Source organism: Impatiens glandulifera, chromosome 1 (genome assembly GCF_907164915.1).
Source record: "Impatiens glandulifera chromosome 1, dImpGla2.1, whole genome shotgun sequence".
NCBI lineage: Eukaryota > Viridiplantae > Streptophyta > Magnoliopsida > Ericales > Balsaminaceae > Impatiens > Impatiens glandulifera.
The window spans coordinates 47,547,981-47,692,159 of record NC_061862.1 but is presented as its reverse complement, the minus strand read 5'-3'; the positions used below and the strand labels follow the sequence as shown (position 1 = coordinate 47,692,159).

The 144,179-nt window shown below is 30.0% G+C and overlaps 11 protein-coding genes across 15 annotated transcripts; 5 read left to right on the top strand and 6 right to left on the bottom strand.

Moving 5' to 3' along the window:
• Positions 1-599: 599 nt before the first annotated feature.
• On the bottom strand, positions 600-4,007 carry LOC124925539 (lactoylglutathione lyase GLX1-like). Its single transcript, XM_047465611.1, has 9 exons — positions 3,927-4,007; positions 3,531-3,672; positions 3,304-3,428; positions 2,343-2,407; positions 2,047-2,256; positions 1,922-1,969; positions 1,732-1,839; positions 953-1,105; positions 600-822 (listed from the first exon to the last, which is right to left on the bottom strand). Exons 2-9 carry the CDS (start codon positions 3,644-3,646, stop codon positions 778-780), a joined length of 870 nt encoding a protein of 289 aa, XP_047321567.1. The 5' UTR covers positions 3,647-3,672; positions 3,927-4,007; the 3' UTR covers positions 600-777.
• Positions 4,008-10,247: 6,240 nt separating this feature from the next.
• Positions 10,248-10,922, top strand: LOC124925633 (protein TRACHEARY ELEMENT DIFFERENTIATION-RELATED 6-like). The gene has a single exon (XM_047465731.1). It carries the CDS (start codon positions 10,306-10,308, stop codon positions 10,636-10,638), a length of 333 nt encoding a protein of 110 aa, XP_047321687.1. The 5' UTR covers positions 10,248-10,305; the 3' UTR covers positions 10,639-10,922.
• A 48-nt stretch (positions 10,923-10,970) lies between these two features.
• On the bottom strand, positions 10,971-12,234 carry LOC124927011 (alcohol dehydrogenase 1-like). The gene is made up of 6 exons (XM_047467348.1): positions 12,134-12,234; positions 11,739-11,892; positions 11,608-11,622; positions 11,454-11,516; positions 11,218-11,313; positions 10,971-11,123 (listed from the first exon to the last, which is right to left on the bottom strand). Exons 1-6 carry the CDS (start codon positions 12,232-12,234, stop codon positions 10,971-10,973), a joined length of 582 nt encoding a protein of 193 aa, XP_047323304.1.
• A 12,062-nt stretch (positions 12,235-24,296) lies between these two features.
• LOC124925159 (5'-adenylylsulfate reductase 2, chloroplastic-like) lies at positions 24,297-26,486 on the top strand. Of its 4 annotated transcripts, none has more exons than XM_047465164.1 (5): positions 24,297-24,453; positions 24,538-24,702; positions 24,794-24,926; positions 25,003-25,804; positions 25,884-26,486. In XM_047465164.1, the coding sequence occupies exons 1-5, from the start codon at positions 24,366-24,368 to the stop codon at positions 26,118-26,120; spliced, it is 1,425 nt and encodes a 474-aa protein (XP_047321120.1). In that variant the 5' UTR covers positions 24,297-24,365; the 3' UTR covers positions 26,121-26,486. The 4 variants fall into 4 exon arrangements, with proteins under 4 accessions (XP_047321120.1, XP_047321261.1, XP_047321191.1 ...); XM_047465305.1 differs by having other exon boundaries at positions 24,315-24,453; positions 24,544-24,702; XM_047465235.1 differs by having other exon boundaries at positions 24,315-24,453; positions 24,541-24,702.
• Positions 26,487-40,502: 14,016 nt separating this feature from the next.
• On the top strand, positions 40,503-41,387 carry LOC124926999 (uncharacterized mitochondrial protein AtMg00810-like). The gene is made up of 2 exons (XM_047467337.1): positions 40,503-41,008; positions 41,111-41,387. The coding sequence occupies exons 1-2, from the start codon at positions 40,503-40,505 to the stop codon at positions 41,385-41,387; spliced, it is 783 nt and encodes a 260-aa protein (XP_047323293.1).
• Positions 41,388-43,991: 2,604 nt separating this feature from the next.
• On the top strand, positions 43,992-46,401 carry LOC124924901 (aminomethyltransferase, mitochondrial). The gene is made up of 4 exons (XM_047464914.1): positions 43,992-44,155; positions 44,489-45,065; positions 45,144-45,262; positions 45,671-46,401. The coding sequence occupies exons 2-4, from the start codon at positions 44,505-44,507 to the stop codon at positions 46,215-46,217; spliced, it is 1,227 nt and encodes a 408-aa protein (XP_047320870.1). The 5' UTR covers positions 43,992-44,155; positions 44,489-44,504; the 3' UTR covers positions 46,218-46,401.
• Positions 46,402-47,949: 1,548 nt separating this feature from the next.
• Positions 47,950-50,191, top strand: LOC124920872 (peroxisomal membrane protein PMP22). Its single transcript, XM_047461444.1, has 7 exons — positions 47,950-48,106; positions 48,181-48,279; positions 48,473-48,574; positions 48,804-48,879; positions 49,577-49,647; positions 49,739-49,824; positions 49,906-50,191. Exons 1-7 carry the CDS (start codon positions 48,035-48,037, stop codon positions 49,958-49,960), a joined length of 561 nt encoding a protein of 186 aa, XP_047317400.1. The 5' UTR covers positions 47,950-48,034; the 3' UTR covers positions 49,961-50,191.
• Positions 50,192-54,587: 4,396 nt separating this feature from the next.
• Positions 54,588-56,524, bottom strand: LOC124921496 (WRKY transcription factor 6-like). Its single transcript, XM_047462169.1, has 4 exons — positions 56,230-56,524; positions 56,088-56,147; positions 55,538-55,981; positions 54,588-55,472 (listed from the first exon to the last, which is right to left on the bottom strand). The coding sequence occupies exons 1-4, from the start codon at positions 56,365-56,367 to the stop codon at positions 54,801-54,803; spliced, it is 1,314 nt and encodes a 437-aa protein (XP_047318125.1). The 5' UTR covers positions 56,368-56,524; the 3' UTR covers positions 54,588-54,800.
• A 188-nt stretch (positions 56,525-56,712) lies between these two features.
• Positions 56,713-79,679, bottom strand: LOC124926988 (calponin homology domain-containing protein DDB_G0272472-like). Its single transcript, XM_047467325.1, has 3 exons — positions 79,557-79,679; positions 79,146-79,499; positions 56,713-56,832 (listed from the first exon to the last, which is right to left on the bottom strand). The coding sequence occupies exons 1-3, from the start codon at positions 79,677-79,679 to the stop codon at positions 56,713-56,715; spliced, it is 597 nt and encodes a 198-aa protein (XP_047323281.1).
• Positions 79,680-118,437: 38,758 nt separating this feature from the next.
• LOC124926978 (stigma-specific STIG1-like protein 1) lies at positions 118,438-118,914 on the bottom strand. The gene has a single exon (XM_047467315.1). It carries the CDS (start codon positions 118,912-118,914, stop codon positions 118,438-118,440), a length of 477 nt encoding a protein of 158 aa, XP_047323271.1.
• Positions 118,915-125,502: 6,588 nt separating this feature from the next.
• Positions 125,503-133,501, bottom strand: LOC124924675 (leucine--tRNA ligase, chloroplastic/mitochondrial). 2 transcript variants are annotated; one of them, XM_047464695.1, is made up of 21 exons: positions 133,008-133,501; positions 132,672-132,816; positions 132,522-132,578; positions 131,544-131,663; positions 131,360-131,464; positions 131,052-131,275; positions 130,900-130,966; positions 130,650-130,804; positions 130,293-130,548; positions 129,980-130,174; positions 129,784-129,863; positions 129,259-129,321; positions 129,097-129,178; positions 127,618-127,695; positions 127,448-127,549; positions 127,182-127,354; positions 126,651-126,828; positions 126,488-126,565; positions 126,244-126,375; positions 125,783-126,104; positions 125,503-125,709 (listed from the first exon to the last, which is right to left on the bottom strand). In XM_047464695.1, exons 1-20 carry the CDS (start codon positions 133,352-133,354, stop codon positions 125,862-125,864), a joined length of 2,880 nt encoding a protein of 959 aa, XP_047320651.1. In that variant the 5' UTR covers positions 133,355-133,501; the 3' UTR covers positions 125,503-125,709; positions 125,783-125,861. The 2 variants fall into 2 exon arrangements, with proteins under 2 accessions (XP_047320651.1, XP_047320698.1); XM_047464742.1 differs by having other exon boundaries at positions 125,503-125,690.
• Between the last annotated feature and the right edge of the window lie 10,678 nt (positions 133,502-144,179).

Below are 144,179 nucleotides of genomic sequence, written 5' to 3'. Positions count from 1 at the left end.
AAATATAAATAATCAAATTTATAAAAATAATAATTTAAAATATATATCAAAATATAAATAATTTAATTTATATAAATATTAATTTAAATATCTATATATATAATAAATTTGAAATGTAAAAAAAAAAACTAAGTTTAAGAAGGAATAAACAAACTAAATTAGTTTTACTTCAACAGGCTGTCCATGGTCATCCATAGCCTCTATCACTGTTATACTAATTATTAATTATCTTTTTTGTTAATTAAAATAAATAACAATAATAGTAACCCTTTCTTTTATGACCAGTCTCACACTTCAATGAGAAACAAACTTGAGAAATAAAGCGTACAGATCTAATCAAGAGTAGGGTTAGTTAACCCTCAAAACCCTAATATTGGTTTGAAAGGTTCAATGGCTGAGCCATAGGGGGGGTGTAGGACATTACCACCATTCACACACAATTATCAGGTTCCTTCTTCAACCTCTCCTCTATGGATATACAACAATTTCTTAAAATAACTTCTGCTAATCAAAAGTTCATACTTCATATTAAGAAGAAAGAAAAAAAATTGCAAGGACACCAATAATTGCATATTATGACTAAATCTAACAGACCCATGAACACAAAGATCATATTATATATATATTAGATAAAAAGGAGTAGGGGTTCACCAGTCATAGATCATCATCACCTACAACATTGCTACAAAGTTTGCATAGATGAATATCAAGCCAAAGAACACACATCCTGACTTCATATTTTATTTATTTATTTATACTTCTTTGCCATGCATAAACTCACTTCCCCAGTTCCTTAAGAAAGTCTTCATTGTCCACCAGAACCTACATTAATATCATAATAGCCTTCACATAAGCAGCAGCAGCAGCTATGTACTCATAATTGTAGCGAAAATCTTGCATTTTAATTGCTAACAAACACAAAAACTTGTGGGAGAGGAGATAAAAGTATTACCGTCTTCCAACCATCTGGATCTAAGAAGGAAGTGATCTTGGTGTTCAGTCCAGGAATAGGTCCCGGTTCTCTTGTTATCTTACCCCCAAGCTCTTCCGTAATTTTGCTCACAACCTCAGCGCTTTTGTACACATCATCCGTTCCAATGGCAACCTACAACATTAACTATAATATTAGACAATAACTGAAACACATATAAAGTCTACCAATTTAAGAAAGACAATTGAAGGGTTCAAAAAATGCTGCAGTCCACAAATAATTGAGGAACATTATCATGCCTAAATTTCTTGATTCATGGGTATGCTTATTTTCATATCTAAAACAAACAAACAAAAAGTCTATTAAACAAATTAAATGTTAATGAATATTAGCTTAAAACATAAATGAACAAATGTTTCATGCTTCAATAGTTTCAAGTTGATTTAAATCTGAATAATTGTATTCATCCATCCCAACATTAATATATTTTGAACGCAACAAATTTTGAGTACAAACCAAGGGTGATAGCATATCGGATTGGTTCAGTTTATACTCTATCAACACCTTATATCCAGTGAATCTAATGTTTATCGTTTCAGATAGGGCAGTTGGGCTGCTCACCCCTACTACTATCAAGTGGGTTTAAGTAATTTGGGCCAATAAATGAGGTTAACAATGCGCACATGTCCTAGTATTTTAAAATGACACCTTATATACCCTTTTTGAGTTTTCATTGAGGGACAAATTAGATAATTTGAATTGTGGCTTTGATTTGATCCATGTGAAATATTTTGACCAACCTGTGCATATGCATTGCCTTTGGTGTATTCAGTAACACCATAGTTGTATGTTAACTCCAGAACAGTTGTCTCATGTTCCTCAGCATACCCCAGCATGGCTATGCTGTACTGCAATATAGAAGAAGGAAGGAAGTTGTCAATATAAATTCATAATCTTTATGAAAAAACTTGTAAGAGGATAAATTTATACCTTCTGTTCTGGCCTGTCCACCTTCTTCACTACCCTCATTCCCAAAGCCTGAATTTTAAGACATAATCAATATTACCTTCTCTTATTATTCCTTAAAAATAGTGATTTTGACATCAGTTTCTTACCTTCTCATAAAATTTAATAGAACGTTCAAGATCCCCCACACGAAGCATCACTTGACAGAGTGGTTCAGGAGAACTCCTTTGAATTAACTCAAAGATGTAACCATCAGGATCTTTCACAAAAGCAATGATAGACGTCCCACCTTTAACTGGACCAGGTTCCCTTGTGATAGTTCCACCCTTAGCTTTGATGTCTTCCACCAGCTTGTAAACCTGAACAAACCACATTTGAAATCTGAATTTTCTGTTGCAAGACCAAATAAGAAGGTTAAATACCCATGTAAAGTGAAGCTTCTTACATCAGGAGATGAAATAGCAAAATGTCCAAAGCCAGTTCCAATATCATACTTGTCAACTCCATAGTCTGCCATCAGTGAGATAAAAATCAATATATGCTAAGAATAATTCAGATAATGATCTTATTAGCTAAAGGATGGGTCACAAACATGGTATATACAAAGTTACTGTTAAATGATAAAAGAGATACCAAAAGCAAAACTGCAATAGAAACACCTACAAGATAAGATGAAAAGACTTGAATAAATTCAACATAGATTGAATCTAAAGACACTTTTGAACCCTGTTCTTCCTCTTACAGCAAGAGTACCATCCTAAACCTAACATTGCAAGACTGTTAAATGAAAACAACTCAAGTTTTGAAGGGCCAAATGAAAAATCTGTAGCAATAAACGAAAGGAAGCCATCATCATTGCTGGCTACAACAATTGAAGAAGACACATATAAACAAACAAAACAATGGTAAAACCAATGAGAATTGAACAAGTAAAAAGCTTTCCATTGAACCAATATAACAAAATAGCAAATAACAACAATTGTGTGTGAGATGAAGATTAGAATAAAAACTGAATATAGCAAAAATAACCGGAAATGAAGCATAGGTAGAACCGTAGAAGAGATGCATATAGATAAAGCTACAAATCTGCCCATGAAAGCAAAAAATGAAACATTAGGCTGAGAAGACCTTAGCATTTCATGTATATATTCCTTCTACTTAATCTTCGTTTCCGATTTCTCAAATCTATTCAGTTCTTATCTAATTGACTAATATTTTATTTATCTTACTTCATGTCACTATCTGGTTCCTTATTTCTCCATCTGATTTTCTTTAATTAGAATTTGGTTAATGTATATCCAAATATTCTTTTTCTTATAAAGGTTTGTACCCAATGGTTCCAACTAACGATTTTTTTGTTCACAAGTAAATTGCTAGCATTATCATAAAATATGATCACAACATACTGTAAGTAAGCTCCACCACAAAATGAGATTCTTCTGAACCAAATCCAAGAAATGCGTTGGAGTATTTCTCTTCTGGAATATCTCTTTGCCGCAATAATGTCATCCCCAAGCATTCTGTGTAGAATCTATTTAACACAATAAGGAGAAAACAGATTAGCCAGTCAGTGAATCTGCTAAATTCTAAACAAATTAACGTTTTCCTTTCACTTGTACTAAAAATAACATACTTAATGGTACGCTGAAGATCACCAACACGATAAACAGCATGTAATAAGCGACGTTTGTCCTTCTTAGGCCATTCGAGCAACTCATCGCTAGGAACGGCAGTTACAGATTCAGTCATTTTTGGTAAATATATCGCAGGATAATCTGATAAAATTGTTTAAACATTAGAAAGTCCATTCACAGAATCTCTCAAGTGTTGTTCCAAACACAAACAGATAAAGATCTAAGAAATCATAGATTGATCACACTATTATGAACAAAAGGAAAAATGATCAACTAATCTTCTAGAATTTAGAACCAAAAGATTAACAATTTTCTATCTAACTAAACAGAAGATTAATAGTTAAGATCTTGTAGATATGAATACATTCTTAGAGAGAGAGAGATCGGGAACTTACCAGAAGCTGAGGAAGAGAGAGTGACCGAACTAATGAAAAATATCCCTAGAAATAAGCTTTATATATATTGCCATTTTCCGGCTATAATGACAGGAGCGGCACAAGTTCTTGTGTGAATGCGTTATAATATCAGCGTTTGTGAGTCTGTCACGCACGCACTGTAATCTAACGTCTTGTAGATGATCAACGTCAGTATATTCAGGACCGTTGATTCTTATTTTAATTTTTTATGCTAAAAGATTTTTTTTTTTTTTTCTACAGGACACAAATGAAAATGAGTAATTATTATAATAATTCAAACAAAATTAAACATCATTTTGTATATTTTTTTTCATCCAATTATTATTATTTTCTCACTCTTCTAAGTTATTTAAATAGTACCCAAATAGTGTTTTTTAAATAAGTTTTCTTTACGAGTTATCTAAATTCAGTGAAATGAAATTACACTGAAGTAAGTGAAGTGTTCGTCATGGTGAACCAAAAATATTAATGATTCAATTACAAATACCGGTACTGTTTGAGAAATGGACTTATGACAAACTAAACCAAAATGATTTAACGCAAAAACAATGAATAAAATATATGCAATGTGCGATAGTGTTTCAATTAAACTTTTACATCGGTAACAACAACTGTTTAATTGAATTTGTGATGCGAAATGATTCTCTAAATAAAGAAAGTTTCCATAAAACTTTCCAATTGAAGTTTGAGATTTGATTTCCAATTTTGGGAGTTTATGCATTCTTATTATTTTATATATTTCATTCGCCTTATTAATGTTATATTACTTTTTATACAATATATTGTTTGTAGATACTGTCCCTAATCTCTCACAAGTTGGCTTCGTGACAAATTTACGATTTTGTTCTTTATCATTTCACTTGAATTATTATTATTACAAGTAAGCACAATAACAAAGCCCATGATGAATAACAAATGAATAAGCCCAAATAAATTAAATGTCATATTTAAAATTTCCCCTCTTCAATTTTTATTCTTAAATTATTATAAACTAGTCGATTCCAGTATGCCAGTTTTGTTGAAGGATCTTTTGATGAGATTAAGATTGTTGCCTGTGCCGGTTGAGATCTTTAGCAGAATGTACCTGAATTGGTTTTGATTTGATTCCAACAAAGATAATATATAGTTAATGTTATATATATATATATATATATATATATGTTTTTTTAATGTTAATTGTAATTATATTTTTTTTTCTTTCATCTAAATTAATCGTCACACTTTGGAGATCCGTTACCAGTTGATGATTGATATGATATCATTGAGATTAATTTATTGTGACAAGTCTAATACCACTTATTTTATTTTCTAAAATCTTGTAATGTTTAAATAATAGTCACTTCAAATGAAAAAAACCCAGACTATAAAATTTTTAATGCAACACTTTGCAAACAAGTTACAACCACAAAAACAACAGGAACATTTATTCATCTGACCAAAAAAAAAAAAAAAGCAGGTCAAACCAAACATATAAAATATAAGCATAAACAAAAGGACACTATTTTTGAATAAATTTAAATTTGTACTTACTACATCAATTTTTGGATATCCGGGATATCCATAATGAGATTTTGGTTAATCCTTTCAAATAATTAACTTTAATGACTATATACAATTAACTAAATATGTTAGAATTTGGGGCCCGAAATTTTGTTGGGCCTTTGCCCGCACGGTATCTTTGCCCGCGCGGTATGGACCTCTATGATTTAATGAGTTTGACCCCTTTTATCTTATATACCCTATACATATACATTGTATTTTAGGGTTTGACAACACATATTGAATACAACCGTATTTTCTCTTATCAGTTTTATGTTGGCCACCAAAATTGTACAAACTTTGATATAGTAAAACATTCTCTTATGTCCGTAGTTTTCACTCGTAAAGGGTTTTTCACGTAATCCTTGGTGTTCGTTTCTTTTCGCTTTTATTATCATTTATTGTGGTTCGATTATAACAAATTGGTATCAGAGCCAAGTTTTGTTTGTTTTATTTTTGGTCATGACCACTGTGAAGTACGATACTCCGTTGTTGAATCGTAACACCAGATTTTCGTCATGGTAAGTGAAGATGCAGACTATTTTGGCACAGATGGATCTGGAAGATGCGCTATTTGGCGCTGACAAGATGTCGTATTCGTGGACGGATGAAGAAAACAATGATTGGATCGTAAGGCTCTATCGCAGATTCATCTGCATCTATCGAATCAGATTCTTTAAAATTGTTTGAAGGAAAATCAGTTGCTGTGCTCTGGCTGAGATTGGAGCAATTGTGTATGACGAAAACTCTGACTAACAAACTACATTTGAAGCCGCGCTTGTATTCTCAACATATGTTTAGCAGGTCTATAAAAAATCACTTGACTGTTTTTAAAGAAGTAGTCTCTAATTTGAAATCTGTGGAGGTTAAATACGATGAAAAAGATTTAAGTATGATATTGTTGTATTTACTACCTCCTTCGTATGCTAATTTTAGATATACTATTCTCTATAGTCATGATACTTTGACTTTATATGAGGTTTATGATGCACTGTTCTCGAAGGAGAAGATACATAAACTCGTTGTTGGTTCAGATAAATGGATGAAGACCTTGCTGCACGAGGTAGGCAGCATGAGAGATATTATGACAACAATAATTGTGGCAGGTCAAAATCCAAAAACAATGATAAGACGTGTAGGTACTACAAGAAGAAGGGTCATATTGTTGTTGAGTGTTATAAGTTAAAAAATAAGAATAAGAATCTAGTCTCAATTATGACACATATGAAACGTGCAGCCAGGATCAAGAATCCATTCCAAAAATAAGGATAAGACATGTAGGTACTACAAGAAGAAGGATCATATTGTTGTTGAGTGTTATAAGTTAAAAAATAAGAATAAGAATCTAGTCTCAATTATGACACATATGAAACGTGCAGCCAAAATCAAGAATCCATTTGTCGCTCTGTTTCGAATCAATATCAGACGCAACAAGAAGTTCTCCATCATTGTACTCTTCAGCAACATCAGCTTTGCCAGATTCTCTGGATGATTTCTCTTATGATTCTTATCAGTCTTCTTATTCTTATTCTGTAACTGTAGAAATATCTTCAAATATGGAAAGTCAATAGCAAATCAATCGATTAGACTAATTGATTTGCTAATTGACCGAGAATGGAATGTTATCAGTAGCAAATCAATTAGGCTAATTGATTTGCAAATTGATTGAAGATTTGATATGAAATCAATTATATGATATTATTTTTTAAATCATTTCCTTTTTTGCATGTGTAATGTTCATTATTTAAGCACTGGAGTACTTATGTAAGAAACACAACCAAAAACTAGCAATAAAAATCCATCTCTTTTCTTTATTTTTCTACAGCAAATCAATTAGGCTAATTGATTTGCAAATTGATTGAAGATTTGATATGAAATCAATTATATGATATTATTTTTTAAATCATTTCCTTTTTTGCATGTGTAATGTTCATTATTTAAGCACTGGAGTACTTATGTAAGAAACACAACCAAAAACTAGCAATAAAAAATTATCTATTTTCTTTATTTTTCTACAGTAACTTATAACACTCAACAACAATATGACCATTTTTCTTGCAGTATCTACACATCTTATACTTGTTCTTGGATTTCGACATGCCATGATTATTGCTACAAGAATACCTCTCTTGTTGCCTACCTCGAGCAACAAGGCCTTCGACCATGTTATCTGAACCAACAACGAGTTTATGCATCTTCTCCTTCGAGAAGAGTGAATCATAAACCTCATCCAGAGTCAAAGTATCACGACTATAGAGAATAATATCTCTAAAAATACCATACGAAGGAGGTAGTGAATACGCCAATATCAGACCTAAATTTTCTTCATCGTACTTAACCTCCATAGATTCCAAATCAAAGACTACTTATTTAAAAATAGTCAAGTGCTTTTCTAAAGACGTATCGTCAGACATACATTGGGAATACAGACGTTGCTTCAAGTGTAGCTTGTTAATTAGAGTTTTCGTCATACACAATTGCTCCAATCTCAACTAGAGATGTGCAGAGGCTGATTTAGTTGTGTATGCATTAAATATGGCTGAAGAGATTGATTTAGAAGAAGAACTTGTGACGTATTTAGAGGCGGTTATCTGTGAAAACTCTGGTATGTGGATGATCACTATGCAGGAAGAGATGGAATCACTTTACAAGAATGCTATATGGGATCTAGTGAAGCTACCAAAGAGCAAGAAAGTTATTCGCTACAAGTGGGTGTATAAGAGAAAAGAAGGTACGTTGGGAGTTGAAGAAATCAAGTATAAAGATAGACTTATTGCAAAAGGATATAGTCAAACTCCACATGTTAATTTTACTGATGTATTTTCTCTAGTTGTGAAACATAGTTTTATTCGGGCTTTACTAGGTATTGTGTCACTCCACGATCTTAAGCTTGAGCAGTTAGATGTAAAAACTGCATTCTTACACGAAGAACTTGAGAAAGACATCTAAATGCAATAATTAGAGGGATTTGTAGCCTTAGGAAAGAAGTACTACGTATGTCAAATGAAAAGGTCTCTTTATGGTTTGAAACCGTCACTAAGGTAGTGGTATAAGAGATTTGATACATTTATGACCACTCGTGATTTTTTGAGGAGCAGTTACGATAGTTGTGTCTACTTTAGAGTATGTGATGATGCGTTGTTCGTTTATCTGTTGTTGTATGTTGACGATATGTTAATTGCCGCCAAGGATCAGAGAGAGGTCAGAAAGATAAAAGCACAATTGAGTAGAGAGTTTGAGATAAAAGATTTAGGTGCAGCAAAGAAGATGATTGGAATGGAGATTATTAGAGATCCATCCACTGGTAAATTGTACATAAGTCAAAAGAGGTACATCGAGAAAGTTTTTAGTAGGTTTAACATGCAAAGTGTCAAGTCGGTAAGTACTCCACTAGCTGCTCATTTTAGACTTTCGTCTTCTTTGTCACCATAGTCAGATAGTGATGATGATTACATGTCGAGAGTGTACTATGGTTTGTTCATTACCTGACTTAGCATATACGGTTAGTGTTGTTAGTAGATATATGGCAAACCCTAGTAAGAAACATTGGAAATTAGTTTAGTGGATTCTCATATACTTATGTGGTTCTACTGATGTTTGCTTATAGTTTGGGAAGAGTAGAGATGGATTTGTCGTTTATGTTGATTCAGATTACGCTGAAGATCTTGATAAGAGAAGATCATTGTCTAGTTACATTTTTGTGTCGGTGGTTGCGCTATTAGCTGAAAGGCTATGTTGTAGGCTACAGTTGCTTTGTCTACTACAGAGGTAGAGTACATGGCGATTACAGAAATTTGCAATGAAGCAATTTAGATGAAAGACTTGTTTGCAAACTTAGTGAAGATTTGCATATTTCTACAATATTTTGTGATAGCCAGAGTTCTATTTTCTGACGAAGGATTAGATGATTCACGAGAGGACTAAGCACATTGATGTGCGGTATCATTTTGCGCGTGATGTGATTGCCCGTGGTGATGTTGTTGTGAGCAAGGTGAGTACACACAATAATCCTGCAGATATGATGACCAAGTCATTTCCTAATACCAAGTTTGAGCATTGCTTGAACTTGGTTGGTCTTCATTCCTGAGTTAGGCCCTTAGGGACTTTGGTGGAAGATGTTTAATTTTGTGATTTTGCTATCAAAGATTGTTAGAGTTTGTGGTCCGAATTTTTGTTGGGCCGTCGAACTTTGCCCACATGGTATGGACATGTAGACTTAATTAGTTTGACCCCCTCTAACTTATATACCCTATATATACATTGTATTTTAGGGTTTGACAACACGGATACAACCGTCTTTTCTCTTATCAGTTTTATGTTGGCCACCAAAATTGTACAAACTTCGATATAGTGAAACTTTTTCTTTTGCCCGTGAATTTTCACCCGTAAAGGGTTTTCCACGTAATTCTTGGTGTTCGTTTTTTTTTTCGTTTTTATTATCGTTTAATGTATTTTGATTATAACAAAATAAATAATCTATCATCCTATTATTACATTTAAGTTTGTTATATTTTTTAAATCTCAACCATAAACACCTATAGACTTGGGTGTTAAATATATATATATGCAAAAAGTTTAATCTTTCCACATCGAACATCACTGTCTTTCTCCCTCAAATAAGATGAAAAGGAAGAACATAAGTTTTCTCCATTGATTCCTTAGCATGCATGTCAAGTCTTTGAAAACTTTCAAGCATTGCTCTCATTCTCCCTATTATATATAACTCCAAATGCCCCCACCCCAACCCATTCCTCACAACACTAATCATTATATATATTCTTCTCATACTCAATACTCCTCTTAAAGAACAAAATAAGTAATGGCTTCCCCTGTCATAGTCATTGTCTTTTTCTCTTTTATCGGATTTTTCTCATGTGCAATTATAGCTGCTGCCACGTTTTTCTTCATCATTAGGAGAAAGCAAAAGAGAACCGAGGAAAAGAAGACTGGTATTGTTCGTGCAGACGAACACTTGAAAATAAAAGAGTCCATTATAAAGGGACCCCGTGGTTTGGAAGCCATGACGATTTCAGTTGACGACGACGTTCATTTTGAAGAGATGGCGAAGAAAAGCGAGAAGAAGACTGTACAAGTTTCGGGAAGGAAGCCACAGGACTTGGAGGAAGGAGTACCCAGTGTCTCAAAACACTAAAAATAATTTTATATGATGGCTTCTTACCTATATCTTAATTTGTGTAATAAAATAAACTTCACCTATGGCAATGTTTAATTTGTGCAATAAAATAAACTTACCTATCCCATGCATGAATAACCAACCTTATATAGGTTCATACAAAACAACGCACCTAGCAGGCCCTCGCCACACAACATGTATTCAAACTCCTTGTTGATTTCCGAAAATGGGACATCGTGTGTAATAAACTTGTCTGCCTCTATTTCCTTTAATACAATTCAGGGAAATGTTAATATGATTTATATAATCAAGAAATTAGGACCAAGGAATTTAAAAATTACCCCATTCATTTATTCTTCGATGAGTTTAGGAAGATCAGACCGCGGTTTGTAGTTGCCATAGAAGGTACCCTTTAGTGTCCTCTCATTCAGAAAGTTGACGGGACTGGTTTTGATCATATCTTCCTTATTAGGAACACCTACTAGAACAGCAACACCCCACCCCTGTTACAAATGTACATAAAATCCATTTTTATCATACATTATTATTGATCATGAATATAGTTATAGAATTAAAGCAAGATATATGATTTCATACATCATGGACGCATTCAAATGCAGATATCATTGTAATAACATTTCCAGTACATTCGACGCTGCGATCCACTCCCCCATCCGTCATCTCAGCAATAACCTGATGATATTTGTAACATCTCAATTTCAAAAGGGAGAACATATAACTATATTTTTGATCAATAATTAGATTATCATGATCATGAAAGGAAAAGATCACACAAAATACTTAGATTTCAAATAGGCTAATTATTAACCAACCTCTTGAATAGGCTTGCTATGGTCTTTTGGATTCAAAAATTCGGTACAACCAAATTGTTTTAGCTGTTAGAATCAAAGAGCAGAGTTATCAACAATCACTTAGCAAAACAGGACACACATTCAACCAACTGTCATAAAATTTCTAGTTACTCACCTGCATGCCTCGAACCTAGCCGCATAATTCAGATCAATTCCAATAATCCTGAAAGCCCCTCTCACCGCAAACGGTTTCCATGCATGGATGAAGATGAATAACAATTATAACAGAAAGAAAGGATAACGTACCTTGGCTTCCCAGAAGTAGATGTCAGTGTGACAAAGAGAGGTGACAACAATATTCTTAAGACGAACTTCATCCTTCTGCGGTGGAGCCACTTCCACTAAGGCCTCTATCTGCAATGGCTTTCCTGCTTCCCATGCTACAGCAGTTGCACTGATCCTTATGATTATTATCATTATCGTAGAAATTTCACTAAACAGAAGAAGTTGGTACTACTTGCATTCAATTACCTGACCAGTTGTATCAGCCATAGATGCTGTTATCTGTCTTCCTTAGTTACTTACTGTGTGAAGGTGTATGTATAATCCTGCTGGAGACAGATGAATTCGTCTCTTTGGAAAAGGCTGGTTATTATAACGAGATGTAACCGTCTCTATTCATTCATATCCCTCGATGTTACCATCCAGGTCCAGGTCCAGGTCCAGGTCCAGGTCCAGGTCCAGGTCCAGGTCCAGGTCCAGGTCCAGGTCCAGGTCCAGGTCCAGGTCCAGGTCCAGGCATAATGCAAATTTAAATTTTAGACTTCTAAAATAGTAAAAAAAAAATTAAAATTTTAATAATATAAAATAAGATATAATGATTAATATATTATAATACTAAATTAAGAGATAAAAAATAGATAAAATAACTTTATATTATATATATATATATATATATATATATATTTATTGTATAATATATATTTAAAATTAAAGAAGAAAAGAAAAGAAAAAATAAGATTAATAATAAATAGTATTAAATATTAAAAAAAATATGGGCCCTATAAAGTTGGTTCCTATGCAACTACATAGGTTGACTTACGACCAGACACAGCATGTATCCACTAAGTCAGTGTCACATGTACAAAGAGAAAAATATCAACAAATGAGGAGAATGATATTTCACTTCTGTGTATATGTGTCATTTTATGAGTGGGGATATAGACACGGCGTGTATAGTTAATGTCATTTTATGAGTGAGATACAGGAACGGCTTATAAGTATAGGTAGCATCGACATAATAGAAATAATAGAACGTAAGTAACAATACAATGATTGTATTATAGTTCGACACGTGTGAAAAAAATATGCCAAGTATCCATAAAATATAACTGCTTCTTTTTCGGCGTTACTTACCATCCAACGGGCAATTACAAATTTCACTATTGCTCGGCACTTTTGATATAAATTATACTGACATCGCATGATTGATTTGTTCATCTTGCTATATTTCTTATCTAGTGTTATGTAACTCTCTTCCCATTTTTTTCAAGATTGTTGAATCTTTTTTATTATAATTTTTTATTTTTATAATTTTCTACGTATTTAATATTTAGATTCTCATTTAGTTGTTTTGATTTTTTAAATGTTATTTTTTATTACTAGGAAGTTTCTTGTGCAATACACATAGATAAAAATATAAACAAAATAAATTACTAAAACAAATTATAATAATATATTTTTAATGTTTAAAATTCTTAATAAATCACGAATAATATATTAAAATAATAAATAGAACACTCTCATTTACTCACCACCAATTTCATCGCAAATTTTAACCAATATCATTCGCATACAATCCGACCTTCTTTATCCTCATTCCGGCTAATCATCCATCTCATTCCATATTTATCCACCACAATAATCGATCTCTTATATGTGACCTTACACTTTCACTTCGGTCAAATCAACCATCTTCAACATCACAAATCTCTTTTACTCTTCATTTTGGTCACCAATCTCCAACTGACATCTTATCTTGTGATTCATCTCCTCACATATTTACAGATTACAACATGATTTTTAAGAAGAAATGTTAAGAAAAATGAAGGGATATCAGTTGTTAAAAAGAGTCAAGTTTAATGTTCAAGTTGTTGTAAGGGGTTCAATCAGAAAGAGGAGTTGAATATAACAAGATATTCTCATTAGTGGTCAAACATACTTCCATCAGGGTATTGCAAACAATAATGACACATCAAGATTTAGAGTTTAAACAACTTTATGTGAAAACAACTTTTCTACATGGAGAGTTAGAGGAGGATAAATACATTACTCACTTAGATTGTTTCCAGGTTCTATGAAAGGAAAAAATATGTTTGAAAGCTGAAAAGATTTTATAAGGACTTAAGCAGTCTCAAGACAGTGGTCAGGGTCGGCCCTAGGGTAAGGCAACCAATGCAGCCGCTTATGACCCCCTTAATCTTAGGGCCCAAAAAATTACAAAAAAATACCTTACCAAGGTTTGATCTTAAGTCAATTAACCAACTAAACTAAACTATTTATGTTAAATATACTACATAATTATTAATCTTTACAATATAACATAAAAATAAGAACATTTTTTTTGCATAGGCCCCATACTTTCGGACTGTTCGAGGCCGACTCTGCAGTGGTTTGAACAATTTTATGATACCCCTTAGCTACAAAATGAATGCATATGATTGTTGTGTGTATTACAATAAGTTGAAGGATGACTAATTAATCTACCTAGTCTTGTATGTAGATGACATTTTGGTAGCAACAAAGAATAGTTTTATGATGAATCCTAGCTACAACATGAGTGCATATGCTTGTTGCGTGTACTACAAAAATTAAAGAATGACTAAGGGGGCGCTTGGTTCAAATAAGAGAATCGGAATAGGAATGGGATTGATAGATGGGTGGAATGGGAATGGGTATGATTGATAGAAGTGTAGTGTTTGGTTATGAGTATTAATCATTCTCAATACCATTGATAGTGTTTGGATATTTTCATTCCGATATTTCTATTTCATTGATAATGTTTAGATTTATTAGAGAGAAATTATTAATATTATTTTGTAATTGAATTAAATTAATATTTTTATTTATTTTATTATATTTTATTTAATTAAAATTACAAAATATTATTATTTTTATATTATAATTGTATAAAATATATAAAATATTGAAGTGTGTTCTAATTTAATAAAATATAAACATCTAATATTTTATTATATTAATTATATATATATATATATATTTTAAATACATATAAGAAAAATAATTGAATTATTCAATTTTTTTTATTTATAAATAAAAATTATCTATTAATAAAGATAAAATTTTTAAAATATTATATATTAATAATTAATCAAATAAAATATAATATTTTATTTAATAATACATACTATAACATTGCATAATATTTTTAATAAAAAATTTTATAAAAATATTTTATATCTAACTTTTCTAATATTTTTTCAATATTTATTTTATATAAAATTGTTATTTTATTTTTAAGTTTTTATATTTTAATTAATTTATTATAATTTTATTATTAATATATAATATATAAATTGATTATATAAAAATATTTTTTTTATTATTAGTTATTATAATTATTTTATTTTATTAATTTTATATTATTTAAAATAATTTCTCAATATTATATAAATAATTGAAATAATTTATGTCAATAAATAAATTAAAATAAATTATTATTTTAATTATAAAAGAACGTCTAATATAATTATAAAAGAAAAAATATATATAATATTATAATTATAATTATGAGAGAGAACGTGGGAGAGTGGACATCATGGGAGAGAAAATACATTACAAGGGAATGAGATTCATTCCTCCCAATTTAGAGAGGAATGGATGATTCCTGAGTATCGGGAATCAAATCAATGCTCTAGAATGAAACCCATCAACCAAACACTTCATTTTATACCCTTTCCCAATCCTGAGTACAAAAATCACTTACCAAGCATCCCCTAATTCATTTACGTAGTCTTTGTATGTAGATGACATATTGGTAGTAGTAAGGAGCAAGACAAATGTTTAGAGGGAGTATATGAATGAGTCTTTATGCTAGCGGAATAGGGAGTTTGATGTATGTTATATGTCTTTATGCTAGCGTCCCAATCCTGAGTACAAAAACCACTTACCAAGCATCCCCTAATTCATTTACGTAGTCTTTGTATGTAGATGACATATTGGTAGTAGTAAGGAGCAAGACAAATGTTTAGAGGGAGTATATGAATGAGTCTTTATGCTAGCGGAATAGGGAGTTTGATGTATGTTATATGTCTTTATGCTAGCGTAATAGGGAGTTTGATGTATGTTATGGTCTGCACAAGACCAGATCTGACACATATAATGAGTATTGTAAGCAAATTTATAGTAAAGTCAAGGAAGGAGCACTGACAAGATGTGAAGATGATATTTAAGTATCTTCGAGAAACATTTGATGTTGGTGTCATACATGGAGGTGATACATAGTGTCTGACTATTAGATATTCAGATTATGATTATATTGAAGATGTTGATAGTGTTGAAAAGTTAAATCATTAAATAAAATCATCATTTGATCCAACGGTTGGCATTGTTTGCCTCTTCATTACCTTAACGTTGTAATTGTTTTCCAATACAATTAAGGCATTTACAATTCAATACTAACGTTACATGGTTTTCTAATTTGTTAATAATAATATTAATTATCATAACAAATAATAATAATAACAAACTCATGTAAGTTACACTACAAATTAACAAAATTTTGTTAAATGGTTATTAAGGCATTTTAGATCAATTAATTTAAATTAATTGAATCTATCCATCATAAGTTTCTTAGAAGATTTTCATACGTAGATTGCACTTCTAAGTGTAAACATATTCACTTTTAGACATAAAGTCTTTCATTTAATAATATCAATATATCATTTGACAACAACATGATATTTCGTTTAGTGCAATTCATATTCTTAATAAATTTAATCATTTTTATCATAATTCTCAACGATAAAAATATCGTACAAAAGACACGTCATGAAATAATTTTCATTGTCTTCATGATATATATAATTGTCACATCCACTTTTTAATAAAAGTATGAAATTTTCATATCATTATTATAAGATTTGTTATAAGTCATATCAAGACTTTATAAATTTTCGTTTTCATTTATTTCATAAAATCCTTTTGAAGACATTAATTCTTCAAAAATTTTATGAAAGTAATGTCAAAATATGACACGTTTTTTTATTTCAAAATCCTCAAATTTTAAATATCGGTTTGAGCACCAACTCAGCAAATATAAATAAGACATTTTCTTATTATTTTCTTTTGTTTTTGTAAAGTTGCGCAACTTTATCTTTTATAGAGAACATATTTCTCTAACAATAAATTATATTTTTATTTATCATAATATAAAAATATTTGCCCCTACATTCGTGTTGGTATCCTTTTTAAATCACACACATTTTTATGATTTAAATCAATGATTTTCTAATAAAGAAATTGTCACACAATTCTTTTACAGATTTCTTTTGTTATACTTATCAGTTAGGAATCTTACTAAATCATACAAAAGAATTGTGTGACAATTTCTTTATTAAAAAATCATTGATTTAAATCATACAAATGTGTGTGATTTAAAAAGGATACCAACACGAATGTAGGGGCAAATATTTTTATATTATGATAAATAAAAATATAATTTATTGTTAGAGAAATATGTTCTCTATAAAAGATAAAGTTGCACAACTTTACAAAAAGAAAGAAAATAAAAAGAAAATGTCTTGTTTATATTTGTTGAGTTGGTGCTCAAATCGATATTTAAAATTTGAGGATTTTGAAATCAAGAAACGTGTCATATTTTGACATTACTTTCATAAAAATTTTGAAGAATCAATGTCTTCAAAATGATTTTATGAAATAAATGAAAACGAAAGTTTATAAAGTCTTGATATGACTTATAACAAATTTTATAATAATGATATGAAAATTTGATCATACTTTTATTAAAAAGTGGATGTGACAATTATATATATCATGAAGACAATGGAAATTATTTCATTACGTGTCTTTTGTACGATATTTTTATCGTTGAAAATTACGATAAAAATGATTAAATTCATTAAGGATATGAATTTACTAAACGAAATATCATGTTGTTGTCAAATAATATATTGATATTAATAAATGAAAGACTTTACGTCTAAAAGTGAATATGTTTACACTTAGAAGTGCAATCTACGTATGGAAATCTTCTAAGAAACTTATGATGGATAGATTAAACGTTATAATCTATATTTTTGACTTATGTCGAAAAATAAAATATTTTTATGTAAAATATATAATCGTTTACACGAAGACATAATAGTTCAAAGACATTTTGTCTACTAGTTAGTCAAGTAAACAATATTTTCATAAAAAAAATAAATGATAAGTATGTACGAATGACTATGCTTCTTATTAGAAGATGTTCCAAGGTTAACTAAGAATGTACCAACATAAATTTCTAATTATTGTGATAGTAATTTGAAATTGAACAAGCTTAGAGTCAATGACAAGTCTAGACATACACGTTTTAGACATAATGTCATTAGACTATACTCTCTAATGGATTTATCAAATTTGACTATGTAAGTCAAAGATAACATTGTGGATCCACTAATTAAATTATTGAATAGAGAGATAGTTTGAAGTCTTTTGAGACATTAGCCTACTATAAGTTGGTATGAAGGAAAACACAACCTATGCAGACTGGAGATCCCAAGAACTAGGTTCAATGGAACAACCTAATTGTACTGACTTGGAAAGTTATTGTTGAGGATTAATCCTATAAGAAACAATATATATATTGACGAGGATAAATATATCGCTTTTAATGATTTTTTATGAGCAAAGAGATCACCTATGTAAGGGAGAAGTGGGGCCGCTTCAAAAGAATTACACGACTCAATTCTAGACCCTCTCACAGAACCAGGCGCGTGTTTCATGACCCAAACAGACACAACCATGAGAGCTTGACATGTATCAGGGAGAATTCTATATGAAAGTGTGTAATCGTTTACACAAATGGCATAATAGTTCAAGGACATCGAGTCTACTAATCAGTTAATAAAGTTATATACTTTCATAAGGGAAGGTTCAAAGGATTACCCATACCTATCCTATGTAGAATTCAACTGCTGAACTTTTAACCGGGTTAATCTTTCAATTTCCATTAATGTGGGGGATTGTTGGAATTTTTAAACTAATTCTATAAATTCCATTAATGATGGAAATTAGAATGTGGGTAATAAAATCAAATCAAATTCACGTGAGATTCAAACGTGAATTAAAGGGTGAAATTTGATCCAAATGTATAATTTAAATCAATTAATTTAAATTAGTTGATCTAAAATGCCTTAATAACCAATTAACAAAATGTTGTTAATTTGTAGTGTAACTTACATGAGTTTGTTATTATTATTTGTTATGATAATTAATATTATTATTAACAAATTGGAAAACCATGTAACGTTAGTATTGAATTGTAAATGCCTTAATTGTTTTGGCAAACAATTACTCTATAATGAAGAAAAAAACGTTAAGATAATGAAGATGCAAAACAATGTCAACTGTTGGATCAAATGATGATTTTATTTAATGGTTTAACTTTTCAACAATATAAAATCTCTCATCTTTAATCTAAAACTCACTTCATCCTTAATTTTTTTCACTCTAGAATTCCAAAAGCCCTCTTCTTATTTTGTGAGTGTTTTTCGAGTTCTTTGCTTAATATTTTCCGTTGAAACCCGGTGATAGTTCAGGTACGCTGATCAAGTTCGACGAGTAGTGATTTTAGTGTAGAATCACTACTGGATTCGTTGTACCCTGGGAGACAGCCATCTACGATAAGCTCTAACACAAACGGGAGACGATGGAACTATTTTAAGAGAAATGTGTCTAACACATGCCTCGAATGAAAATCTCAATCGGTGATTTCGTTCTTCATATATTTTATTTGTTTCATTTATTTGTACATCATTTTATATATATTTCTGTAATTTATTTCAAGACAAGATTTCTAACCGTTAGTTAGAGATCTATAATTGATCATGTATCCACTTTTTTGAGGTATGGTTGTTAGTTGGAAGCGACACTACAACCTACATGGCATTGACACAAATTTCTAGAGAGGGAATGTGGTTTAAAGAACTAGTTATTAATTTGAGTTTACATTAGATCAAACAATTATCTTTTGTGACAGATTGAGTGTTACATGCTTATTAGTCAAGGAGTGCTACATGCTTAGTCAAGGATAAGTCCATCATAATGAACGGACAAAGCAATATATTGACATGTATCATTTCATAAGGAGTGAAAAAAAAGATAAATGTGAAGAAATTAAAAATTACTAGCAATGTTGATATGTACATCATTATTAGCCAATGATCAAGTCCATCATGATGAACGGACAAAGCATATTGAAATGATGTATCGTTTCCTAATAAGTGAAAAGAAAATAGATGTGAAGAAAGTAAAAACTACTTACAATCATGTTGATATGTTCACCAAGCTAGTTTCTAATAGTAAGTTATGATACGTTCACCAAGCTAGTTTCTAATAGTAAGTTTCAATATTGTTTTGAGAGAATATCGAATATTGGGTTATATGGACATTGATTAATTCATCTGAGTTCATCTAACATTGACTAATACATCTGAGTTATTTCGATATTTCGACATTAATTAGCAATGTATCTGGCCAAATAGGTTATTTGGGTCATCTGAGTCATTTAGGCATTAACTAATTCATTTGAGTCAACTATATATATTAGGATAATTGAAGTATTTTATTTGATAATATTGTTTTCAGTCAGAGTTCTATATTTGTTAGGGAACCCTAAACTGTCATATTATAATTTATATTTTAATGTTCTTAACAATATTCCCTCCTATGGATAAAGTAATCAATTTTTATTTTATTTTATTTTATGAATCACTTTAAATTCAAATCTTTTTTTATTATTACGTCATTTCTCACCTTCCAATCTAATATTATTTAATATCTAAATTTTTATTTAGTTATTTTAATTTTTTAATTATTATTTTGTATTATTTATAAATTAATGTTATTTTTTTTTAACTCTTTGTTAGGATTAATAAAAAATAACTCTTTATAAATAAAAAAAAAACATTGAGTTTATAATTTAAGTTTAGACATAAGTTTCAAATAGGAATATTAATTATATATAACTCAACTAACTAAAGTGCAACATGAAAACATACAAATTATTAACTTTAGTAGATGCATATTCCATTTGCACTATAAAAAAGTAAGAAGCTGCTTTTGACTAACTTTTTTTAAAGAATAAATGAAATTTATTAATTTATGAACCACTTCTATAGATGATTTTTTTTTTTTATGTATTTTATTTATTTAATAATGTAACTTAAAGTAAAAACGCCAACTCTAAAACAACTAAAAACCTCTTAAATTGAGATGATACCTGTAGTTTCTTAAGATAATAAGCTATTATTTAAGAACAATATCTTATATTTCTTGAATATATTTTTGACAATTTATTTGATTTATTTTCACATTTATTAATATCATATACAATAAATTCATTCTTAATGAAATTATACTTCTTTAAAATAATTTGAGACAATAATATCAACATTTAAAATAAACTAATTAATTTTACCATAGTACTATTATCCAACAATTAGAGTAGACTATAATATATATATATATATATAATTAGTTTTAATTAAAAAAGATCATTTAAAATAGTTTATTTATAAAAGTTGTGACTCTTGGAATTTTCAAAAAGGTAAAGTCCCCTATAAATGATTTATTCTTTCTAAATGCAACTTGAATTATTGGCTGGACCACAACAATAGCATTTCCAAGAATATACAATATTTAGATACTCTTGTGTCTTACTTGCAACTTGACATATTTTATTGAAAAAATAATAATATTATGAAAGGAAAGAATATAAGTGTATAAATAAAATGAAAAGAATATATATCATCTAATATTTTCATATTTCACCACATAAATATCATATAAATTGCTATTTAAAATATATTCTTGTGTAATAATATCATAAATGTGGATGATATCTATGCAAAGACATATAAAAATAGAAGTCATTTTCAATGAAATTTCAATAGACCAGTTTGATTCAATTTATAATCAGAAATAGACTTGATTAGGATTGTTAATAGTATAAGTATCAATTGAATAAACTGCAACTAATAAAAAGTGTTACATTAGTTTGAACAAAAGAAAAATTATTGTGGATAAATAATGAATAAGTTTGATGAATTAGGCCTATCAAATACATTAACAATAACAATTCCAATAAACTACATATATTATCTCATTTCCTAAATCAAACCAGCACTAATAAAATTTATGTTGGTGGGCCATGTGCACTATTTTGATAATTTGGCTTTAATGCATCAAAATTAAGAGAACCACCTATTGAAAAAGCAAAATATATTTTATAAATTTGCTATTTAGCATGTTTGGTTGAGGAAACAAGTTCAAATTTGACCTTAAACTTTCAAGATTGGCTGGTCTATTTTGGACTAAATGTTGTCTGCATCTATTAGTTTGCCAATCACATAAAAAAAAGTTGTGTTGCTTACAAATTAATTGAAATTTATTATTTTTTCTTTTGAAACTAAAATTTATTATTTGAAATAAATTAGCAAAACTCTTATAGTTCTGACATTTAACTTTAACTAATGAGAATCATACTTAATACTTTTAATCTTTTAAATAAGAGTTTTTTTCACTTAAATATGACAACTTTTTAATTGAATAATTTAAATAAAAAGATAATTTTAATGATATAGTTTATAATATTGTTTAACAATTGAGTGTACAGAAAGATTGCTCAAAAGCATTTGTCTATTTTTATAATAATATTGATATGGTATTAAGGAATAAAATTGAACATAATTTTGCATTGAAACAAAGTTTATGGTCAAAGTGTGCTAGCATATCACAGTTCAAGGGTAAATTTGAATTTCTTTACCTGTATAGAAATAGAACATGCTAGTTGTTGAGATTCCAAATTAAAATAAGTAATACACAAATATAAATGCTTGATAAATAACTCTAAAATTATTAAACTTTTTAACTATTAATTACTGTTTACTTTTTTATGGGATTAATTTTATTATCAACAATAATTTTAAATTGTCAAAAAAAATTTATATTAATATAATCATAAAGAAAAAATTATGAAATGAAAAAAATAAGCATAAAGTTAGTTAATAGAACAAAGGTCACATTCATGTTTAGGCCTTTTCCAACCCAATACCAAAGGCAAATCAAAAATACCTTTTCTTTTCCCATTCACCACAAAATGAAAAAATTCTCTCTCTTTAATATTCAAATTTGTGTTTACATGTTTCTTCATACTTAAATTTTTTTATTTGTATAAATCAGTCCTTATATTTAAATTATGTATATTTTGTATATTAAACTTCTTTATATAATTTATTATTTTTATTTATTTATTTATATAATCCATTTATATTTAAATTTGTTTATATAATTTATTTATATTTTAATTTTTTTTATCATATATTTTATATTAATATTTTTTACGTATCATAAATTTATAATAATTAACAACATTTATAAAAAAAACTAAAAAATAATAAAAACAATTTTAAAAAATAAAACACATAAATTAAAAAAAAACAAAAACCAATATTCATTACAAAATAAGAAATTGAAACAATACATTACATTACTCGATAATACTCAAAAAAAAATATAAATTACATTTTTCACAATAATTTAAAAGTTAATAAGTTATGGGGTTTAATTTGCAATGTTATATAAATATATAGGTATTATTGAAAATATTAAAAAATTGGTGTAAAAAAGAATATTATGAGAATATTCTTTTGAGTTTGAGAATGAGTTTTTAAGTTGGAAATGAATTACTTATTAATGTGACATTTTTTTAATTCTAAGTTTGAAAATAAGTTTTTAGGTTGGAGATGACATTAGAATAATGTCGACTTCGAATTTTGGCATTAAGAAGAAAAAAAAATGTTGTTATTTTTTAGTTTGTTATGCTAAAAAAATATTAATAATTTTATATTAAATTTCAAATACCTAATATAATTTAGGTGATTATATCACTTAAATATTATAATAGTTTTCAATTAAGTCATAAATCAGATAATTTAAAAAATAATATATGTATTGCTAGAAGAGGAAAGAAATCCTTAGAATTTCTTAGGTGAAATCATGATTTGATTGTAATTATGGATATAATCTTAAATCAATGATATATTAACCATTTAACATCTTATATATTTAGTATGAGTTAAAACAATTATAAATAATTTATATAATAAAATCAATTTTATAATAAATAAAATAAAAATATTACTCAACAACCTATTTCATTATTCAAAATATAATCTACTATAATATAAAAAAAAAAATTAAATTCCAATTTTAATGGTTTACAAATATAAAGGTAATTATAATAAAAATTATGCTTAAAAATTGATTAAAATTGAATGGAATGGGGCCAAATATAATAAAAGAAAATAAAGTGCATGAAATTTGTTGAAGGGAATAAGTGTTAGGTTCTAGGAAAGAAGACTCGTCAACTCGTGCTGGCCACACGTGACGAAAGCGCTTAGCAACACAGAGAGAGATGAGCATTGTCCAACAGAATATCGACACGTGGATATAAGCATAATAACACAAGTCTGTAGTAAAATAAGAACGTCCAGGTTCAATGAACCTGAAAAGCCGCCTCTCTTCTCTCCATGCCCATTTTTCATATTTATTCATCTTCAATATTTTCATTCTGCTCAAGCCCTTTCTCTGTAATAATCTTCATCAAATCTCTAGATTAATCATCCTGCAATGGCGTTAGCTGCTCTTAGTTCTTCATCTTCCTTCACCGGTTCCGTTTCTTCTCATTTGAATGCCAACTCATCCGATCATTTCAAAGGTACGTCTTGTTGTTACGTGATTTGATTAAGCGTCTTGTTTTGCTTCAGATTGGTTTATAATCTGTGTTGATTTTGGTTTGCAGCAGCAGCAGCTTCACAGCTTGGTTCTCTGAAGATTCTGGATCGTGGGTTTTATTCTCAATCGACTGGCATAATCTCTTCACGGAGAAGGTCTGTAAATCCGGTGAATTCCCAAGCTAAACGGAACGATTCGATCGTCCCTCTCGCGGCAACCGTGGTTGCTCCTGGTATGGATTTTTATTAATTTTTTAAATTTGGGGAGAATGGATGGATGGATAAATTGACGATTATAACCCTGGTTCTGTTTTGAATTTACAGAGGTGGTTGAGAAAGGGGAAGGCTTTGTTGAGGATTTCGGTAAACTAGCGAAGGATCTGGAGAATGCTTCTCCACTTGAAATCATGGATAAAGCCCTGGAGAAATTTGGAAATGACATTGCTATTGCCTTCAGGTATGTATTAATTGATTGATTAGTTGTTTTGAAGCATCTCTATATGTAAATCTGAAATACTATTCACGATTTACAGTGGTGCTGAAGATGTGGCTTTGATTGAGTATGCACACTTGACTGGACGACCATTTAGGGTTTTTAGTTTAGATACGGGTAGATTGAACCCTGAAACATACAAATACTTTGATGATGTTGAGAAGAAATATGGAATTAGAATCGAGTACATGTTCCCTGATGCAATTGAAGTTCAGGGGTTAGTAAGAACCAAAGGGCTGTTCTCTTTCTATGAAGATGGGCATCAAGAGTGCTGCCGTGTTAGAAAAGTGAGGCCATTGAGGCGTGCTCTGAAGGGGCTCCGTGCTTGGATCACAGGTCAAAGGAAAGACCAGTCGCCGGGAACTAGATCCGAGATCCCAATTGTTCAAGTGGATCCATCGTTTGAGGGATTGGATGGTGGAAATGGTAGCCTGGTGAAGTGGAATCCTTTGGCTAATGTAGATGGCCGTGATGTGTGGAACTTCCTTCGAGCTATGAATGTTCCTGTTAATGGACTTCATAGTCAGGGTTATGTCTCGATTGGTTGCGAACCTTGTACCAGACCGGTGTTACCTGGGCAACACGAGAGAGAAGGAAGGTGGTGGTGGGAGGATGCTGCTGCGAAGGAGTGCGGGCTGCATAAGGGAAACATAAAGGATGGAAATGAAAATGGGGTTGCTCAAGCTGAGGGAGGAGGAGGAACTGTTACGGATGCTGACCTTTTTGACACCAAGAATGTGGTGACATTGAGTCGAAGTGGGATTGAGAATTTGTCGAAACTTCAGGAGAGGAAAGAGCCATGGATCGTTGTCCTTTACGCACCCTGGTGCCGTTTTTGCCAGGTAAAAATTGGGTTTTTAATCAATCTAATATATTTGAGGGTGATGATCTTGATTAATGTTTGTTGAATTGGTAAAACAGGGTATGGAAGGATCATACTTGGAACTGGCTGAGAAGCTGGCGGTGAGCGGTGGTGGTGTGAAGGTAGGGAAATTCAGGGCAGACGGTGAAGAAAAGGAGTACGCTCAGCAAGAATTGCAGTTGGGGAGCTTTCCAACAATACTCTTCTTCCCGAAACACTCATCTAAAGCCATCAAATACCCATCTGAGAAAAGGGACGTTGAATCTTTGTTGGCTTTCGTGAACGCGCTCAGATGAAGGGGAAGAACAATAATGGGTAAGTTTTCCAGACATGGCAGAGCTCAACTGGATAGTTGATATCATGATGCTTTGATGAAACGAATAAAAAGTCAACCACCACCACCCACCCCTTGTTGTAAGTAAGATATGGGGTTTGTTAGTTAGTTAGTCTTTGTTGTTATTGTTGTTCTGTCTCTGGCTTTAGTTGCCAGATTTTTGGTTTGGTTTGCTTGAGATAGCTAGCTAGCAACTCAGAAAAAGAAGAAGAGTCTGTTTTAGTTTCATGTTATGTTTGATGTGTGCATCCTTGGGCAATTGTGACATTTACTGTTGGGATTTTGTTTGATTTTGGTCCTCCTATAAAATATCATATTATTTATGTTCTGTCTTTTCTTCTTCTTCTTCATAGTGAATGTTAATGGAACCATCATGATGCTTATGGACTATCCGGATGTAAAACATCTTATTGAGAGGGGGGTGTAGTGTAGTTTTCTTTTTCATAAGCTAACATTTCCATTGTCTATTTCTTTTTTGATATTTTGTGTTTTTAATTTGGACTTGTATTTGTTACAAATTTCTGTTATCTCTGCTAAAAGTGTATGATAGATAAAAGAAAAACATGAACATTGTTTGTTTGTTAATAAGGAGTTTTCGATTATCATCATAGGAAAATAGGTACATAGTAACAAAGCTATGGATTATATAGATCTAGATTCAATATATCTTAAATGTGCATTATGCCAAGCAGGATCAAACAAAAGAAGCATTAATATTAGACTACCACAAGCACAATTATTCATGAGCATAATAACTATTCTAGTTGTAAGCCAGCCAAGCTGCTTAACCGTTTCAGGCAAGTTCGAACCTTTACAAGTATGTACTTTGGGTTCACGGGCTTCTTGAGAGAGATTGTTAAGAGAACTTGTTTACAACCTTAGCTAAAAAGTTGTTAGCATTATCCATTTTTTTAAGACAATAATATAATCAGATTAATTAAACCATTATTTATCTTATTTAAATAGATTTAATTAAATCATTATTTTTTAAGTAAAATCTCAATCAATTTATATATATTTAAAAACTCAGGCAAATTATACAAAGTATTTTTTTTTTTCTCTTGTTGAGTTAGATCCCACATACTGTACAAATAAAGATTACAAAATGTATAAAATTGAGGATTTTTATTTTCATAACAACTTGTTATTTTAATATGTTGTCTTCCTTTTCACATTCCTCTTGCAATGAAAGAGGGTGAATTCAAGGGGTTGATGAATACTATTTATTCTCATTTCTTTATATGAACCCGTTCTGATTTTATAGAAAAAATTATTCTTCAGAATTTCTGGCATTTTACTTTTTGTTTTCAACTTGAATTTCTAGATCATTGTCTTCAACTTCAATTTTAGAATCCTCAACAATTTTGAATTCCTCTATATCAACCTTGGAATTCTCTTCTTCCTCTTGATTAACTTGAGTATATTCCTTTCTGTTTTCATCAATAACTACTTTAATGTGATTTGATTGCGATTCCCTAACTATCTCTTCAACAAGATTAGATTGAGGTTCCACCTCCTTCTTTGTACTGTTTTCTTCTTGTACATATTTTTCTTTATCTTCCGTTTCTTGTTCTTTAACCACATTTTTCTTTTTGATTTAAGGCACATATGTTTCATTTTTCTACATTTTTACTTTCTGACCTTTATGAATTTTCTGATATTTTTCTTTAGCCAAATCACATTTTGGGCTTGCATGTTGGAAGGTATTACATAAAAAGCATATGTATGGCCTCCTCTCATAAGTGATTTCCATGACAGTAGATTTTCTTTTTCTGTCTACTAATGTCATACTTTTTGAAAATGTGCTTCTAGAATACACCTCAATGCTAATTATATCAAATGATAGGTGTTTTCCTCATTTAGTAAATGGGTCCATGTATACTGGTCTACACAATAAACCTGCAAATTGAATAAAGACTTCAGAATTATACATATGTGCAGACATATTCTAGAGCTTGAACTATATCTGTGTAGTTTCCTTTGACCTCAATAGGTTCAAGTTTTCAGACCATTTTTTTAACTTCATACAGTTGGATCCTATATATATATATATTTAAAACCATATTTTTGTTATATTGTTTTAGGTAGACTGCTTGTAGTTAGATTTCGTCATATAAAAGATAAACTTATTAGCTTTTTAGACAGATAAAAGTAAGAAATTATTTATGCAGACTATTTGTAGTTGATTTTAATAATGTAAACGCAGACTTATTAGCTTTTTAGGCAGATAAAACTATAAAATGATTCAAGTAGACTAATTGTAGTTGGTTTTCATCATGTAAACGCAGACTTATTAACTTTTTAGGCAGATAAAATTAAGAAATAATTTAGGCAGACTGATTGTAGTTAGTTTTTATCATGTAAAACACAAACTTATTAATTTTTTAAGCAGATAAAACTAAGAAATAATTTAAGGAGACTGATTATAGTTCTTTTCGTCATGTAAAATGCAGACTTATTAGCTTTTAAGTGAATGCTTTGCCGAAGTTTTCTTGTAAACGACTTCTAATACTAGAAAACTCAATTATATAAATCAAACTTTCATATAAAACTGAAAACTGAAATATTACTTGAAAACTGAAAGATTTGAGGATAAATTTCATATAAAACTATTAACGCATTCATAGAAAACTATGTACACTTTCATATAAAATGACTTATATATATACCTTTATATAAAGTTTAGTTTAGACCTATAATAAACTTACTAAAGTGTTTTAATATTAAAATAGGATAATAAAAGTTGTTAAAATCATTTTGAATGTTTGGTTTAATGTCCAAACAAGACTTCTAATGCTAGAAAACTCAATTATATAAAGAAAACTTTCATATAAAACTGAAATATTACTGAAAAACTAAAATATTTTGAAGATAAATTTCATAGAAAAGTATTAACACATTTATATAAAACTATGTACACCTTCATATAAAATGACTTATACCTTTATATAAAGTTTAGTTTAGACCGGTAATGAAACTTACCGAAGTGTTTTAAAATTAAAATAGGTTAATGTAAGCACTAAAATTGTACATGCCCAATTTATAAATTTTAAATAATTATTTTAAATAAATAAAATCAAAATAATTAAAAGTATGGCCAAAACATGATTAAATAATTAATGAGATAATTATTGTGATAATTATTGTGATAATTATTGTGATAATTAAATCATAATTAATTAAGGATAATGGCCAAGGAAAATAAATAAAATAATTTGGGATAAATGCTATATTCATTTTACCTCAAATTAGTTTTAAGAAAATTAAGGGGAATTAAAATAAATAATTTAGGATAAATATAGTATCCATTTTATTCCAAATAAATTATTTATTAAGCTCAAAAAATATAAAAAAATGAAATAAATTGGCACAATAAATGTAACATTTATTTAAAATATTTTGTATATTTTATATGTTGAATATGGAGAAAAAAGAAGATTGAAAAAAAAATCAATTTCAAGCAAGTTCCAAGGCTGGAAAGGGTCGGAATCTACTATAGCCGAAACCAAGAGGAATTAGTGCAAACCTCGTAGTCGTTGGATGAACGTTGGGCGCCCATCCAACGCACGAGAGCCATCTACGTCGCCCGCTGCAAAAGAGGAGATGCGCGTTCGTGAAGTAGCGGATCGACTAGCACACACCTCAGCGCCATTAGCTTAAACGCGACAGAACTCCCGAACGCGAACGATGCGTTCCGCATTCGATTTCTTCATCGCGGCGACGAACTAGATATGAACAGTTCCATCTTTGAATTTTCAAAGATGAAATTTTATTGTTTTTCCACTTTTTGACTTCATTCAAAAGGTGAAATGATCACCCTACTCTGTTGATCATTTCCCATGTACCTAGAGGCGTCATCATAGCCTATACCGGTAACTGGTCGGAGAACAACCAAAACACCATCAATGGCCTTTTGACTTAATCTGACCCACTTGCTCGTCAAACAGACTTTGAGAGGCTTTAAATAGCATCCCCTAAGAAAACCAAAGGCAATAGATCTACTTTCAAGCCCTCAATCACACCAAAAATAAATCCACCATTAAAACTCTTCAAAATTTTATGAAAATTCAAAATTTTTGTGTAAGGCTATCAAGCTCTAATCTAGGCATTCAGGAGCTTCCTTAGAAGTTAAGATTATTTGGTTCCACTTTTTTAATTTTCAAAATTATTTTTATAATTTGGAAAACCAAACCATTTTCTAAAAATCTGAAAAATTAGAAAATTATTTCAAAATATTTTTAGAATATTTTCATAATTTTTTTTTGACAAGGACCTGGTTGGGATTTATTGTTAAATCCTAATATCTTCAAAAACATATATTCTTCAGGTATATTTCTCATTAATCATCGACATCAGTTTCAGGTACCAGCATTTAAATATTATTGTTAAAATTTTAAAAATACATAAAAATATGTGCATGTTTAGGACCAGAAGAATAATTGGTTAAATAAAACGTAATAAAACCAATTTTCAAAGTCAAGGCTTTATAAAGTAGAGACCGTTTTAAACGCGTACAGAGGATATAGCGTGAAAGCTCTTTCCTAAGTATTACCAAACATCGAACCAAAAAGAGACTCTAGTATAAAATACATTTGTAAATGTATAATTTTATTTATTTTCAAAATCAATTGATGACTCTTATCAAATAAATAATCTTTTAAATTAATTTAAATACAAATTTCTTTAATCAAATTATAATTTGATTATTTTAAATCTAAAAAGATTATTTAAAATTTGATCAAAATTAAATATTGCTATAAATAATTCCAAAACATCAAGACATGTTTCTATAAATCTTTTAAAATAATATTTTATTTAAAATGATTCCAGATACACAAACTGATGTTGAAATTTCTCGAATCTCGAACTTTTTTGAGACAAAAATCATCTAGAATGCTTTGTTTAGTGTTCAAACACGACATCCAATGCTTAAAAAAACTGAATTATATAAAACAAACTTTCATATAAAACTGAAATATTGGCTTGAAAACTGAATTATTTAAAAATAAATTTCATATAAAACTATTAACACATTCATATAAAACGACTTATACCTTCATATAAAGCTTAATTTAGATCTGTAATGAAATTTACTGAAATGTTTTAACATATGGTTTTGCTCAAGAAAGACACTAGTTATCACAAATTCACCTTCATTCTGAACAATAACATTAATTTTGGCCTTACATTTTGTCTTAGTAGAAGACCGAGGATGTAAAATATTTGTTGTCTCTCGATGCTTTAAACCCACTTTTAGCACATGTAATGGTGAAGTATTTTTATTCCCATATTCTCTATTTTTTGTTCATAGTTTGCAAATGTTAAACCACGAGCATGGGCATAGGGATGGCAATGGGTATTTTAAATCGGGATCGCGGTCAAGCATGAAAAGGAAAAGAAGGTACATGATCGGGTTCGGGGATGGGGAGTATGCAAAATTCAAACCCGATACCCATTTATATTAATGTTAAAAATAAAATATTTTTTAATTAAGGATTAATGTGACTTTTCACATGTCCAATCATGACAAATATTATAATAAACAATCATTTATTTTGCTCTTATTCACTCTTCACTCAACTTTATTTTTTAATATTTCTAATCAGATTCTTTATCTCAAATAAGTTATTACTCTTATAATCTTCTACTTTTCTTAATAAAAAGTTATTATTTCATAAAAAGTTATTATTTCTCTCTTCTCATCTTCCATCTTTAAAAAAAATATTTATCTCTTCTCATTTTTCATCTTTAAAAAACTCTTTAACTTATCTTCAACATTCATTTTAATGTTCTTCTTTAGTTATATTAACAACAAAGTTGTTATTTCTTCAAGATCTACTAAATATGTAAGTAATCAAGTATGTCATGCTTTTTGTTTTCATCAATATTTTTAATGTTATATTTTTTTTCTTCTTAAATCTCTACAATATAAATATGTAATCGGGTAATGGGGTACCCGTCGGGAATTGGGTACTTGATAAATCAGAGACAGTGATAGAAATAGAGATATCCGTCGGGTTCAAGGTCGGGTAGTAAAATAAAATTTTAGTTCAGATCGAGATGGGTACTTCAATATTCGACGGGTAGGGTACCCATTGCCCCCTATCTGGGCATATACATTATAATATTTACCAAGTTCAGTTTCGGACAAAAACGACATTCCAACTTCTAAGAATTTTGACCTCAACAACATTTAGTAGTTGGACATCAACAATATTTGGAATTGGGACCTCAGATAGGGATGTGAATGGTTGATTTACATTAAACGTCCATTAACAACTTTTGTTATAAATATATAACAAACAAATAAGAGAAACTGTTAAAAAAAAGTTTTATATGAAAGTCTAACTTATGTTTTATATAAAAGTATAAATAGTTTTATCTGACGATATAAATTGTTTTATATGACATTTTGATAAAAATATTATAATTTTCATGTAATAAAATTTATATTTGCTTTATATAATTCAGTTTTCAAAAAATAAAATAAATATTTGAACATTATGTCAATAATTTTATATGACTTGAACAATTTTTTTGTTATAATCTTCTATTTTTAAAATGATTTACTTCTTTATATAAAAACTATTTCTACCCATATTTTAACAAAATTTTTCCAAACTATCCACCTTTTCATTTATTTTTCCAAATTAACCACCTTCTCTCTATATTATTAATTAACTCATTAATAACCATCTCTTACCCTATTAATTAACCCCTCTATCTTTAACTATTAATTAACCTCCTCTCCTTAAATTATTAATTAACTCTCAATAAACTAATTAAATATATTATATAAATATTAAAATAAAATTACACATATATTTATTTTTACTTAAATTTATAAATGTAATATAATTAAAACTAAAAATACTAAATTAAATAATTTAAATAAATATTATAAACTAAAATAAAATACATTACATATGTTAAAATAAAATATTATATACTAAAATAGAATAAATTACCTAAACAAAATAAAATGTATATTTTATCTTTATAATTTAATTTTATATCTATAACATTTGTCTTGTCATTATAAGACTCGTCATGTGATATTTTAGTTAGATAAATTATATTAACTTTTCATGATATAATATAAGGTATGAGGCATCAAAATTAATAAATATAATATTGAATAACTGACTAATTACTACAAAAATTAATATGATTTATTTAACTCCAAACTTAAATTACAAGTCATTACAAAGATAAGACCAATATTATAGAAATAAAATTACATTTTTATTTAACATTTATATAATTTATTTTATTTTATTGTATAATATTTTATTTTAACATTTACTTAATGTATTTTATTTTAGTGTATAATCTTTTATTTTAGTTTATAATATTTATTTAATTTAGTAGGTTTAGTTTTAACTATATATATAATATATTATATTTATAAATTTAAGTAAAAATAAAATATATGTGTTATTTTATTTTAATTATTTAATTAATTTATTGAGAGAAAGAGGTTAATTAATGATTTAATTAATAATTTAGAGAAGAGTTTAATTAATAGTTAAATAGATAATGATTAATTAATGGATTAAGAGAGATGGGTTAATTAATGGAGTTAAGAGAGAGAGAGGTGGTTAATTAATGAGTTAATTAATAATGTAAAAGGAGAAGGTGGGTAATTTGGGAAAATGAATAGAAATGTAGGTAGTGTGGGAAAATTTATTTAAAAGATTGGTAGAACAAGAATAGAATTTTATATAAATGTATAAATATATAAATCGTTTTATATGACATTTTACGGAAAAATATTTTAATTTTCATACAATAAAATTTGTATTTATTTTATATAATTTAATTTTCAAACAATAAAATACGTGTTTAAAGATTAAACCAATCATTTTAAATGATTATGAAAACCTTTTGTTATAATTTTTATTTTCAAAATAATACAATAAATCTGGTTAATGTCAAAATTATGCTTTGTAGGAAAGTATAAATTATTTTATATGAAGTTATAAATAATTTTATATGAATGTATAAATAATTTATATCACATTTTGTTAAAAATATTTTAGTTTTCAAGCAATAAAATTCATATTTTATATGAAAGTGTTTCATAAGAAGATGTTTTTTATTTATTGTTTATATTTTAGTTTCCAACTACAATATTAAAACGAATTACACATTTATTCATTTAATATAAAACGATTTAGACATTTGAAAAACAACTACAATATTAAAAACTTGTGGTTAACCGTGTTATTACACTAAATATATATTTTTTTTTATATATATTACACATTTCTAATCCGATTAAACTATCATCACTCTCAAGAGCTCAATATTTTTACACAAGAATTTAGAGGTATTGATTTCATACAAGTTATCTTCTTCATCATATAATGATTTAAATACTATGAAAGAAATAAACTACGATACTAAGAATAAACTAGGGTTTCAAACTTGGATTTCTTCCTTAAGAACATACATTTTTTCCATACATTTTTTCGACGACAAAAATTAGATTTGTTTGTCTTTGCGATGATAGTTGAATCGGGGCTCGAGCTTTATTTCCGACGACAACGAGTAGCGTTTTGATTCGAAAGAAGAAGAGTCACGTTGAAAGGGAATACATCCAAGAGAGAGGAATACGTCCGAAATAGACAGGACGAGGTTTTGTGAAGATCTTCCGGATGGGAAACTTTTCGGAAAGAGAAAATGATACTTTCCGGAAAGGGAAACTTTTTTTTTATTTCTATCCGACGTGGCATTCAGCCTTCGATGTTGTCCTTGTCCGTCGTTGTCTTAATCATTTTCCATATATATAAATCATGAAAATTTCTTATGTATAATTGAATATTTATCATTCAACCAATAATTATATTATACATTCATATTTAAAAATATACACTTAAAAATTACATGAGAGATCGTGACACAATGACGAACCACAATTGAAGGAATGACTTTAAGTCTTCTGAATTTCTTTTATCCAAAAAAATATTCATTAAATATTAATTTATTAATAAATATTAAATGAGTTTAAAACCGGTATTTAAATGAACATGACTACGATCTAATAAGTCGAATATCTTAATAGCTCTAACTTGACTCGTTTAAATTTTTAAGTTTTTAGACGAGCTCGAACAAAGTTTTTATTGAGCCGAGATTTGAGTAGCTCCTAGGAGCTTTTCATTTACGTCCTTTCCTATGTATGGTTGAACAAAACAACTATGACCCTGTTTGGAAACTCTCATTGTTTGGACAAATATGTTTTTTTTTAATTTACTTAAAATTTAATTTTTTTAATATCTTATTAAAACATTAATTTAAATTATATAATATTCTGATTTTTTTTTATATAAATATATATATATATATTAATAAATTTAATAATATTTATTCGTTTAAATTCAATTCAAGCCAAATAGAAGATCAACTTACTTGTGAATTGAATGAAAATGAAATCCTTGTGGATTGAAAGGATGATGGCCCGTGAAAGATAGACTGGAGTTCACTGACACATTCAAGTTGGTTTTGATTTTCCTAATAAAATGAGTTTTAATTTTGCTTTTCCAAAATTAAAGTCAACTTTAATAATTTCGTTGTTTTTGATAGATTATGGAAATAATCTTTATATTAAGTATATAAAATAATATCATAGATTATGGAAATAATCTTTATATTAGAAATATAAAATAATATCGTTATTATATTATTAGTTTCCTTATGGAAAAAAGTTCACTTAGACATATGTACTTGTACAACTAGCTCACTTAGACGTATGTACTAATAAAAAATCATTTAAACATATATACTATCAAAAATTGGCTCATTTAGCCTCTTTTAATAACCATAGTTAACTTTTATTTTTAAATTTATATATTTATTAATTAAATATTAATATATTTTCTCTCTCCTTCTTTTTCATTAATTAAACTAAGTAATTTATTTTATTATTAATTTTTTTATTATTTTAACATTAATTTCACTTTTATATTTCATCTTCTTTTTTTATTAGTTTTTATTTCTCATATTTCTCAAATTCTCATTTTTTTTAAAAAATTTAACAACTTATTTATGAGTTTTATGTTTTATTGTAATATTTTTTTAAAAGTTTTTTTTATTTAATTTAATATAATAAAAATGAAAAATGGTTTTTTCTTATTTAGTTTAATATAAATAAAAATGAAATTAATAATTTTTTATTTAATTTTTATTCACGACTTATATTAGTAGTAAAAGAATTGTTTTGTCTAATATTTGATTATTACTCTTTTAGTGTTTGATGAATGAGTTTTTATTATTATTCAATTCTTAATTAATTTATTTTTATGTTGAAAGAATTTTTTTGTTGAAGGAATTTTGATTGTTATATTCAATTACTGGGATCAAACAATTTTAAAATAATTAATAATTAATGTGAATATAAAAAAAAAGAAATATAGAGTTAAAATAATTAATGATGAATGCTCGTATATATAAAATAAAATAAAAATAAACAATCATAAACACTCATATAAAAATAATAAAAAATTATAAAAAAGATAAAAATAGAGGGTTCATTTATTAATAATAAATGAAATAATAAATGAAAAAGTAAAGAGAGAGAGAAAATATATTAATATTTAATTAATAAATATATAAATTTAAAAATAAAAATTAACCATGGTTACTAAAAGAGGCTAAATGAGCCAATTTTTGATAGTACGTACGTTTAAATGACTTTTTATTAGTACATACGTTTAAGTGAGCTAGTTGTACAAGTACATACGTCTAAGTGAGCTTTTTTCCTTTCCTTATTAATCTTTTATAATGTATATATATATATATTGGATATTTCCCTGATGTAAAAATCAAGAAGATTAAACAAGATTTTTCTTATTCTTTCATGGTATCAGAGCCCTAGGTTCTCTTTTCTTTCTTTTCTAAACTCAGCTTCCGCTTCTTTTCTCTAAACCTAACTTCCGTTTCTTTTATTTCTCTCTTCTTCATCTATGGCCGAAAACAAGGTTCATCCAGCCACCATTGTTTCCAACATCAAGGCGTGCATCCCTATCACCCTTGATTATGAAGGAAAACAATACAACAGCTGGTCCACCATTTTTCAACTTCATTGTCGTGCTAATATGGTGATCAACCATATTCAACCTCTAACAGTTAATCCTTCGGTCGTGGTTCCCGCTCCGACGGAAGCCGAAAATGCTTTAACACAGAGACTTGATGACATTGTTCGTCAATGGATTTACGGGACCATTTCTAATGATCTCTTAAATTCCATCCTCGATCCTGATGACTCGGCAGTTGATGCTTGGAACAAATTGCAGCAATTTTTTCTTAACAACAAATCTGCAAGAGCTTTGCAATTTGATGCGCAATTTACAAACACCAAGCTTGCTCATTTTGATGGTGTTAAGTCTTATTGCGCTCAGCTAAAAACTCTAGCTGATAATTTGAGGAATGTTGGAGATAAAGTCTCTGACAATCGAATGGCTCTACAACTTTTGAAAGGCCTCTCGGAGGAATATAAGCCCTTTCGAACGTCCGTTCGTCATCTTAACCCGTTGCCCTCTTTTAATACTCTTCGTTCAATGTTTGAATTAGAAGAAAATGAGAATGCTGCTGATCTCTCTATTGAGTCTCATGTAGAGGCTCACATCATGCAATCCCATTTATCGTCCCAAAATAATGCTGATAATTCTCATTATTCTTCTCGGGGTAATAATCAACGTAATGGTGGCAATGGCCGGAAAACCACCAAGGGAAAGGGCAACTCCGGCAAGGGTAAGGGTGCCTCTGGCAATCAACAGCGTAATGGTGGTGCCTCGCAGCAGCAGCAAAACCCGCAGTGTGGTCCTTCCGCCTCGCACCAGCAGAAGACCCAAGCAGGATGGATGTATCCTCCACCTTTGGCATATTGGCAGCAAGGCCCTTGGGCTCTTCCTCCCTGCCCATATCCATCACAGGCACCAGGCCCATCTCCTTGGTCCGCCACGAAGCCCAGTCAGCCTGCACATCAGACCGGTATCCTCGGGCCACAACCACCTCAGGCTTACTATACGCCAGGCCCATCGTCTCAAGGTTACATGCCAACCAATATTGATCAAGCAATGCACACAATGACATTGTCTGATCCAAACTACTATATGGATACGGGTGCTACCTCTCACATGACAAATTCTCAAGGTAATTTATCTTCATATTCTCCCTTGATCAATAGTCATAATAATTCAATTATTGTTGGTGATGGTAGCAAAATTCCAATTTATGGTTATGGTCACAAATCTCTACACCAAAACACACTTCAACTAAAAATGTCCTTCATGTTCCAAAACTAGTCAAAAATCTCATCTCCGTTAGGAAATTCTCTATTGATAATAATGTTTCCATTGAGTTTGATCCTTTTGGGTTTACTGTGAAGGACTTGCAGACGGGGAGCAAACGAGTGAGATGTAATAGTAGTGGCAATCTCTACCCTTTTCTCACAGATCGTCAAGTCTTCTCTTCTTTCACACCGTTAGCCTTTTCAGTTATTTATCCAAATATATGGCATTCCCATCTCGGTCATCCGGGAAATACAATTTTAAATTCATTGCGTAGTAGTAATTTCATTCAATGTCCTAAGGCTAAACATGTTTGTCATTCTTGTCCTTTGGGGATATTAATAAAATCGCCTTTTCCCGATTCTATGTCTCATACTACTATGCCATTTGACATTATACACAGTGATTTGTGGACATCCCCTATTCCTAGTTCTCTCGGCCATAAGTATTATGTTCTCTTTCTTGATAATTACACGAATTTTTTATGGACTTTTCCGCTCTCTTCTAAATCTCAAGTCTATAAGTTATTTATTCGTGTTCGAACATATATTCGTACTCAATTTGAGAGAGAAATTAAGGCATTCCAATGTGACAATGGTACTGAATTTAAAAATGTTCGTTTTGAAAAATTCGGTCACCAACATGGTATGACTTTCCGTCTTTCTTGTCCTTATACCTCTCCTCAAAATGGCAAGGCCGAAAGAAAAATAAAAACAATCAATAATATTGTTCACACTATTCTCTGTCATGCATCCATGCCACCATCGTTTTGGCATCATGCTCTCGAAATGGCTACCTACCTTCACAACATCTTACCTACAAAGCTTCTTGGTTATAATTCTCCAACTCAGATTTTGTATCAAAATCATCCTAACTACTCTCATCTTCGAGTTTTTGGGTGTTTATGTTATCCTCTTTTTCCACCATCCAAAATACACAAGCTTGAACCTCGGTCTTCTCCTTGTGTTTTTCTTGGCTATCCGCCCAATCATAGGGGATATAAATGTTTTGATATGTCATCTCGAAAAATTATAATAGCCAAACATGTATGGTTCGATGAGTCAGCATTTCCTTTTTCTAAAATTTATACTCCGAAATCTCACACATACGATTTTTTGAGTCATGATTCAGGTGCCCTTAACACCCATCTCTTGCATCAAATTCTCACCACACCCGAGCACCAACACCAACCCACAACCACCCCCCACTATTCTCCTTCTCCCATAACATCCCGCACTCACCCTGTGAACGAGTCTTCAAACTCTCACACTCCTCCTTCTCCTGTAGCATCCCACCCTCACCCTATGACCACTCGTAGTCGTCATGGAATTGTCAAACCCAATAAAAAATACCAAGACCACTCTCTTCACACTTCTACCTTTGTATCACCCATTCCAAAAAATCCCGTACATGCTCTACGTGACCATAATTGGAAAATTGCTATGCAGGAAGAATATGATGCGCTTATTGACAATAGTACTTGGGCCTTAGTTCCGCGTCCGTCTAATGTAAATATTATTCGTTCGCTTTGAATTTTTCGGCATAAAACGAAATCTGATGGTTCTTTTGAGAGACATAAGACTCGTCTTGTTGGTGATGGGAAAACTCAAAGAAAAGGGATTGACTGTGATGAAACTTTCAGTCCGGTTGTAAAACCGGCAACTATACGGATGGTTCTTAGCATTGCTTTATCCAAGTCTTGGTCTATTCATCAATTGGATGTGAAGATTGCCTTCTTACATGGCAACTTGAATGAAACAGTATACATGTATCAACCTTTGGGATTTAAAGATCCGGCTCGTCCTAATCATGTATGTCTTTTGAGAAAGTCTCTCTATGGTTTGAAACAGGCACCCCGCGCTTGGTATCAACGTTTTGCTGATTTTGCTGCATTAATTGGCTTTAATCACAACAAATTGGATACTTCTTTATTCATTTATCGCCATGATCATGACACTTCTTACATTCTTCTTTATGTTGATGATATTGTGCTCCCTGCTTCTTCAGAGTCCCTTCGGAAATATGTCATTTCTTAACTTAGCACTGAATTTGCAATGAAAGATTTGGGTCCTTTGAGTTATTTCTTAGGCATTGTTGTTACCCGACACAAGAATTGTTTGTTCTTGTCTCAAACGAAATATGCTCATGACATTATTAAGAAAGCAGGTATGACAGATTGTAATCCAGCTTCCACTCCTGTTGATTCTAAAGGAAAGATGAGCACTCAATCTGGTATTTCTTATAGAGATCCTACCTCTTATCGTTCTTTATGTGGGGCGTTACAGTACTTGACATTCACTCGTCCGGACATTTCTTATGTTGTACAACAAGTTTGCTTGTTTATGCATGCTCCTCAAGTTGCTCACATGAATGCCTTAAAACGAATCATCCGTTATATTCAAGGCACTGCTGATTATGGTTTGCAGTTATACAAATCATCTATTACTTCCCTTATTTCTTATACGGATGCTGATTGGGACGGGTGTCCTGATACTCGTCGATCTACATCAGGTTATTGTGTCTTTCTTGGAGATAATTTGATTTCTTGGTCTTCTAAAAGGTAACCTACTTTGTCAAAGTCTAGTGCTGAAGCAGAGTATAGAGGGGTTGCAAATGTCGTCTCGGAATCATGTTGGGTCTGAAACTTATTATTAGAACTCAGATGTTCGGTTACACAGGCAACCTTAGTTTATTGCGATAATGTTAGTGCTATTTACCTCTCTAGTAATCCGGTACAACATCAGCGCACTAAACATATTGAAATGGACATTCACTTCGTTCGTGAGAAAGTCCAACGGGGTGAAGTTCGTGTCTTGCATGTGTCATCCCGATACCAGATTGCAGATATTTTTACTAAAGGTCTGCCTAAGATTTTATTTGATGATTTTCGGGCCAGTCTCAGCGTTTGCAAAGCTCCCGTTTCGACTGCGGAGGTGTGATAGATTATGGAAATAATCTTTATATTAGGCATATAAAATAATATCATAGATTATGGAAATAATCTTTATAGGTGTGATAGATTATGGAAATAATCTTTATATTAGGCATATAAAATAATATCATAGATTATGGAAATAATCTTTATATTAGGAATATAAAATAATATCGTTATTATATTATTAGTTTTCTTATTAATCTTTTATAATGTATATATATTGGATATTTTCCTGATGTAAAAATCTAGAAGATTAAACAAGATTCTCTCTATTCTTTCAAATATTTCAAAATAGTAGACATACAGCCTAAAAGAAAATGTTCATGTCCTTCTTTATCTTTAAAGAAATTTAAATTTAAATTTTTTTATTACCGAATTTAATTGTACTCGTACTTAAAAGATGATAGATTAAAATGGATTGAAAATAAATATCTATTCAATATATTTTTAAAAAAAATATGATTGTTAAACAAAATAAATGATAGTTGAAAAAATTCATATAAAATAATCAAATCATTTCCTCAGCAATTGCTTGCAAAGGTGATTCATTTCAGTGAACATTTTGACTCATATATAGTTATAGATTTCTTACCATTAATTTCCTTTAGAATCCTCAATTTTCTTGAATTTAATTTAATGAGTACAGTTTTTTTTTTATCATTCACATCACAACTCAATCTCTACACTTCTCTCACAATTAATTAGGGTTAACATTTTCACCTTCTTTTCCCCCCTTAAATTTCAATTTTATTTTTAATAACTCATTCTTAGCACAACAATCTATTCAATCTCAATGAAAGAGTAATTAAAAAACAATCCATCTTTCTTTGTTCAATCATCCATATTTTCTTTGTGGAGGATCTTTAATTTGATTATTTGTCATCACACACTTAATTAGCAGTCATATTTGTATGATTATGAAAAAAAAATATTTAAACGTATTTAGAATCCAAAACAAATATTAATATTTATATTTGATAATACTAATTATTAGTATAAATCATGTTAACAGGTAAGTTTAAACATTCAAACCAATTTATTTATATATTATTCTTATCATATCTTAGTCGAAAATATTTGATATATTAAATGCAAGACTGTATATATGGTTGGTTTTCATATAATAAAATCAGATCAGATATATTAGTATAAAATATACAAATTAATATTTGAAATATATTTTTTCCCCAAAAAAAATATTTGAAATATAATAATAGTATGATTATGACATTTTATATTTAAATATAAATCAACTTGAGCTATTCTAAGTTTATAATTTTGTTCTTAAGTAAGATCAATAATAATTAATATTTACCTTGTACAATATTATTTTTTATTTACAATTGTATCTATTTTAAATATAAAAATAAATATGTAAATGAATCATTGTTAACTTTTAGTACATTTTTTTTTTATCAAATCATTGTTAACTCTTGTTAATCAATCTAATAAAAAACTTTCTTTTTTATATATTTAATTAGTATAATTTTTATTTTATTTTAAACAATTATTATTATTTATATACTTAGTTTGTTGATGTTATTATTTAAGAAAAATATTTGTTTAAAATTGTTATTGTGTTTGAAGTATAATATTTGATAATAATTTTAATTTAATTTATTAAAATGTTTGAATTGAATTATTTATGACATACATTAATCCATATAATATACATTCCAATTTAATATATTAAGTCTTAACAAGTATAACTGAAAAGAGCCGAATTTAAAATTTAAAATTTGAGCATTGATCTAATTTGATCTCCGTCATTATTCATAACTTAGTTGAGTAGAAAAATTTCAAGATAGAGTGAAAGTCATAACTTTAAAAAGTGTATAGGGTGACAATTTGGATAAGTTTGAAGTTGGGGTTGATATGTTAACAGGTTGAATGATACTAACATAAACACCTAACATGTTTATTTATAATTGACCTGAACTTGATTTGTTTGACCAAATTGAACTAAACCTGATTTAATTAATTCACATCTCTCTGTTTCAAATTAAAATTAGATCAACACAAAATAAAAATGAAGCTAAATCATAAATTTACATGTAAAAAAAAATTTATAAAAGAAAATGAGTTAGTGAATAGAAAAAAATAACATAAAACTCAACGAAAGAAATTTATAAACAGGTTATCGTGTCTACTTTGGATCATTTCAGGTGGACCTTATTTTAACTTATTTATTATTCAGGTTAAATAGGTCGACCTGATTTTAATCCGAACGAAAAAATACATGACCTTAACTTGATTTTTTTCTTGTTCGATCCGGATCGTATTTTTGTGTCGGGTCCAAAATTATCGACCATGATGTCTTAAATAAAAATAACCATCATATTAATAAATACTTTTACTTTTAATTGATTTATTTAAAAAATAAAATAATACTATACTAGTAGATTGATAAAAAAAAAAAAATATGATTATTAATTGTTACAAAGGATGAGAGAGAGATGCGATTTCCTTTCCTACCACCACTCAATGGCGATGTGGTTAGCTTGTCTTGATCTGGCTGAGAAACCCTCCTCCACCCAATCAATCCCTTCATCACCCTTTTTTCTTTTTTACATCAAAACCCATAAACAAATATACACCAAACGAGCATACACGACTAAACAGAGATCAGAGATCCCTTTCATATATATATTTATATCCTTCCCTTCAATGGTGCCTCTTTCTCTATCCTTCACTCTGCTTCAGATGCTCCTTTAAGTCTCTCAACATTTTCATCTTTCTTCACCCAACTCACAACTACACCTGTGTTTCTTGGTAATCTCCTTTCTCTTTCTCTCTTTGCGCATTTACAGATCGTTTAAAACATCCCTCCCTCATTTGAACGAGATCCAGTATCTGATAAGCTAGTTTTCTTCTGACCCACTTTGTGATTCAATTGAAGATTTTCATTGCATCAATTGAATCTTGAAATTGTTAGGAATTTTGATTACCCATTTGTTCACTCACATTGGAATGTTGATGATGTTGTTCTTTCATTATCTCTATGATCTTCTTATGGATCGATAACAATTGCCAATCATCATTGATTCAGATATGACGAATGTTGCTGTTTCTGATACTTTTTTGTTTGTCAATAATCTGATTTAGATACATATAAGGAAAGATGAGAGGAGGTGGTTTGTGGCAACTAGGACAGTCAATTACTCGTCGAGTTTCCCAAGCGGAGAAGAGGGTTGTAGCTCATCGTTGTTTTGCCTCAGAATCTGAACTTAAGAAGACGGTTTTGTATGATTTCCATGTTGAAAATGGTGGAAAGATGGTTCCTTTTGCTGGATGGAGCATGCCCATTCAGTACAAGGATTCCATTATGGATTCAACTGTGAATTGTAGGGAAAACGGTAGTCTGTTTGATGTTTCCCATATGTGTGGTCTAAGCCTAAAGGGAAAGGACACCATCTCGTTTCTGGAAAAGCTTGTTGTGGCTGATGTAGCAGGACTTGCTCCCGGGACTGGCACTTTGTCTGTTCTAACTAATGAGAAAGGAGGAGCAATTGATGATACTGTAATCACAAAGGTAAAAGACGACCATATATATCTGGTCGTGAATGCAGGTTGTAGAGATAAGGATCTTTCGCACATTGAGGAGCATATGAAGGCGTTTAAGTCCAAAGGTGGAGATGTTTCTTGGCACATTCATGACGAAAGGTCCCTTCTTGCTCTTCAGGTTGTTCTTCAAAACCCTCTTGTTTTCTTTCTTTCTTTTGTTTTGTTTTGTTTAATCTATGTTTTTTTCTTGGTTCAGGGCCCTCTCGCTGCTCCGGTTCTGCAGCACCTGACTAAAGAAGACTTGAGCAAGCTTTACTTCGGGCACTTTAAGATTGTTGATATCAATGGTGCCCAATGCTTCTTAACTAGAACTGGGTAAGTTGGAACAAAATGAATATGATCTTCAAGAACCGCTTTCTGGCCCTGGATCTGGATTCATATTTTGATGATAGTCCATCAGTTTGTTTGAAATAGAACTTACTTAGACACAAATTCAACAGTTTCTCTTCTAGATTCAGATCCAAAAAGTGTTGCCAAATGGATAGTGCATTCTGTATTTGGAAACAGTTTCTGGATATGGGTCTGGATCCCCATTTACATGAGAAAAGTTCAATAAATTTGATTGGAAACACTTTTTTCCTGTATACTTGATGTGCATGAATTCCATAAGATCGTATGAAAACAGAACTTGTTTGAAGGTTTCTCATCTACATCCATATTCATAATAAACTGTTTTTCATGTTTAGCTTCAATCTCCATAAAAAACGAGACTTTCATCATCAGGTACACGGGAGAGGATGGGTTTGAGATCTCGGTTCCTCATGAGAATGCGCTAGACCTCACCAAAGCCATACTAGAGAAGTCAGAATCAAAGGTGAGATTGACCGGTCTAGGTGCCAGAGACAGTCTGAGGCTCGAGGCTGGACTCTGCCTATACGGGAATGACATGGAACAACACACCACACCAGTGGAGGCAGGACTCACATGGGCAATCGGAAAGAGGAGAAGGGCAGAAGGCGGTTTTCTTGGTGCTGATGTCATCCTGAAGCAAATCGAGGATGGTCCCCTCGTGAGGCGTGTGGGATTCATTTCATCAGGCCCGCCCGCAAGAAGCCACAGCGAGATCCAGAACGCGAAGGGGGAGAATATTGGAGAGATCACAAGTGGAGGATTCAGCCCGTGTTTGAAGAAGAACATAGCAATGGGTTATGTGAAGAGTGGAAACCACAAAGTGGGGACTAATGTGAAGATCTTGATTCGTGGGAAGACGTATGAAGGAACCGTCACTAAAATGCCTTTTGTTCCGGCCAAGTATTACAAGTCATCTTAGATTTTGCTAATTGGATTTGTTTTGTGGCTGTGTCTTTGTTATGATAAAAGCTTCAACACTTCAATGTTATAAGCTTCTTCTTCTTCTTCTTCTACCCAATATTATCATGATACTGTTGTTCTTCTTTTCCCCCTTTAAGGAGTCCAATTTGCTTTTATGCTAATATATACACTATCTTTCATGACAGCTGCAAAGTTGGCCATATTAGTTTGGTGCATTTTTAGCAGATTCTACACTTGATTTTGAAAGAAAATCTAATTTTATCCATTTATTTAGTATAGAATGTCAATTTCAAATCCACCTCAATAGAAATGAGATGTTTTTTTTATTGGGTTTGACCAATAATTGATGGATGAAAGGATGATGATATTTCCATGATACTTCTTAGAGATTTTGTTACCATTTCACAAAGAATATCATTATTTCAATACACCTTCTCAATAGAAATGATATGTTTTTTATTCTATTTGGTTTGACTAGTAATTGATGGATGAGAGGATGCTGGTATTTCCACATTTTCTTAGAAATTTTGTTAACACTTCACAGAGATTTCTTTTTCTTTGAATGAGAATCAAGTAAAATTTTGACCAAAATTTATTTTCTGGAGAGGTCATGAGTGTTTTTAATATGTTTAATAAGAATTGAATGTGAGAATTTTTTTTTTTCGTATATCAAATTTACATTAAAATAATAGGGTACAAAGTTGATGATCACTAGATAATATTCCAACAAGAAAAAAGTATGATACTCATTCTAATAAACAAAGAAATAAAAAATAGGAACCTATAAAGAATCCATACACAGTTGTTTGAACCTTTTTAAATTTTTTGAATTAGTAAAATATGAAGAAAAAAATTAGTTAAGTAAAAATAAATTATCAGCAATTTTTTTTTATAAGGTTCGAGCAGGAAAAAAAACAACCTAGTTTATTCATAAAGTCTTTGCATTTAGTTAAAGCGCTAGGTAAATTCGTAAATTCGATTAGAATGCACTTGGTTCATTAAATCGTCGCTTATAGTCAAACAAATTGTCTAATTCCACCATACCACCTGCAAGGGGTACTCATTGCAAGCACCATACTGCGTTCTTTTGCGATGAAGAACAAGTGCCGAAAAATCTAGTAAAAAAAAAGCCACATTCTTCCGCAAATCATGTCTTTTTTATTTTATAACCCTCCATTATTCTTGATTTCATTTCAAATTGTACTTTTTGTGATGTACTAATTTATTTTATAGTTTATAATCTAAAAAATAAAAATCTCTCAAACAAAAAAAGTCATTTTTTTTATTTAAAAACATTTCATTAACAATCACTTTACATTTTACTTTTAACAATTTTAAAAATATTATTGACACAAAATATCATTAAAATTTTTAAAAGTTTAACACAGAAAATAAAAATAAAAAAGTTAAAAAGTATAACACAGATAATTCATTTATACTTTAATTAATTGATTAGATAAGAAGAATTTATTTAAAATCTCATTTTCACCTACTTGTCCATATATCAAAATTTATACTTATACTAGGCTCTGTTTGTCCACTACTTTAATGATTCAGAAAATTAAATTAAAATCCAAATAAACCTTTAAAATTTTACATTAGTTTGATTTTAAAATGACAAAAACTCAAATTTTAATCTTTCAAATAGGCTAATTCTTACTCTCTTTATTTCCCAATCAAACACAACCTTAGTTCTTGCCTCCGAGAAATTAGGTTAAAATCTTTCTTTCTGATTCAGAATTGAGAAACTGAAAGTTAGAGAGTGTGATCAACAACTTGTGATCTCTCTCTCTCTCTATTATCATCTACTGAAGAATGGGTTCAATCGCTAAGAAAGGTTTACAGCAGTATTTGCTGCAGCTTCAGAGTCATCCCCTTCGAACAAAGGTTTCTTTTTTTAACATAAATGGTTTGTTAATTTTATTCCTGTCAATTCAATTTTACTTTTCTCTGGGTGCCAGGCAATTACAGCAGCGGTGTTGTCGGCGATCAGTGATATAGTTTCTCAGAAGCTTTCCGGCATACAGAAGCTGCAACTCAGACGCCTTCTCCTTAAAGTGGTAAAAAGAGCTTGTTTCTATTGATCTTTATTGTTTATCACAAAACGTTATGAATCTTTCATTGAAAAAAAAACCCAATTCGGTACTCTATGTTGATTAATCCTGCAGTTTGTTTATGGCCGGACCCATTTGTTTGATCTCTGTAAAAATCACTATGATTTATCATCATATAACTCTTTTTAAAATGTTGCAGCTGTTTGGATTTTCTTATCTGGGTCCATTTGGGCATTTTCTTCATCTATTGTTGGATAAGCTCTTCAAGGGCAAGAAGGATACAAAGACTGTTGCTAAGAAGGTAGTAATATTGTTACTCTTTCTTTTGTTATGAGTGATCTCGTTCTTCCATAATTCAACAACTTCCTGTCAACCTCAAATGTTTCTTCTTATGCTAGTTTTGATATGAAATGATCTACCAAGCTTTTGATAGCTACTTTCTTTATCCAATGATGATTGTTGAAATTCATTTCATGAAATTGATGATTTATTTACATGTAAGTTAAGAAGTATCCTATTGAACTTTTCAGGTGGTACTAGAACAACTAACATCATCCCCTTGGAACAACTTGGTCTTCATGATATTCTATGGGATGGTCATTGAGAGTAAGTTCTTCACACTTATGTTTTGCTTAGCAGAATAATTCCCATGTTTGTCTGATAGTTTGTTGAAATTGAATCGATGTCACGTCACGTCTATATATATTTCTCCACCCCGATTCATTCTCCACTTGTTAGAAGATGTCAATTCCATTTATTTGACATGTGTGAGACCTGGGCCATCACAATTCAAGCTCGAACTGTGACTCATTAACACCACAGTCAATGTGGTCTTCTTGTACCATATTGGGTCTTCATTTTTACCTTCAAATTTGATTTGAGATAGGTCACACCCGACCCAGATAACCCATCAGAGTAGATCAAATGAAAAGAGTCTTGCCTAATTGATCAAATATATCATTTCCACCAGGCATGATAGTGAGTGGTTCGTGCTAACCTCCTCTAAGGAATAAACTCTGGTTATTTCTGTATTGAGAGATCGATAATGACATCAATAATTGATCTGTATGGTCATGTATGGTATTGAACCAACATTTCTTTGACTCTCTAGAGAGACACTCAACCGCCATTGGGATATAAACAACACAATGTGACCTTAGTCATGTTGATCAAAGATAGATATAAAAGTTAGAATCACAGTTTAAATTAGAATTACAACTAAACAACTAAGTTTAGGAATCATAAAAGTACCACATATATGGTCTAATAAGCATATTTTGTTGTATCCCTCTCGCTTTTTCAGGGCAACCATGGACCCTTGTTAAGCCTAGAATAAAAAGGGAGTATCCAAAAGTTCAATATGCAGCTTGGACGGTATTTCACTTTCTTTATTACATTAATTTTATTTGTTAACGAGGGATTGATTGGATCATAGATGTAAAAAACATATTGAATGAATTTGCAGTTCTGGCCAGTTGTTGGATGGGTGAATCATCTATACGTTCCGCTGCAATTCCGAGTCATCTTTCACAGTGTTATTGCTTGTGGCTGGTATATGAACTGTTAACTTCATCTCTGTTTTTAAAATTTACCTCTCTTCAAGTATATATATTTACGACTTTTGTTTGTTAGGGGAATATTCTTGAACCTCCGAGCTAAGTCGATATCCCTGCCTAAGAACAAGTAACTGCTCAGGGAGGTCGCATAACTTGGTACAAGGATTTGTAAGAGGGTGAAGATTTGATTAAAACTTCCTTTGGCTTTCATTTTTTTTAATTACTATAATGTGTGTTTGATTTAGAAAGTATAATGTTGTGAAGAAACTCTAATGTTAAAAAGACAATAGAGTAATATTTATAATGGGTATGTTGGTTCAAAACAAATAAAATGAAGAAATTTACTCTGTTTTGATTTTTTCTATGGATAATTTATGTTTCTTTTTATGAAAGTTTTTGGGTTAGAATCGGACAATCATAATAAGGTGTTACATTAGTTTGATTAAACATATATGAGTGTTAAGCTGGATATGATAAGGGAGAGTGATTAAGCATATAAATTATAAGAATTTTATAGTATAAAATACTGACAATTTTTTGAAATATTAACATAAAAAAATAAGTGTAATTCTAGCCTATTTATATTTCTTATGAAAAAAAGAGGAATTAAGCTCTCACTAAATGTATCATATATTGTTTTTAATTTATTGAATTAAAGATAAAATAATGTAATTTTAATATTTTAGTCCATACAATAAGGGATTTGATGGTAGAACAATAAAAATCAATAAAATTTCAAATAACAAAAGGCATTGGTACTCCAAAAATAAAAAATAATGACAAGAAATATGGGCTCATCATTTATTCACGGAAGACAAGGAAGCGTATCTCACTCATGAATTAAGGCATAAATTTTTTTATTTTTTTTTTATATATATATTTTTTTTTAATATGGTCACAAGGGTGAGTACGTTACTCGCAAACACATTTAACCATTTAATCAGACGTAAAACTTGGCGTTTGACGGACTTAAACCCAAAACTTCTAAAAAAAGACGGAGATATCCAACATTTTTGTTTGATGAAGACTAAAAGTTGTACTAATTTGATTTAATTGGTTAAATTGAAAAAATAAAATAAGAATTAGAAACCTTAACCTTGTAACCTTACTAAAATAACAAACACTCTATTTAAGGAGTTATAAACATTTTTTACACATATTTTATATAAATTTTAATAATTCTAATATCAAGAGTGACAGATCCAATAATTTTTAAGATTGATGGAAAAAAATGAAAGATAATAGTGATGGATCCATAAATTAGAGTTGGTTTAAAAAAAATTGGAGTGGACTTGTATTTAGGAGAAATTATGAATCAAATAATGCTATATTTTTTTGAGGAATTAGAAAGCAAGAAGTGAATTAAATTAAAAAATTAAGAAATCAAGAGATCATTTACCTTGTTAAGATAATTTTTTTTTTTTTAAATTATGGACTTAAGCCCTATGGTAAATCCCTTCCTAAGGTGATACTAGATCATAAGGAGTTGGTTTAGTCATGAGAACAAATATTGGACTTGAAAAAAGAGAGTAAAATATCCCATAATAGAGAAAATGAATACCTAATATCGAAACACCGCCACCGAAAATCAAGTCTGAAATATGTGGCGATAATGAAGTGCCTAATTTTGCTCAAAATATGTAGTTCAAAAAAAATTTATAAGATTTTTTTGTCGCAATGTTCAATTTGGGACATTTAAAAAAATGAAGTTGATGATAAAGTTCAGGTATCAAAAGGAGTAGAAAAAGCAGAAGAGGGCGAGGAAAACATGTGGAAAGAGAATCATACAAAATATATATATAGTGAAGTCAACCACGCTCGAAAAGAAGCTCGAGCGAGGTCTTTCAAAGAAGTCGTATCAAGATAAAGTCCCGAGAATCTCCAATGTTCTCATATCTTTGTCCGCACCTTCTTTTGGAAACTGAATGATAAATGATTTTAAACAAATCATGTGTTGTGTTGGTGATTTTTGGATGCATTTTGAAGTTGTTTATGGATTTATTTGATTACTTATGATAAATCATATTATAATTTGTATTTATTTGTTTTTAGTTGGAAACGTTTTTTTCTTATCTTTCAATTTAACTAGAGATAGAACAGTGAGACATAGAGTAATTATCTAATATAAAATTGACAATTTTAATAAAAGAAAACAAAAAGTATATCATACAACTCACACCATGACAAACATAAGAGAAGTAATAGAAGAAGCAAATTTGAGATTGAGAATAGAAACATGTCACTACATCACTGTTTGAAAAAATGATAAAAGGTGAGAAGAGAAAAGAGAAAAAAAAATTGTTATTTTTTCAACGAATGAAATTGCGCTAGTCATTCTCTCTCACAAATAACCTCTCTCAATCATTTCTCCAAACATAAATACCGAGTCTAACCATTTACAAATTAAAGAAGCAACTCAATCGTGAATTATTGCTCTAATCAAAGCTTTACAAGCAACTAGATCTACTTCCACATGGAACCCTTGACTCTCATGACATTATTGATATCATTTTCAACATTAGATATATACTTTGCAAACAAAAGTCTACACTTTTATTATCTACTAATTATAAATGTTCATTTATGTCAGTTTCTAGTTTATATATATATGACTTGTTTTGATTTTGAAATTTATGTTACTCTATTTAATTTGGTGAACTCATGATAAGTCATTTATTACTTAATTTGCAATGATTAACTAAGTTGAGTTTTCTTTTTTTAGAAAAAATTAATTTACAAATCTTGTAATGGTTGTATACCTCTCCATAAATCAATCACTCTTAGTAAGATTTAATTTCAATAAAGTTTTGGAATTGTATTTATTTTGATATATAAATATATATATATTAATTACATAAAAGTTGGATCCAAACAAGCAATTATGTGAAAACTAGTGTTAATGAACATTGTTCTTCAATTTGGTTAGGTTACTCTCAATGTCGTCGACATAATTGCATAGTTCGGTACATGCACCAAGCACCTCTATGATTATATCCACAAAATAAATTACAAGTTATTTATTAATAATTAAACTTGCTGATAATTATAAAATCCATAGCTAGCTATAAGGGTGATCATTCGATCGGTTCGGTTAAGTCTTGTTTTGCCCTTTATTTTACAAACCGGTCGATTAATCGGTATTTATATCGCTTTTGTTTCTACGGTTCTACCAGTTCCCGGTCGGTTAACCGGGTTTATATGGGAACCGATAATTCAATTTTTAAATTAAATATTAAATTTATTAGATGAATTTTATTAATTTATTTTTTTATAATTGTATATAAATTATAATTTAATTTTTAAAAACGATTCTATACAAATTATAATTTAAATAAAAATAACTAATATATATAAATTATTAAATATTATAATATATCTAATGTTTACAAAATAAATAATATAAATAATATAAATTATAAAATATAAATATATATAGATAAATTATTACCAGTAGAAAAATATTCAACCGGAAACCGAAACGTTAAACTGATTAACTGGAACAGTTAAAACTGGTAAAATGGTAAAATGAACCTTGTGAGTTATCGGTTCAATTTGTTTAAAAAATTAATTTTCCAGTTTTTTTTCATAGCCTATCTAGTTAAATATAATTTATTACGTCAATCAACAACACCATATTAAAAGTTAAATTATTGATTTTTATTTTTTATTTTTCAGGATGACTAACACGGTCATACACACACAAAAAACAATTTTTTTATTTTTTATAAACTCTTCTAACACTAAACAGTTTTATTGGAGACTCGTATATATAATAAAACATAAAATCTTATGGGTATACGAGTTTAAAAGTTTAAAATTTTTACACTAATTTTATAACAAAAAGTAGGCAGCTTCAAAATGAAGCCATAAATATAAAACTCAAGTATTAAAAAATAACATTAGATCATATTTATAATTGTAATTCTTCCTAGTAAAAATAAATTGTTTTTATTTGATTTAAAAATTGTGATTAAACATTTTAATGTAAAATATTTAAAATTTATTAAGAAATAATATTTAAATGGAAGCTATTTTATTATTTTTTTTTTGTCTAATGTAATTTTTTTTGTTTTGTTATGCGTGGGAATTTTGTAATCATATAGTTTATTATATATTTTAATTATATATTATTAAGAATATTACATATTATTAATTTTTTTTGTCAAATAAATAATTTATATTATGTTAATATCGATATCATATGATTATTTTATTTATTTTTATTTTTATTCTTTATTTCTTAGAATTTAAAATGTTAATTAACCTGATTCTATTGTAACGAGTTTTAATGAGTTTAATTAAGAATAAAAGTAATTTAGTTTATGAGACTTTTGAAACTCTCTTTCTAGATTATTTAGACAATTTGTTTTATGGAACATCTATAAAATGTATGATTTTTTTAAAAAAAAACATAGGTTGAACCCTAGTTTTCTGTACTATAGATTAACATAAAGTTTGTACTAATATTTCCCAAAATTAAAAGATTAAATAGTATTAAAGATTGATTGAAAGTTGCTTGGAAGTATGTTGAAAATAAGTTTATCACTAATTAATTTTGGTGTGTTAATAATAATAATAATAATTATTATTATTAATTATCCAATTGAACACCATTTGGTGTCAAACGTTGAATGGCCGAAGTTGTTGACTTTCAAGATCGGATCGAACCTCTTAATTAAGTCTTAATATATACCCTAACGTGTTTCATTCTCCTTCTTCTGCCAGTCCTTATTCTTGAATTCTTATGTTGCCTAACTCTCTCTCTAAGTTGAATTTCAATTTAAGAATTATATATTACATATTTAATATATGAATTTTGAAAAAGAAAAAACTGAAATAACAATGATTAAACAAAACATGTATATGGACATCATGACCCATCCCTAATTAGTAACCAAAATATTGAAAAACAAAAGAATTGAAAAAACAAATTTAAAACTTATAACTAATTATATATTACTATGCATTCATTCATTTTCCCGACCCTGCATTATTAGGGTTATTGTTTAAATTGGCTCCGCCTATAATCGAGCTGATGGCTGCTGCCAGGGCGGCGGTGAAGTTCGGGTCAGCGGTTATAGCGGCAGTTGCAGCACTCAGTGTGATTGGTACTGAAGGTTGCTGAGAAACATGCAAGCCCGAGACTTGTGATTGGTTAAACAACCCTTGACCAAAAACATGTTGAAAATTCGGTGCATGACCTGTAAATGTTACAGGAAATTGTGTGGGAGGAGGCCGTTGGATTAATGAACCTGGATTTGTCGAGTTTGTGAGGTCTAATGTCACGGTTGGAAATGGGGCCGATGCGGAAATGGTGGCCATGGTTGATGAACAATTAGGAAGTATAGCTCTGGCTAGGAAATTAGGGTTCATTAAACCGTCAACACTTGACATAGATCCCGAAAGCAACATGTTGGCTGCGGCGGATGTGGTTGATGCCATAGCCATTGCGGTTGGAGGAAGCGGGTGGTTGTGAGTGCCCTCGTATGTTGTTATTAAGATCGACTTGTCTTCTGCACACCTTTGAACTTGTTTGCGAACCGGGCAGCCAACTGCCATGGTGCATCGATAATAAGCTCGTGGGCATGGGTTACCTTTAGCCATCTTTTGCCCATACTTCCTCCATTGACATCCATCGCTAATCTGAAAAGTTGTCCACTTTAGAATTTGATATAGAACTATGTAAATATATGTACATACATACATACCATTGAAGAATCGGATCTGGCTCGGACAGAGACTCGGGCTTTTCTCATTATAGGTTCGGTAGAACTCAATTTAGGAATCTTATTAAGACTTGATTCAGGACTATCGTCTCTAACTCGATCAGTTCGTTTCGACTTAGATTCTTTCTTAGGAAGGGATGCCGCGGACCCTGATAAAGTTCTCTCTTCAGATGTGGTACCATACAATTGATCATGATCATCTTCATCCGGCACTATGGCTTCATGACTTGGACCCATTTCCATGAATTGTCTTGGCACCAGCGCTGTCTCTTTAGGGTTTCTCTCTTCTACATTAGATTTTTGTTGCATAACTGATAATAGTTGCATATGAAGAGCGGTGTAATTGTTATTCACCATTGTTAGCTTTTCTTTCAGATTCACATTCTCAACTTTCACACTTTCCAATTCCCCTTGTAATCTTCTTACCTAAAACATTTATATAATAAACTTGTTTTTATAACTAATAAAGAATAGAATTTTATTTATTTATTTATTTATTTATTATGATTAGTGTTTGATGATTAATGAATACCTCTCTAATATTGTTGTTGTTGTTGTATCCCACATGATCCACAGTAAGACCTAAACCAGTCTAATAAACAAAACAAAAATCAGTATTAAATAATTACAAAAATGAAAAAACTTTGATGAAAAAATAGGAATAATATTCTTACATTTACATTGAAACCACCAGATGGATTCTCCTTCTTGACATGAGAAGCAATATTATTGGTTTTAGTGGAGAAAAAATCAACCTCTATAGTTCTTTTTCGATCATCTGTTGATGGTGTAATAGCTTGATCATGAAACATGATGGTTTTTAGGATTCAAACAATCGAACTTGGTTAAAGTAAGACCCAACCCATGATCATTTTCCTATATATATATAAAAGAAAGAATCTCCTGTTCTTGTTCTATGTTATGTGGGTATGCTTGCAAATTTTTCAAAGTGAGAGAGAAGTGAAAATGGAGAAGAAGATGAAGAAGAAGAGTCTTGTACAGATGGAGATTGAAAGGGTATATATAAAAGGTAGAGGAGGAGGGGAAGACGTAGTCGCAGTTGAACCCGATTGATTCGGATCGGATAACTCGTTTTGTTGGTCATCTTCCGGTGTGAGAAAACGAACCGGGATATTAAAAGGAGTTACGGCTTCATTTTATGCGTAAGGTGGTGCGTCATCCGGGGGCCCACTTGAGGAAAAACCCGGTTCACGAATCGGGAAAGAGAAACTCGTCGACCTCCCTCCCCGTGCGGTGCGGCGGGCTCCACGTGACGACTGAAAAAGAAAAAGAAAAATAAGGAAAAAGAAAAGGGTTTCTTTTTAATTAAGAGAGAGAGAGATAGGTCAACGAATTTGACGGCAGATCATTTTCTATCCGTGAGAGTAGGACTAGCGGGCGACTAGGTTATGTGGTTAATACAGTCTTATCATTCCTATTACTTTACCCAAATAAAAAAAATATCTATTTAAATTATACCCTTTTTCTTTAACTTTTTTTAAATACCTACCTTCATCTTAAATTCAAATATAAATATAAATATAAATATAAATATAATATAATATAATATAATATAATATAATATAATATAATATAATATAATATAATGATGCTTAATTTTCAAAATTATCAATTATTGAACGTGTTGTTAATTTGAATATATATATATGAGAGGAAATAGATATTTGGGTGAGATTATAAGTTGACTTAGCTATAAACTTCAAACTGTTAAAAATAAAATAAAAAATACTACATAAATGTTTCGAACTTACAACCTAACAAATACAACCATTTAATCGAGTGTGATTGACATGTAGTTTGCTGAGGTATAATAGGTCGGTATCAATTGAAAGTGGTTAAAAAATATGAATCAAATATTTGATTGACCAAAGTGTGAGATCACGATTTAAATGTTAAAAAATATAAATCAAATATTTGATTGACTAAAGTGATAATGTAAGGTCACAAGATAATAAGGTTTATTTAAAAAAAAAATGTGAGAAGATAAGTTGTTTTACCTACGTGGATAAAATGTGGAATGAGAGTATTTTATTTTTTTTATTTAATATATTATTAGTGATTTATTAAGAATTTTAAACATTTAGTACATATTATTATTATTATTTTATTAAATTTGTTTTGTTTATATTTATATTGAAAAGAACTTTTCTAGTATCTAATTGGAATGAGATGATTTGATAGTATTTAAAATTAATAATTAAAATTGTAATTAGAAATTTTAATTAAATTCAAACTAGTTTTGTTTTTATAATTCTACTATTTTTAGCTCAATAACCACCTTTTTTCTATATTTTTAAAACATAAATATATAATTATTTTATCATTTATATCGATTTTTTTTTAAAAATTGAGTAAGTTAACCTTGCGAACTAATATTATTATTTTTAATTTATGAAGGTAAATGTCGAACCACTTTTTTTTTATTTAGTTTAGGAAGTTAGCTTGTAGAACTGATATTTTTTTCTTAATGAAAATTGATATCTAAACAAAAACTCTTAATACTTGAGTTATCTAATAAGTTAGGTCAAACAAATATTTTAATAATATAGATAGTATAATTTTTTTTTTGTATTTTTTTCATACATAAAAATTGAAATTGAATTACAATTAGATAATTTTTTAAAACATAAATATTGAATTGTAATTCAATGTCAATTTTTGTGGAATTGAAATTAAAATTTCAATTTTAGTTAAACTCATAATGACTAATAGATATGAGAATGAAAAATATGTTACTGATTGAATTGGAAATTAAGGTAAAATGTAGAAAGAAAAGCATTAGAAATAGACAACCAACTAATCTTTTACTAATACTATGACTATATGATTGTCGGATATGATACTTATATTATTTTTCAATTGTTTAGAGATGATTGTGGTGGTACAACATAAATAAGTATTTAAATATTGAGAAAACGAATTACAACAACATAATCGTCGTATTAGTCTGTAACATCGTTGTCTAAATTTAGAACGGAACTTCATTAACTTAAAAAGTTATTTGAATATGAAGATGAAAGTTTTGCCATGTATATGAGGAATTTGTACCTATTTAAATACAAATTAATATTATTATAACATTTTAAATAAATTTAGATGTTTAGAGAATAAATTCAAACAAAATAAATGTATAACATGAAGAGTTTGTTAGGAATAACCTTATACATATTATCTATCTCTATATATACTGAGTTAAATTAATAATTGGTATTTTTATTTTTAATTGCAAGTCTGTTTAATCCAATAAAAACTAGAACCAATAATTTCCCCTAACCACATGTAAAAGAAATAGTCAAATAGAACTCTCCGGATGGTTTTTTTTTTAAAATCAAATATTAGGGAGAGCTCCGAATTGGACATGTGATGTGATGCATATATAACAACCTTAAGTGTAAATTTGGTTCATGATTTTCACTATAGACTAATAACAATATCAATAATTGTTTTTTTATTTTTTGGTAAAATTTTTGAGAATTGAAAATATTTAAAAATAATAAATTAATAAATCAAAATAGATGTATCTTAATATATAAAATAATTAAATAGAATATGATCTAAGGAAGATAAGAAGAATGACAAATGAAAATTAGGTAAAGAGAAGCGGAGTGAGTGCGTAAAGATATAAATTAATTTTCTCTATTAATTATAATCAACTTTTATTTTTTGAATATATTTTTTATATCATATTTATATTAAATATATTTAAAATTATATATTTATAAAAATTAATTTATTCATATAATTTATTTTCAAATATATTATTTTTTAATTTAGGTCATTTATTAATATTTAAAATTATATATTAACAAAATTTTATAAAAATTAATATATTAATATAATTTATTTTCAAATATACTATTTTTTATTTAAATCATTTATTAATATTTAAAATTAAATTAATATATATATATATATATATATATAACATTATATATATAATATTAATTATTAAATATAAAAAATAAATAAGTTAGGTGTATAAATTGAATCAACATACCCAAAGTTAAACCATTAAATAAACTGAAATTCATACAAATAAGTTGAATAAGTTGACATCAATAAATTAAGAATAAGGAGAATAAGATGAATCAAACTAACCCTTATTCAACTTATTCATTGATATTATCTCAACTTAATTAATCGTTAAGATTGAATATATTTGATTCAATTTATACGTCCAATTTAGTATTTATTATATTTATAAGGGCAAATTACTTGAGTGACCCTCTAATTACTCTTATTTTTAGCTTTTAAATTAAATTTTAAAATAAATTGCTCATTTAACTTTTAGAAAGGTCACCAATGAACTTTCTTTTAACCAAGTTAAACATAATGGTTTAAACTTAAAAAATATTATTGTTATATATTATCTTTAATTATTATTTTTTATATTTATATATATAATTATTAAATCGCATATTTCTATAATATTATATATATATTATTAATTTTTATATTTATATAATTATTAAATTTCTTTTATATATATATATATATATATATATATATATATATATATATATATATATATATATATAATTTATTTTTATCTAAGTAATTGAGTAATTAAAAGGTCAACATTACTTTTAACCTTTAAACTATTTTTTAAAATATTATATATATATATATAATTAATTAAATATTATATATAAATTATTTTTAAATTTTGTTATATATATATATATATATTTATATATATATATATATATTATCTATATATATAAAAATTTAATAATTATATAAATATAAAAATTATCATAAATATATATAGTATTATATATATAAGTAATTTAATAATTATATATATAAATATAAAAATAATAATTAAAATAATATATAAAAAATAATATTTTAAGCTTAAACCTTTATATTTAACTAAAAATGAGACGGAAGGCTATTAGTGACCTTTTTAAAGTTGAAAGGTGATTTGTTTTAAAAAATAATTTGAGAGTTAAAAATAAACGATTAAAGTAATTTAAGAGCCGCCCATGTAATTTTCCCTATTTATAATATTATTTAACAATTAATATATATATATATATATTATGTTATATATATTTATAAATTTAATTTTAAATATTAATCAATGATTTAAATTAGAAAATATATTATATTAATTTTTATAAAATTTTAATATATAATTTTAAATATTAATAAATGACTTAAATTTTAAAATAAATAATATGAATATATTAATTTTATAAATATATAATTTTAAATATTTAATATAATTATGATATAAAAAAAATATATAGATATATATAAAATTATTTAATAATATTTTAAAATTCATTGTCTCCTATTTCATTCATTTGAAAATCATCCTTTCTCTCCATTTTTATTTCCAATTTTTAAAAAAAAATATTTAGATGATTCATTTAATAAAAAAAAGTAATTTATTATTATTATATATATTTTCACATTTCCATACTCTTCATTAAATTTTTTTAATTGTGAATTCATTTTCTGTCCTTTCACACTTTTCTTATCATTATTCATTTATGTCACTTTTAATCATCTCAACTGTAATAGGTAGTTTTTTAAATAATTAATTAAAGTTAGTTTGATTTCAAAACTATAATAGTAAATTAAAAAAACCTATTATAATAATAAATAAAAATGTATTTAAATGTATGTTTTATTATTATAATAATTTTATATAAATATATTAAAATATTAAAAATATATAGAATAGATAAGAGAAGGAATAAAATAATTAGAAAAAAAATTAAATAAATAGATGAAATAGATGAGAGAATGAATAAAATGATTGAAAAATATTAAATAGATGAAAGTGAATTAATAAAATAATTAGAAATTAATTAAATAGATTAGAAAGAATGAATAAAAAAATGTTTAAAAGTGATGAGAGAGAAAAAAAAATATAAATTTAAACGTGAAGAGAGAGGTAAAGAAAAAATCGAGTTTAAACGCAAAAATGTGTTTGATTATAAATTTTTGCGTGAACTTATTACGCAAAATTACTGTAGCAACTTATTACGCAAACACCCAAACGCAACGTTTAAATGCTAAATCAAATGAGGCCTATATTGGTCATAACATATCACAACATTTTTTTTCTTTTTTTTTAATTAAAGGGAACTAGCATGACACACCACATCCATAGTTCACCGCTTTCATTCAAAATGATTTTAGATGAAATCGAACCTGTAACCTCTTGGCCTCTTAAAAATGATTTTTATCACTAAACTACCTTGGTGGGGGCAATATCACACAACATCTCTGTCATTACAATTTATATTTTTATATTTACAATCTATCAAATTTTTTAAATAACAATTCAATTTAAATACATTGATAGGACGTAAACAAGTGTCAAATATTATGCGTTGACAAGATATAATAGCTTCCATGTGGGGCATTGCTACAAATTGTTCGCTAAGATGATTCAATATAATTTTTATTGGAAAAAACTTTGGGAGTCAAAAACTCTATCCAAAATCTCATTCTCTGGATGAAGCGTTATTCATGATAGAATTCTAACGGATGATGTGTATGAAAAAAAGTTGTATTGTGGCTAGTCGATCATATGTGTCAAGAAAATGTTAAATTGACAACTCACTTACTTTTGCATTATTGAGGGTGACTAGTATTTAAAAACTTTTGTGGAGTATTACTAGGATTCATTGGATGATGCCCGAGTTTTTAAATAGTTGCTGAGAAGTTTGGATTGATGTTGCTAATATGGCAGACCTACATATTTAGGTTACCATCTAAATTATTTTTTGGTAGACTATCTGGTTGGAAAGAAATCGACAAACTTTTAATGATCGTAGTTGTTCAATGTGTATCATTCATAATACTATTATTATGATGCTTTCTGAGTTTCGTTTAGGAAAACTAGTAGAGTAAAGTTAATCGTTCTTTTCGAGAATTTACGAATTCGATAACATTTTAAGTATTGTTTATTTTTTATTTGTTATTTTCATGGCATACTTTTTCGTTGTACTTAAACGATTTTTTTCATTTTTAATATAAAGAAAACTTTTAAAAAAAAAAAAAAAAACAATCAAATACAAATATTTTGACCATATATTCTTACTAATACCAATTATCATTGAAAAAAAAAAGGAAAAAAAAAAGCAAATTATCATCATGAGTATGACATGGAAATAAATCATTCTAAGTTCTCTATATATTATTCCCAATAAAATGATTTTTTTTAGTTTATCATAATAAGTTAAGTAGCAAAATAAAAAATAAAAAACATAGATCAAATATTTAGATTTCATTCTCAATAAGAACCAATATGATACAAATGAGTTTTTAACAAATATCCAAATTAAAAAAAAAATAAAAATAAAATTAAACTTAATATCCATGTACTTGTCATTAAGTGGTGAGAAATCGAGTTTTATTGTTTTTTTATATTCCATTTTATACTTTCAATAATTTATCTTGACATACTTATAAATTAATTTTACACAATTATCAAACAAAATTAAATACCAAAATTAACATTAACATAATAACAATTTAATAAAAATATTACTAAACAAAGAAATAGTAACAAATAATAATTATTTAACATATTTACTAAATAAATTTAGAATAAATAAATAATAACTAAAAATTAAAATTTTTAATTGAATAAACATAATTAAAATATATAACATTATACAAGCTAACTTTTTTTTATTTCTTATACATACTTCGCTCATATTACAACTCCTTTAATATATAATAATAAAAAATTCAATATTTATTAAATTAAATATTATGATTATTATTTTTATTAAAAAATTCAATATTGTAAGTCTCTTTATGTAAAACAAAATTTCCTACTTCATAAATTAATTAATATATTTTCGAGTAAAATTCTCTCTCATGTTACATTTTCAATCCAATAGAAAAATGTCATATTATTTTTTTTTCATATTCCTATTAAATTTTTTTTTCTCTCTACCATTTCCCTAACAAACTCATTTGTTAGTTTCACTTGATAGTGGTTTATTATAATAAGTAACTAATTATTATAATATTGACAATCATTTTTAAATGTAATTAACATAATTTAAAAGGAAAAAATTAATGTGATGTTTTATTTGATATAAAAATACAATTAAACTAGATTAAAAAATTATTATTTTGATAAATTTTTAGATAATGTAAAAAGAAACTGAAAATTAAAAAATAAACTCCTATATGCAACAAGTGGTTATTGTGTGAACCTAAATCAAAATTCTAAATACTTCTAGTTTAAGCTATCAGAGTTATATGTATATATATATTTGAATATTAGACAAGTGGGGTAGAAGAAAACGAATAATAAAGAATTAATAATAGAGTCATCAAGTTGAATCTAGAAGGGAAAGATCGTCATAATTAATTAATTGAATTAATTAATTAATAAATACATGGTGAGATGAGCATGAGACAAGAGAAAGGGACTCAAGAGAGAAAGAAAATTGAAAGTAATTAATGGTTGAAGTTGATTTTTTTTGGACTTGTATAATTTTTCTTTAATTAATTTTGTTCATGGCCTTCCATCATCACAATTTAGTTTTATTTCTATAACGTGTATAAGGTGGCATTGAAATCTTTTCGGTATGAGCAAATCCTCCTTTGACCATTATTAATTATAAAGATAATAAAATTTTTTTGTTTTTTTTTTTGTTTTTTTTTTTTTTGAGAAAGACAATAGGAATAGGAAGGGATCAAGGCTGACAAAATCTCGAGTTGACTCTTAAAATCTTACGATTTTACGATTTCACATTAGACTAATGATTCTGATTTTAAGTAAACTTTTAAATATGTAAACTCTTACGATTTTAAATTTACGATAATAAGATTTTACGATTTTACGAATTTATAAATAATTTCGATTTTACAATTCTATACGATTTTACTTAAAAAAACAAATTTATATTTAAAATTTAAAAAATAAAGTTATTATTTATTTATTTAAATAAATTAATTATTATAATTAATTTTGTAAATATAATTTTTTATAATGTTATTTACTTATTATTATTTTTTAATTAATTTTATATTAAAATATATAATTTTTTAAAATTGGCTAAGTATAAAGTACTTAATTATATATATAAGTAATAATAATATATAATTATTATTTTTCAAATTAAACTCTTACAATTTTAGGTGAACTCTAGATTTTACGATTTTACAACTGGATAACGATTCTACGTAAACACTCGATTTTGACAGCGTTAAAAGGGATAATAATGGAGTGAATACCTGCATTTCTCCTGTTCTATATTGAGATTTATCTATATAGCTTTTAAGGAATTTTATGGCACCATTTATAGTATATTTAAAAAAATATATATTTTATTATCTTTGGATATAATATATATAGTGTGATATATTAAAAAGTCATAATATAAAAAAATATGAAAGATAAATTAATATAATAATGTTTGGAGACTGGAGCATAGACACAAATACCATCAATTTAATTTCTAATCCATTATCAGTTAATTCGGGAAAATTATACTACTAAATGGGCAATTTGAATTAGAAACAATTGAACTAATAATAATTGTCATCCTTTAATGCATGTCATCAAAATAGTTGTAGTTCAAAATTCAGGCATAGAACAATAATAAGAAGGAAGATGGATAAGTGAGATATTGTAATTTGAATTTGATGTATTTCATTTTTTCGATTTGGACAAATTCAAATTGCAAAATAAAATCTAGAATATGATAATGAGAGACTTACCATACATTAAGTAAAGATGGTTATTTAATTTTCATGAATTGCAAATTTAAGTCTAAGTTTAACTAGTCTTTTTTTAGCAGAGATATATATTTTGGTTAGAAATATAGCCTACGATTTAATTCCACCTAGGATTGTCAGCTCTCAAATTCCCCTTTTCTTTATCCGGAGGGGATAAAAGTGTATATAAATATTTATTTTCTATAAAATGACTGTTTTGCTAGCTCCACTTCCTGTGAGAGAAAAAAGTGGACATTTGAAAACAGATGATCTTATCCCGTTAATTAATGGCACTATAATAGAAAAAAAATCTAATATATTAATTAACTTCACATTTTCTAAATAATTTTAAATTCTTATTTATACTTTAATTATTATAAAATGATGTAAGGTCATAAAAAAGAATCAGTTTCTTTTCCCTCTTTCTTTCAATCAAATTCACATGGAACTATTCCCATTATTTTTGTGTTACAAAGAGGTGAATGTATAATTTAATTAAAAATATATACATTGTTTAACTGTTTGTAACCTCCAAAACAATTTTGTAACCTTTATTATTGTAAACTGACAAGATTAAAAGTTCTCTCCTGAAAAACATTTCATTTGCTAAACATTAATTCTTATTCTAATTAATCATTTGTTATATAAATTCTATCGCTATGTTCGGCTTGCTCCTCCTCGACATGTTCATCAACACCTGATAGTTTACGAAGGCAACAATAGATTAGGCTGTACAAAATCCTACATTTGATATAATTAAGGTTTATAAAATATGTAATTTTTTTTATCATCCAATGGTTGATCCTCTATGTTATTAATGCCCAATTTTCATGTTGATTCTACTGTGTAAGACATTTTGTTCAAAAATATATATAATAGCCTTCACATTATTATTCCCACGTTGCAATAATTAATATTAAATTCCTTTAGATTGTCAGTTTGAAGTTTGAACTGCATGTGGCAATTAGATCTTTCATATACATGTGATAAATCATTGAAGATTAATTAATTGGATCATGCACGACATTACCCAATCATTTTGGGATCTATAAATTTTATGGTTAGTTATATATAGAAATCTAATTAAGGTTCTAAGATTATTTGATGTAGGGTTATTTTAATAAATAACAAATATTTTATGAAAAAAATATATTTTTTAAGAACTATTTTAGTTAAATGATTAAACAATCATCTTTATTTAATATTGTTTGTTGTAACGGAAATACGTGAGATGATGTAAGAAATAAAAAAAAATATAAATTTAACGTGATTCACCATAATAAACTTAACTACGTCTAAAAAAAAAATATAGTAATATTAGGAGATCAGAACAAAGATTACATAATTAAGACTAGAGTTATGACACAATTAATTTATATAATACTCGGTCCTCTAAAACTTTAACAGATACAAAACTATAACTGAAAACGTTGCTCTCAAGACAAAGACTTCAGGTTTCTAAAGTGTCCAAAGTGTCCGACTACACTTTTAAATAAACTCTAATTAGGTCAATACTAATATCTTGACAAAAAATTTCCAAAATATTATCACAATACTTTTTAAATTATATTACCAAAACAAAAAATTATATTTTCTTTTTATTAATCTTATTTCCTTAAATCAAAATTATACAACAAAAAAATATTTTTTTCCTTTTGTTGAATATTTTCTTTTCTTGCCTTACAAAGACAATGGGAAGACAACAAAGATTCTTTCATTTTCTTGTGCAATCTCGCCCGAAGATATATATCATGATATTAAAGTCACTTTTTACAATTACATCGTGATTCATATTTCACATTTTATTGCGGTGGGAAAATTGAATTAACAAAAAAAAAAAAAAAATTCAAAGATACTTTAGGGAAAGAAGAGTATCAAAGATTTTTTCAATCAGTTGCAAGAAAAAATAAATGAGATTCTACCTTTTGACCTAAATGTTCTAATATAACACCATAACTTAATTTCCTTCTTCACCTTTAAAAAAAGGTGTGATAATCTTAACTCTATTGGAAAGATAATTGAATCATGAAAGTATTGTCTCCTTGTGCTGCCGATTTTGACTAGGATAATGTTATATATACTTTTTCTTCTTTTCCCTCTGTTTTATTATCAATTATTATTTCATCTTTAAAATATGAATGAATTTAAAACATGACGTTTTTCAAAGTATTTTTCCTTCTGTTTAGTAAAGTTAATTAGCTAATGATGATTTAATTAAGGAATCAAATAAAGTAGCTAGACATCTTTATATAGTGATTTCTAGCCTAATTAATTCAACCGGCCAATAAAATTGTAATTACAAGATGATGTTACTAATTAATTGATTCAACCTAATTATCTTAAAGTTCACTTACTTTATGAAACTAATTGGATCATCATATTCTGTTTTGTTTTAATTAGTTTGACAATCATATGAAACATCTTTTTTTAATAATTTAATCTTACATTACAATAATAAAATGGGATTTATCAAGTTATTAAGTTAAATTGTATATATTTATGCAAAATTACAGTTGTTCTTGAGCATTATATGGTTCCACTCAACCCTAATTTGTTTTCATCTCTTGAGCTTGAGAAAAAAAAACGTAAGTTCAAGGTAAGATTGTTTTTGTTTTAAAAGGGTAAAATGTACCAAGTAGGTATTGAATCACAACTTTTTTGTTCAAGAAACAATAACCAAATAGTAACATTATATTAGCAAGCTAAGAAGATGAATTATTCAAAATTCTAATTAATTTTGATAATTGATTTTGAAAGATGTTCTATCTCCAAACCAATTAATTATTTAGATTAAAAATGGCCCATAGTATATCCATTTGAATACTCCAAATTAATGTAGGGATAGTGAAGTCGTAAATGAAGCACAAAGTCTTCGTCCTTATAACATAGGCGCACCAAACATGTGATGAAAAGAGTAAAACCTTTTTCATTTTCATGAGGTCATAGATGAAGATGTCATCGTAAAAGACATTTCACCAGAGAAAGAAATTTATTTTATATTTCAATTTTAAATCAAATGACAAACTAAGGAAAATGGTTGGCAAGATTGCTTAACATTGAAAGTGCACATATAGTTCAATTATTAGGTCTTCTTGGTCACCTCATAAGGCTGATATGAATGCCAATTTGACAAGTAGTTTTTCTCATTTCATGTTGATTATTCCATTGTCACACATTCCAGCTATACACAAAGAAAAAAAAGGAATATCTGACATTTTGACATTAAAACCAATCTACTTTATAATATTGTTATTTACATTTATAAGTTCATGACTTCATTGTATTTCCTTTAATATTCCCTTTCTCTTGGAGCCTTATTATAACATGTCATGTGACCATACACTTATCTTTTTGTGTTTTTGAAAAAAAGATTATTTTTTTTTTAAAAAAAAAGGTATTATTATCAAAAGAAGAGAAAAGAACTTAAATGTCAAAAGAAACCAAAAAAGATTGCTTTAAATGGCAACAAGATTTAAAAGAGAGAAAGACAACAAAGGGTTGACTGAGATATTCTTGGACTAACTAACTAAAGACTAATCTTCACGTGGCCTTCTTGCATGGCGTAGAAAATTGGGGGTTGGAAATTAATGGCTCGAATAATTGTTTATACCCTTCCCCTTTCACATTCATCAATTACAAAGCAAAATCAATAACCATGACCTTATATATTAAATTTAGAAGAAAAAGATGAAACTTATGTATTTATATATATAGGTCATAACTCAGTTTTTTTGATATGCTTTTAGTTATAATGTTTACTGTCTTTACCACAATTTTCAAAATTTTTTAATTAGATTTAAATAGTATAATCCTTGTTCAAACTTTAATAAGAGAAGATGCACTCTGATTATTTTCAATTGATCATATCCTATCTTGAAACAACTTATAAAATGATCAGATGAAATAGTAGTAAGTAGGGATTTTTTTTTTTTTTAAATTATAATTCTAGCAAACAAAAAGAAAATAATATTTTAATCACAATTTTGAAGTCAATCTAAAAAATTGTATTTGATGTATTCCATGGTTTGTATGAATTAATATATATGAGAATGCATTGTATGAATTGATACTCACTACTATTACACAAATGATTGCCTGTAGTTTTTACCTACATCCCCTATTCTAGCCTAGCGGCAAAAAGAGGTGGATACCAACCCTAAGTTCCTGGGTTCGAGCCCGTCGGGCGGCAAGTTCTGCGCCTGGTTAAATGATTAAGTATGTTTGCGGGCTACATACTTAATCCATTGTCCCAGTTTTTACCTACAATGCATTCTCATAAGTGGTAATGAATTAATTAGGAACAAAGATGTTTAGAGTTTGTGAGAAACTAAGATTACTTAAAGGAAAGCTGAATAAACTAGACCGGAAAAAATATAGTGGGATTTCTAAAAGAGTAGAGGAAGCCAGAATGAAACTAGAGGAAATACAAAGCAAGGCATTAAGAGCCCCAAATCTACCTTATAATAGGGAAGAGGAAAAAGAGGCTCTTACGCGATTCAGAGACCTCTGTTCTAAAGAGGAAAGTTTTGCTAAGCAAAAATCTAGAGAAAATTGGCTTTCATTAGGAGACAAGAATACTTCTTTCTTCTATAAAAAATGTTCATCAAGGAATTTCAGAAATCAGGTCCTAAGGCTCACAAACTCAAATGGAGATGTTTTACAGGGACAAAAAGCAGTTCATGAGGAAGCAATAAGTTTCTACAAAGAGCTGATTGGAACAGAAACTAGCACAACAATAGAGGACAACCGAAGATTGCTTCAACAGATTGTGCAAAGGAAAATCAGTGAAGAAAGTGGTAACAAATTGATTACAATAGTTAGTATGGAAGAAGTTAGAAAAGTTGTGTTTTCGATGAAAGGGGATAAAAGCCCAGGGCCAGATGGTTTCAACGCGAACTTTTTCAAAGAAAACTGGGAAATAGTGGGTAAAGATGTAAGCGAAGGGGTTTTGGAATTCTTCCAAAACAGGAAAATGTTGAAGCAATGGAACGTCACAGTGTTGAATTTGATTCCTAAGAATTCAATTCCGGAAAAAATTCAGGACTTTCGTCCTATTTCATGTTGCAATGTTATTTATAAAATTATTTCAAAAATTATTTCGCAACGTTTGAAAACAGTTATTGATAAACTTGTAGGATTAGGGCAATCAGCATTTATTCCCAAACGCTCTATTTCCCATAACATCCTACTCATGCAAAGCTTATTGAATGGATATGGAAAGAAAAACATATCGCCACGTGTGGCTTTCAAAATTGACATTAAAAAAGCTTTTGACTCGATCAGATGGGGATCAATCCACGAATTCCTCCTTGCTGCAGGTTTTCCAATTATTTTCATTGATTGGATTATGCAATGTGTTTCCACTCCTCACTTTGTTGTGAGCGTGAATGGTATTCATGGAGGCTTTTTCAAGGGTGAAAGGGGAGTAAGGCAAGGAGACCCTATATCTCCTTACTTATTCGTCTTAATAATGGAAATTCTTGACTGCATTTTAAAAATGCTTTTGAGAAGTCATCATTTCAAATTTCACCCGTACTGCAAAGAAGAAGCAATAACCCATATATGTTTTGCAGATGATCTATTTTTTGTGGCTTATGCGGATGTTGAATCTGTTAGTATAATCAAAGAAGCTCTAACAATCTTTTCGAGTATTACAGGTCTATACATCAATGAGGACAAAAGTCAGGCTTTCTATGGAGGGGTTAATGAAGAAAGGAAAGAAAACATTTTCAATATTATGGGAATCAAGGAAGGTGAACTACCAGTGAAATACCTTGGAGTACCCCTGTCATCAAAACAACTTCGATACAATCACTTTAGACAACTGGTAGAAAAGGTTAGAAATTCTGTTTTGGGTTGGGCTACGAAAAAACTGTCTTATGCAGGTAGAATCGAGCTCGTTAAAAGAGTCATTTTTGGAATTATTGGCTATTGGGCACAACAGATAGTCATCCCAAAGAAAGTAATGGCTGAACTCGATAGAATCATGAGAGACTACATATGGGGAACACAAGGCAGAGGAGGAAAAAAAATCAAATGGGAGGATGTTTGCACTCCCATAGAAGAAGGAGGACTAGGAATAAAAAGTTGTGTTGAATGGAACAAAGCCCTCACCATCAAGAGCTTATGGGAGTTGGAGCAAAAAGCGGACTCCCTATGGGTCAAATGGGTGCATACAAGATTTATGAAAGAAGAGCAGAGTATCTGGACACTAAGAATCAACGAAAGAATGGCATGGTCATTGAAGAAAATCCTAAAAACAAGAAAAGATGCCTTTCAAATGGTGAAAACCACAATTGGAAATGGAAGAGGGGTACTGTTCTGGCATGATCCTTGGCTGGATAATATTCCCATTATATTCAAAGAAGAAATGCAAGGAAACAGAGTTAGAAGAGAATACATCAAGTACTCATTTAGAGACGTATATGAAGGTAGATGTGATTCACTTTTGAGGCGTATTCCAGAAGGTGATAGAATCCTAAACCTAATGAGGCAGAAGCAACTCAATGAAAATAATGATGAAATAAGCTGGAAAACAGAAAGCAATGAGAAGTTTATTACAGGAAAGGCATGGGAAATTGTTAGAACAAGAGGACAGGAGGTAGATTGGCATAATGTGGTATGGTCTCCAAAGATTATTCCTCGTCACCAATTTATTCTCTGACTGGTATACAGGAAAAGGTTGACAACAAAAGACAGAATTCGAAAATATATAAACATTCCTGATATCAACTGTGTCCTATGTTCGGGAGTTGAGGAAAGCATAAACCATTTATTTGGGGAATGCTCTTTTGTAATACAAATCTGGAGGATGTATGCTGCAAACATGAACATCATCAACTTTCCAAGAATATGGGAAGAAATCCAAGAGTGGATGAAGAATAAAGCAAAAGGAAGATCCTTCTATGTAAGTATGTTGAAATGCTACTTTGGAGCAGTAATCTACAATATCTGGAAAGAAAGAAATTCAAGAACTCACAGTGGAAGAAGTAGAACCGCTGAAGATATTTGGAGAGATATAACATCAGATGGAAATGCACTCATTCAATCCTGGAGAGGAATCGAAAGGAATGAAGAGAATAGAAAGCTCTGCCATATATGGGATATTTCGTTTGAGAAGGTCACAAGTAGAATAAAAGTAAAAACGATGTAGGCGCTAATTGATTATTGTTATTGTCTGTAATTCAATTATTGTTTCATTGTCAAATCTAGAAATTGTCTAGATCTGATCTTAAACTTTTGTATTTTTTTTTTTCCCTCTTTTGGGTTTTTTTAATGAAATGGCACTAAGCTGTTTTCCCAAAAAAAAAAAATGAATTAATTAGTATTAGAAGATAAGATAAACAATAAGAACAAAAATGTCAAAACAATTGCGAATTTTGTAACAACTCCGAAAAATCAGAATGTTGACAATTAAGACATCTTCTTATAAAAATAAGGCAATATATAATAATACAAACGTGGTAAGTTAGGAAAGTGGGTTTTCCACAATGTTGAAAAAATTGCATGTCAAGTATTTTTAACAATTTTGATTACACGACAAAAATCTATAATCTCTTGATCGATCATAGCATGACATGCAGAAATGGACATGCAGTTTTTCTAATGAATTGTTTATTTATAATTAAGGTTTTCTGCAGCTGGTGGGTTTAGATGGAAGTTAAATACATCATCAAGATATACAATTTTTGTAATATTGAATTGTCTTCAAAAATAATATATTTACACAATGTATTTTTAAAATGGTTTGAAACCCATCAATTATTCCTATATATTATATGTATCTAAATATAAAAATAAAAATAAATTTATTTAATAGAATTTGTTTTAATAATTGCTAAATATTTATTATGTTAGTTTAGAAGGCTATATATTTTAGCTGTTGAGTTTTTAATAATAAAAAAAATATTATCTTATTGTTGTTAAAAAAAGAATTAATGATATTATTTATTAAAAATATAAGTAAATTATTGTTTTATTTTATTTTTACTGAATTTAGTAAATTATTTAAAAATTAAAATTTAATTGTTCAGTTAAAAAAAAAAACTGAAATTAAGAAACAGAAGCTTAAAACAAGTTAGTCATATATAGCCTCGTATTACATTAATTGAACTCACAGAACTGGTCTTAAATTTAAAGTTGTTTATTAGAATAAAAATAAATGTACTAATTAATTAATATGATAATAAAAGCAAAAATTAAAGGTAAAAAATGACTAATTGTCCATTAAAATTATTTGTGAATGTGACTAATGTACTTAGGTTATAAGTATTTCCAAGAAAATCAAGGCTAGACTTATTATGCAGTTAGTTATGTAGCATTTAGATTGACAAGTAGTGAATACGTACGTACCGATCTCAACTAGTATTTAGTAGATTATTTTATAACTTTGAAAATAAGAATTGAATTGCTCGGTCATTGGTAATTAAGTATACTCTAGAAGGTGCATGAAATTGTGAGTCAATGAGAAGCATTGTGGATCTTCTAGAATCGAGATAAGTATCTCAAGTGGCAGCGAAGATGTTTTTATAGCTCATCATATCATTTTTTTTTTTTAATAATTTTGATACTTTAAGGAAAACTAGTATAATACTCCACTTTGAATTTCAATATATAATAATATATTTTCATGATTTTAAAAGAGAGTAAGCTCCTATTCATTCTTTGGGTGAGGTCGATAGGATTTTGCTTTTTGTCTTGTTTTCGTATTAGATTTACTGTTCCTTCTAAGGAAAGGATAGGCAAAACAGTCATTTAAATAATAATAATAATAACTATTATTATACTTTTATCCTCTCTCATTGAGAGAGTAAGGGATTTTTTTTTTTTTTTTTTTTTTTATTATTATTATTATTATTATTATTATTATTATTATTATTATTATTATTATCCATTGAGAGAGTAGGGATATGTTGGAGCACATGCAACTTACTTACCTTTTAGTTTTAAAAAATACAATTAAGGGCTTGTTCGGATGGTTTTTTTTTTAAAAAAATTTAGAGAGAGAAAATAATAATGATTTGTGATGATTTTGAGAATATGATGATTATTTTTGATAAAATGACTTAAAGAGTATTAATATATATAAATAAAAAAAATAATAATTTAAAATAGAGGGTATTTTAGTATTTTGGTTAATGAAATAAGTGATGTAATTGTTGAGAAGTGATTGATTGAAAAATTGATTTTGTTTGAGTTTTTCAAATAACCCAAAGAGAACAAAACCTAAAATTAATTTTTAGGTCAATCACTCCTTAACAATCACATCACTCATTTCATTAATTAAAATACTAAAATACCTTTTATCTTAATTTTTTTTATTTTATTTCATACATATCAATACATTTTAAGTCTTTTTATAAAAAATAATTATTATTTTCTTAAAATTATCATTATTATTATTATTATTTTTGTTCTCTAAATTTTTTTAAAAAAACTTCAATTCAAACCGGACCTAAAAGGTTATTTTGACCTGTTTATGTTTAGGCTTTAAATATTTTTACATTGATTGTTTAAATAGTGTTCTTTTGTTCAAGGATATAAAAGCCCCAAAATGAAAAGAGGAGAGCGAGCTAGCATGCATTCAATAGGCCCAAGACTTACAAGATATATAATGGTAATGAAAGGCTCAAAATACATTTAAAAAACCAAAGGCCCAACAAAACATTCTTTGTGCCCAACTCTAGGATTAAAATTTGTGGCATTTATTAATAGACCTAAATAAATAAATTAATGGTCATAATTTGTATAATTGGATGATGGGTCTGCCTAAAGCCCAATCCCGCTGCTGTTCATTTTCATTGTTCTGGATGGGAAAAGGTTCAATTTAGGGTCTCTATAGCGAGGTGCCCTCCCGCACACATGTTGTAATGATTAAAATAATAAAAATAAAATAACAATTTTACCATAGAAGCCACTTCATACATAGTAAGGGTCGCGTCAGGCCTATCATTAGGCATCTCATGGAAGAGACAGAGTTCTATGACTTAATAATGACAACTATTTCCGAATCATTTCCTGTTTTACCCACCTTTCAAATAATTTTTTCCAAATTATCCACCTTTTCATTCATATTCCCAAATTACCCACATTTCTCTTTCTAAATCATTAATCAACCTTTTAATTATACATCTTTCACATTAAATTCACTAATTACTTTATTTTATAAATACAAAAAAATAAATATATTTTTTAATATATATAAAATTAAAATTAAACATTATAAATATAATTCAAATAAATATTATAAACTAAAATAAAATATTATACACTAAAATAAATTAAATTACATAAAGTTTTAATATTATATTATTTATTAAAATAAAATAAAATATATATTATATAAATATTAAAATAATATATATATATTACATAAATATTAAAATAACACGTTTATTGTAATTTATTTTATTTTAAGTTTTTTTAAAATTAATACTTTTATAAATATTTTAAGATTTAGTTTATGTTATTTTATTTAAGGTTTATGTTATTTATTTAATTTTAGTTTATAATATTTATTTTGATATTTAATTTAGTATGTTTAGTTTTAATTATATATATTATATTTATAAAATTAAGTAGAAATGAAATATATGTATTGTTTTAATATTTAATGTAGTATATGTGTTATTTTAATATTTATATAATATAATATATTTTATTTTAATATATAATATTAAAGGGTTAGATGATGATTTTTGTTTTAGTCTATAATATTTATTTGTATTATTTAATTTATAATGTTTTTTTTTAATTATATATATTATAATTATAAAATTAAGTAAAAATAAAATATACGTGTTATTTTAATATTTATGTAATATATTTTATTTAATATATATTATTAATTTTAATTATATATATTTGTATTTATAAAATAAATTAATTAGTGAATTTAATGTGTAATTAAAATGTTGATTAATGATTTAGAGAGAGAAATATGGGTAGTTTGAGAATGTGAATGAAAATGTGGGTAGTTTAGGAAAAATTGTTTGAAAGATGGGTAAACAGTAAATGGTTCACTATTTTCTCTCCATGTTTCAAATAATTTTTTCTCAAACTATCCAGTTCATTAACCTCCTCTCTCTTCACCCATTAATTAACTCTTCTTTCTCTTTATCCATTAACAAACCCCCTTTCTCTCTAACTATTAATTAATCTCATCTTTTTCTAAATTATTAATTAACTCTCTCATCTCAATAAATTAATTAAATATATAATATAAACTAGCATGTAACTTGTGTATTTACACGAGAATAATATAAAAAAATCATAAAAAAAATTACAGTAAAAATGTGATAGCAATTTTAATTTTATTTTTAACTCTTTTAAATTTATGGACGGGTCAACCCACAATCCGACCAAAGTATTCATTTACTCTCACATATATATTCAAATTAACCACAACTCTCGACCTGACAATCCGAACACTTTAAAAATTAAGCATTATATATATATATATATTAGTTAGTTAAAAAATTGAACTTATATTATTAAAATGTTCCATGTTTATCAAATTTGGTGTTAAATTAAAAATATAAAATTTTATTAGCCTATTTGGTTAAAGTGGTGTACTTGTTTTTGTTAGGTTGTAAATTCAAAATATACATATAATATTTTTTTATTTTAGTTTTATAACCATATTAAGTTTATGGGCGGATCAACCCACAATTCAACTCAAGTATCCATTTACTCTCATATATATATCCGAATTAACAACTACTCTCGAACGACAATCAAAACATTTTAAAATTAAGTATTATATATATATATATATATTAAAATAAAATAACACAAATATTTTATTTTTACTTAAATTTATAAATATAATATATATAATTAAAATTAAATACACTACATTAAATAATTCAAATAAATATTATAAATTAAAATAAAATAAAATACACAAATAAAATACATTACATAAACATCACAATAAAATAAAATACATAATAAATATTAATCATGTTTAGTACATCGCGAACTCCGTCTTGTATGTCCTTCTTGTCCACATCGTCCACAAACTCTCACTTTTCGAGGGTTGTCCATTTCACTTTTTTCTCTTGTGGAAAATGGAGTTGTTATTGTTGTAGGACTGTTAGGATCTAGGTAGCCGCTGGAGGACCGGGGGTTGGACCGGTTAGCGATTCTTACTCGTAAGGTGGTGGTTAATCCGGTTAGAGATTAACACCGGAGTTTCAATACTACACAACCTGTCACAAACCCTTGAACTAAGTTCAAGCGCGGAAGAGGTTTGCTTTCAGGTTGAAGCGGCACGCTTATGTGATAGGCAGAATCGGTTTTAGATGATGGAGATTTGAGATTTGATGAGTCGGTTTCGGTAGTCTGGAAATTCGGTATGGATAGTATAGAGTCGGTTTAGAGCGGTGTAGTTGAGTTAATCGGTTAGACAATGGAGCTGGCAGAAAGTAAATAACAAGACAGATTTTATGGATGTTCGGAGATAAAACTCCTACGTCACCCCTTCCTCTCGAAACCGCGAGAAGGATATTCACTAAGGAATACAAGTACAATCCGACCGAGACTTATTTCCTGCTCGATAATACTCTTACAATTTACACCGAAATTGTAAAACACACACTTTAGCTTTAGCACTTAGGCTTTCTAGAATAGCACAATCTTATCACTTGTGGAGTAAATACTCTTAGAATTTCTCACTTGTTTCACTGTATCTTACTTGTCCCACTGTGTCCCGCATTTACTCTTCTTCAACTGCCCCTTTTTATAGGTGAAATATGCCAACGATCATATTTCACTGCCTTGAATCTGATTGGCTGAACAGAGGTGCAGTGATTCAGTGTTTTAGAGATTCAGACCTACGGTCGTTTCCTCAGACCTGATGGTCAACCTCAGACCTGGTGTTCTGTCTCAGACCTGGCGGTCTGTTCTTCCGGTTTGTAAGACAAATCTGCTGGGTTTGTCTTTTACTCAATGTAGACACTGTCTGTTGGACAGTTGTCTGTACTTGGAAGATCTCCTTTCTGACTTATCCGGAAGTGGAAAGATCCGGTAGGACTGTCTTCTGCAGCCTGCAGACTTTCCTCAGACTTGTATGGATATGGAAGTGTTCAGTCTGTTTCTTTGGTATCATTCTCAACAGATACCCAAATTGTCTTCTTGTACAGGTCGGTCATTTGACTTAACTGGATGGCTTCCGGTACGAGTGATGTAACCGGACTTCTTCCGATTATTCCTCTGCCTTGTGGCTGATCGGCTGTTTGATGTTTCCGGTTTTAAGCTTTGGCCGATCCTTTCTTTGTGCGGTCAGGTTCCAGGTATTCTTGGTCGGTTTACTAGCTTGACCGGTTGGTTTTCTTAGCCGGTTCTTTTGGTTTATCCGGTCCGGTTCCTTGTTCCTGCATGGAAAGTTTATTTAAGTTAGGTTTATTTGAACCGGTCTGATTTTATCTAACAATTTCTCCCTTTTTGATTATTTTATTTAAAATTATCAAAATCATGTAAGTTTGCAACCGTAGGCCGGTTGTTTTGTTTGACCGGATTTTTGAAAATGGCTTAGGAGAATTTTTCGAAAAATTTTGAGAAAAATTTTGGAAAAGTCTTATCTTTATCTTATCAATTTCTCCCTTTTTGATTATTTTATTTAAAATTATCAAAACTAAGTGGAGACGCAAAAGATGGTCGGATTCAAAAATAGTTTTATATATAAGATAGATAACCGAAAATAATATGATATGTAAAAGAAACGCTAAGACAAGTAAAGGAAAGAGAGCCCCTATTCCGAGTCCGAGAAGTCATATATGCTCTTCTTTTTCTTCTTCGGTTGTTGTCGACTGGTCGGTTCGGAAGGTCGTCGTCTTGTAGACCGGGACTGCAGTTGTTCTTCAACTTCCTCTTCGACTTGATCAGCCTGCTGCGATGTACTCGTGATGACCGTTTCGGTGACCTCATCGAGCAGGTCGGCTATTTGAATTTTCTTAGGGGCTTCCCTCTTTCGCTTTTTCGGTGCCGAAGTGGAGGTGACCGCCTTTTTCTTCTTGTTTTCGGCTGCGTAACCTTCCAGCCTCCGTTTTTCCCTTTCCAACCGCTCAGCATCCTCCGCTGCTTGAGCGGCTGCTTTCTTTGTAAGTCCTGGGAACAAGGTCTCTCCCCTTTTAATCCGCGCGACTTCCTCTTCTTCTTCGGTAAGTTGAGATGAACGCGGTGCCTCTTTCTCTTTGCCTGTTTCGGCATCCAGCGCATCCTGGATCCTCTTAGCCACTTGAGCATCCGCCGCTACAGCCGCGGCGTCCGCGTTCACCTTCACCCTCAGCAATTCGGCAACCTGTTCGGAGAGCGCCTTCAGTTCGGCCACGAGATCCACATTTTTCTTCTCGAGTTCGGAGACCCGATCGAGTGTTGTGCCAACCAGGTCATCAGCCATCGTTGTCAATCGGTGATCGGTTTCTCTTTCAAGCCGATCGAAGTCTTTCTTTAACTCCGAGGTCGAATCCTCCAGAATTGCGGTTCGCTTAACATATTTACCGCGCAGAGCCACCTCTTTCTATAGATCTTCGTCGACTTCTAAGATTCGGTCCCGATTGGAATTCAAGAGGTACACTGTGTTGTCGGCGAACTTGAGTGCCGAGTCAACGATTCTTAGGGATCTATCCTTGAATGGCTGAACCGCGGAGTCTTCAAACTCTTGAATGCGGTTATCAATCCGTTCTGCGGTCGATTCTTCAAGCCTTTGGAGACGACCCTCAACCCATTCCTTTGTGAAGTCTGATGCGGAGACTTCCGGTTGTGGAGGAGGGGATTGCCCGGTAAGATTGGGATCGTCTCTTTCATTGAATTCCTTTGATGCTGCAATCTCCTGTGGAGGTGTTGGGCAGTGTTCCGGAGTTGTTTCGATCTGGGGAGCAGTATAGACCGGTATTTTCATTCGGCTGCATATTGCCTCTAGCCGTTCGATTTCTTGAGTGAGTTCCCCTTTGGCTTTTTCAAGCCTTTCTAACACCCGCGACGCTACGGTGTCTTCCGGTCCCAACTTTTTGAGCTCCTCCGTAATTTTCCGGATGCGTGTTGTTAGCTTCCGTAATTGGACCTTCGGTTTTAGGAGGCAGGTTCGGTGTTGTACCTCTTGAAGTGTGTTGGAGTTTGTAAGGTTCATGATCAAGTCTTCCACCTCCTCCAATCTTTGGATGCACTCCACGTCTGTGTGGCCCGATAGGATTTCTCTATACGGTGTGCCGTACCGGTGATCGTGCCATTCCAGGTATAATTCTTCAATTGACTCGGCTCGCTTTTTGACGCCCTGAAGGAGTTTCCGAGAAATCCTATCGGCCTCTGCTTCTTCGGCCTCCTCCTTCTCTTTGTCGCCGCCCTCATCATCGACTTCTTTATCACCTTCCTCTTCATCATCCTCTTCACCACCATCGGTTGTCTCAGGGTTGGTGTTAGGTCCGGCATCATTGGGGCTTTGGGCCGAATTGTCGTCTTTATTGACCAATCTATCATCCTCGGTCTTCTCTGTGTCGGTTCTCTCAGAGAGGGAAGCCGACTCCTCATCCTCGGTTTGCTGCGGCGGTTCCGAGAAAGTTACTTTCTCTTTGCTTTCGGCCTTTGCTTTGGCCGGGACCGCTTTCTTATCGGCTTTCTTCTTTCGGCCACCTGTGGAACCGGGGGCCGGCTGCTTCCTTTCTAAGAATTGCTTTGATCTGATGAGGTATTGATCTGCGACGACGCTGGGACCTATGTTGATATTGTGGTGAAGGAAGATCTTACTGAGGGGAACGGCGTATCCCCACGACCGGTTTGAATCCAGTTTCACCATATCCATTAGGTTGCTGAACACTGTTTTTGCCCAGTTGACCTTTCTTCCCTCTATCAGGCCGATCAGCATCCTGATTTTGTCCTTTGTGAGGTTGCTGAAGTTTCCTCCCCTCGCCAGAATCGCCCTTGCGAAGATGTCACATATTGGGATATACTCCGGCTTCAACATTTGTTTGCTGCCGGATACTTTGATCGGCTCTTTAGTTGCCGATAGAATCTGGCAGGCCGCCTCAAAGGTTTTGTGCTCTATGTCTGTCGTCGCATCCTGGTCGGTTGTCGGAAGGCGCAGGCTCTCTGCCACCGATGCCTCGGTGAGCTCTATTTCAGAACCGCATACAGTTGCGGTGATTTTGTCGTTGGAGATTGTTGCGGTTTTAAAGAATTCTTCGACCGCATCTTTGTAGATAACATGAGGACTGCCGAGGAAATATTCCAGACCGGTTTTGATTACCCGGTCAATAACCTCCTTTGCCTCGGACGTACCTTTCAGCCGGATTTCCTCGAAATCCACTTGAGATAGGTGCCTAAACAAAGCCGAATCACGTCCCATTTTAGAGAATTTGAGAGTTTGAGAAATAACCGCTTCAGAGAGTTAGAGAGCTTAGAGAGAGAAAACAGATTCGCGTGAGAATGAAATAAAATGACCGAGAGTCCCTTTTATAGGTTCGGTTTGGACGCACAACCGTCCCATCAACATTGGGCGGGAAAGTTCCCTCCAAAGCAAGTGAGCGGCAAACCATTGGCGGGAACGGATTAGGCGCCAAACTATGGGCGGTAAGTCGGGGGGCGGGAATTTTGGGCGGGAAACTTCCCTCCAAAGCTTTTGCTTACGCCATTGATGACACCGATTGAAATGCCGGTTTTCTAGAGTTAATCGGTTATTTCAGTTTAAGCAATTTTATGTGACCGGATAAGGACGCGGTTTTGAAGATGTTAACCGGTTACTTAGATAAATATTAAAGGTATTAAGAAGACCCAGTCATTTAAACTAGAGTGAGATTGAATTCAAGAAACATTGCAGAAAGAAAACCGATAAAAGAATCGGTATTGGAATAGGCATACATAATTAACGGAAAGTACAACCTATGGGAAAGACATTCTAGAAATTCGGTCTATTGCCGAATCCTTGTCGAGGATGTTCAAGGGGGAGGCCGGTGTCCCTGGTCCAAACTCCGGCCGGTACCCAAGAATCAGCTTGCTGATATGCGGTGCATAACCGAGACCTCTCTTGGTCAGCACCATATTCTTGAGGTTTTCGAATATGACCGTTGACCAGTTGATGGCCGATTCGCAAAGGATGTGGGTCATAATGTTGTAGGTATTTCTAGAATACCGTTGATTCGGCGATTGACACAGGATCGAACGGGTCACGATTTCGAGAAGTAGTTGACCGTGACTAGCAAGCTGGGTTTTTGGCCCATAGTGTTCCACCGGAGAAGGGGTGGCCGATAGGTATTGGGCGAGTTCAAATCCCGCTAGGTCCTCTATGGTTGGAAAGTCAGAGAATCCTTCAGTGGGTAGGTCGAATAATGAAGCAAATTCAGCTTCATCGATCCAGAATGTGTGGTCTCTGATGGTAGAGACGATATACTTTCCCCTGATGCAGGCGCTTCGAAAGAAGGCCTTGACATCCTCTAGGAGAATTGGACCGGCCTCTTCAAGAAAAGGTTGAAGACCGGTTGCAGTGAGAGAGTGAAATATGAGCTCCTGTTCAGGATTTCCGTCCCTTTCTCCCACGCAAGAGTCGAAGTCAATGCTTAAGAAGTTTCCCAATGTTCGGTTCGGCATGATTATGATATTGAGAGAGATGGAATTCAAAGTATTTTAGAAGTGTTTTTATGCTTTCGTATGTGGTAAGTTGGTTAGAGGATGGCTCCTTATATAGGGTCGGTTTTGGAGGGAAAACATAAGCTTTGATTGTTAGTTTTGTTTTATTAAGCAAAAGAATCTTTGTGTTTCCAAGGTCATTGGGCAGAGTGTGCTTTTTGACTATTTGCGGTCTTCGAGATAAATGTTTGTTGAAGGGTAACCAAGTTAGTTGGGTATTGAATATTTAGTTAGTTTGGGAGGTACCTCATTGATTAAAGACCGTTTTCATTAAATGCAATAACATAATGAGTAGTAAACAAAAGAAACCGATGGAGATAAAACCGAGGAAAGACATAAGAGAAGCCGAAGTGATCATAATGATGTTGGATAAAAATACACCCGGTACATACTGCAAAACGACCGGATGCAAGAAGGAGTGACTTTAGGGTGCGCGGGGATTGACTTCACGGGGGGATTGAAGTTCCTCCTCCTCCTCCAGGCTCTCTCAAACCGATCATAGAATGAGTCAGTTATCTCTCTGGTTAGCACCTGGGCTTGGTTCAAACCTTCGCCGGGACAGGTTGGGACACCAAGTTCCACGAGAAGGCTGCTTATTTGGGGAATGAGACCGACTGACCGGATGCCGATCATCCAGATGAGGACGTCGAATAGCACCCTAGACCAGTTTACCGGCGTACCGGTGACAATGGCCGCCATCATGTTGAAGGTCGCGGCACAGTAGATGTTTGTGACATCCCTTCCGAAGATGCCCCTACCTATCACATCGTTGAGAAGCTGATATTCAACCCTCAGGTGTGACTTAGTGCCATGATCGTCAACCGGCTCATCCGACCGGGCAAGGGAGAGGGAGACCTCAGCCTTAATGTTGGCCGGTGGGTTGAGGTCTGTCAGCCCTTGCTTGGGCAGACTAAAGCACCGAGCGAAGTCTTTCTCGGTGAAATCGAAGATAATACCCCCACCTTGGATTGAATGTGGGTATCAAAATGAGGGGTACCCCTGAACACTCTGGCATTATAGAAAAACTCCAGAATGGATTCAGGGTAAACAGTTTGCTTATCGTCCAGAAAATACTGAAGGCCAGTATCTTCCAGAGCCTTAATCATCCTGTACACTTCATAGTGCTCGGTACTGGAGCAAGATTCAAAATAAACTTGAAGAATGTTTAGGAACTGAGACATGGTTGCCTTAGTGAGAGGATGTGTTTTGTCTTGTGAATGTTTTAGTGAATGTGTGCTTCCCTTAAATACTAGTTTGGGGACTATCCTATTGTCCAGGTATTAAATGAGATAGCGTCTATTGACTGCAGGATATAAGATATTGCATGAAATAGGCAGGTTTTTCAGACTAGGTTGTTGGTCATAGGCCTGGACTGTGAAAGATATCAAAAGATCTTCACGTCTTTTTAGGCGCGACCAGTTTTACTTTGAGAGGGTAATGTTTCAGAACAGATATCCTTAAACCCTGAAAATTATTCCTCTTCTGTTTGAAATTCAAATAATCTAGGGTAGCCTGCTTCCGAACCGATCAGGTATCAGTTGTTCATCCCGATGCGGTTATTTGGTGCATGCACCAAGTAGCCGGTCGGTTTACTCTATCTGATGAACTGGGAAGTTCTTCCACAGACACCCCGAAGATTCGAAGTTCAACAGCTTAGGAAGAATTACCGGTTTTGTCTATCTGAACCGGTTTCCCTTTAAGCATCCTTTGGAAGGATTTGGCTAATGTCGGTTAAGCCGAGAGTAAGCCTAAATTGAGAGAACTTAGCTTCCTGTAGAGGCTTCGTGAAGATATCGGCTACTTGTTGATCGGTCGATACGTACTCCAGCCGGATATGCTTCAGCGTGACATGCTCCCAGATGAAGTGATGCCTTATGTCGATATGCTTGGTTCTGGAGTGAAGAACCGGATTGTAGGTGATTGCAATGGCACTTGTATTGTCACAGAAGATCGGGGATTCTTCAGCTATGACACCGAAGTCCTTCAGCTGTTGTTGGATCCAGAGGAGCTGTGAACAGCAACTTCCGGCCGCCAAGTATTCAGCCTCCGCAGTTGATGTGGCCACCGATGTCTGTTTCTTGCTGTGCCATGACACCAGTCGGTCACCTAGAAATTGGCACGTACCGCTCGTGCTTTTCCTATCAATTTTACACCCTGCATAGTCTGCATCTGAATAACTCGTTAGGTTAAAGGACGAATCCTTTGGATACCACAGACCGACGTCAGGTGTGCCTTTTAGATACTTCAGTATCCTCTTTGCGGCTGTGTAATGGGATTGCTTTGGATTTGCTTGAAATCTCCCACACACACCGACCGCAAACAGAATGTCCGGTCTACTCGCAGTTAGGTATAGAAGAGAGCCGATCATCCCCCGGTATGCAATCTGGTCTACCGATTGGCCATCATCATCCCTGTCCTATTTGATCAATGAGCTCATTGGAGTAGCCGCCGAGGAGCAAGTATCCATCCCGAACTTCTTTAGCAGCTCCTTGGTGTACTTAGGTTGGCTGATGAATGTTCCTTCTTTGAGTTGTTTAACCTGAAGACCTAGGAAGAAACTTAATTCTCCCATCATACTCATCTCAAACTTGTCAGTCATCATTTTTGAGAATTTATCACATAGCTTAGGATCGGTAGAACCGAAAATAATATCATCTACATAAGATATGTTCCTTCTTTTCAAATTTAAACAGCGTTTTATCCACCGAACCGATGGTGAAATCATGTTTTAATAGAAACGCGGTTAGTGTATCATACCAGGCTCTAGGTGCTTGCTTTAGACCGTATAAAGCTTTGTTTAGCCGGTATACATGGTTTGGAAATGCGGCGTTTTTGAAGCCGGGTGGTTGTTCAACATACACCTCTTCACGTAGATCACCGTTCAGAAATGCACTTTTAACATCCATTTGAAAAACCTTAAAGTTTTTGAAAGCAGCAAAAGCTAGAATAATCCTAATGGCTTCAATCCTGGCTACAGGGGCAAATGATTCTTCAAAATCAATGCCTTCTTCCTGTTTGTAACCTTGAGCCACTAATCTGGCTTTGTTCCTCGTGACCAAACCGTCCTCATTGAGTTTGTTTCTAAATACCCATCTTGTTCCTATGACCGATTGATCTTTTGGTCTAGGAACTAGGTACCAGACTTTACTACTCTCGAACTGGTTTAGCTCTTCTTGCATTCCCAAGATCCAATCCGGATTTGACAATGCTTCATCTATTCTTTTCGGCTCAATCTGGGATATGAACGCGGAATTAAAGTATTCCTCCAGATGTTGACGCATAGTTCGAACAGGTTTTGAAGGGTCACCTATAATTTGCTTAGGAGGATGTTTACTGTTTCTTTTGAGATTCAGTTCAGGGATGTCTACCAAATTACCGTTTACTTGATCAAGGCTAGACATGTCGGTAGGCTGAACAGGATTGTCAGACCGACCGACTTTCTCGGATTGAACCGAAGTGTCAGCTTCCTGTTGTGGAACAGCTTGATCCGGCTGGGTTTCAATATTACCCATTTGGTCATGGACAAACCGCCTAAAGACCGGAGTCTCATCTTCACTATCAGAGTGAATATTATTGTTTTCCAATCTGTTGTGTAGATCAAAGCATGAAGCAGTATTGCTTTCAACCGATTCATCGAAAACAACGTGGATTGTTTCCTCCATGGTTGCAGTTCTATTATTATATACTCTATGTGCTTTACTTACTGCTGAGTATCCTAGCATGATCCCGGTATCGGTTTTTGCATCAAAAGCAGTGAGTTGGGTCTTACCATTTATATGTATATAACACTTACAACCGAAAATACTGAGGTATTTAAGTTTGGGAACTCTGTTAAAATAAACCTCATAAGGTGTTTTGTTGTGAAACTTGTTTATCAAGGACCGGTTTTGTGTATAACATGCAGTGTTGATAGCCTCAGCCCAAAATTTCTAAGCAATGCCGGAATCGGCTATCATGGACCGTGCGGCTTCCTTGAGAGTCCGGTTTCTTCTCTCGGCCAGGCCATTTTGTTGAGGAGTCCTAGCACTAGACAACTCGTGTCTAATGCCGGATTCATCAAGATATGCAGTTAATGTACTATTGGTAAATTCGGTACCTCGGTCACTTCGAATGCTATTAATGCGAGTTGATTTTTCATTTTGCAGGCGCTTAAGAAGTGTAATCAGGTTTGATACGGTTTCACGTTTAGATGGTAGAAATATTACCCATGTAGAATAATCATCAATAACTACCATGGTATAAAGCATGCCTCCTAGGCTAACGACCTGAATCGGCCCAAATAAGTCCATATGAAGAAGATCTAAACACCGGCTAGATTGTATATTTCCTTTACTCTTAAAGGATGACCTAGTCTGTTTACCCATTTGACATGCCGAACAAACCTTATCCTGGTTAAATACTATATCAGGGATACCTTCAACTAGCCTTTTACCGCGAATGTAGTTTAAAGTTTTCATGTTTAGGTGGTTTAATCTCTTATGCCACAGCCAGGTTTGATCGGTCTTAGCTATCATGCATATAGGATACTCTGCTTTAGTTTTCCAGTCTACCTTGTAGATATTACCTATCCTATTTCCGGTTAGCAGTACAATGCCTTGAGAGTTCTTGACTAAGCATGCATGTTTAAGAAATTCTACAGTATATCCAGCATCACACATCTGACTAATGCTAAGCAGATTAAAACGTAGGTTTTCAACTAACAGTACATTATCAATAGTTAGGTTACCGTGGACAATCTTACCCTTGCCCACAGTTCTACCTTTTGAGTTGTCACCGAAGGTGATTAGAGCACCGGTTGCTGTTCTGATATCGGTTAACAAATTGCTGTTTCCGGTCATGTGCCTGGAGCAACCGCTGTCCAAGAACCATTCAGAGTTTTCTAGCCGTTTCTTTGGATCCTGCAAAATGTACATATTTACAACTATTCGGTACCCACATTTACTTGGGTCCACATGCGATTAGTCCCTTGGGTATCCACACCTTAATAAACCGGACGGTTTTCTTTGCTAGGGCTTTAACTGTCCTTTTGGCACTCGGTCTCGTGTATCTTAGTTTTTCTACAAAGGTCTTAAATGATGATGGTCTTCGGTTCGGTGATCTGTGGTTTGACCTATGCGGTTCAGGAAAGTCTTTCATATGTTTGAGGATTTCGGCTTTTCTTTTCACAGGGTCAAGCCATTTCTCAGATTCGGTTGGACCAACATAGTCGTATTTTAGCTTTTCTTCCCTATAGTATGCGGTCTCCTCTTCTTCAGCGGTCCAGGAGCTTTTAAGAAATTTTATAAAGGGAAGGTTTCCTCTTGTAAGCCTTGCTTTCTCTATGGGTTTTCGGTCTTTGGAGCTATTCTCTATGTATCCTAGGCCAAACTTGCAACGAGGATGTCTATAGTGTCTATTCATGTTCTTTACTATATCACTAGATCTCTTATAGACGGCCATCTTATATTGAAGTCGGGCATTTTCTTCCTCGGTTAATTCTCTAGTCGGTTCACTGGATTGTTCGGTCTTAAGGTCTAATTCGGTCTCTAAAGTATGTATATCATCAGGTTTTACAGCCGGAGGTTCAGTTATGATGGGTACCTCTGGGTCTGTCGGAATGGGTATTATAGGATCGGTTCTAACGTTTAGGTGCTTAGGTAACATGGCTAGTAGGTTCCTATATTCTTCTACCATGTCATTTAATGCATTGTATAGTTCATCTTTAGTAAATTCGTCGCAAGGAGAATCAAATACCTGTTCCTCATTTGCCATGAGGCAGGTGAGTTCATCATCACTATCGCTGCGGGCCCACAGACTTCCTCCATCGTCGACTATTAGTGCTTTCGGTATCTCACTTGCTTCACCGGTTTGTTGATAACTGTTTCGGCTATCTTGGTTATCCGGTTTCCGGGTATCCCTCCTTGGTTTCCTGCATTCCCACTTAAAGTGACCCAAACAATTACAATTATAACATCTTACATTGGATTTGTCCCCGTAGTTGTAGTTTGTTAGTTGGCTCCTTTTCATGAACCTTCCAAACTTCTGTGCGAGCATAGCCATGGCATCCTCAGTAAACTGTTCGGCTGTTCTGATAGGTGCTGGAGCAGGAGCAACCGGTTCTATAAGTGTGATCAATGCTCTGGTTGAGGTTGAGGCCGAGACCTCTTCTTCAGTTCTGGATCTCATTTCAAACTCATATGCCTTTAGATCTTCGAATACATCGTGCAGCTTCATCTTGTTTAGGCTGTTTGACTCCCTCATTACCATTGTCTTTATATCTCACGCACTTGGAAGAGATCTCAATGCTTTCATGATAACCTCTTTGTTGTCATACCTCTTTCCAAGTGTTGCGAGCTCATCTAACACACCAGTGAACCGGTCACTGTATTCCTTCATTGTCTCTCCTGGTTTCATCTTCAAGCTTTCAAACTTTTGGGTGACTACCATTATCTTGTTCTCTTTTGTTCTTTCATTTCCTTCAAAAATCTAGATAACGGTGTCCCATGTCTCCTTTCCGGTTTTACAATCTCTAATCTTGCAATATGTGTTTCTGTCCACGCTGTTAGAGATCCGGTTTCTTGCATGGTTGTCCAGGTTGTTTCTCCTTCTATCTTCAGCCGTCCATTCCTTTCTGTCCTTATTGATAATTATCGGTCATTCGGTCAGAATGGACTCCATCTCATCGTCCAAGGTGATTGAGTGTAAATGCATTCGTGCCTTCCAGTTGGCAAAGTCATCACCTTCTAGCATTGGGGGCCTATCGAAAGACATGCTTGCTTGAGTATTGAAACTAACTGCTCTGATACCAATTGTTAGGATCTAGGTAGCCGCTGGAGGACCGGGGGTTGGACCGGTTAGCGGTTCTTACTCGTAAGGTGGTGGTTAATCCGGTTAGAGATTAACACCGGGGTTTCAATACTACACAACCTGTCACAAACCCTTGAACTAAGTTCAAGCGCGGAAGAGGTTTGCTTTCAGGTTGAAGCGGCACGCTTATGTGATAGGCAGAATCGGTTTTAGATGATGGAGATTTGAGATTTGATGGGTCGGTTTCGGTAGTCTGGAAATTCGGTATGGATAGTATAGAGTCGGTTTAGAGCGGTGTAGTTGAGTTAATCGGTTAGACAATGGAGCCGGCAGAAAGTAAATAACAAGACAGATTTTATGGATGTTCGGAGATAAAACTCCTACGTCACCCCTTCCTCTCGAAACCGCGAGAAAGATATTCACTAAGGAATACAAGTACAATCCGACCGAGACTTATTTCCTGCTCGATAATACTCTTACAATTTACACCGAAATTGTAAAACACACACTTTAGCTTTAGCACTTAGGCTTTCTAGAATAGCACAATCTTATCACTTGTGGAGTAAATGCTCTTAGAATTTCTCACTTGTTTCACTATATCTTACTTGTCCCACTGTGTCCCGCATTTACTCTTCTTCAACTGCCCCTTTTTATAGGTGAAATATGCCAACGGTCATATTTCACTGCCTTGAATCTGATTGGCTGAACAGAGGTGCAGTGATTTAGTGTTTCAGAGATTCAGACCTGCGGTCGTTTCCTCAGACCTGATGGTCAACCTCAGACCTGGTGTTCTGTCTCAGACCTGGCGGTCTGTTCTTCCGGTTTGTAAGACAAATCTGCTGGGTTTGTCTTTTACTCAATGTAGACACTGTCTGTTGGACAGTTGTCTGTACTTGGAAGATCTCCTTTCTGACTTATCCGGAAGTGGAAAGATCCGGTAGGACTGTCTTCTACAGCCTGCAGACTTTCCTCAGACTTGTATGGATATGGAAGTGTTCAGTCTGTTCCTTTGGTATCATTCTCAACAGATACCCAAATTGTCTTCTTGTACAGGTCGGTCATTTGACTTAACCGGATGGCTTCCGGTACGAGTGATGTAACTGGACTTCTTCCGGTTATTCCTCTGCCTTGTGGCTGATCGGCTGTTTGATGTTTCCGGTTTTAAGTTTTGGCCGATCCTTTCTTTGTGCGGTCAGGTTCCAGGTATTCTTGGTCGGTTTACTAGCTTGACCGGTTGGTTTTCTTAGCCGGTTCTTTTGGTTTATCCGGTCCGGTTCCTTGTTCCTGCATGGAAAGTTTATTTAAGTTAGGTTTATTTGAACCGGTCTGATTTTATCTAACAAGGACAACCCTCGAAAAGTTCGCGTATTCGAACTGAAATGAACAATCCTCGAAAAGTGAGAGTTTGTGGACGATATAGACAAGGACATACAAAACGTAGTTCGCAAGGTACTAAATGTGATTAATATTTATTATTTGTTTTATTTTATTGTAATGTAATATTTATGTAATGTATTTTATTTTAATGTTTATCTAGTTTATCTAGTGTATTTTATTTTAATTTATAATAGTTATTTAAATTATTTAATTTAGTGAATTTAATTTTAACTATATATATTATATTTATAAATTTTATATTATATTTATAAATTTATGTAAAAATAAAATATTTGTGTTATTTTATTTTATTATTTATATAATATATTTAATTAATTTATTGAGAGGAAAGGGTTAATTAATAGTTTAGAAAAAGATGAGGTTAATAAATAGTTAGAGAGCGGGTTAATTAATGGGTTAAGAGTGAGGGAGGTTAATTAGTGAGTTAAGAGAGATGAAGTTAATTAATGGATTAATTAATAATGTATTAATGTAATTTGAAAAAATAAATGAAAAAATGAATAGTTTGAGAAAAATTATTTAAATTATGAGTGGGAGTCGGAGAGAAGGGTTGTGATTCAGATATGATTAGGTCATAGAACTCTGCATCTTCCATGAGATGCCTAATGAGAGGCCTTATGCGACACTTACTATGTATGAAGTGGCTTCCACATCAGCTTCCCCACCTCATTTATCTTCTTTTATTTTATCCTCTCAGATTTTTAAAAAAAAAAAAAAAATAGTATTAAATATTATATTATTCATCACTTGAACAAGAGTCTCAAATTTATCTATTATCTACAAATATATTCTCTTAATTTATAACCATGTAAAATTTTAATTTTTTAATAAATTTATATAATATTATTTTGAATATTTTTTTTTATGATTATGTTAACCAAAAACTGAAACACATTAATTCATGATTCATATTTATAAGATTTTTTAATTTAATAATTTTTAAATTTTGTTATATATAATAATATAGTTTTAATTTACTAATATCTTATTTATTTAGAACTTCCACTATTTCTATTATTTTTTTATACATAATATTAGTCAATTAAAATTATATATAAGTTAATTTGTTATATATAATAATGCAATTTTATAATTTTAATTTACTAATATTTTTTTTAGTTCTTATTTTTTTCAGAACTTCTAATATTTCTATTAATTTTGTTATACATAATATTGGTCAATTAAAATTATAAAGTTAATTTGTTATATATAATCAACGTCGGGCATAAGACAAGATAAAGTCGACTAAGACTCTCCACCAAAAATTAGAATAATTTTTGGAAATGATATAAGGACAAATTAGAGAACGAATCCATCTAGCATGCCACAGAGGAATGAAAAAAATTTACATATTTTCTCTCTAGCAAACCCTCATATCATTTCCCTCCCATTATCAATCAAAACCCTCCTTCTTCTTCTTCCGTTTTCTTCACCCTCGGCACTCCGTTTAGCTTCTTCTCATTCCGTTCTTTAGATTCGTCTTCATTCTCGTCGTATAGTTTCTTACTGTTTTTTTGTTCGTTTGAAGAGATCACTACTTCTGGAGATCTGCGTTTTGTTTAGATTCGTCTTCGTCACTGTCCGTTTAGCTTCTTCTTCTAATGGTATAACTTCTCTGCCATCCTAGTTTACTTTTTACTTTGTTTATTTCATTGTTCTTTTATTTCTTTCAAGAGATTCACGTTTTTTTATTGTTTTGTGATTGTTATGTGTAGGAACCAACAATCGGGGACATAAATAGATATATCTTTTTGTTGTTTATGTAGCTAGACTGTTAATATTATGTTGTTTTCAAGAACCTGTTTAAAACTGTTAATATTTTTGTTGGCTTGTGTTGTCCTCTATTTTGTTCTATGTTGTCTCGTGTCTTAAACTATGATGTCCCGTGTCTTAAACTATGTTGTCCTGTATTTTTATACGCTGTTGTCATGTGTTTTAAATATTTAAGTTGCTCGAAATGTCAATATTCTGTTGTCATTTGTATTATTGTAATATGTTGTTCCGTGTTTTAAACTATATTTTCATGCGTTTTCATGCGTTTTATCTAATATGTTTTCATATGTTTTATCCAATATGTTGTCTTGTATTATTGTAATATGTTGTTCATGTATTGTCATGTATTCTTTGTGCTGATTTCTCTTTTTTGTATTCTTATGTAGCCCTATGGATGAACCATCATCATCATGTACCGAAGACAAAATTCCCAAGGTTGGGATGACGTTTGTTTTTGAAAATGACCTTTGGGAATTTTATAGATTTTATGCCCAATCAATGAGTTTTGGAGTCAGAAAGTTGGGAACGAAGAATGGACCAGATGACAAACAGAATTTTTTCTCTGTTGGATGTGCAAAGAGTGGTTCGTTTACGCCAAAGGGAAAGAATATATTTCAACTTAGACCTTCCACCAAGACCGATTGTAAGTTATCCTCTCGCCCGTCACGGTAGAAACTCGAGAGAGACCACCCACAAAACGGAAACAGACTGCCATTGAGAAAGCAATGAAGAAACCAGTTCCTAGAAATAAGGTTAGTGTCAAAAATTATGTCGTCCTATGTCCAATACCATGTCGTCCCGTGTATTACACTATGTTGTCCCATATATTACACTACGTTGTCCTATGTATTACACCATGTTGTCCCGTATATTACACTATGTTTAGACTCCGTTGTCATTTTGTTTTAAGATACTACTGCAACAAGTAATCTTTCTCCAATATCAACACAAGAGCAATGGAATCAACACTTCACCATCCATCCAGTCTCGACTCAACTTTTACATCATTGTTGTCGATTCAATTACATCATGTATCTGATAATATGTTTTCCAAAGATAACTCATGTGAAGATAACTTTGCTTAATAATATGTTTCCCAAAGATAACTTTGTTTTGGATAATATATTTTCCGTTTTAATTGTTTTTTAACTTCAATTTAATTAAAAAATAAAACGATTACATAAATTTTATATTCATTACCTTATTAATGAAATTTAATAAATCATGACTTTTCATTTAGAAAGAAAAGAAGAAACCGGGTTCTAAAAATAGTGTTAGTGTCGAAAATTATGTCGTCCTGTGTCCAATACTATGTTGTCCCGTATTTATAACGGTGATGTCCCGTGTCTTATACCATGTTATCCTGTATTTTGTACTATGTTGTCATGTGTTTATTATTATGTTTTCCTGAGTACATAAATGTTATATTTCTACAACAAGTAAATATTAAGTACAACTTGTTGTTTCACAACAAGTAAATGTTTTAATTATACTAACATAAAACTATTACATTAATGTTTTGGATAATTTGGTTTCGTACAACATTCTGGTCTTGTATTTTAAGTTCATCTGATAAATGTTAGAATCGGATGTTAGTCATTAATAGGTGAAGTGACAATTTCGTGGGACATTTAGAGACGCTCAATGAGAGCATTGAACCGAATCCTATATCCCTCACAGCTTGTTTCTGTAGATCCGTCAGCTCTCGAACAAGATGGTATAGTCCTTTTGGGTAGGTTCTTAACGAAAAAGCTATTAAGCTCCTTTTACCCCGAATCAAATTTCTTCTCGCAGGTTGTATTGTTTTTTATGGAGTTGTGGTCTTGGATTTAGAAGCAGCCTTCGCAAGCACTAATAGGGGGTCAGAGCGAGCAACATTCTTGTTGGTAATCTTTCTGTTATATACCACCCCACTAAATCTTCTGCAAAATAAAAAAGAAGACACTAGTATTGTAATCGACATATGACAACATAACTAAAAACACATGACAACATAGTCTAACACACAAGACAACATAATATTAACAGTTTAAGCTTAATATTTATCAACAAGGGACAACACAAAATATGACACAGATGCAACATCGTATACGACACATGACAACACATTAATAAAAATAGTACAACAACGATAAGTTCATGTTACCTTTCATCTCTATCTGAAGCTTTTTTTTTTACCCAAAGTCTTACTTTTCTTCTCTGAAATTGTTGACATACTTAATGTGATAATAACAAAACACTTAGGGTTTGTAGAAGGAAACGTTTTATAGATAGGAGAAGAAGAAGAATTAAATTGAATAACGTTTAAAAAAGAAGAAGTTGAATAACGTTTGAAGAAGAAGAAGTTAAATAAAAGAAGCAGAGGAGCAAATAGCGTTTGAAGAGCATCATATACTTTAGATTATGGTTTGAGCGGATTCCGTTTGAAGAGCAGCGGATACTTAGGATTAGGGTTAAAGCGGATTTCGTTTGAATAACAGTAGATACTTAAGGTTAGGGTATAACAGAAATTAGAGAGAGTTTGAGCGGAGATAGATTGAAGAGAGGGAGGGTTTTAGTGGAAATGAGAGGGAGTTTGTGCGGAGATAGATTGAAGAGAGAGAAGGTTTGAGAGGAAATGAGAAGAAGTTTTAAATGAGGAGGAATTATCCTGTGTGGAAAAATAAAGCAAAAATAATTATTTTTTTACCTACGTGTCATGCCACGGAGATTCGATGATGGATTCGTTCCCCAATTTCGTTTTTTGTATCACCTCTTTTTTATAAAATAATATAAACTTATTATATTTATTTAATATAGAATAAAATATAATTACTAAATTTTTTAAAAAAAATACATCTTATTTTTTGTTCAGACACTCAGCCCCGTATATACTAAAATTTAACAGATATATTTTTTTTTAATTTTAACTAACTGATAAAGGATGAAAATATTATTTTTTTTAAAAATATATTAATATTTAAATAAAAAAATAAAAATTAACTATAGTTTATTAAAAAAGCTAAACGAGGAAATGTAATTTAAATAAAATTTTATTAGTACATACGTTTAAGTGAACTAGTTGTACAATTACATACATTTAATTGATTTTTTTTCTTTCATAAATGGATGATTAAAAATTTGATTAATCATATGAAAATTAGTATAGAATGATTCAATTAGTATGAATTATCCAAGCCTTCTCCGGCCCAATTGATTAATTAATAAACAAAATTATCTTTAAAAAAATTAGTATGGATTAATTATCATGATATTCGATTGATGTGATTTTATTTTATTTATTTTAATTTCTGTACATATTTTGTTAAAAATGTAGCTCAATATAATCAAAATTATTATCAAATGTATGAATATATGTATTAACTTATATTTTAAAATATTATTTAATTTAAATTAATATTTGAAAATAAAAGATTGTTTTTTTTTTTATCTAATTCCAACTCCGACTTATGTTTTCAATAAAACCATTATGATTCTGATTTTGTTTTGTGTGTTGTTATACGATTTTATTTAAAATGTTAATTAAAATATTATTGTTATAATTATTGGAGTGTTAAAAGCCTAACCCATATTAATTGTAGATGTAATGCCAACTGCCAAGTCAACCCATGTGGGATACCGTCCATGTTTTTCTTTTTCTTTATTTTATTTTTTGCAAGTGGATACCGTCCAGGCTTATTCGTAAATAACATGAACTTGCATTTAAAAAAAATAAAATAAGAATTAAGATCTAAAGATCAAATGATCTGATAATTAATAAATAGTGCTGTGATCAATCATGTTCACAGGATGGTTAATTTTCATGAGTTAATCGCAAACTAGAACAAATTAACCGCCATAAAATATAAAACAGATGAAAAAAAATTCTACAAAGATAACCTAATGGTAAAAGTCGGTTTAAGATCAAAATATTACGGGTTCGATTCTAACTGGAAACGCTTTGAGTTGTCATGCTAATTCTCCTTAGAATAAAAATAAATAATTTTATTTTTAGAAAGAAAACACAATTCCAAAACAAACCAATTCGAAACAAATGAAAATCAAAATGTGAAACTAACCCAACATTTTTTTTAGGGTTTGTCATAATTTGTGCCAAGTAATGATCAATGGATAAGTGACCTTTTCTGAATGAGTGATTGATTCTTAGTAAGTGTCTCACATTGTAATACTATGATTTCTTTCACATCATCTTATCATCCTTATTGGGGTTAACCTTGATAGTTTTAATTTGTTAATTCAGTTTGTCCAACGTCTCTCATTTTCATAGATGTTCAATTATGTCTAAATCTGATGTTGGAATTAAAAACATTTTCCTCAACACAAAATATATCTTTCACATTGTTTTGCTAGAAAATAGCCCCTTCCAACTATCTCTAAAAAATCCTTGATAAGACTATTTTTCGACTCCAATTGTCAAGCCATACTTTAATTTATTGACTATTGCCCACAATAAATCTTGAATTATTTCTAGGGTATCTTCAATTTTTACTATTTTTTCAAAGTTGACTTAATTTACATAGGCATCTTTCATCACCTAGATAATTCAAACTAATCTTAGTCATATTTCCTTTGAGTCATGTTGTCTTATAGACTTTCTTTTTCATTAGCCAATCTCCAATTATATATACCATTTGACCAGGAATTTTTTTTTATTAAAATAGAAGGTGTACACACAAAATTACTCAAATAACTTATTGTTGCTACGTTTTTAAAATCAATTGTTAAATTTGTTTATTTTTAAATAAAGTAAGATTTTTTTTCATTGATCCACAACATTGTGAGGATTACTTTGATCATTGATCAATTTATAAAACTAAATACAAATCAAGTTATAATATGTGCTGGTACAAAGAAATTAAAAAACTTTAAGGAAATACTAAAGAATTCTAACTTAATTAGTTAATTAACCTATTATAACCATGGCCTGGGTCTTGTAAGTAACTTGATCCTTTTTTTATATTAATAATTTAATAATGAAATTGTGGCGATGAAAAATGATGGCCTTGTTTGAGGAATTGGATTTTTGAATTTTGTCTGAGTTTTATCAAAAAAATCCTTGTTTGATAAAAAGTAGGAAAAAACTGGTTTTTAAAATTTAAAGACTAATTTGCCTTTTGACTTTAAAAGATATGGTGTATGTGAGAGAATGATGGTTTAGAGAGAAGATAAAATTAGAGGGTAATTTTGTATTTAAATGATAAAATTATTTGATTTGATGGTTAATAAGATGTTTGAATTTTGGGATAAAAACTGATCAGTTTTATCCCAAAAATCCATTCATCAAACAAGGCCGATGTGATAACGTGGAATTGTAATTACTTAATTAATTTCTTACATTAATATAATAATAATGAAATTGTTGAGATAAAATAAAAATAAAACTTCTAGAATAAATTTTGATAACTTAATTTGAAGTGAATTTTGTTTATAATTAACTTAATCCAGTTAAATCATGCACAGTGTATATTTGAATTATTATTTAATATATTTAAAAGTTTATGACTGAATACTAATGTGAATTCAATTGTGATTTTTTCTTTTTTTCTTTTTGAAAAAGATGAGTGAACGTTGTCAAATGTCATAGATTTCATCCTTTAATTCAATTTTGTTTATGAGTGACTTCAATTATTTAAAAGTCCTCATATATATTTGAATATTTATTATTTAATATACTAATATAACAACAATATTCTCCCTTTCAATTTTCTTTTATTATAGAAACTTAGTACTAACATGGTTTGCTTCAAAGAGACATGAGTAATTAATTGGTTAACAATGAGAATATAATAAATTTGTATTATTTGTATTAGTATTTATTATATTTTAAACTTTGTAACTTATTTATACATTAAAAATAATCTTTAAAAATCAATCCATCAAAAAATACTTCAAATTCATTGAGTCTTAATTAGGTCAATTATTTATGTACATTAATGTTTGTTATATATTTCCTTTGAGTTGAATAATTATTTTTTATCACTAGTTTGGGGTGATATTTTAATGTTGTTTGAGTAATAATTTGGATAAACTATACCAAATTAATTATGTCATAACATAATTTTAATTCTTTTTTATTTGTTTTATCATATTTTTACGATTTTCACGAAAACACGAAAGTACGGATAAATGAAAATTGTTTTATCTTAAAAATGAAACTTCAAATATATAACCCCAAGGACATCAACACAAATTAAATAAACCGCAAACAAAAGCATAAAGATAATATCGAGAAATTACACCAATAATTTTGCAAAATATGAGAACAATAACAGACCAAGCAAACTCATTAGCTCAACAAAAAAAAAAATCTTAATTTGATCAACAAAATTCTTAAATAATTCTGAATATGTATAAGAAATAATTTGAAACATGTATCTTCACTTACAAAAATTTGATCATATGTATAATGATCAACATCTCTCGATTAACAATTGTTAATCAACAAATTAATAACCAATAATCAATCTACTAGCTCAATGTGGTAATAGCCCAAAAAAAATAAAGAGATCAAAACTTCTTTTTTTTTTAACCAGGGTTTCCGAGCCAGCTTTTGCATGCACCTCGACTAATCCCTGAGGTAGGTTATCAGATCAACCCACCACCGGCGTAACCTCGACGTAAAGTAGATCATTTTGATCTATACTTTTGTTTTAAATGATAATATTTAAGCATAAGAATAGTTGCACATTCCTTGAACACATGTATCCCCTTTACCCGTGCACTTCTTGTTGCATCCTCCACAATTTTTCTTGTCATTCAAAGGGTTCACACATTTCCCATTGCAACATATCTCTGAAAACTTGCACTTTTTACCACAAACACCACAATTTAACTTGTCCGAGAACAAATTTACGCACTTTTTCTTACAACAGTCTCGACCTTGACTACCTTTTCCTTGACAAATCTTAGGGTATGTATCGCATTTCATGGTTGCACGATAATTTTGTTGGGCTAAGAAACGGCCAGTCCCCCTAAGAGAGGTTTCTTGACTTTCAAGCAATGAATTGTCATTGATTTCTATTGTTTCAACTTCGTCCTCATTTATTGCGGTCGAAAATTTTGAAACCAATGACATGACTATGAACAAAGTGAGCAAATATCTTAGAAACTTGTTCATGGTGATATATTAATTTAGAGAGAAGGTTAGGATAAGGTAAAGATAGATGGATGTTTTGAATGGAGAAGAATGAAATGGTGGGAATATTTAGTGGTATTTATAGATGTCAAAATTATAAACGTGTTTGGCATATAGCAAGTTGCCAAGTGGAGAGAACTCTTATATATTCAAAGATTTGCTACATACATTACATATGATATCAATTTTTTAATAGTGAATTGACCTAAATTAGGAAAAGTGCAGGAATAAATAGGCTTGAACAGATAAAAGTGACTTTTGTTTATAATCAGCCGTTTTATTTTTAATTTTATTATTGGATGAGTCGGTGACAGTGATTTTTTAATTTTTATTATGTTTTAATGAACTTAAATTTAACAATATACAAAACTTTTGAGATGGTGATTGGAGTAATTAATATATATTTTTTAGATTATTGAAGTTATATGATATTTTTTTTGTTAAATTGGTGAAAGAATTTATCTTATTTTGAATTTTCAAGTTTAGACAAATTTTGTTGCAAAAAAATGAATATAATTTTGGATATTATTATTTTGTGAATAATATGGTTAGAAGATAAATATAGAGATTGTGGGTTAAGTTTGATTGAATTAAATATGGTCTATTTACTAAGATGACTCAATAGGTATTAGGTAAAATGTTTTACATAATAGAATAAAGATTTTAGATTTAATTTTTATTTAATAATAAATATTAAAAAAAATCTAGTCACACAGCTAGCTATGTTTAAATTATATTTATTTTGGAAAATGTTAAATTTTTTACATCAACCTAGGCTGGATTGGAATTTTTGAAAAATGAGAAAAAAATAATGATTAATGATAATTTTGAGAAAGTGATAATTATTTTTAGTAAAAATATTTAAAAGGTATTGATATATATAAATAAAATAAAAAAATAATAATTTAAAATAAATAATATTTTAGTATTTTGGTTAAAGAAATGAGTAATGTAATTATTTAAAAGTGATTAATTGAAAAATTAATTTTAAATAAATTTAAAATAAAATAAAATAACACAACTTTAAAGTATTTTGAACTTTTTACTGAATTTAAATTGCTTCAACACTCTTCATTTATAACATTTATTTAATCCATTTTTTATATATATATATGGAAGAAAAAGAGGAGAAAAAACCCCCCACACAATCATTTGGGGGAAAACGCGGTTAAATATTTGTCAGTCAACTATTTGTGTCAGTGAAAGTCAAATGCGATTATATAATAAAGTGTAATAATAAACTAATCAGATAATTTTTGCTAGTGTTCATGACATCATCTTAGTTGCACTTTATGAATCATTTAAGGAATCAAATAAAAAGATATTTAGATAATCACCCACAAATATAGATATTTTTCAAAATTAAATAAATTTTACTCTTAAGGATGTTTTTGAGTTTTTAGATTTTTTAATTTTGACCTAAAATTAATCATTACTTCATCTGTTCAATCACTATTTTTAATTATTAAAAGATCAAAAATATCATTTATTTCATTGTTTAAAATTAATTTATTATTTAAGAAAGAAAAAATAATGAAAGATGTTTTGGTCTTTAATCAACAAATTTTTTTTTAAAATTTTTTTAATCAAACAGGTTCTTTTAAAATTGTCATTAGCCTCCTTGATTTTTTGAAACTTCGACAGAAAAAGAGAATATGGTCTCGGAGTCAATTGCGTTTTTTCCTCTAAGATTTCTCATTCCCTCAGACGAGATCAAAAAATTTTTTATTCCATCATATCCACTATATGTAGGTACGCCTCTTCAAATTTTAACATCACATTCAAAACAAATGTTATCTAAAATGTTGTGTTTTGCTAATTCAAGACTAGTCTCATATTTGAAACTTGTTGAGTTGTCTTGAATTAGTGTTGCAAAGAAATGAAAGATTGAACAACATTTTTGGTGTATAATCTTAATTTAAGAAAATAAGATTAACACAAAATTAAAGAAAATTTGATCATTTGTCATGGTAATATAACTAGCTAGGAAAATATTGTGACAATATTTTGGAAACTCTTTGCCAATATATTAGTGTTGACCTAATTTAGGCTTATTTAAAAGTTTAGTCAGACACTTTAGAAAATTGAAATATTTGCCTTGAGAGCATCGTTTACAGTCTCAATTCTGTATATATTTGTTAGGGTTTCGGGGAATGAGTGTTATATAACTCGTGTCATAACCTTATTTTGACATGATGTAGTATGTATTCTAATCTCCTCAATAATATTATTTCTTTCTGGTGGACGTAGCCAAGTTTTATCGGTGAACCACGTTAAAATGTGTGTCCTTTCTTTATTCTTTACATAATCTCTCACATTTTGTTACAACAAATTGATATCAGAGTCAAATTAATTTGATTGTTTGTTCTTTCAATTGAGATGTTAGTCGTAATCATTAAAATCGACAAGTTCATGGGAAGAAAAAATAATTGTATGACAAATCAAGTGCAGACTCTAATGAAATAAAATGACTTATGAGGTCGTTGAAGTTTTCAACATGAGCATAAATAACCGTTGCGATAATCATTCTTGAGGAGTAGTATGACAAATCAAAATGCGGACTCTACTGAAATAATAGGCTTATGGGGTCGCTGAAGTTATTAACATGAATAGAAATAACCATTGAGATGACAATTCTCATAGAGTAGTATGACATATCAAGATACAAGCTAGTTTTTATGAAACAACAGGTCTTATGGGGGTCGTTGAAGTTTCCGGTAGGAGTATGGATAACCATTAAGATGATCATTTTGGAGGAGAAGACACATTAAACAATTATGTTGTGTCTTGAAAATGATATTATCATCGAGGTCTTAGAAGAGAAGACTAATACATATGAGACATCTTAAAGTATTCAAGTCAATGTGAAGATTTATTAAGTAGACTTGATCATTTGGGTTAATAAAGAAAAAGTTAAGTTAGACAACTATGGATATAAAAGAGAGATACAATAAAACATTTAGGCCATCTATAATATTGACTAATGAATCTAAGTATTGACTAATGCATTTGGACCATCTAGCATTGACTAATGCAATTGGGTCAACTATAGTATTGACTAATACATTTGAGTCATCTCTGGTATTGACGGATGCATTTGGGACATCTAACATTGACTAATATTGTATCTGGGCCATCTCAAGCAATATTGAAGAATGCATTTAGGTCATCCGGTATTGACTCATGCATTTAGGCCATCTCTAGCATAAGTAATGTATATGGGCCATATCTGGTATTGAGTAATGCATCTGGGCCATATGGCATTGAGTAATGCATTTAAGTCACTTGGCATTGAGTAATGTAATTATACAATCTCTAGCATTGAGTAATGCATATAGGTCATCCGATATTGAGTAATGCATCTATGATATTTCTAGCATTAAGTAAGGCATCTGAGTCATATTTAACATTGAGTAATGCATATGGGCATTGACTATGCATGTAGGCCATCTGACATTGACTAATGCAACTAAACCATCTCTAGCATTGAGTAATATATTTATACTATCTTGCATTGACTAATGCATATAGGACATCTAACATTAACTAATGCATTTGAGATACCTCTAGCATTAACCAATGTATCTGGATCAACTATAGCATTGACGAATGAATCTAGATCATCGATCCGACATTGATTAATACATCTAGTCCATCTAACATTGACGAATACATTTAGGTCATTTAACATTGACGAATGTATCTGTCATCTAGTATTAACTAATGCATTTGAGCCATCTAACATTAAGTAATGTATATGGGACATACGTATTAAGTAATTCATCTGAGCATTGACTAATGCATTAGAGCCATCTGACATTGATTAATGCAATTGGACCATCTCTAACATTGAGTAATGTATCTGAACCATCTTGCATTGACTAATGCATCTAGGTCATCTATCACTAACTAATGCATTTGAGCCACCTTTGATATTGACAAATGCACTTAGATCATCTCTAGTATTGACAAATGAATATGGGTCATTCGACATTAACTAATGCATCTGGGCTATCCAGCATTGACAAATGTATATGGGTCATTCAGTATCAACGAGTGCATCTGGATCATGCAGTATCGATGAGTGCATTTGGCCATATGACATCGGCAATTGGATCTAGGTCATCAGACATTGATGAGTGCATCTAGGCCATTCGGGATCGACAAGTGCATCTGGACCATCCAATATCGACGAGTGCATCTCGGCCATTCGGGATCGACACGTGCATCTGGGCCATTCAACATCAACGAGTGCATCTGGACCATTCGGCATCAACGAATATATCTGGGTCATTCGACGCGAGTGCATCTGAGCCATCCGACATCGACAAATGTATCTAGAAAATCCAACATCGACGAATGAATCTGGATCATTCATCGTTGACGAATGCATATATTAAGTTGTCTTAGGACAACTCTATATTAGAGAGAAGAGTTATAATATATTGATTAATATTTGGGAGAATTTAAGTTAAGATGAAGATTTGTTGAATTGTTTTTAGTTGGTGGTGTAAGGAAAGAGAATATTAAATAAAATAAAATTATATCTTCTTTTTTTGTATATAATTTTGATTTAAGTAAATAAAATTAACACAAATGGAAATTTGATATTTTATTATGAAAATATAACTATAAAATAATGTGACAATATTTTGGAGACTCTTAGCCAAGATATTAGTGTTGAACTAGTTGATGTTTATTTAAAGGTGTAATCGGACATTTTAAAAAGTTGAAGTCTTTGTCTTGCGAACATTATTTCTAGTTCCAGTTTTGTATCTAGTAGGATTTCGGACGGCCATAATCCTAGTCTGTCATGATGTAATTTGTATTATGATCTCCTCAATAATGATCTATTTTTTTTTAGTAAACGTAATCAAATTTTATGGTGAAGCACGTTAAAATTTGTATCATTTCTTTATTGTTTATTTCGTCTATCACATCTTGTTACATCAAAAGTAATGATCCATTGTGAAGTAAATTTGACCATTAATGAAAAAATTAAAACATTTTACACTTATTAATTAAGTAAACTCAGATTGAGAATACATAATAAAATTATTTAATGGATGAAGTAATAGAATATTTAAGTGTGAATCATCATTTTTTCTATAAACTATTTATCATGCTATTTTATATATTCTTAATTTATTTATAATAAAATTCAAATATAAATAAGATAATTGGAATTGAAATACAGTTTTGTAGTTTTTTTAATATATAAATTAAACTTTAATTCAATGCCCATTTTTGTATAATTAAAATTGTAATGTATATTCTAATTCCAATGACAGACCTCAAACCCAAAATGATTTTATAATCGAAAATACAATAACTAATTTCTACTTGATCAATTGATTTCTTAGAGTTATACGAGGGAAACAAAATGTGATCATGAGAATTACTGGAATTACATTCATTATTGAAGATTGATTCACAATACTTTCGGGCAATTGAATTAATTATTTGTCAAGAATTGAGAATTTATGTAAAACTAATCATCAAAGTTACAAGATCAAAGGCTTGGTTATAAGTCTTTTAAAATAACTTTTAATTCACTTGTAACCTTGTAATATTGAAAGAAATATAAATTGTTGTTGAAATGTTTGATTCAATTTTAATTTTATTTTATTATCTTAGAAGTTAATATTTGTTTTTCATTGTTTTTTTTTGTTAGGTTTTCGTTAAATTGAACATTGTACTTGTTTTGGTCATGGGCACTTTCAACAATATTTTTTTATTACAAGAAATGTGCGACCTTTACAATAACAACCTTAAACGTGCCATCAAATTAAATCAATGTTCAAATTAAAAACAATAAATCAAACCTTAAAAAACTCTCAAAACTAACCATAGTAGTAAAGAGGCATCTGGCATCCGGAAGCTTAATTTCGCCATAAGGCTCCAATTTGCATATTATAAACAAAAATGGAACCTAATGACATTATAAGTGCCATGTTATTGCTTTGACGTCATTTTAGTATATTTTTACAAGTTTTATTTTTATATTTGTTTGACCGAGGTTTAATCCTACACAGTTAACACAACCCCACTTTCATTACCTCCTATTTAAATAAGAGTATTCTCTTCAAAAATAGGGATCGGATTTATTAATTTGTGTTGTCTTTTATAACGAAAGTTAATAACGGCGCTATATAACAGTTACTGATAAATGTTAGATAACAACTCATATGACCGTTATTGGTACTATTTATTAGTAATGACGGTAAGGAAGAACCGTTGCTGATAACATGCATTTCTCTCCGATTTTTGAAATAAAGGTATTTGTAACGACTCTAAGGAAGACCTGTTACAGAAAATTATAAACAATCAGTAACGTTTCTTTGTATAACCGTTAAATATACCCTTATTTCGAAAATCAGAAAGAAAATCATGATATCTGTAATGGTTATACAAAGAACCATTACATAAACTTATAAATAATCAATAACAGTTCTTTGTATATTCGTTCTTTGTATATTCGTTACAAATACCCTTATTTCCAAAAACGAATAGAAAATCATGATAACTGTGATAGTTCTTTTAATAACCGTTACAGAAACTTATAAAAATTAGTAACGGTTCTCTGTATAACCGTTACAGATACCTTTATTTTGAAAAATAGAGAGAAAACATGGTATCTGTAACGGTTCTTTTTTAATGCCGTTAAAAATAGTATATAAGTATCTGTAACGGTGATTTGAATGCCGTTACAGATACTTCTATATTTACACTATCAACAACTCACCGACAAATATCATCGTTGATAGTCTTTTTTAAATAATTTTCAAGGCCTATAAATAGAACGTTTTCGTTTCTTTCCATAAGGAATTTGAGATAAATTCTCTTAAACTACTGATTTCATTCTAATCAATATGCCATCTTGGTTCTTCTAAGATATTTTTATTTTTAATTTGTTAAATAAGTATATTTGTATAGCCAAAGAAATTTTTTCTAATATACAAAGATACTTATTTAATAGGTTCTGCATATATAGTAAGTAAACTGTAGTGGAGTGCTTTTAATATATATTAAATCAAATGCTCAATGAGATCTTAATATAATTATTTGGTGAATTTTAGAGAATAAATCTCCATAGATTTGCATTTTTAGAGCATAATTCTTATCATTCTTGTCGAGGTACTATTGGGATCTCAATTCTTTTGCATGAATTTAAAATTTACCTGGTTTAGAATGATAAAAATATCCGACAAATAAACAAATTGTACCTAGTTTACCGATGATAGTTCCCTTTACCGCGACGTAATCATTGTTCTCCTTGAAATGTTACAAGTGAATTAAATTTATTTTATTGTTTACTCTTTATTCTATCTGGTTTATTTTCTTGTATTTATTTTATGGGTTTCTTGACAAATTCTATAAAATTTTATATTTATTAAATAATATATTGCATGTGTTATAGTAGAGATGTGCCTAAACAAGTGCAAGTTGCATATTTATGCGGAAAAACTTGCAAATACGTGTAGTACTTGTACGAATTGACTTTCATTAAATAGTTACACACGCACTAGTTTGGTCTTTTATTTTTAATATTAAAATTATATTTATATTGCCCTCACAACCATCTGAACATGTTGAAACTTTGGCAATATTTATATGGGTTGTTGGAGTTTGGTTAGGGGCTTTTAATTGGAGTTCGATCAAGAATTTTAAGCTAATTAATACAGTGTTTTAGAATTTAATTATTTAAAATAAATAAATAAATAAGGTTTAGCACAACCATAAAAATATAATATGAAAATGCAATTAACAAAGTCAACCAAATCTAAACAAAAAAGATATATTATATAAGTTAATTGGCTCTCAAAGTCCCTCTTTAGAAAAGTAATGAGGTTATCAAATGAATCTGAGTTTTTCCAATCTAACCTCCGAAATAGTTCTGCTAGTGACATTATGAATGATTTTTAACGATATTTTGATCGTTAATTATTAACGTAAGAATAATATTTTTTTTCTGAGTCAGACAATTAACCAGTTTCTTTTACTAAGGTTGGTTTCTTATTTTAATCAAAAGCTAAAATGTTATATTGATGGTAACCACATCTCAATAATTTTTTTTTTTTAAAATAGTCCATGCAAAATTATATTAATGAGAGTCGTTTAAGCTCAACCACAAAAACAAGTAACAACATCAATAATGCTTTAAGGAAAAAGTGTGTAACATGGAAAAAGAAATCCAGAAGAGCAATGGGTCGGCTATTCCCGATCTAAGGCCTCTAACATATATAATCATGATAATGACATTAGAAACGGTCTACAATGATTGTTAATTATTTAATAAACACGTTTAGAAATGACAATTTTTTCTTGTGGTCAGATATATAGTTAACAAGAAAATGATTAAGAGAAAGCAAGGGTAGCTTCATCTTTTGAAACAAAAGCTTAAATGGTGTGCTAATGGTAACAACATCATGAATAGTGCTTTAAGGGAAGTGCATAAGATGGAAAAAGAAAAAAGTTGAAAAATAATTTTGTGGTTGGTTTTGAATGGAAGGAACAAACGGTCCAGCAATGACATGGAAATGGTGGGGAGTTGGATAGAATAATTTCATGAATTTTGTTGTTATGGAGAAGGACTCTCCACTTAGTTAGCATGAGAGTGATGGGACTTAGGGAGTGAGTGTTGATTTAAATTATTAAAAATAATTTTTATTGCTGTTGATTTTTAGAATTAAATATATATATATATATATATATATATATATATATATATATATATATATATATATATATATATATATATATAAATAAATAAAGTATTTTAATAATTTAATTAATTGATAAATGAAAGATTAAATGAATAATGTTTAGTTATAGTAAACTTTTTTATAAAACAAATAAATCAATTACCTTATGGGATTCTTTTATTTTTGCTAGAAAGATATTGATTTATTTATTAACAACAACAAAAATGTAAAAACAATGGTAGATGAAGTGAATAAAAATAATTTATTTTTTTTGAAAATTTAGATGAATGAGCTCAAGAATAATTGTTATAAGCATCATTTACAAATTTAAGTGATAAAAATAAATACATGAAAGTAAAAGAAGATAGGTCAATTAAGTTACACAAATTGGGTAAAGTAAATATTTGGATTGTATCAAACTTCATTAGTATTTTGATGCAGAAATGAGACCACTTTGAGCATGTCGATGATTAAGATGAACTGTTTGCCCTCAACGTGGGAACATGATTCGAGCGCGAATCTAGACAGAGTTAGTGACAAAAAGATTACACCAAGAATTGTCATATAAGAACTCACCAAATATGATAATGATATTGTAGAATTTATCTGTTTCTTGTTTAGTTAAGTTATTTTAACTTTTGACAACTTTTTAAAGATTTTTAATGACCTAAATTCACTTCCTTTTTATTTATTGAAATGATCTATTCTAAACAATGTTAAATTTTGTGCACAAAAATGTTTTTGTAAAGAATAAAATTACAAATTTTACAATTCATTTTCATCAAAGGCAGTGAATCATTCTGACTAAAACCAAAATTTTATGACACTATTTACAATGAGTTAGTAAGAAAAAGAAAACAAATAAATTTAATACAACCCAAAAATGAAACTAGATTATAGGTCTTTAATCTAATTAAATCTACAATAGTTAACTTGTTTTTTTTTATGAATTCAAAACACCTAATAACTAAACCTCTAGCATATCCAATATTCTATTGCATATGATCACTATCTTTAAAGGGTCACACACACAACAAAATAATAATAATAATAATACAAATATACTTTTTTTTAAGTATGGTTTTAATCTTTACCTATATATAGTTACTAATTAATCTTATAAACAAAATAACTAACTAATTAAGTACATTGTTTTTGTTTATTTTACATTAAACTACTATACACCTCTATATTATTTTAAAAATTATTAGAAAAAATTTAAAAAACAAAAATTACATAAGATTCGCATCAATGTCCAACCTTCGGGTAGGGTGCAACATGAGTTTTATATTGATATCTAACTCTATGTGGATAAAAATATTTTGGGATTCTCTACTTCTCAACTCATTATTTGAATATCTTTTAGTACCTAATCAATTAATATTTGACCACAAAATACAATTGTTTTCTTTATTATATTTTTAGATTCGTTCACATATTTAATTCTTATTCTCGAGAATTTACGAGCTCGATAATCTGTTAAACGGCGTAATTTACGAGCTCGATAATCTGTTAAACGCCGTATTATTTACGTTCTTTAATTTCTTTCATTTAATTTTGCAATTATTTGATGTTTGTTATCGATTGCATTGAAGAATATTTCATCTCATATAGTATCTCCGGAAAGATGCAAATGAAACAAACACCAAACAATTGCATAATTAAAGAACACAAACAATAAGGTTTATGATGGCTCAAACAAGATGTCTACATACATTTTGTAAGCAAAATTTACGTTTAAGTTTTATTATACGAAAATTACAATGATTTTCTCACCAATTAAAATTTCACACACAATTTGCAAGGAAGTGTGTTTGACAACTACCAAACTTAATTTTCAAATATTTATTGTAATTTTTTAATAAGATTCAACTAGATTAACAATAATATTTTGTTTAAAACTTTCAAAATTGTTAACATGTAAAATTAGTTCCCCAAGAAATGGAAGCCCAAATCGAAATTGCATTAGAATCATTCTTAATTGCAATTGAAATATACAGTCCAAATAAGGAAACTGTCGCTGAAAATTACCATAGAAAAAAATTGAAATTGTGGCAAATTCTTTAGGCTTCAAAACTCTGTAGCTAAAGCTTTTTCATAACAAGAAAAAATATATTACTTCCTTAATTTCATACTATATTTTATCTCTTTATATAAAAAATTTGTATCATATACTTGCTAAAATTATAATATTATAAATAGTACGATCACATTTTTTTTAAATGATATATACAAAATGATATAAATGAGAATCGTTTAAATTCAACGACAAAATTATTTAAAAAATAATACAATACAAAAAGTTCACCAATGGCCAAAGAATAAATAAACAAAAAGAATAAGCCTAACGAGCACGGAGGTCTTCGAGAAGATCAATGAGTTTTCCGACCGCCTCAACTAGTTTATCCAATTAAATCTATCTGATTATCATAACAATATAATTATGTATTAAACGGATTAATCAACAACGATCATTGAACGTTATACGGTTACTTTTAAGTCAAACGGTCCACCAGAAGATAAGCGGAATAGGGCATAACAACTTAGATCCACCGAGCTCACTGTCACTATCCACACTTTCCAACAACTAACGATAGATTTCAGAAAAATCCACTAAATACTAGTCATGTTCCATAATAAGTTACAAATCACAACCACTCTGTCATAGTGTATATGTAAGAGCAAATGGGGCGCTGACTCCGCCTCTTTATGACACATTTTACAATGACTTGCCATAATATATAATTTTTTTTCATGCATTTATCATCTGTCAAAATCTATCAATGCATAAAAGTGTGTAACTTAGTGGTTTATGATAAAAAATAAAAAGTTTTATTTAGTTATGAGTTCAAATCTCACCAAAACAATTTTTTTTTAAAACTAAAATTAGGGCAATCAAATTTTTTTTTCCACATTTTTCTACAAAAGGCTGGGGCAACCCAATTATCGGGGTTGACATTACATGAATTACACTACAAACAAAGAACGAGATATTCTATGACAACTTAGAGTCTCATAACTTTTCTCATATGAGATTGTATGGAGCATTCTCCACAAATAAATAATAGCAACGACTAATTTTTAAATTATCAATATCTTGTCAATGCAAAATATCACACGAAGAAGAATTCACATCTCTGCGTCACACCAAGTTCAACACTTTATCATGTGAAACTAACTCTTCAACATTTAGTCCTTTTCTATATTTGATTCTCAATATTGCAAAATACAATTAGAATTCACATCAAACATATCCTAGAATGTAGCATCTCTACATATAGTGATCAAAACAAGAATCGGGAAATTAAATGATGAGGAAATAGTTTTGACACTACACCATACGTCATCCCAAAAACTAATTGAATAGTCATCTCCAACCGAACATATGTACTGTACATGAAAAGACTTCCACATTATCCTGATGTCACTCCAAATACTGTATCTCACTACCAGATTAATAGGTCTGGTGAACCAGTTAAATCAATCTTGTCCATACTTAAATCTGATCATAGTAACTCATAAAAAGGTAAACTCTAAAAATATTTGTTACACCATTTTGAAAAGATAAAATATTATTCTCTTCAATTCAATCTCCTTACATTGCTAGAGAAAGGGGAATGAGAAGAAGGCCTTATGACGCAATATGTTTATATGGAAATAAACACCCTAATTGGGTAGTTAAGATCTGTTTTTAATTGTATTCTTTTCGTTTGTAATCTCTGTTGTTTTTTTTAGAATGCTAGCTACTAATCAATTTTTTTTAGGTCCTTTTGATTTCATCATTGGATCATAATTAGAGTTTGTTTAACTTTGATTCTTGACCCTCCCGCTTTTAAAATTTTAATGAAATAATATTAACCGTTTTAAAAAAAATAATTAAAAAAATTATAACGTAGAATAGAATTGCAATATATTTTAATATTCTATCTTTTCAAAAATTATCATAAGATTTCTTCACGTGCAAGATCTTAAGACAAGGGCATCAAAGTCATTATAAATGTTTACCACTAGGTACCTAAATTAATTTCAAATTTCAATTTCTAAAACTTACCCATTATGCATCCGTATCTCTTCTTTATGATATAAAATAAATTTTAAAATTTCTTCTCACCACGAAAGAAGGGATGAAGATTACAATCCTATCCTATTAAGTGGTGCAGAAATAGTGTCCCAAAGTAGGGACGAAAAGGACAGGTAGAATAAAAGTCACTTATCAGCAAAAATGACATTATTTAATTATGAATGCGCAAATGAATCATTACTATCATAATATTTTCCAACCATCTCAATCTAAAAATTAATTATCAAATGAATTAAACGTTAAATCAAACATTAATTCATTTAACACAAAAGTCCATTTTCAAACTTAAAAAATATTTTTAAAATAATTCTTTTTACACACTTTTTAATTATTACTTATATATTTATTAATTTTACAAAATAAATTCTAATAAATTTTCAAACTCACTCCCTTAAATAAAATTATGATAAAATTAATTATAAATCAATAATTTATATAAATAAAAGATAAACTAAATATAATTAAATAAACAAACGCAAATTACATTACAAACAAGAAAATTACATCTAAACAAATATTATTAAAAAATAAATTAAATAAACACAAATTACACTATATAAAAAAAATTACATCTAAACAAAATTCTTAAAAATTATTTTTTTATTTTTTATTTTTTTATAATTATTATTTATTATTATAAATTTATCATATTTAAAAAATATTAAAAAAATTACATGGAGGAAGCAAAAAGTCATTTAAAATATAAAAAATAATTACACTTTTGTCAATGAGAGCCTATGATATGTGGGGGCAGGCAATCCAATTTCATTTTACAAGTGGATTGAAGATAGTCTATATATATATATATATATATATATATATATATATATATATATATATATATATATATATATATATATATATTTATAAATTTATTAATTTTAAGTTGAATTTCTATTTAAAACATTTGATTAAAACTGCAACTTACAGCCATTACATAAAATTTCTAATGTATAAGAGTTTGATATTGGGTTTCTATATGTTTGTATTAAAATTCATTGATCACATTTTATTTATTTTCAATTATGAAATTACTAAATTTATTAATTAAAATATTAAAATATATTTATAAAATTTAAATTTTAAATACAAAAAAGATATTTTAATAATTAAACAAACTAAAAATTTAAATAATTTTTTTTTAATGAAACGATATTTTTTTTAAAAAAAGACCCCATAAAACCAAGATCAAACAAGGTCTAGATATATATGTACTATTTGTTTTTAGTATAAAACATATCCCCTTGACTATTATTTATATACTAAAGAAAATTCAAAAAGGGTTCTACATGGGGGCCCCTACGATGCTTTAAAATTGAGCTGTAAGACAGTATGAAAGAACAAAAACATGTTGCCTCTAATATATATTCCGTCCTTGACTCGATAAACCACCGCAACTGGGGGCACTTTTTTTATTTTGACTATTATTATTATTATTAATATCTCTTTTGACTTTCCGTCACCACCTCACTCATATTACAATTCTTCAAGATTTAAACCTATTTACAATTTTGTATTTTATTTTTTGAAAGGTATTTTACAAAATTGAGAGTATATATAGTGAGGAATTATGACTCAAGACATGTTGAAAAGGAAGGAATCAGTAACGGTCTGTCGAGGTTGCAATGCAGATTCAGTGACAAAGAACCGAAGAGTTTGAGGTTCCATTGTTGATACAAATGTACATTTGTGAATAAAATATGTGCTTTGTAGTGGAACACTTCTTTAACAATCATTAAATTATGCACAATTGTTTTAAATTGACTTTTAGGAAGCATGAATCATGTGGTAAATGGAGATAACGAGTTATCTAATAATAACACAAATGAATTATTTATTATTACTTTTACCAAATAAGAAGTATTAACTACCTAGGGATGTAAATGAACAAATATAATCGCTAAATTATTCGAATCTCGGCTCGGTAAAAAATCGTTCGAGCATGCTAGAGTTTTTAAATAGAGAAATGATATATACAACATCCTTATACAACACATTTATACAACACTTACCTGATTTGACAAGAAAGATAAAATATTTTTCTCTCTTGTATTTTTTTCAAGATATATTTATTTTTTTCTTGCTAAATCAGGTAGGTGTTGTATAAAGTTACTGTATAATGGTGTTGTATAAAGGTACTGTATAATGGTGTTGTATATATCATTTCTCTTTTAAATATTCGGTTCGTCAGCTCGCGATCAATGTTCGTTTATAGACTCTTTTATGGGCTCGCGAACATGTTCGTTTAGAAACTTGTTTAAAACGTTGATTAATATTTATTAATAAAGTAATAATATACATATATAATTTTATAGAGATTTTTTTTTTTTTTTTTGTTGGAAATGATGTGTCAATCTATATGGAATAAAAAATCTAACCGAAAAGATAATTTTCAAATTTTTATTCCACTCATTTATTGACACGTAATTCTTATTAAAATTCCCTAACAAAATTTCTATATGTTTATATATACTTTATTTAACAATCCAACAAAAAAAATAAGCATGTGAAGCCTTCTTCTAAGTTGTAAACGAGTTCTTAACTATTCTAAATGAAGCCTAAACAAATCGAGCTCGAACAGTTCGTGAGCCAATTAAATAATACGAGCCGGGTTTGAACTCTAATATACATATATAAGTTTGAACTAAGCTCGAATATAGAAATTCGTACAGAGCTTGAACCGAACTCTAGCCCGAATATATGTTAAACAAGTTGAGCTCAAATTTGAAACTGTTCGACTTGATTAGGTTCATTTACAACCCTATGACTACATATTCATATTATAATTTGATGAATTTTTTAGCTTGAGAAATCATAGAATTTTTTATGGTAAACAAAGACAGAACATGATCAGCTATATTACTCACAAGTTGCGAGTTATTCAGTTTCAAGTTAATAATTAGTTTTTTTTTTTTTTTGCTTTCTTTGTTGTTTTTTTTTCTTAGATGCTTTTGTTCTAATTAGTTCTATAAAAAATCATATATAAAAAGAAAATAGACAAAAATTGCAAATAAAGGTCTATGCATTATAGTGAGGGGATAAGAATGGATCCTACTTGTCACCCTAGTTTGATCCCGACAACTACCTCTTTTTTATACCGACTTAGTTAAAAGGGTTAATAATTTGGGTCGAGCTTTTAAATCGATCTCGACTGCTCAAACTTTATTTCGATCTAATCCTTACCGAAAAATATATGATTGGCTAATACATTGTTAATTTATATAATAATTAAAAATCAAATTATTATGGTCCATTTTATTCAAAATGGCCTAAAAGTAGTCACGTATACTATTGTTATTTAGTACCCTCTTCCAATCCCCTCCAATTTATATTATCTAATTTTTAACCCCATTTTATGTTATAATATTAATCCATTAGGTAATTATATATGATAAGAAAAAAAAAATCACTTAAATGTATATAAGTATGCAACTATCATTTAGACGTATACACTAATAAAAGTTCATTTAAACTTATGTGATATTAAAAATTAGTTCATTTAGTCTCTTTAAACTATGATTAATTTTTATTTTTTAATTTATATATTTTTTAATTAAATATTAATATATTTTCACTATCATCGTTTTTCATTAATAAAAGAATCTTTTATTTTTATCTTTTTCATAAATATTTTATTATTTTTATATGAGTATTTATTATTGATTATTTTAATTTTATTATTATTATTATTATATATATATATATATATATATATATATATATATATATATATATATATATATATATATATATATATATATATATATATATATATATATATATATATATATATATATATATATATATATATATGAGTATTCATTATTAATTATTTTAATTTTATATTTTTTTATTTTTTTATATAAACATTAATTATTAATTATTTTAAAATTGTTTGGTCTCAATGATGGAATATAACAATATTTATACTTTCAATAATAAAATTCCTTTAACACAAAAATAAATTAATTAATATTTAAATAATAATAAAAACTCATTCATCAAACACCAAAAGTAATGATATACCAAAAGTAATGATATGTTACTTAATATTACTATAAGATATGAATAAAAATTAAATAAAAAATTATTAATTTTATTTTTGTTTATATTAAATTAAATAAGATTTTTTTAAAAAATATTATAATAAAACATAAAATTTATAAATAAGTTACTAAAGTTTTTTTAAAATGAGAATTTAAGAATTATAAGAAAATAAAAATTGGTAAAAAAAAATGAAGATTAAATAAAAAAAAAATACTAATATAAAAAAAAAAAATTAAGAATGAAATAAGTTATTTGGTTAATTAATGTAAAAGAAGGTGAGAGAAAATATATTAATATTTAATTAATAAATATATAAATTTAAATGAGCCAATTTTTTATAATATGTATGTTTAAATGACCTTTTATTAGTAGATACGTCTAAGTGAGTTAGTTGTACTAGTACATAAACCTAAATGAGCTTTTTTTTCCTTTCTAATTCTCTAAAAGTGATACATATATATTGAGGAATGATAAAGGGAAAGATTAATAGAGGGAATGACGTGATATCATGTTATTGAGTGAAAAAATGAAAAAAAAAAAAAAAGTAAAAGAAGAGAGAGTAGCTAGAGAGAAATTTTATTATTTTTTCAGTAAATCAGAATGCGCCACGATCATTTTTCTTTCATTGTCTCTTCCAAATTTGGTTATTTTGATTTTACCTATATAGGCCGGTATGCATGTATCCCACTCATAAAATGACACATATACAAGAGAAGTTTGTTGATTTTTTCTCATACATATATAAGTAGCATCTAACTAATTAATCCATCCTTTCTCCATATTTTATTATCTCTGTTTAAATTCATTAATTATTTTATTTTTCTCAATCTAATTTTGGTGCCTTCTAAATTTTCTATCTTTTGTTTTCTTAAATACTTAATTTCATATATCTTCCTATTAATACAAGTGGGGCCACAAATTTTAATTTATTTTTGGGGTCACATTTTTTTTTGGCATAAGCATCCCATACTCTCAAAATCGGTCCTTGATATATTGTCTTTCCAAATTACTAATCCAATCCAATAAGAATTCCAAATTTATTAAACAAAATTATGAATGAGATTTTTTTTATGAATATACTAAATTTAGTTTTTATTAAATAAGAAAAAATATTTAAAATTATTATTATGTTGGTATTTTTGTATTTTTTTTTGTTTAATAATAATAATATTAATTATAATGAGCTTGCAAACATGTTAACTATGAATTATTATGTTTATTAGATCGAATATATTATTAAACCGTTATAATATTTAACATATCTAATCAATCAGATATATGGTCGGATGTAATATTCTAATAGAGCATCATCGACCTCGACCTACTAGCCCAAATTTAATTTAAGTTATTAGTATGTTAATAATTCTATAATATTACAAAGGAATATGAATACCAAAACAATAATTGAGATTTTGATATTTGAGATTGGTCAACAAAATGTCTCATATAATACTTATTTTGAATAAAAATCTGAATCTATAAGAATTTCAACATGAAGCATAAAAGCTTACAACTGCTTATCAAAACAAAAAAAAAAACTAAAAGTATTCCATTTACTGGCCTAAAAAATGATAAAAGATTATATCAATCTTAATGAACTTTGTTTAACAATATTCTAAGAGTAATTGCACATTCCGTGAACACACTTGTGTCCTTTCTTGCACTTCTTGTGGCATCCACCGCAGTTTTTCTTGTCATTTAAAGTGTTAACACACTTCCCTTTACAACAAATCTCGGGATACTTGCACTTCTTACCGCACATGCCACAGTTGAGTCGGTCTGAGAACAAATTTACGCACTTCTTCTTGCAACAACTTTTTCCGGGGCTACCTTTCAAATGACAAGTCTTAGGGTACTTATTACATTTCATGGTTGCATGATAACGCCTTTGGGTTAGTAACCGACCAATACCCCTAAGAGAGGTTTCTTGACCGTCAAGCAACAAATTATCATGGATTTTTTGTGTTTCGATGTCATCATCCTCGTCGAAAGATAACAATGTCGTCTCATTTTCGTCGATGGCCTTCGAAAGAGTTGCAACCAAGGACATGAGTACAAACAAAGTGAACAAGAATCTAAGAAACTTGTTCATGGTGAATCCACAAATGATTAGAGATGGAATAGGATAAGGTAATGATGGTTGTTTTGAATGGAGAAGATGGGAATTAATTAGTGGATATTTATATACATGTCAAAATTAAAATTTAAGTGTTTGGCATTAATAGCTAGCAAGTTGGCAAGTGGAAAAGTCATATTCAAGAATTAGATTCGTACACAAAATATGAAACCAGGTTCATCTAATAGCAAGAAAAGTTAGGCCCTTGAGGAAAATTGCAGGGTGTTTCATAAAGTTGGCCTAAAAAGTTAGGAATAGATGGCCATGTATGAACAGTTATAGAGGTGACTTTTAGTGAAGGTGACTTTTAATTTCAATTTATTTTTTAATAAAGTGTGACGGCATAGAAAACTTTTATTTATTTTTAGTCAAGTTTTATGTCTGGCACGTGCCCAAGTCATGTGCCGCAAACTTAAACCCTAATACCCATTTGCCAACAATTTTGATTGTTTAATTTTATGTCATGGTTTCATGTAACACTTGGACTAATCTAATAGTGCTATTTAGGTGGAAATATATATATATAGTTACCATATATAATTTATTATGGCATCGTTTGTTTGGTAGGAAGTATTAATTATATTGGTACAAGTTATAAGGGGTATAAGTTATATGGGGTATTAAGATGTATAAATTATATAGGTTATATGTGTTTGGTTGAAAATTCAATATAGGTATAAATTGTATATATTTTATAATTTTGTGTTTGGTTGGTGGAATAAGAAAAGAAATAAAAGACTATTTTACTCTTATATTTATATAAACTATTTTAATTATTAATTTAATATTTATCTTATTTTAGTTTTTATTATTAATTATATTTAAACTATTAAAAATTCTATTTGATTATCGTATAAATATTTTAAAATAATTTATATATGATTTTCTCTTCTTCTCTTCGGACCACAATGTGTGGCCAGAAGTTAAAACACCCATCTTTACTAAATAAGGAAACAACGGAAATCATTCAATCTTGACCTATATATACAAAGCCAAAATCACCAGAGACTTTTCTAAATTGTCGAGTAGAAATCTCATTTTTCACCGGGATTTGTCGCTTAGGTTGAATGAGAAGAACATGATAAGGATTAAAGAGGATTTGCAGTTTAGGTTGAAGGAGAAGAATAACTTATAAGGATTAAAGAAGATTTGTAGTTTAGGTTGAAGGAAATTTTTTTAATAAGGACTAAAGAGGACTTGCAGTTAAGGAGAAGAAGAACTTGATAAGCAATTAAGAGAATGAAAGATAGGATTAAAAATCAGAAACGTTGAATATATAATTATAAATGGAAATTTATATGTAAGCTAAATATGGAAGAATAAAATTAATAAATCTTATACCTAGTGCTATCAGTTACTAATTTATACCATATATGAGGTATAATTTATAATGATTATAAATACTGTAGATATATAATTTTTAACCAAACAACTAATTAAATGTACTATACATATTATTATGCTGTATAAACAGTGCTATATCTCCAACCAAACGGAGGCTATTTATATAAATAATAATAATAATATCTTTAAGTATTGTTTGATACGTTGATACAAATTATATAGGGAGGTATAAATAATATAGGGTAGTATAAATTGTATAGGTTATTGATGTTTAGTATGAATTATAAGAAATGGTATAAGTTATATATAGTTTATAATTTTGTGTTTGGTATATAGTATAAGAATGTAGTATAAGTTATATAAATATTAATTTAAAATTTTAATTATTATTATTATTTTATATTTATTTATATTATAAATAATATTGTTTATTATTATAAATTATTGTACTATTATTTAATAATTAATATAAATTTAATTAACATATAAAAAATTAATTATAATATAAACGATAAATTATGTTTATTTAATTTAAATATTATTAATAATTGTAATAAAATAAAATTATTATTTATAATATAAGTAAATATATAAATTAATAATTAATAAAATTATCATTATAAAAATAAATAAATATTTTTTAACTAAAATATTGAACTATTTAAAAATATATATTAAAAACAATTAAATATAATAATAATATTAAAACTAAATAAAATATATTTAATATATTATATAACAATAAGTTATATATAATATTAATCAAGATTATAATGATAAATTAAAAATTAAGTGATATAAGAAAAGTGTTGTACCTATATAATTTTATACCAAATATAATTTTATACCAAATATGAGGTATAAATTATGCAACACCATATTAAAACCCAATTGGTATAGTTTATATTATACCAATAATGTTATACCCCTAAGGTTTATCTAATATGTATAAGAGTTGTTATGTGTTGTTATAGTAAGAGATTTATTTTTATTTCTTTTATATTTTAAAAAATAAAAATTATAATATTTTAACTTTGAGTATTTACAAATTAATTTAGCCTAGCCTAATCATTGACTTTAACTCAGGTACTATCAAGAGCTTGGCCTGATCTGTTCATGGATTCGAACCTGAGTGATCTATTATGACAATGACTAGGATCAAAATGGAGCTTGGGTGAAACTAAGTGGAGGTCCGAACCGAATAACTCATTTAGAGAGCTCGTTAAGAACTTGTTTATAAATTACAACTTATAAGAAAGTTTTACGTCAAGAGAAGAGTTTCACCTTTTTTTGGTTATTAAATATTAATTTATAAATAAATATTAAAAGAGGTTTTAAATGAGTCTCTAACTGAAAATGTTGGTTATCTCATCGACGAATCTATAAACAAACATGTTCGCGAGCTGACAAACCGAATATTTCAAAGCTCTTGTTTGGCTTGTTTAAATTTTAATGTTTTTTAAACAACTTGAGCTCGGCTTGATAAGACTTTGAGTAGTTCTTTGCCAGACCGAGATTCAAATAGCTCTTAAGTATACATCCTTAATTAGACTACTACCTTAAACATCCTTAATTAGACTCCTACCCAAAGTATGTGTCTATCAAACTAAAGTTGTAAACGAACTTATGTCCATTTTATGATATATAAGACCAGTCATTTTTTTTTATTGAGATTTCAAAATTTCTATTAAGGAGAGTCAAAATTAAATGTATACATCTGAAAATTTGGAGGGTTCAAATTATAAGAGAGCTCGATTAAAGTTACATTTCCCCCTACCCAACAAGTGGTTAAAAGCAATGCTAGTCCACTTGTATCTCGATCGCTTGTAGAATTTTTTTAGAACACATTTGGGTTGTAATTAGCTAGGGATTGCAAAAATCGATAATTGTTCCCAACACATCCTATGTATTGACATGATATTAGTCTGTTTTCCACATTTTACACGAATTCATTCGTGTTAGTCTAGTTTCACCATCGACATTTAGCGACGTTTTGATACAATCGGAGCCAGCATTTAACCATTTAGATACAATTATAACAATAAAAATATGTACTATTAGTCTTGCTCTGGTCGTTCATAAATATAAATATATATTCACATGTGTATGTGAATATGTTAATTAAGTCAATAAAATAGTAGACATGTGCCTAAACAAGTGCAAGTTGCATATAAATATATGTTTTAAGAAAATAAAACACAGTCAAATAGTTGTAAATTGTAATACTTGCTTCCTATCTATGAACACTGTTCTATACGGTTTGACTTTGATTAAATATACAGTTACATAAGCACTAATAATTTATTTATTATTCCACTTCATTTTCAAACTTGGCATCTGAACCTCGTTCATGGCTTCAAATTTTGTTTAGGCCATCTGTAAATAGTTTCTTAGTTATTTATATTTGATAAGGCAAAATACATAAAAACAATCGCTAAAATAGTTCAAATCTAGTAAAAAGAGTCTTAATTAGTAGTTCAAATATTTTATATTCAATTCACACTAAATGTTTTTATGAAAATAAACTGTCATCACCTTAATGAAAGAGAATAAATTTGAATTTAAGAAAAAATAAAATAAAATGTGATTTATATTGTTCTAATCATCATTGACACCAAAATCCACCGCAAATGGAGGCACTTTTGAAGTTTAATAATAATAATAATAATAATAATAATAATAATAATAATAATAATAGTAGAAGTATAGTCTTGTTAGTCCCCACTTTGACTTTAGGACTCATAGTGTTTTAATAGGAAAAAAAGACTTAAAAAAGTTTATTTGAACTTTCAAGTTCAAACCATTTGGAATAGGGTAGCTAGAATTATAAACTGGAATTAAAATTTATCTTATTACATATATACATTTTCTATTGTTTTTTCTTAATATTTAATAAACATAAATTTCAAAATTAATAGAATATTTAAACAGTCCGTATGACCAAAAAAAAATGTTAGCATTACGTAGGGCTCTTTTTTCCAAAAATCATTAACCACCTGAAACTAATTCGGTATAATCAGTCTGCTTTAATTCTGGTTATTTATGGGGCGCTTGGTTCAAATAGGGGAATCGGAATAGAAATGGGATTGATAGATGTGTGGAATGGGAATGTGTATGATTGATAGAAGTGTAGTGTTTAGTTATGAGTATTAATCATTCTCAATACCATTGATAGTGTTTGGATATTTGCATTCGAATATTTTCATCCCATTGATAATGTTTAGATTTTTTAGAAAGAAATTATTAATATTATTTTATAATTGAATTAAATTAATATTTTTATTTTTTTTATTATATTTTATTTAATTAAAAATACAAAATATTATTAATTTTATATTATAATTGTTTAAAATATATAAAAGATTGAAGTGTGTTTTAATTTAATAAAATATAAACTTCTAATATTTTATTATATTAATTATATATATAAAAATATATATTTTTTTAAATACATATAAAAAATAGTTGAATGATTCAATTTTTTTATTTATAAATAAAAATTATCTATTAATAAAGATAAATATTTTAAAATATTATATATTAATAATTAATCAAATAAAATATAATATTTTACTTAATAATATATACTATAACATTTTATAATATTTTTAATAAAAAATTTTATTAAAATATTTTATATCTAACTTTTCTAATATTTTTTCAATATTTATTTTATATAAAATTGTTATTTTATTTTTAAGTTTTTATATTTTAATTAATTTATTATAATTTTATTATTAATATATAATATATAAATTAATTATATAAAAACAATTTTATTATTATTAATTATTATAATTATTTTAAAATATTTATTTTATTTTATTTTAAATAATTTCTCAATATTATTTAAATAATTGAAATAATTTATTTCAATAAATAAATTAAATAAATTATTATTTTAATTATAAAAGAACGTCTAATATAATTATAAAAGAAAAAAAATATAATATTATAATTATAATTATGAGAGAGAACATGTGAGAGTGGATATTATGGGAGAGAAAATGCATTACAAGGGAATGTGATTCATTCCTCCGAATTTAGAAAAGAATGGATGATTACCGAGTATCCGGGAATCAAATCAATGTTCTGGAATGAAACCCATCAACCAAACACTTCATTTTATTCTCTTTCCCATTCCTGAGTACAAAAACCACGTACCAAGCATCCCCTTAAATACCAAAACAAAGAATATCGTATCACCTTCTTTTTTATATTATATAACTCAATTTATTAACAAAAATAAAAAATAATTTATATTTTAAATTATTATTATTATATTATTATATATTAATACTATTAAATTTAAAAAAAAATAAAAAATCACCATCTCTCAATAATTAAATCCGAATAAGAGGTCGATACTAATATTAAGTTACTGAGTTCGAACCCATCAGACGACAAATTCTGCGTCTGGTTAAGTGTGTTTGCGAATTATATACTTAATCCCTTGTCCTATTTTTATATACTCAACCTCACTTCCTTCATAATCAAAATGTAGGAAGAGAAAAAATAATAGTATTTTCATCATTAAACACTCAAAAATAGTTATTTTTATAATATATCAAACAGGGTCTTTTTAGAAAAACCCTGATAAAAAAAACCCAAAAAAATAAATATCAAACATCTATAAGGGCGGATTTTTTTAGTTTTACTTAAATTTTATCTTAAAAATCCTTGTTTAGTAAAAACTGATTTTTAAAAAATTTGAAGATTAATTTACCTTTTTAATTTTAGAAGATATAGTGTAGTTGAGAGAATGATGATTTAGAGAGAGGATAAAATTAGAGAATAGTTATGGTATTTAAATGATAAAATTATTTAATTTAATGGTCGATAAAATGTTTGAATTTTGGGATAAAAATTGAATTTATCCCAAAAACTCTTTCATCAAATGAGAGCTAAGTGTGATGTTATAATTGGTGGGTTTGGGCAATGAGTAATTATTTGTAATCTATTTTCCTTAGCAATTTTACTATGCCTCTCAATCTACTCAATTTTATTATTATACTTTTTGGGCCTTTCAACTCATGACATGGATTCTACTAGGCCCATTGTGTGGTTAAATAAAACTGTCTCAGACCGGAGTCAGATTAGCCGGCTATATATAGTTGAACCGCCTTTGTACATGCATATTTAGGAAACCTTACATCTATTTGGGAGCTAAGGGTTCTTCAAAGAGGATGGAAACACAATCCCTCTTCTAAAACCAAATTGTTAATAAAGCAACACATGATCGTGATTTTCAAATATGTGTTTATAAGATATAATACATTATTCTCATTTCACTTTTTTATTCTAAGATACCTCTCCAAAATTATAACACAACAACTAGTACTTACAAATAATGAGTCACCATAAATATCTTCGCCATCATTTACCGTCTTCCAAGGTAGAAAGAAACCCTAAACAAAGAACATGAAACTGATACAGAACAGTAAGAATTGAGATGAACAAATAATTTCATTCAATAATCAAAACGATGGCCTGCACTTACCAAGGATGATAAATAACGAATGCATTGTGTGTCGGAAACTTGGACTCCATATTCCGTTTGTGGCATATATTTCTTCATGTTATCGGGGAGCAGTCTTGGCAGTTTGTGCTAGCAATATGATGTTGAGTATTTTCTCGGGGACATAAATCCTCTTTTTGATGGGTTTTCCATCTAAATACTTGGAAAGTTTGGGATCAAGAGAAGCCAGTTTAAAAACATCATCTTCTGTACATCCTTCTTCAACCAGAATGGTACCCCTAGTCTTCCCATTTATTTGTATTGGCAAGACAATTGTGGATTCTTTCAAATAATAAGGATCAGCCTGCAGAAATAAATGGAGGATAGTAATTAGTAAGCACATTTTGAACTCTTTTTTTGTATACAAAAAGATACATCTTTCACAATCACACAATTTTAAGGAGGATATTCCCATTAAAAAAAGAAAGATAGAAAATGCGTACCCGAGGAAAAGGAATATATGCCAAGGAAGAATCATTCCCTAAGCGAAACCAAAGCTCTTCTGCGACGTGAGGAGCATAGGGAGAAAGCAGCAAGACAAATGCTTCGATTACTTTTCTGGGAAGTTTCTGCCACTGGAGAGAGATGGAGACAAAATCGTAAATTAAATCATTCAAATAACTAAAATATTTGTAATTCTATTTTGATTCCTTGTGGAAGAAAAGAAGGGTTAGAGACAGGAGAAACCTTATAAGCAACATTAATGAACTCCATCATTGCTGAGATTCCAGTGTTGAACCGAGTCCCCTCAATCTCCTCTGAAACCTATAAATGCCACACACAAACAATACAATTAGTTTGAAATCTCCTGAATGATTGGTGAAACGGAAAGTAAAATAAGAAAGCTTACCTTATGGATGCATTTATGAAGATGGCGAAGCTGTTCCGCAGAAGGTTCATCATTAGTTACAACTGTTCCATCTCCAAAAGTGCCATCAGCTAAATGTGAACCTACTATCAGCCTCCAAGCTCTTGCAAGAAACCGATGTACACCTTCAATACCACCAGTACTCCACGATTTCGAGTCTCTAGAATTGCGAGCATAGAGTAATGTATGAAAGGAATAAACATCAAAATTTAAATTCCAGGACTAATGTCTTCTTTACAATGGTTTGTGTTTTAAGAGTGCAAACACTTTCTGGATCTGGATCTGAATCCAGATCTAGATGAGAAACCGTCGATAAATTTTCAAATTCGTATCTGACTGACTTCTGTTTCCAATCGTGATCTCCTAGATTCACGTTCATAATAGAAAAAAATGTTTCCAAACAATTTATCGGTGGCTTCTCATCTCGATCCAGATTCAGAACCAAAAAAATCCAAATAGGCTGTAAGAATAAAGGACTTAAAGTAAGAAATCAAAAACTGAAGGCAATGCTACCTGAGTGGGCCCATGAACATTTCATACAAACGAAGGGAATCTGCACCATATTTGAAAACAATGTCATCAGGGTTGACAACATTTCCTTTACTTTTACTCATCTTAAGAGCACGGGCAATTATGCGAATGCCTGGATTGTCTTTTAATACAAAAGCATCACCAGATTTCATGACCTGGAGAAAAGAGAAACGGTACCAAATGAAGAGAGTAAGAATATATTCATAGTATGCATTGGATGCAAATAATGTTCCATCCAAAGAACACACATTTTCCTCAGGTATGTTCTCTTGCTGATATTCTCCAAATTTATCAATAGAGTCTGCAGATACAAGATTGCCCTCTACATCTCTGTATGCCATATACTGAACCTGCCAACACAAGTAGTTGAGATATAGCAAGGGAAAGATTGAACATAGGACTTTATGAGATTGCTTACTTCTCCCAGGATAAGTCCCTGGTTAATGACACACTTAAAGGGTTCTGTGGTTGATACAACACCCATATCATAAAGAACCTGTTAAGAACCTCAAAGTCAGTCATAACAAATTAAGTTTGTATGATGTTAAGATCATGAAACTAACTTTTTAAAAAAAATAATCTGAGTATGAAGACTCGAACTTATGATCTTACAGACATCAAATCTTGCGCTCTAGAAGCTTATTAGTCTTCATGAACTAACTTCATTTAATACTTTAGGTTAATTTAATTTATGGGTAACTGGCAAAGACCTCCCATGAGGTATAACACATTTTAAGAAACTCTCCTTAGAACAGTTAATACACTTAACGTTATAACTCGTAACGTAACAAATACTAAATTTTCATTTCTGAAGTAATAATTCATACTTCTTTTACATTGAGCCAAAGAATGGCCCTTTGTTATTCTTTTAAGTACATTGTTAATTGAAAAACTATATATATAGTTCAACTATCCACAATTTGTGACAACTGTGCAAGTAGCTACCTTTAATATCTTTTAAACATTTTAATCTTATCAAATAATATAAATAATCTTCTTCATTTTGTTAATTCCTGTCTTCCATTCTCTAGCTTCAACAACAACTAAAAATATCACAAAATATAATTATCATTTGGAGATTCGGCCTGCTAAATTTCTCTATGATGAATTGGATTACTAAAACATTATCGCTTTTGACAGTTCTTTTAAAGATCTCCTCATCCTTGGGTTTTTTCATTACTAATGTTACTTTTACCGATATTCTTTCTAATGCTAGTTTTTTTTGCTAGGATTCTAAAGCTACTAGTTCAGACATATAAGAAATGGGAAAAAGAATCCATATATTAGATAAATTTATGTTCTTTTTTTTAACAAAGGTACATTCAATAATGGTTGTTTAAGAAAAACAACAAGCCAAACATTATATGTAATTACAAAAATAAGACAAGCAATTAGACGTCAAATCCGTTGAGGTACAGAAATATGCTGTTAAAACTAAATCCTGACCATCAAATCACAAAATCACATAAGTGTAGGATAAATTTATGTTCTTACATTAGAGTATATTATAAACAAGACGATAATGACCTAGAGAGCATTTGAATGAAAGTTCACCAAATAGCATGAAAAGAATGTCCAAATAAGAGATAATTATATTTTAGAGTAATTCATGTTAGTCAATCATTAACGGAGGGGATTTCTTTGCTATTTATTAAACCAGAATACCACATAGGAGAGATCTTTGCCATATTTTGATTCTAGATAACAATAGTCCCACCTCAAAAGAGATGTTCATCAATGTGTGTGAAGTTTCAAGGTGGAGAGTATCGATTATAATAACTTGGATTTGTTCTAATAATACAAGACTAATCTTTGAGCAATTATGATAATCACCATTTTCCACAGATAAACTGGAACTAATGAACAGCTTATGGAAAAGGTACATAGGACTGCAAACCTTGTGCCAAAATCTGGAATAAAGCAAGTGAAGAACAGCATGTTCAGCACCACCAACATACACATCAACAGGACCCCAGTACCTACATATGAAATGACATAGATATAATGCAATCATATTTCAGAGCCAAATCAAGGTATAGAAGACAGGAAATATCCTTACATTTCTTTTTTCTTATCAACCAGTTCTTTGGTATTTCTGGGATCCATGAATCTTAGATAATACCTGCATAAGAGTTTGAACAGTACTTCAAGGTTTTCCGTTGAACACGATCTACTTTGAATACTTAAAAGAATAAAATAAAAAGGTCATGTATATTAACTGCAGTAGCACCATCCCTGACAAAAAAAATTATAGTGGACATACATATCTGATCTATCTCAGCTCTAAATTCAAGAACAAACTAATTTTAAATATGCCTAGGCATTGCTAGAAGCTTTGTTTCTTTTTTTATTGAATGTTGAAAGCTAGCATGACCCCCTACAGTCATGACCTGCTAGATGCTTTGTTTCTGGAAAGCCAATATGCGTAAAGGAACAATCAGGGACAATTGACATCTTTTATTCCTTGTTTTCTGGGTGAGGACTTTTAGCTGTTGTAATCGTGAATAATAAGATACTGAAAAAACCTTCAAAGTATTCTTTCACAATATTATCATTCCTTAACCAAAACAAATGACATCATTACCAGCAAGATCCAGCCCATTGTGGCATAGTGTTAGTTTCACGTTTGGCAGGCCTTCCTGAAGATGGATCAATAGTTTCTACCTGAAACATCAAAATACCAAGATAGATAACTTAATGAAAATGGCACAATTCTTGTAGAAAAATCAACAGATTATATTGTTTAAAAGGACCAAATTAGTTATAAACTTCTAACACACCCAAGAAACTGATTTTGAAAGTGGTGGTTCTCCAGTTCCTGTAGGAGTAAAATCATCTAATTCAGGAAGAGTGAGTGGAAGCTCAGTTTCTGGAAGTGGAACACACTCAGCTTTGTCATCCAGGAAAATTACAGGAATGGGCTCCCCCCAATAGCGTTGTCGAGCAAAAAGCCAGTCCCTCAATTTGAAATTGACCTGCAAAAGCAAATCTCTCTGACAAAATTAACCCTGGTAGCTGGATTTAATTCTCAATTCTGCAGCACAGAGAAAACAACCATGCATGAATATGTCCTGCCAGGCTTGCTAAACTCACCTTCTTATTTCCATTTCCAGTTTTCTCCATCCACTCAATAACTTGTGTAACAGCCTCTTTGGTACGCAAGCCACTGATATTCAGCCCCGTCTTTTCACTTGATGAATTTAGACACTTCCCATCACCCGTATAGGGTATTCCAGAATTAGCACCATCAGGAGTAACAACAACCCGAATTGGAATATCATACTTCATAGAGAACTCATAATCTCGTGTATCATGGGCTGGTACAGCCATTATTGATCCTGTACCATAGCTGCTCCAGAAACGAAGAATTTTAGAGAAATGGGAATTAAACTATAAATTAACTACAGAGTAGCACAACATTATTTCTTTTGTAAATAGTGTAAAACGGACCTCCCCAACACATAATCAGCAATCCAAATTGGGATATCTTCTCCATTAGCTGGATTTCTTGCATAACTGCCACTAAATATCCCAGTTTTTTCCTTTTGAAGCTCGGTCCTCTCAAGCTCACTTTTCCTCAATGCAAGCTCTTTGTACTCCTCTACCTATGCAATAAATTAACAATGCAAGAGATTAATCATCATCAAGACATCTCTGAAAATAAGTGTGCATCACAAATACTACAAGGCCAAAAACTTACAAGTTTGCGTTGTGCCTCAGATGTAATGGATGCCAACAATGGATGCTCCGGTGCCAACACTAAATAGCTTCACAGAGAAAGTCATTGTTTAGACAATGACAAATATTTTCTGAAACATGAAACTACAACAGGAGAGGTGAAATTTTGTATACGTTGCTCCAAATATGGTATCAGGCCTCGTTGTATAAATCTTTATTTTTATATCTCTTTCATCTCCATCAGAACTTAGAACAGGGAACTCCACTTCTGCACCTTCTGACCTTCCTATCCAGTTCCTTTGCATTTCTTTTACACTTTCAGGCCAGTCTAAATCATCAAGATCTTCAAGTAAGCGGTCAGCATAAGCTGTAATCCTAAGCATCCACTGCTTCATTGGCTGCACCGAACAAATTACTAAAAACATTAAAGAAACATCTATAACTGTAAAAACCCTTCATTTGAGAGGACAGTACTGAATTACCTTCCTTATGACTGGATGACCCCCACGCTCACTAACACCATCCACGACTTCTTCATTTGCTAAAACTGTACCAAGAGCAGGACACCAGTTGACAGGAACTTCAGCCTGTAATATTCAGAAGACTGTCAGTTCCACTTTTAATTTAAGTTAATACAGCACATTTCCATTGGAAATCTTACTGCACCTGATAAGCAAGTCCTCTCTTCAAAAGCTGTAAAAATATCCACTGCGTCCACTTATAATATTCAGGATCAGTAGTAGAAATTTCTCGGTCCCAATCGTAGGAAAATCCCAATGATTTAAGCTGAAAGCACCCAAATGTTAACTTATAGTGATCAAAACAGATAACATTGCAACCTAAAATATTAAACACTGTCAAGAAACGCCGAACTGAAAATGATATTCACTGTAATGTAACAATGAAATTCTGTAACCTTTTTAAATTGCTCAAATATAGAAGACTGACTATTACTGGTTGAAGTAAATCGCGAGTACGAGTTAATCAGTGGATGATTAAGGAACTTTTCCTTGCTATTTTAGGTGGAAAAAGACTTTCCATTTGTCTATCAACTCATGGGGGAAAAAATCATCTATAAAATAAATAGGCATGAGCTCTAGTGATGTTGATAATCATAATGTTGGATATGAAGAGAGATAAGAAAATCAGCTTCTTCTTTTTTTGAAAAAATGTCAACTTTTATATCATAAAAAGGTGTGAACTTCACAAAGTTACAAGCAAGGAAAGAAACATGAAGTGAAAGAAACCAAAAGGATTAGATTTCAACTGACTCAAAGAAACCCCATCCAGTGCAGTTCCCTCCTTTTTAATTGTGGTGAAAGTGTAGAGGAAAAAGTCATTTATCTTTTCATTCAGAAAGCTTTTAAATTCCACAAGAAATCCCATTTACTAGGTTTACCTTGTGTGCATATATCTCTACCAACAGAAATTAATCCCATACGAATCAGCAATGATCAAACAAATTAGTTCCAGAAATCCAAGTTAATGTTTACAAATAGTTATGAACTCATAGTTTCATCATGTATATGTATGCCACTCACAAAGGTTAAGCAGCAAAAGAAATATGTATCATTGTTTAAAACAAGCTTAAATAGTCCGAACAACAGTGAAGTTACCTAAATAGGAAAAAGGGAAGTGCATGACCTGGGTGCGGAACCTTGCAACGTTCCTCAATGTTGTGAGTTTTGGATGTGTTCCTGTCTAAGAGACAGCCAAGGCGTTGAAAAAGTTAGACCTAAAATAACCAATGTAGAACAACCATAGGTCAATTGTTTGTCATGAGTGAAAATACACCTCAATTGCATATTGCTCAGCAGGCAACCCAAATGCATCCCATCCCATTGGATGCAACACATTAAAACCCTGCATTCGTTTGTATCTTGCAAGAATATCAGTGGCAGTATATCCAAGAGGATGACCAACATGTAGTCCAGCTCCACTGTAACATTGAAGTAAGATGATACAGGATAAACAGTTAAGAACAGCCCAAAAAATAAGGCTATAGAATGAAGAACTGAAATGTATTGGCACTTCATAAAATAAATGAAGTGTGATTTTATTACTTATAACTACTAGACTGAAGATGCATATCTTATGGATAGATAGAATTAGGATGGAGAAAGAGGAGACCTAGGATAGGGAAACATGTCGAGGACATAGAATTTGGGCTTCGAAGTATCTACATCCTCAGGTGTCCGGAAAGTACGATTCTCCTCCCAAAACCTCTGCCAACGAGGTTCAATTTCGTGAAATGGATAGGCTTTCTTCCTCTGCTCCTGGAGTTGGTCCGATTCCTCTGTAATATCACCTTGGACGGTGCTGCAGCAGACTCGGAGGCTAAATCTAAGGGCGCGAGAGGCGACTTTGGATCTTTTAGGAAGGCGTACGTTGGCGGAGATAAGAAACGGGCGGAGGCAAGACGGTGAGGCAGGAAATACTTGAATTGGAGGGCGCAAGGCCCGAGCTTGTGAGTTCATCTTCTTCCCAGTGGGAGTAAAATGCGAGTGTATGTATGGTGGTGATAAACTGATAACGGAAGCTGGAATTGGATTCGGACTTTGGAGGGAGATGATGAGATGATAATGAGGATGAGGGACTGTCACCTGCACGTGACATGGGTTATGAATTGTTTATTATTATTTAAAGCGCTTAGTCGAAAATTCGACTTAAGTTTCACCAAGTTCGAGTTCGAGTTTATATAATACTTGTTCAAATGATATTGTGGAATTTTTTCGATGTTTTTATTTATTTTAATATTAAAACTTAAAATTTAAATAAATATATGAAAATTTAATTTTAGTTCAAGTTTTTTGTGTCGAACCGAGTCTATAGGTAAATAGTCGAGTCGATCTTGAGCTCAAATTTATATACTCGTTCGAGCTCGAGTTCGAGTCGAGCTAAAACGTACTTAATCAAGTCGAGCTCTTGACTCGTTTGCAGCCCTATGTCCGAGTCGTCGGTACAGATAATTATGAACCGGTTAGAGCTCGTTTCAGTCCGTTTAAAATTATTTTGGTCGATTTTTTATCGATTTGGTTCGATTTTTTCGATTTTATTTACCGCACTAGTTTATCTTAACCAAAAAAATTAAGTTGTTACTAAAATAAATGGGAAAATGTTTTCTTAATTAGTTTATTCCAATTCATTTTTTAATTAATTCTGGAAATAGATAACCACTTATCTACTTCTATAATTTTGAAAAAAAAAATAAGTTGTTATTAAACAAATGGAAAATAATGTTTTCTGTAATTATTTTAATCCGATTCATTTTTTTTAATTAATTCTGGAAATAGATAACTACTTATCTACTTCTATCATTTTGAATTTTCACTTGTGTTTAAGGAGTCAGTTAGATAGAATAGGTATATTTTAAGGTTTTTGTTAATACTTATAATAATTAATTATGGCAAATTACCTGCGCCGCGGTTCTCGAATTACTCCGATAGTTCACTTTTAGCTCTTAAATTAAATTTTGAAATAAATCGCCCTTCAACTTTTAGAAAAGTTATCAATGGCTCTTCCGTCAACATTTTGGTTAAACATGATAACGGCTTAAGCTTAAAATATTTTTTTTTATATATTATCTTTAATCTTATTTTTTATATTTATATATAATTATTAAATCGCTTATATATAATATTATATATATATATATATATATATATATTTTATTATTAATTTTTATATTTATATAATTATTAAATCTCTTATATATATTATTTATTTTTATATATAGAGAGAAATGATTGAGAGAGAATGATGTGCGATTAGCCAAAAAAAAAATAATAAAATTTCTCTTTATTCTCTCTCCTCACCATTTATCCAGTGTAGTCACACATCATTCTCTCAATCATTCCCTCCCCTATCACTCCTCATATAATATATATATATATATATATATATATATATATATATATATATATATATATATAAAACAAAGTTTAAAAATAAATTGTATGTATTATCTCTAATCATTAATTATATATATATATATATATATAATTTATAGAATATATATTTTAAAAAATAATTTAAGAGATTAGAAATAATGGTAACCTTCTAATTACTCAATTCCTTTTATCACTTATATTTTTTAAAATATATATTATATAAATATTATATATAAATTAATTAAAGATAATATATATAAATTATATATATAAATTTATTATATAAATTATTTTAAACTTTATTTTATATGGATAAAAATAAATTATATATATATATATATATATATATTATCTATATATTATATAATTTTTTAATAATAAAAGATATATATATATATATAAGCGATTTAATAATTATATATATAAATATAAAATATAAGATTAAAGATAATATATAAAAAAAATATTTTAAGTTTAAACGGTTATATTTAACTAAAAAGTTGAAAGTTGACGGAAGGGCTATTGGTGACCTTTATAAAAGTTGAAGATCGGAGTAATTAAAAGGCCCAAGGTAATTTGCACATTATTTTATAATTTTGTATAAAATATTTTGATTTATATGTAATTATCAAATTGATCACTATATTATTTCACAAAGGTATATACATTCAAGTCAAAATTCAAATCAATATGATTTTTTTTTAATTTTATAATGGATTAATTCTCATTCATTCAAATAAAAAGTTAAATATTAAATATTAATTTATAAATAATATAAAAAAATATTAAAATCAAAACAGTTAAACGATAATATAGATATTAAATAGTATGAAAATTTTGCAATAATTAAAATTCTAATTGAGAAAATCCAACATTTTTGAAATTTATTGAGGGTAACTCCAAATACGAACTCGTTTGAACTCTATAACGATGATTGATAAAATAGAGCAAGCCGAACAAATTAATCATGTGGGGTTGAAAAAATGGCAATAAAATTTTCCATTGCATTGCATGTAGGTTGGTAAGCAACGCCGGAAAATAATCTGTCAAATGATATTTGACTATATATATATATATATATATATATGGTCAAAATAATGAAAACTACATACAAATCAAGGGAGGATACTTGTAAAAGCGCCCTCAATGAAAAATTAGCTTCAAAAACTCTTTGAACATATAATAAACAACTCTAGATCTTACAACTTCATCTCCTTTGTTGCTATTTGTTAGCCCCATCACTTAGTAACCCACTATATTTGACTTGACCTAACTATATGAAAGAATACTACACTCTTGGTGAGATTGGTGTGTCAAGCTACTTTAGTGTTTGGATACTAGTGAGGAGAGTTGCGCAATTGCCCCTTGGATAAGAAGTAGTGCTTTGGAATTGACCAACAAGAGAGATTGAGCCAAATTCCAATCACATTCACTCCCATCACTGGTATTAGAGCATGGGTTAGGGTTTGTAATTGGAGTTTGAAATTGGATTGGAGGATATAAGTTGTCTTCACCAATAGCTTCTTAAAAGCACCACCGTGTTTGTCGTGAAGGAGGAAGAAGAAAACCGGAATCGTTGCTGTCCTATTCAACCACTACCGGTGTCGCGTTTGTCGCGACCACTGAGAATCGAAGTTGTCGTCGCCTCTAAAGAAGAAGTCTTCGCGCCGCTGCTGAGAAGATGAAGCATCCCCGCCGCTGAGAAGACGAAGCAACCCCGCCGTTCACGTTCGTCTCTAGAGAAGGAGATGTCACCGCCGCGTCGCTGTAGGAGAAGAAGAGGAGTTGCCGCAAATATGTTTGCTACATCCACGATCCACCACCGTCGCCAAATTCCACCGCATGCTGCTAAGGTTTTCTACCTAAACCCGACTTGATTAAGTTTAGCTCGATCCAACCCAACTCGACCTGATCTAGTTCATGCAGATCCGGCCCGTTAGCGATCCAGTTCGCTAAGGAGTCCAGCCCAATCTAGGAAGTTTCCCACTACAGTCCAAGAAGCTGTTCGGTCTTGGATTTCGAGGAGAAAAAAATACCCGAGCAGTGTGGGTAAGTCGAAACTGTATTTGAATTTCGTGAGGTATCATGGTTTGAACCCTCCTATTTAATTTTCACTTGTAATTTATGTGTTGTTGTTAGTGGTCAGCTGAATTATTACTTTTTATTTGTCATTGTGTGCCATATTAATTGTTGATTGCTTTAATTTGTTTGATAGCATGTCTGGTGTTAATCAATATGGTATGGTTCCGTTTGACGGAAAAACTGATTTTAGTATTTGGAAAAAAAAATGAAATGCATTTTAGTTCAGAAAAAATGTTTTAAAGTTGTTAGTCAGGTTTATGATGTTATTGATACCATTGAGAAAAAAAGTGAAATGAATGAAAATACATGTGTATCTATATACTTGAACTTATCTAATTATGTGATGAGAAAATTGATAATTTGGAGTGTGAAAAAAACTTGTAGGATAAATTGTCTGAACTTTATACTGAAACTTCTCTGCATAATAAAATCTTCTTACTTGAAATACTTTTTCAAATTTAGATTGGATAAGTCCAATGGCATTGAAGATAATTTGGATGTTTTAACTAAACTTATTTATAATATTAAATTGTGTGGTGATAAGAACATTGATGAGTATGCCCCCATTGTCTTGTTGAATGTTATTTCTAATTCTTTTAATGATGCAAAGTATGTCATTAAGTATGGTAGAGACGGTGTCACTCTTGATATTATTGTCAATGGTCTTAAGAGTAAGGAGTTATATATGAGACACTCTAAGAGGGATAAATAGTCTGGTGGGGAAGTCATGCATGTGAGGGGTAGACATTAGGGTAGGTCGAGTGTCCAAAAGAATGTTAGTAATGGGAGTTCTGGTAAGAAAGGTTATCCTACTAGTAAAGGCAGATTTAAGTCTAGGTTTAGTGCTATAAAGTGTTATAATTGCCATGAGTATGATCATTTTGTTAAGGATTGTTGTAAGCCTAGGAGAAATCAACATGTTGAGAATGCTAATGTGGCTATTTATGAGGGCATTATTGGTGATATTTTTATTATTAATAATCTATATGATTATGCTAGATTAAACTCTGTATTATCTAATTCTTTGTGCAAATCTGATTGACTAGTTGACTCTGATTGTACTTTATGATGTGACTCCATTTAGAGATTTATTTTCTAGCTATTAAGAGATTGAGCATGGCTTTGTGTCGATGGAAAATTTGATAAATTGAAATGTGTTAGGAATAGATGATGTATGTCTAAGGTTCTCTTCTAGTTCTGTGTTTACTTTGAAGAATGTGATGCATGTTCCTGATTTGCGTTATAACTTGTTGTCTTGTGCATCACTTGAGAATGATGATTTGGAGGGTAAGTGGGGGAAATGTGTTATGAAAATCTTGTGTGGGTCTCTTGATATCTTTACTACTAAAAGAATGAATAATTTGTATGTGTGTCACGTTGAGACTGCTTGTGACTCTATGAACTCTATGATTGGTGATAAATTTGTTATTTGGCATAATAGATTAAGTCACTTGAGTAACAAAGGTCTAAAGATTTTGCATAAAGGTGGTTACTTTGGTAGTGATAAATTGTCCTTCATCCCCTTCTATGAATCATATGTGTTAAGAAAATAGCATAAGGTGAATTTTCCCATCTCCTCTTACCCAAATGTGTCTAAGTATACCGATATCCTTGAATATTTGCATGCTAATGTGTGGGGCCCCTCTAATGTTGCTAAAAATGGGGGGAACTAATATTTTTTGTCCATCATTGATGATCACTCTAGGAATGTTTGGGTGTTATTTTTGAAACTTAAGTATAATGTTTTTAAAAAGTTTAAGGAGTGGAAAATTTTGAGAATCAAACAGGTAAGAGAATCGAAACTCTTAGGACAGATAATGGTCTTGAGTTTTGTAATAACCAGATGAATGATTTATGTGCTACCTGGGGTATTAAAAGATATAAGTATGTGTTGTACACACCACATAAAATGGTGTTGTTGAGAGGATGAATATGAAACTTCTAGAGAGGGTGAGAGCTATGTTATCTTCATCTGGATTGTCTAAAAAGTTTTAGGGGGTACTTTGCATATTGCTGCTTATTTGATAAATAGGTCCCCTAGGGTTCCTTTAGGAGGGAAATGTCTTGAATCTGTATTTTTAGGTAAACCTCTTGATTTGAGCAACTTGAAAGTTTTTGGTTGTGTTGACTATGTGCATCAAAAGGTTGACAAGTTAGAGTCTAAGTCCAAGAAATGTGTTTACTTAGGCTATCCTAAAGGGGTAAAAGGTTATAAGCTTTGGGATAGGAGTGAACCGTGAATTAGGATTGTGATAAGTAGAGATGTTGTCTTTAATGATAATGACTTTCCTTACTTTCCTATGTCCCCTACTCTTGTTAATGATACTCATAATAAGATGGAGCATGTGTCTGTAGTTGTTAATCATCCTGTTAAACATGATGGGAATGTTCCCAATGAGGTGGAGAATGATAATGTACATTGTTGTTTTGTCTGATTCACATGATTTATCTAATGATTTGCATGACTATCAACTTACTAGGGATAATAGTAGAATAACTGTTAGAATGCCTTCTAGATTTAGGAATGATAATTTGAATAATTGCAATTTGTCTGAATTTGTTTTCAACATGCTTGAATCCCTAGACTATAATGAGCCTAACTCTTACAAAGAATTTTTTAGGTCTAAGTTTTCTGTTGAATGGATTCTTGCTATGAATAATGAAATGAATTCCCCGAGAATCAACGATATTTCAAAACTTGTTCTTAAACCTCCCAATTGCTCCTTAGTGGATTGCAAGTGGTTGTATAAGGTGAAACAAGAGTCTAAAAAAGTTAGATTCAAGGCTAAGTTAGTAGTCAAGGGATTTACTCAAAAGGAGGAATAGATTATGCTGAAATTTGTGCTCATGTTGTCAAATTCACTATTGTTAGAATCATGCTTACTTTAGTTGCTCACTTTGATTGGGAATTGAAGCAAAGGGATGTTACCACTGCTTTTTACATGGTGAACTTGATAAGAATATTTATATGCATCAACTTGAGGGATTTGTTGAACCCAAATTGCCTGATCATGTTTGTTTGTTAAAAAAGCCTTGTATGGTTTAAACAATCTTCTAGTGAATGGAATATCAAGTTTGACAAATGCATGCAATGTTTGATGTTTAAAAGAAATTCTTCTGATCATTGCCTTTACTTCAAGAATATAGACTTTATGCATGTATTTTTTTTATTGTATGTGGATGACATGTTGATTGTGAGCCCATGTTTGAAGTCTGTTGTGCATGTGTAAAAATCACTTTGTAAAAATTTTGACATGAAAGACTTAGGTGATGCTAAGAAGATTTTGGGCATTAATATCATTAGAGATAGAAAAAATTCTCTTGTGTTGAATCAAAGTGCATATGTTGCTAAAATTTTGAGTGAATTTTCTATGTTTGATGTTAAATTTATGAATGTGCCTCTTGCTTCCCACTTTGTGTTAAGTAATGATCAGTCTCCCAAGACTAAAACTAAAATAACTGAAATGAAGAATGTGCCTTATTCTAATACTATAGAATCTGTTATGTATCTCATGATTAGCACTAGGCCTGATATTACATATGTTGTTAGTTGCTTGAATAGATTTTTGTCTAGCATTGATATGTCTCATTAAAATGCTTTGAAATGACTTTTGAGATATCTGAAACCCACGGTTGATGTTGGCTTGAGTTTCTCTAAGTGTTTTATAGGTACTAAGTTGGTTGGTTATGTGGATTTCAATTATGCTAATAATAGGGATAATAGAAAGTCTACTAATTCCTATGTGTTTACTTTGTGTGGCTCTTGCACAAGTTGGAAGTCTCAACTTCAACCTATTGTTGCTTTATCTACTACAGAATCTAAGTATGTAGCTGTCACTAAAACTTTTAAGGAAGCAATTTGGCTTAAGGTTGTTTTGTCTGAAATTGGTTTTCTTGACAAAAATGTGGTTGTATTTTCTGATAGTCAATCTGCTATTCAACTATGTAAATATCATATTTTCATGATTATACTAAACATGTTGATGTTTTGTTCCATTATATTCGGGACATTGATAAAAAAGGACATTGTTAAGTTGGAGAAAATTCCTTCAGAATTTAATCTTACTAATATGGGTACTAAGTATTTACCTGCTGAAAAATTTATTTCATGTCAAAGGATTTTAAACTTTAACTTAGGGTAAGTTTTTTGAGGTTCGTCCTTTGTAGACATGGCATACTTTGTGATCTTACCTTCAATTTTTGTGATTTTCGCATGCTTTGTGCTCTTGTGTTCGATCTCATTGATTTTCATGACATGCTTTGTGATCTTGCCTTCAAACTTTGTGATTTTCGCATATTTTGCGCTCTTGCGTTCGATCTTTGTGATTTACTGGCATATTTTATGATCTTGCTTTCAATCTTTGTGATTTTTCGCATGCTTTGTGATCTTGCTTTCAACCTTTGTGATTTTGGCATGCTTGGTTCTCTTGCCCCTGATCTTTGTGACACGAGTTTATCTTTGGTATTCTCTTTGTTGCCTCGTTGGTAATAAATTGGCGATGATGTGTCTTGTGATTCCGTGATTGTGTTTTGCACTACTTTAGACCAAATGTGAAGATGTTTGGATATTGGTTGACCCAACACTATAGCCCAATCATTTAGTAACCCACTATATTGAACTTGACCTAACTATGTGAAATAATACTACTCTCTTGGTGAGATTGGTGTGTCAAGCTCCTTTAGTGTTTGGATATAGTGAGGAGAGTTTCCCCTTGGATAAGAAGTAGTGCTTTGGAATCGACTAACAAGAGAGACTGAGCCAAATTCCAATCACATTCACTCTCAACAATACAGACTCGAGAAAGCATTACCAAGATAATTGATAGGTATTAGTAGCAAACAACCCACCAAAATTTGTGAGTATTATTCATATTATAAAAATCTGTAATGAAAAATCCGATCAAATGTTGGACGGAACAAAATACAACACAAACTTAAATTAGGGTGATGGAAAAGAAAATAAACACCCTCCGATATTAAAAATTTTATTAAATGAGACAAAAAAATTTCATCTCCTTTAGACAAGTTTTAGAGAGAGAAAATTTTATTTAGAATTGACTAGGGATGTAAGTAAAATTGAAAACCCTGATTCGAACCGCTAAAAATACTAATCGAAATAAGACTAAAATGTTCAAACCGAAGTTTGATCGGTCTGATGTACGCTCAACTGAGCTTGGGTGGATCGGGTTTGGTTTATTTTCCATAGAACTGTCAGTTAGCCGATCGAACCGCCATATATTTTAATTACCCAAAATCTTGAGAGAAGTTTCAAAAATTGGGAACAACAATTGAGAGCAAAATAACATGTCGTGAAGTCTTCAACTTTCTCTCCTACTTAGTTCTAACTACAACACAACTACAACTCTGGACGTCAATCTATGTTTCTTTACTTCTTCTCTTATTTTCTACGGTCAACTCAAAATGATTACACTATAATGGGATCGATTTAAAAAAACATTATTTTTTGATCGACGAGTTTGAGAAATTTGGGACTCCCTTTAAAAGTTTTATTTTGAAAATGTGAGGGCAATTAATTTTAAGGTTTGAAAAAAATTAAGTTTATAAAACGAGGCTTTGTAGACAACTCCATAACTTACCATCCCATCGAATCTGGAAGAGATTGAGAGTTTTTTAATAGGAAGTATGTCATAGGCCTACTTTAACTTTTTCAATATTAATTAACCTTACGACTAGAGAGACTCCACCTAATTTTAAAAATTAGGAAATTAGGAGAGTGAGTTCGGTGTTTGGTTATGTATGAGAATTAGTTTTTTAGATGTTATATCCCACAACGCCCCTAAGGTCTCTACTAATAAATTTTGGCATTTCTTTTAAATTCCTTTTGCTTTACAATTTAAAATTTTCCATTTTAACATTCTTAGGATTTTCATGATAAAAACAAAGAAGTAATAAACAAAGACAAAACTTAAAAAAAAACAAGAAAAACCTAAGCAAATAATCCACACATAAAGTTATCCTAAAAATCAAAACTAAGCAAATTATTGATCAAAATTTATTTGGCTTAAGTCTAAATTAATTTTTAAAAACTCTATTGAAGTGAGTTATATATAAAGGCCCTAGAATTTTTATTGACTTTTTTTATAAAAAAAAATATAGTTCAAGAAAAAAATTATAAGTCTAAGTTAGGGCTAGGTTCAATTTTTGTTAAGGGTAAAATTTTAAAATTTATTCTAACCTAAGATCAAGAAAGTCACAAACTCTTAACTAAGAAAATAAAAAAAGTCAACCAAAAAACCCTAAGTCTAAAAAAAGAAAATAAAAAAATGAATAAAAATGGGCTATGGCTAAGCCAACACGGTCGAAGACTTAGCCCTCAATCAAGAATTAGATTTGGCTCGGTCGGATGCAGCCAACGTCGGTCACCAGGTGCAGCAAGCGTCGATCTTCAGTTAGTAGTAGCAATCCTTAGTCGCCAATTGTAGTAAGCGTCGGTCTTCAGTCAGCAGCAACAAGTAACAGTAGTCCTCGGTCGCCAGGTGTACTAAGCGTCGATCTTCGATTAATAGCTTATACATTATCCAAGAACTCAAATTGTGTAAGATGCTCATCTATAAAATTTAAAATTATTTACAATGTTACAATTCATCGACAATATTTATTATTTATAAGTTTTGTCTCATCTTATCTTTTTCAATCGCTCTTCTCTTACATAATATTGACTATATTTCTTAACTATCGTCCGAAAATGCTTGTTCAGACGTGACCTTAGGATCGTCAAAGAGATTTTTATTCTTAGAGCCTTAGGTAATCCCTTAACCTTCAAAAAAACAAGTCTTAGTAGGTTAGCAAAGAGAATTCTGAAACAATAAATAATTTTAAATTTGTAACTTACATTTTGTTTCATGAATGAACATTCTCACACTGCTTTATCTCCTGAATAAGTCATCATGTGACTCACACATTAGATTGCGTAGTCGTTTTATTAGTTGGGTCTTGCCAAGGTAAATTCAAAACCCTGAATGGGAATTGAGCTATTAAATTGGTGATGCCTGAGTCAAAAGTCTTAATGAAATCCACGATTGTAGCTTTCTATTTTACCGATGAAATAAAATTTATAAACAGTGTTAGAGAAAGTTAACTTATTACCATGCCATGAGAGGAGACATATTTGTCTTCCATTTTTGCTCCTTCTTGCAATGGAAGGTTGTCGATAAATTGGAGTTCTCTCTTCGACATATTGATGCAATGAACATAGAAGTGGTCACTAAGTATAATAGGGAACAAGATCTGTAAAGTTTCATTCGAAAATTTATATGACATATTCAAATATATATTAAAATATTGTACATACAAGTTACTTAAAAGGGGA

Excerpts from the sequence above, each read along its gene's own strand:
- LOC124925539 (XM_047465611.1), bottom strand. The coding sequence starts at position 3,646 with ATGACTGAATCTGTAACTGCCGTTCCTAGCGATGAGTTGCTCGAATGG. Across the intron at positions 3,429-3,530 it reads GATCTTCAGCGTACCATTAA|ATTCTACACAGAATGCTTGG; the intron begins GTATGTTATTTT and ends TGTGTTAAATAG. Across the intron at positions 2,257-2,342 it reads TTGCTATTTCATCTCCTGAT|GTTTACAAGCTGGTGGAAGA; the intron begins GTAAGAAGCTTC and ends TGGTTTGTTCAG.
- LOC124925633 (XM_047465731.1), top strand. The coding sequence starts at position 10,306 with ATGGCTTCCCCTGTCATAGTCATTGTCTTTTTCTCTTTTATCGGATTT.
- LOC124927011 (XM_047467348.1), bottom strand. The coding sequence starts at position 12,234 with ATGCCTGGACCTGGACCTGGACCTGGACCTGGACCTGGACCTGGACCT. Across the intron at positions 11,893-12,133 it reads CCTGGACCTGGACCTGGATG|GATCAGTGCAACTGCTGTAG; the intron begins GTAACATCGAGG and ends AATAATCATAAG. Across the intron at positions 11,124-11,217 it reads CATTTGAATGCGTCCATGAT|GGGTGGGGTGTTGCTGTTCT; the intron begins GTATGAAATCAT and ends CATTTGTAACAG.
- LOC124925159 (XM_047465164.1), top strand. The coding sequence starts at position 24,366 with ATGGCGTTAGCTGCTCTTAGTTCTTCATCTTCCTTCACCGGTTCCGTT. Across the intron at positions 24,454-24,537 it reads CTCATCCGATCATTTCAAAG|CAGCAGCAGCTTCACAGCTT; the intron begins GTACGTCTTGTT and ends TTTGGTTTGCAG. Across the intron at positions 24,927-25,002 it reads GACATTGCTATTGCCTTCAG|TGGTGCTGAAGATGTGGCTT; the intron begins GTATGTATTAAT and ends CACGATTTACAG.
- LOC124926999 (XM_047467337.1), top strand. The coding sequence starts at position 40,503 with ATGAAAGATTTGGGTCCTTTGAGTTATTTCTTAGGCATTGTTGTTACC. Across the intron at positions 41,009-41,110 it reads ATTTCTTGGTCTTCTAAAAG|ATGTTCGGTTACACAGGCAA; the intron begins GTAACCTACTTT and ends ATTAGAACTCAG.
- LOC124924901 (XM_047464914.1), top strand. The coding sequence starts at position 44,505 with ATGAGAGGAGGTGGTTTGTGGCAACTAGGACAGTCAATTACTCGTCGA. Across the intron at positions 45,066-45,143 it reads GGTCCCTTCTTGCTCTTCAG|GGCCCTCTCGCTGCTCCGGT; the intron begins GTTGTTCTTCAA and ends TTCTTGGTTCAG. Across the intron at positions 45,263-45,670 it reads TGCTTCTTAACTAGAACTGG|GTACACGGGAGAGGATGGGT; the intron begins GTAAGTTGGAAC and ends TTTCATCATCAG.
- LOC124920872 (XM_047461444.1), top strand. The coding sequence starts at position 48,035 with ATGGGTTCAATCGCTAAGAAAGGTTTACAGCAGTATTTGCTGCAGCTT. Across the intron at positions 48,107-48,180 it reads GTCATCCCCTTCGAACAAAG|GCAATTACAGCAGCGGTGTT; the intron begins GTTTCTTTTTTT and ends TCTGGGTGCCAG. Across the intron at positions 48,280-48,472 it reads GACGCCTTCTCCTTAAAGTG|CTGTTTGGATTTTCTTATCT; the intron begins GTAAAAAGAGCT and ends AAAATGTTGCAG.
- LOC124921496 (XM_047462169.1), bottom strand. The coding sequence starts at position 56,367 with ATGTTTCATGATCAAGCTATTACACCATCAACAGATGATCGAAAAAGA. Across the intron at positions 56,148-56,229 it reads CTGGTGGTTTCAATGTAAAT|ACTGGTTTAGGTCTTACTGT; the intron begins GTAAGAATATTA and ends TTTGTTTATTAG. Across the intron at positions 55,982-56,087 it reads ACAACAACAATATTAGAGAG|GTAAGAAGATTACAAGGGGA; the intron begins GTATTCATTAAT and ends TAAATGTTTTAG.
- LOC124926988 (XM_047467325.1), bottom strand. The coding sequence starts at position 79,679 with ATGGCTGATGACCTGGTTGGCACAACACTCGATCGGGTCTCCGAACTC. Across the intron at positions 79,500-79,556 it reads CCGAATTGCTGAGGGTGAAG|GATGCGCTGGATGCCGAAAC; the intron begins GTGAACGCGGAC and ends AAGAGGATCCAG. Across the intron at positions 56,833-79,145 it reads CTGATCAAGTCGAAGAGGAA|TCGTCACGTGGAGCCCGCCG; the intron begins GTTGAAGAACAA and ends TTTCTTTTTCAG.
- LOC124926978 (XM_047467315.1), bottom strand. The coding sequence starts at position 118,914 with ATGAACAAGTTTCTTAGATTCTTGTTCACTTTGTTTGTACTCATGTCC.
- LOC124924675 (XM_047464695.1), bottom strand. The coding sequence starts at position 133,354 with ATGAACTCACAAGCTCGGGCCTTGCGCCCTCCAATTCAAGTATTTCCT. Across the intron at positions 132,817-133,007 it reads GACATGTTTCCCTATCCTAG|TGGAGCTGGACTACATGTTG; the intron begins GTCTCCTCTTTC and ends TCAATGTTACAG. Across the intron at positions 129,864-129,979 it reads TTTCAAAATCAGTTTCTTGG|GTAGAAACTATTGATCCATC; the intron begins GTGTGTTAGAAG and ends TTGATGTTTCAG.